This window comes from Pezoporus wallicus, unplaced genomic scaffold, assembly GCF_028554395.1.
Source record: "Pezoporus wallicus isolate ANWC-B61680 ecotype Strahan unplaced genomic scaffold, APGP_CSIRO_Pwel_v1 contig_4012, whole genome shotgun sequence".
Taxonomy (NCBI): domain Eukaryota; kingdom Metazoa; phylum Chordata; class Aves; order Psittaciformes; family Psittacidae; genus Pezoporus; species Pezoporus wallicus.
The window spans coordinates 2,473,879-2,594,379 of NW_026637828.1; the positions used below are offsets into that span (position 1 = coordinate 2,473,879).

At 50.2% G+C, this 120,501-nt stretch overlaps 4 protein-coding genes across 8 annotated transcripts; all 4 read left to right on the forward strand.

The window, feature by feature from the left end:
- Positions 1–13,760: 13,760 nt before the first annotated feature.
- Positions 13,761–31,313, forward strand: PRR35 (proline rich 35). Its single transcript, XM_057408005.1, has 3 exons — positions 13,761–14,322; positions 25,833–27,538; positions 28,540–31,313. The coding sequence occupies exons 2-3, from the start codon at positions 25,923–25,925 to the stop codon at positions 29,468–29,470; spliced, it is 2,547 nt and encodes an 848-aa protein (XP_057263988.1). The 5' UTR covers positions 13,761–14,322; positions 25,833–25,922; the 3' UTR covers positions 29,471–31,313.
- A 9,747-nt stretch (positions 31,314–41,060) lies between these two features.
- NHLRC4 (NHL repeat containing 4) lies at positions 41,061–42,293 on the forward strand. Its single transcript, XM_057408013.1, has one exon. It carries the CDS (start codon positions 41,307–41,309, stop codon positions 42,006–42,008), a length of 702 nt encoding a protein of 233 aa, XP_057263996.1. The 5' UTR covers positions 41,061–41,306; the 3' UTR covers positions 42,009–42,293.
- A 1,588-nt stretch (positions 42,294–43,881) lies between these two features.
- Positions 43,882–76,785, forward strand: PIGQ (phosphatidylinositol glycan anchor biosynthesis class Q). 5 transcript variants are annotated; one of them, XM_057408010.1, is made up of 12 exons: positions 44,036–44,075; positions 47,536–47,565; positions 47,695–48,236; positions 53,931–54,062; positions 55,231–55,351; positions 60,788–60,914; positions 62,109–62,262; positions 64,211–64,322; positions 67,062–67,142; positions 68,468–68,582; positions 71,944–72,005; positions 76,007–76,785. In XM_057408010.1, exons 2-12 carry the CDS (start codon positions 47,563–47,565, stop codon positions 76,157–76,159), a joined length of 1,602 nt encoding a protein of 533 aa, XP_057263993.1. In that variant the 5' UTR covers positions 44,036–44,075; positions 47,536–47,562; the 3' UTR covers positions 76,160–76,785. The 5 variants fall into 5 exon arrangements, 4 of the variants coding, with proteins under 4 accessions (XP_057263991.1, XP_057263989.1, XP_057263993.1 ...); XM_057408008.1 differs by lacking the exon at positions 44,036–44,075 and adding an exon at positions 43,882–43,906 and having other exon boundaries at positions 47,536–48,236; XM_057408006.1 differs by having other exon boundaries at positions 43,983–44,075; positions 47,536–48,236.
- Positions 76,786–81,412: 4,627 nt separating this feature from the next.
- Positions 81,413–117,001, forward strand: RAB40C (RAB40C, member RAS oncogene family). The gene is made up of 6 exons (XM_057408012.1): positions 81,413–81,831; positions 101,652–101,712; positions 104,122–104,182; positions 113,423–113,500; positions 113,909–114,131; positions 116,121–117,001. The coding sequence occupies exons 1-6, from the start codon at positions 81,678–81,680 to the stop codon at positions 116,399–116,401; spliced, it is 858 nt and encodes a 285-aa protein (XP_057263995.1). The 5' UTR covers positions 81,413–81,677; the 3' UTR covers positions 116,402–117,001.
- Positions 117,002–120,501: the final 3,500 nt, after the last annotated feature.

Here is a 120,501-nt window from a genome sequence, read left to right on the forward strand (position 1 = left end):
GGCAGCACAGAGTAACCTGTGCATTGAGTGGACACCCCCGCCCTGGGGGAGGACCCGTCTGCGTGCAGGGTCGGCCCTGCTGCTGTCACTGCAAGGCATCGCAAGGGTCTGTCCTGACGAGCAAGCAGCAGGAAAGCTGGGAAGGATGGGGTATGTGGTGGGTGCATGGGGCTTGGAGCTTTGTTCCTGCCTTGCTGTTGGCCAAGGACCCATCTGCTGTGCTCTAGGATGGGTTGTTGAGTTTTGGCTGGAGATCCTGCATCTGGCATGTGCATCCCCAGAAAATTGCGCGTGGGGCAGCAGACAGGAGTGAGGGCACACACCTGAGCCTGCAGCTCACAGATATTGCAGAGCTTCCTGACTAGGGTGGAGGAAAGCAGCTTTGGGAGGGGATGCAGAAGTGCAAGCTGTCATTTTGCTCCTCTCTTGGCTTTGGGACTGTCAGGGTGACCCATGGAAGAAGGGGCTGTAAATGAGCACGTGGAATACGTCCCTGCCACACCTCTCTAAAACACAGCCAGAGATATCACCCAGCAAGGACACTTCTTTGCAAGAAAGTGGGGTGAGAGCCCAGCTTGGTCCCTTGTTAGAAAACCAAGCTGTGTGAGATCCATGCACTCAGAGAGGGAAGGCAGGGAGAAAGAGACCATGCTTGGCCAAGCACTCAGTCTTGGAAGGAGTCTGGCTATTTTCTGGGCTAGTGCAAAGCACCTCCCCAAAAACCAAGTGTGGTGGGATCCAGAAGGCAGAAGTGTGCCAGGGAATGCTTCACTGCAAGTGGTGGGAGCATCCCAACAGGCAGGGTCAGGTCCGTCTGCAGCCAGAGTCCTGCAGAGCTGTGTCTTCATCTCTCCCAGCTGCCAAGCAATGGCCAGGCCATGCAGCACAAACCAAAGTTCAGTCCCGGCAGAGTTTTGAGGAGGAAGGAAGAGCAAGCAGTTAAAAACCTGCCAGGAGGAGCATGATTGATATGCAAGTCACATGCCCCCTTGAAACCCTGCCAGCCAAAGACCTGTGGAGAGCAGGACATCTGCGAAAGCATTTAACAGCAATGAAACAGGAGATAAGATGAGTAAAAATCCTTCAAGACCTCTCTGTCTAGCCTCATCTTTTGAAAGAGGTGGTACAAGTGGTGAGCTAAACTGGGAAGGTGCAGACTGGGTCTTGTGCAAAGCTTCTCACAGCTCCTGTACCCCTGGAGGTGTTTGAAGAGAGCAACCCCTGAACAGAAAATCACAACCAACAGTTCCTGAGCTCTGAGCTGCGGAGCATGTCTGCACCCACTGTTCACGTGCTTCCTGGGAAGTACATATTCCCTGCTGGTGTTGGTTGCCCAGATTTTATTCTAAAATCACTGGCTACATGTTTGCTATAGGCACAAGACAGAGCAACATCACATAGACAGAATGAAGGCTTCCACTGCCAATTTTATATTACTCAGATCATTTGCTATGCCACCTTTGCTCAATTTGGTGTCCCAAACATCTTTGGTCAGAGCAGCTCTTACATTGTTGAATCAATCGCATGCTTTCCTCTTAAATGCTGCTACGCTGCCCTTGTTCTTCCACTCTGTTCTTCAGGTTTCCATACCCAAATTAACGCGCTGTTTTGGGAGCCCTCAAATGTCTGCCTATCTGTTATTTGAATCATCTCTGGGAGCCGACTGAAGAGTGAGCAGCATCCCATGGATCCTAGCCAGCCTGACTCTCCTGTGTTTTGTCCCTAACAGGATCATTTGCACGTGTACAAAACGAATACAGGATGGGGATGAAGCACTCTGGCATCTGATTGTCAGCAGGGCAATCAGGGAAGCTGCAATTTTAATGATATGGAAGAAGTCACTTGTGTAGACTCTGATTTATGACGCTCTATTACCTGTGACAGCTTAAGCTGGGACTATATTTGCTTCTGCTCTCACCTTCCCATGTTTCCTTGGATAATTTTTATTCCACAGCTCTCTTTAACTCATCTGCCCTGATTTCCAACTGTTCCCTTCTACAAATTATTTTGCTTTTTCACTGCATTTGTCCTCTCCATTCTTAAGGAGAAACTCATCTCTGCCAGACAAACATGCCTTTTAGTAGCTCAGTCACTGAACTTAATGATTTATCTCCCTCCAACCACCTGGGTGTTGGAAGACAGCTGGGAATTACCTGAGGTGTCTTTGCTGTGTTTTCCCTATAACACCTTTCACTGGGTTCATTGGTTGACAGGTTCTTGTCTCCTAGACAAGTGGTTGTAGCTATATTTACTGATCGGTTTGGTGTCAAGCAATGTCAGAAACAAGCACTGCTAGAGTGATTATTGTTCAAATCCATACCTTGCTTATTCTGGTATTTAAGTTGAACCATAAGAGCTGCAATTAGCTCCAACTGCATTGAGTTTTTAGCATCTCATCTGACTTTGCACAATCCTTTGGGATCATCGATTGTCATCTCCCTTTCCCCAGCAGGTGGGATCCTCTCCCCAGGCATCCCAGCACCCTCCTCACTGCTCCTCTGCTACTGTGAGCATCCCCAGCCCTCTGCATGGGGCTGCCAACATGGCAATGTCACTGCCTGCACTTTGGGGGCTTCCTTGCCAGTGCTGTAGTGGTGAGGAAAATGTCCAGCTTGTCCTAACTGTTACCAGGGATTTTATGCCTCCTTTGTTAGAAAGCTTTCCCTGAAACTCCAGTGAATTCAGAGAAAAAAGGAGCTTTGACTTGCTGTAATTCTCAGCTCCTGGCATTGAGCATTTGAAAGGACTGCATTTGGACTAGATGGTCGTTGTCACTCCCAATCAGTCTAGTCTAGTCTATGCTGTACTATGCTCTGCTGTTCTGTTCCATTTTGTCCTGTCCCATCCTGTCCCATCCCATCCCATCCTATCCTATCCTACCCCATCCTGTTCAATCCTGTCCTATCCTATACTATCCTACCCTATCCTATTCCATCCTATCCTATCCCGTCCCATCCCATCCCATCCCATCCCATCCCATCCCACTCTGCCCTATCTTGGAGAATGAACAAAGTACTTTATAGCCATTGTAACAGCACTCAGAGCCAGGAATTCCCCCCAGGTTTGAGGAGATGCCTGGCCCAGGTTTGTCCCCTAGGGTAGGACACTGTTATTTTGATCATTACAGAACGATGGCCTGGTGTTGGCAGGTTCTGCAGCGTGCATGTCATGCTGGAAAACAAGGCTGGAAATGTGCCCCCATCCATGACCAGGAACAACCCAGTTACCATTGTCAACTGAAATCTGGTGTCCATAGCTGAGACCATAGCATAGAGTTATCGACAAAGACCCATTGCTTGAGCTATGCCCCCTTCTTCTAATTCTGTCCTCCAACTTCCACCAGAAAGAAGTTAAGTCTTCTGCCCCCTTCTAAACAGCCCTGAAGGTGCCTACGCATAGTTTTTGTCCAGAAATGAAGACTGGGCTTTCAACAGCAGAAAGGCTCAGATTGTTGCTGATTCTCAAGGCTGAGCTGGTGATGAGATGTGTGTGTCTGCTAGGGTAGCTGTGGGTGGTGACTGGGGGCTTCCAGTTCCTTGGTTTCTGGGATTACATGGGAAATACTCCAAGGAGGTTTACATTAGGAAGACTCCAGACCATGCATAATTTAGTAGTTAGCTCCCCAAAGTTGGTACAACAATCCCAAGGTTGTTTTACGCCCATGGTAAATTTGTGGTCTCAATCTCAGCAATTTCAAAGTATTACTGGAAAAAAAAGCATCAAAACCACATGCCAGGTGAGGCAAACTGACATGCTTAAGGTCATCTAAAGAGTAAATGAGGGGTCTGTAAGTACCAAGTTTCTTCCAGCCTAAGAAATCACCTCTTCAAACACAACTGAATGGGATGAGTGGAGAAAGTCAAGGGAAGCCATGACTTATCTCTGTTAACCACATGGTGGTACCTGCTTCAGAAGAACAGTAAAAGCACAGCAGTTTGATACCTGTGATTTCCCAACAGTACCAAATTCACCCAGGGTGAAGAATTCAGTGTGACGGTAAGGACAAGAGAGGAGAGGAGAAAAGAGGAAGATGATATCCATAGGAGGAGAAGAGGGAACACCTATGCTGTTTTGCTGTGTCCTCAGTGCTGGACCCATCTCTTGGCCCTTAACAGCAGCATCAAGTAGCTGGGGTGGTGCTGGGACCACTGTATCCTCCTCCCAGGTCTGATGGAGGCCTTGGAGAAGTCCATTTGTCCTCCTCCCTCCACTGTGGGACCGTTACTGACAATATCCCCTTTTAGGACAGCTTTAATGTTTATGGACACCTTTGACGTTTATGGACACCTTTGACGTTCTAGGATTGGGTGGGCAAAAGGGCTTTTATTTAGTGTGTATCTCCATGGAGCAGTAGAGGTGCCCACAGCACACCAGCCCTTTGCCTCTCTCTTCCAAGACATTTAACTTAACGTGTTACTGCTCTTCACCCCTGTTGTTTCTGGTTTTTCCCCCCTCTCTCCCCCCCTTTGCTCTCTGTTCCCTCTCCTCTCCCAGCTCCGTAGCAGTTTCCTCGGGAGTGTTCAGCTAGCTGACACATTTGCCACAGATGGATGGTGCACACGGAGACAGCTGTCACTCCCGATTTGTGGTCCACTGCGTGACAGCAGGACTGATGCCTTCTGAAGGGCCATCTCACGGAGCACATGCACTCTGACATTCTTCGAGATGAGCCCTACAGACACCTCTCGGTGGACCTCGGGAGAAGCTGGCAAGCTAAACCTTCCCGCTCCCCCCTCCCCGCAGCAGCCCGCAGGCTGGAGAAAGCAAACACACACACACACATACACAGACATGGTCAACCTCCTTGGGTAGTTCTGTGCCACTACTGGCCTGCCAGGTCCCAGCCCGGCTGTTTGCTCCTGATGCTGGTGTCTGAAGTGAAGCGGGTTGAGATTTGCGAGATGGAAAGGTCACCAGCGAAGTTGCTCTTTTCTCCTCTTCCGCCTTTTTAATTGCAGGAGGAAGGGATACAGGCTTCAGTTTCATTCTGTCAGAGTAGCTGCCTCCAGCCTCTGGAGTTCCTCTAGCACAGCAAAAGCTGATAGACTGCAGCAACAGCCCCTTCAGGCCTCTCTGTCTTCTCCATCACGGATGGCAGCCTCCATCTCCAGCGATGGTTTCCATCACCTATGACGGTCCCCGTCTCTATCACCAATGACCCACATAGCAGTATGGATGCTCTAGCCCTCTGGCAAGTGGTTCCCCCCACCTCTCCACCCCAGCAGTGCACACTGCAGTGGGGCAGGCTGCCCTAACAGCACTCTGATGCTTCCTATAGAGATTCTTCTTGCCAGCTTGAGGCCAGCTGCAAAGGGAAGGCTGACTTAGTCAAGGCTGGCTCCTATGAGAACAAAGTCCTCTGCCCTCAGCCAGGCTGGGGCTCATCGTTTCAGCTCCCAGCCACCTATACTTGTCCTATGCTTTGACATGTAGGTACATGAGTATTCAACTCTGAGGCCTTCAACAAAACCCTTCTGGTGAGACTTTCTGTTGGACAAACAAAGCAAAACAGAAGAAACACTCCAGCTCTGTCCAGAAGAATGAAGTCTTCCAGATGCTAGACTCCATAGGAATGGGATTTGGTCCTGCCTTTGGTGCTTAGAGAAAGAACATCCTTCCAAAACCAGATATGCACAGATGTAATTGTCCATCTGACTTGCGGAAGGTTGTGGTCAAGGGAATAGATCTTCCCAACAGGGAAACAGAAAGTTTGAATTATTGAAAGTTTGAAATATTCCCTAGATCTAGGGAATATCAGCTGAGCCCTTCTGGAGCTGACCTGAGACTTTCCTATCTTGCCCAGTGTCTGAGCCACGTTACACAAGAACCTGATGGCTCATCAAGGTCATACCAAAAGCCCTTCTCGTAAGGTCTCTGGGTGGTGTTCAACAGCAGAAACCCAGGGGACAGGACAAAAGCAGAAACAATTTACATAAGACTTCTCTTGTATACTCTCCATGCTTTTGGCCAGTCATAGCTGAGGGACTTTTTGAACCAGGCATGATTCTTCTTGGTTGAGTTCCCATCCCCGCAGTCCCTGGCTATGTCTGCTCGCCCATCCTCTTCCAAAGTCTTTATGAGCCATTCGTAAATACAGGAAGATTAAAAGCACTGCAAGGACATCAGTTACCCTGATTGCTTTGATCCCTTGTCTCCTGCCCCCAGCCCATCAGAGCAGGCTGAGTCTGTTGAGTAGGAGCATGCACAAGACATAGAAAAAGTATGAATATGCACCAGGACTCAGCTTTATAGAATCACAGAATCCCAGACTGGTTTGGGCTGGAAGGGACCTTAAAGCTCATCCAGTTCCAACCCCCTGCCACGGCCAGGGACACCTTCCACCAGACCAGGTTGCTTCAAGCCCCATCCAACCTGGCCCTGAACGCTGCAGGGATGGGGCAGCCACAGCTTCTCTGGGCACCCTGTGCCAGCGCCTCAGCACCCTCACAGAGAAGGTGTGACTGTATCCAGTCTGAATCTCCCCTGTTTTAGTTTAAACCCATCACCCCTTGTCCTGTCACTATAGTTGCTGATGAAGAGTCCCTCTCTGATATCCTTGCTGGCTCCTTTAGGCACTGGAGCCTTTACCTCCAGAACTTTACCTCGAGAACTTTACTTTATCCTCAGACAGATGAGAGCTGCTGAGGCTGGGCTGCTTAAGGAAGAGCTCTCAGAGCTTTAGCACGTGCTCTGAAGTAGGAGCTCTCAACCCAGTCCAGCTCTGATGAACCAAAGACACAACCCCTGCCAGGTGCCTTCTGCCCATACAGACCCTTCCAAGGACCCTTGGCCCTTCAGCTCCTCAGATGATTATAAGGAAATCTTTGCTCACAGACTCACAGGTCCCTCTCCCCTGTTCAGCTGTGAGCGTACCCAAGGTTCCAGAATTGTTTCCATTAAGTAGTGTGGCACAACGCTATTTTTTCCCCAAATAGTTTTGGAGGAGGTGGAAATGGTCAGAAAAAGATACAGGTTTGTGGGCGCGGTCTTGGACCTTGTGAACCCAAGGTCAGCCCGGCCAATCCAGGCTGGAATGTTTTCAGAAGGGAGCAAAATGTGTTTTTCATAGAATCGTAGAATCGTAGACTGGTTTTGGTTGAAAGGGACCTTAAACCAGGACTCATGCAGTTCCAATCTTCCAACCCCCTGCCACGGGCAGGGACACCTTCCACTAGACCAGGTTGCTCCAAGCCCCATCCATCCTGGCCTTGAACACTGCCAGGGATGGGGCATTTACCACTTCTTTGGGCAATCTGTGCCAGTGAAAAATTCCTAGGTTTTGAAACTTAATGAAATACAAACAAAAAGAAGAAGAAAAAAAACCCACCACAAAACACTTGAAAAAGGAAACACCACATTCCCAAAAAAACCAGCATCCATAATTATGGACCAAGGGCCAAAAAGCCACCATTTGTTGGGGAAGGTGGTGAAAGAGAGATTTCAGTCCTTGCTCAGCAGAACTGGGTGTGCAGCTGGCTGCTAGTGAGGCTGGAAATGGAGAAAAGGGAGAAAACTTCTCTGCTCCAGGTGGAAAATGTCCTCAAAGCATCGGGGACATCTTGCAGGACAGCAGCCTCCTGCCTGTCCTTACTGTCCCCACTGTGGTGGTTGGGACACCCTGACTATGTGCCTGGACAGGCAAAGGGGGCTGTCCTGGACCATGCACCATGCAAGAGCTCCTCTTGGCCAGCACCCCACCCCAGGAAATGCCATCGCAGCAGCTTTGCACCAGTGTGGTGGCCCAGATGCCCCCGAACCTGGTGTCCAGGCATGTTCAGGGTTGGAAAGCCCTGGGAATGCCCCATCCCTGCACATCCTGGCAGCATCAGGGGCATTACTGGGGAGGGGTAAATGTTTTGCACTGGGAGCTGGAGGTGGTTGCTGGGTTCAGGAGCAAAGCCGGAGCCCTTCACCTGCTTGCAGAGAGGCAGGAGCAGGATCAAGGTGAAGGAACCTTCACATCTCACTGGCCTTGAACAGCAGATGAAAGGGGGGCACTGGGAGCCAGGGATAACAAAAGGAGAGTGGGGAAAGTTTGGGCCAGGCAGGGGTTTCTGGCTGGTGGGTTTTCCACTGAGAAATCCTCTCTGCATCTTTCATCACGATGAAGATCCTTTTTATTTCTTTATTTTTCTTTCTTCCCCCTTTCTCCTCTCCTTGTTCTTTTCCTCTTTCACGAGGCTGATAGCTGGGAGCCGTGGAGCATGTGATGCATCTTCCATATAGGGGCAGGAGCAAAGCAAGACCAACTGATGGACGCCCTAGGGCCAGACTTGCAGACAATATATAACCTACTGCATGATCTCAAACGCTTCCCACTTCCACAGAGTGAACATCAGGCAGCACAGAGCTGCAGCGAGGGCAGCCGAGTCCCGTGTGCAGGTAAGTCCTTGGCACCTCCTGCCCCAAGAGGCTGTTCTGGGGATGGGAAAGGTGCAAGGGACCCGCTCTGTGCCTGGCTGTGGGGCAGGAGGGTGGGATGGGATGTTCCTGCTGTTATTAGTGGGGATTTTTGAACCCTTTTCAGTGCCTGTGTGGGATTCAGGACAGTGATGGGGTGTGTGGGAGATGGGGTCTGGCAGAGCCCAGCCTCAGCCTCTTCCCTTACAAACACTGACCCTGTGATGCTGCAGAGCATCTCGAGCCTGCCGCACATTCCTTTGCTCCTGTTCTTGCTGTCGAGGTGTGCACGGGCTGCAGGGAGCATGCAGCTCCCGAGTCAGTTTCCACCCGCCCCGGCCTCCAAAAGGAGCAAAAAGAATGCTCCAAAAACTTTAAAAAACACTTTTTTTGCTCAGCCCACTGCCTCCAGCTCTGCCGGACTGCCTTCACCCTCCTGTGCTGGAATTCACTTTGCAGAAGGAACTGTTCCCAGCAGGGGCTGGACGGGGGAAGTGGGATGGAAGCAAAATGTAAAGCAAAGAGAGACGAGTCCCTTTCTCTGTGACTGTGTCTGTGTGTCTGTGTCTGTGCGTAAGAGGGGGTCTATACAGCCCACCTGCTGCAGCTTTCCCTGTACCATACACCCATCCTGATGGAGGGGGAACAGGCTTTTGCCTGGGATGTTTTTTGTCCTGCTGAATGGAAAATAATCCTAGCAACATCCATGAGCTCTCCACGGCCATGCAGAGTTTTGTACTATTTTGGGGTTTGAGTTGGGTTGGTTTTTTCCTGGTGTTCTTTGGGGTATCAACTGCGTCTGATGGTGCTGGGGGACTGAGGACCCCCATAGGAGCTGGGAACCTCTGTGAACTCCCAGACACTTGACCAAGCCCCCACAGTACCAGGCTGTGATTGTAAACGGGTTAAAGAGGGACAAACTCATTGAAATGAATGTTTTGGGGCATTTCTGCTTATACACCCCCAGTGAGAGCACTGGTGATAAAACTGCTGTGAGCACACAAGGGGAGGCTGGGCTGGGGGGGGTGTGTGTCCTTTGTTCTGTGCCTCAGTTTCCCTGTCTGTGCACTTCACTCTCCCCGCCTCCTGCTCTTCGCTGCAGTCCCTCTGTGCACAGACAAAGGCATCAGCCCAGAGGATCAGCTTTTCATTAGGGCACCAGAATCCAGCCACAGATTGTCATTAAGCTCTAATTAGATGAGGGGACTCAGGTTAAGACAGAGGCACCTCTCTCACCGCTGCTGTGAGCTTATGCCAGGAGAGAGGGGGAAAGTGACTGCTCTCCATAGCTCAGTGTCCCTGGGACAGCAGGAGACATCAGCCAACAGTTGATGGCAAATTTGCCACCTTCATGGTGGCAAATGCTCTCAGATTTGCCTCCCTGAAATGAGGGAAGAGCAAACATCCCCTCCTCTCCTCCAGCTTTTTTAAGCTACCTCCAAGCCGGCTGCACTCAGCTTCCCTACTGCAAAATCAGCACGGGGTGGCAAAGCTGATGCCACCCAGTGCCTGGGTGCCTGCTGGTAAAGCAGTAGGTGCCCAGCACACAGCCAGAGGGAGAAGCAAAGGTGTCAGGGATCTTTTCCCCTCCTTGTGGGATCAGCTTGTCCCCATCTCCCACTGCTTTTCTCTTCTGCTAACCCTCCCAGATTTCAAATTTGGGAGAATTTTCAGGGCACTTTCAGACAATCTGAAGCTTAAAGTCAGCCCTGACCCTTCTCCCCACCCCAGGCTGGTTTCACTGAGCAGTGTTGGCTTTGGTGATGGTGACATCAAGAGTACAAAGCATCCACTTCAGCCCCATCCTGCCCTGGATGAGCACCATCTGGAGAAGGTTTCACCCCTGCAGTGCCTTGCCCTACTGCAGGATCATGCCCTGGGTTTCTCGGTGGCACCTGCATTCTCACAAAGCAGCAAGCGCACTGCCTGCATGAGACCAGCCCTGCAGGGGCCAGGGACCAAGTGCCGCCCCAGGGCAGAGAGCAGGACCTGCGTCCTTGTCTCCAGCCAGCACCAGTGCTTGCTGGACCCGGAGATGCCCCATCTTGCTCTCCTCATGCTTGGAGGTGGGCTTGGTGGCTAACCTTGGCACTTGGGCTGATCCCTGTCTTTGCATCAGGCTTGCGCTCACTATTTGCACCCCAGTCTGCTGGAGCAGAGCAGTACTGAGGTGCGCGGCTGAGGGCAGAGCCATTGCTATTCCATAGAGACTCATCATGGTCATGCAGAGACTGGGAGAAGCATCCTTCAGATCTGATGAAAAAAGGCACCGACCCATTCCCGACGTGCCGCATTGCAACGAGGGAGCTGAAAGTGGGGCTGGAGGGAGCCGCAAACAGGGCAGGGATTGCAGAGGCACTGGAGAGCTCCCCAGGATGTGGGCTCCTCTCCAGGATTGCAGGGCAGTTTCCCGGGCACACCAAACCTGGGGCAGGCACCGATCCCACTGCTGGGAGCTCCGGGAAGGGCTGGCAGAGGCAGCGGGGCTGGCACAGCTGTGTGGCTTTCAGAGATACTTGATCGATAGCTTCGTCTTCACCACCCCCATTCCCCCAATCCCCACATGCATTTTTCATGCTAACCCCTCCTGGGCAAAGGCTGTCTATGCAGGAAGAGAAAAAGAGAAAAAATATACAAAACACAACAAACCACAGCCCAAATCTACTTCTGTTTTGCTGGTCCCTGGAGGTTGCTTTAGTTTAAGGGCCAATCTATAGATCCAAGATAGGGAATATCTTTGCTCTTTGAACAAATAGGCATGAAAAAGCTCCCTGGGGCTTTTCTTCAGCTCTTCAGGTTGGCCCAGAGCTGGGAAAGGCCAGGTGTGATTGTACAACATAGTGTGGGCAAGCTGGGGAGGCTGAGATCGGAGCTGGGTGCTAGGGAGCAGTGGGGAGCAGTGGGGAGCAGTGGGGAGCAGTGGGGAGCAGCAGGGGCAGTGGGGAGCAGGAGGGGGTCCACAGCTGCCCTCTCCCGGGTGCAAAAGGGTTTTGGGGTGCCTCGTCCAGCTCTGAGTCCATCCATATGTGCAGAGCTGGGTCTGGGGTGATCCCAGGAAGCCAGTAGATCCATGGGCTTGTCCTGCCTGGCCCCCCAGGACTGAAGAGCTCAGGTGAAGGTTTGGTATTTCCTCGAACTAGGAGCAAAACCGCAGGGTTTGAGCAAAGGGCAATTTTCAGGGTGAATCCCCTTTTCCTGTCTTTGTTGTCTGGGAGGGGTATTCCCTTTTTGCTCCCCATTTTTGGGGGACACCAGTAAGACCCAGGAGCATCCCACAGCCCATGCTTTGCCAGCGCTCCCATAACTCTCCCTCCCATCACCAGAGCCAGCCCAGGCTGTGCAGGGATGCTGAGAGCCCCGGGCAGCTGCCTGCCTGTGTGTGTGTGCTGAAGGACTGATCCCATGGGCAGGGCTTGGCTCTTCCCAGGGTCCCCCATTCCCATGCTCCCCACTGCACCCCTGTCACCCCACACCAGGCACGGGCTGCTTCATCCCCATCAGCTTGGGAGCATGTCTGTGCCCATGACACCCAGGGCCAGACTCCTCTCACAGAGGAGACTCCAGCAGCATCGTGCACACTGCCTGCATCCCAAAATTCCCATTATTTCCCAGCGTTGGGGCTGAAGGTGACAGCACCAAGCTCTCATTGCCCCACAGTAGGTGTCCTGGTCTATAAGGATCCCAGCCAGCATGGGCAGCTGGACAGCATCTCCCTGCAGCATTCCCACGCACAGCCAGGACCGAGGGTCAGGCGTGCGGCTGCAGCGAGATGCCATGTCCGGGTCCAGCTTCCTGGCTCTGATGGTGAAAGGGCACAGGCCAGGAATAGAAGTGGAGAGGAGGACACGGTGACCTTTCCAGTGACAAACAGAACTTTCTGGCTACCTGCAGGAAGGTGCAGGGCAGGCTTCCCGACCGAGCAGGGCAGCGAGTGCTGCAGTGCCTGTGGGGAACCCTGGAATGAACCTGCCAGTGCCTGGCTCCGGTGGTTGTACAGCTCCAGCTTCAGATGCATGGTGGGCTCTGGCCATGGCTGGGAGCTCTCAGGACGCTTCTGGAGGTGAGCAGGGAGGGAAGAGGGGATGGTGCTGCCACCAGCATGACGGGTCAGAGCCACCTCCAGCCCCATCTCCTAACAGGCTCCTGGGGCTGCTGCCTTTGCGACACCCCTCCAATACAAAGATGCTCCCCAGCTACAGGCCACCTCTGCTCAAGGGGACATCAGAGCAGCAGGGAGTGTGACAGTGCAGCCCCCCAGGGGGAATGCGGTGCATCCTGGCTCCCCACCAAAGGGGACCCCACCAAAGGGGACCCCAGGATTAATCAGTGTGGGAGCTGCATCCATCCCCTCCTTTTCCTCCTGCTAGCTGCCAGCACCCTCAATGGAGAGAGGCAGCCATGCTTCTTCCCATCATCCCCCCCCCCGTCCCCTGCTTGGTGGGTGGGTGGGGGACAGCAGCCACCTTCCCCTGGCAGATGGCATGGGCAGCCAGCACACGTGGCCCTGTGCCACAGCAGATTGGGGCCGGCTGCCTGCAAAGTGCCCGCAAAGGGAGGGATGTGTCCCCAACACAGCTCAGGGACAAGAGCAAAGCCAGGGCACCCCCCTGTGGTGCAGAGCCACTCGGGGGGGGGGGGGGGGGGGGGGGGCAGTGGGGACAGATCCCTCCACTGATGTGCCCAGAACACTGTGAAATACCAAACGCAGGATTCACCCAGACGACATGGAGATGTCAACAGTGAGGGGGGACACAGGGTCCCCTTGCTTGGCCCCAAAGAGATGAGCCAGGCCAGGCCAGGCCATCAGGCAGTTGGGGAGGGTCTGATTTTAGGTCTGACCATGCCATGCAGGTCAGCCCAACACGGATGTCTGGAATGGATCCAGCATCTTGCAAGGGGTTTCTCAGGCTACAGCTGCCCCTGGTCTCTCCAGATAGGGCCAACAGTTAGGTGGGTACCAGACACCAAAACTGTGTGTCCTGGAGATCACTGTTGCAGGAGAAAGGGACCTGCAACGGCGGAAGGGGGCACCCAAGGTCTGAATCACCCCCGGGGTGAGGGGCTTCTATCTCTCTCCATGGTGCTCAGTCCCACACAGGGATCAGGGCATGAGCTCCACGATGGGCACAGGGTGGGGATGACGGTGGAGATGTCCCAGCTTGAGGGGACACATTGCATCGTGCAAAGGGGGTGCATCTTGTGCTGGAGATGTGGTGCAGGAGCTGTCAGGGCAAGGGCTGGAGCAGGTAAATTATTAATACTGGAGAAAACCAGGCTGGCGCCCTGCCCGCCACCCGTCCAGAGGAAAAGCTGATGGTGGGAGCGGAGTTTTCACGTCCAACCTTCTCCTCTCTGCTGGGGGGCTGAGGGCTGGAGCAAGGAGCCAGCCCTGAGCCACACACGCACCCAGCCCCAAACCAGCCTCTTGCCGAGCACGTTCTCCTCCAGCCCAGCTGGTTTCGCTCCCAGCCTGCTCCGTCTGTGCACATTAAAGCGTTTTCTAGGTCTGAACTGCTTTTGGCAAGCCGGGCTTCTCTTGGCCTGTCCCTCTCCCCACCACCCTCCCCATGGTTGGCTCCCCCCATCCGCTCCCGTCTGGCTCCCGCTCCCCCTCCCCGGTCGAAGCCCTGCCAGGGCCATGGCAAATCAGCGAGAAGCCTGCGGGGCAAATCGGTACAAATGAGACCAAGCAAGAGGGTGGGGAAGGACGGTGAGGGAGGGGGGATGGCTCCTGGGCTGGCTCTTCTGTTCCCGAGTTTGATGTTTCCTGCAAACAACCCTGTAAATGCTGAGGAGCGGCTTCAGACGTGACCGGCCCCCAGCCTCGGTGGGGCTTGGGTTCCAGCCCGGGGGAAACCCCTCACCCCGCAGCCTCCTGGCCCCAAGCAGGGATCCAGCCGGGACGGGAAAGGGGGACAAGCTGTAAGTCCTGACATTTCAATCTAGTTTGGTGCTGGAATGGGGCGGGCAGCGGGTGGAAGCTGCTGACGGCAGCTGGGGTCTCACCGCAGGTCTGGGCTGGGGAATAGAAACCCACTAAGGACCTGGAGGTGGGGATATTCCACCTGCTCAAAACTGCCTTCTCCCATTGATTTTGCACTCTCACCATTCATCCCATGGTGCTTGGGTATGCCGTGCTGCAGCCAGGGGGGCAGGAGCTGATGCCAGGACATGGGATGTGCAGACTGTGGGAATGGGCTGAGACATCACCGTGTGCAGGGACACGATCATTTGCAAGGGATGCTCCTTGCTCCAACTCAGCAGGCTCTTTGCAAAGCTTATTAAAGGCGCTCAGCACCAGGGAGGTCATATGGGGCCTTTCTGCTTGGGTTGCTCTCCTAATGACATGTCCCATTGCCTGCACTGTGAATTTGCTCACGTGAGTCTCTGACAATAGGAAGTTTGGGGCAGATTTTGGATGCTTTTCCCACAACCGTGTGGTGGGTTAGAGAGGTCTGACTTTTCTTCCTGCTGGAAAATGAAGTGATGTGTCAGGAGCCTGGGCAGGTGCAGAGCATGGGTTAGTTTTAATGTATCATCTCTGTGTTGGTACAGGAATCACAGAATGATTAGTGTCGGAAAGAATCTTAAGATCATAGTCAAGAAAAGCAACGGAGACATGATAAGTATTTGCCATTGTGAAAAAGAAATAAATGGAGGGGAAGGGGGAAATTTAGCAGTAAGACAATATTATCCACAATTTTTTTCCCCTCTAAACCCCTCTTAGTGGAAGTGAAAAATAAACTGAGTGGCTGAATTAATTGTTGCAGATTAGTTATTGAAACGCTTAACGGTGCCAACCAGGAATAAAACTCCTCACACCAGAGAATGCGTGTTTACAGATATTTGGGTAATTAAAGCAAGAGGTCATGTAACGAGGAGCAGCTCACAGCAGTCAGGGCCTTCTTAAAAACAAAAAGGCAAGGAAATGGGGTCAGAAAGTCACAGATATGCAACGTGGTGTTAGCAAATCCTGGGACAGACATGGGGAGAGGTTTGCAGTGTCTGTTTGTGTGCTGCCTGCATCCAGCTCTCATCCTGTCCTGCTTTTCCACCTCCACCGGGAGGATTTGCTTCCCCTCTGTCAAATCTGGGATGGGAGGTGGTGGGTGCGTCAACCCCCATCCCCTTGGGTCTTCTCACCCTTTCCTGGAGCCCCCCTGGTGTTCCAGAGCCTTGCTGGACCTGCAGGCAGTGGGGGAACCCCAGCTTGAAAGGGGAGCAGACAGAAAGTCACAGCCTTCCTGCACATGCATCCCGGGCACTTCCACAGTGGCTGCTCCCGATATCCCTGGCCTGGCACATTCCAGTGCTGCCAACTGCAGTGCCATGCAGCCCGGGACTCGCAGGACCTGTGGCACAGCACAGGTTAATGAGCTGCATTCCCACTTTATCCACCAGCTAACAGCATCCCTGTCTGAAGTCCCAGTGGCTTTGCCTCAGGTGATTCTTACTCCTGCTGGTCATTCCTTGGCTAGTACAGACCTCACTGGGTGATTTTGTGTCCAAGTGCTCCCTGCTCTGCTCAGCCTCTGTGGCATCCCTTGGCTCCCATCACCATCCTGCAGAACAAATGGTGCCCACGGTGAGGGACCAGGGGCTGAGATGCTCTCCCATTTTTGGGGCAGTGAAGGAGCTGGCAAGACAGGGATCAAGAGCAGTGGGCAGCATCACTCTGGGAGCCACCTTGATCTGCATTAAGAAAAAACAACCAAACACCCTCATCAAGCACCAGGCAGAAGGCAGAGAAGTCTCTGCTGCCTGCAGGGGAGCCTGCAGCATCACAAATGTTCCTGCCTGAGACTAAATACATCTTCTGGGGAGAAATCTGCCTGCAAAGGGGATGCAAAGAGAAGCACTGGTCCCTGTGGGCCAGACTCCTCCCAGGGCTATGTGTCTCCTGCTTCCCTCCTCTGCTGGGAGCATGTTATCGTAGAATCCCAGACTGGTTTGGGTTGAAAAGGACCTTAATGCCCATCCAGTTCCAGCCCACTGCCACGGGCAGGGACACCTTCCACTAGACCAGGTTGCTCCAAGCCCCGTCCAACCTGGCCTTAAACACTGACAAGGATGGGGCATCCCTTATCCTCCAGGAATAATCAGAGTCTCTCTCCCTGACTGCTGGCCCAGAGCCAGGGTGGTCCCATTCCTGTGAGAGGGGTTCTGGCTGGTTCAGCTCCTGCACCTTCACTGGAGTCAATACCAACCACCTCTTCTGCTCTGCAATTCCCCTGTTGTTTCCTAGCTCTCCCAATCAGCAGCAAACCACCTCCCCTTGAAGATTTTATTTAGCAAGTGGAGTTGCTTGTGCTCACGTAAGGATGGAAAGGAAGAGGTTCCTAATTGGGGTTATTTTGGAATGCATTTTACAATGGGCTGGATTTCCTGGATGTGGTCACCAAACGGCACCAGTGCTGGATTACTGCATCGAACTCACCCGCAGTTTATTGTCTTGCACCTTAAATATACCCCATCCTTTGCAGTTCCTTGGTGGCCGGTGTTTGTGATGATTTAAACATCTCCCTCACTGCTGCATCCTAAAATCTCTGGCTGCAGCCAGTGCCTGGAGCTGGCAGGCGGGAGCAGGGATGAGCCTGCATCCCCCCGGGTGTGGCCACAGCACTGCAACAGCCTCCTTTTGCAGGGGTGGTTAAAATCCTGCCCTATCTCAGCCATGTTTTGGCTAAAGAGAGACTTGTTCTTTAACAGGGGAGGGGGAACTTTTGGTGATTGCCCTGGGAGAGCCAGGATCCCAGCCAAGAAGAAGGAGGGGTGTGCTCTGTGTGTCTCCTACAACCTGCAGTCCCCTTCTCTGCCCACCCCTGCCCACCCCTGTCCTCCTGGGCGGGCAGGAGGGAGGAAGTGGTGATGAGTGCAACTGCTTGTGGGTCTGTGTCCTGAGGATGCACTAAGGCTCTTGGGCTGCAAGGAGTGATCCCAAGGGAGGGCTGGGTGGCTGCCACTCTGCTTGGGAAGCCCCCGGGGACACTGATCCATCTCAGAAAGTCCCAGTGCAGCCAAGCCATACCCCGGGCACTGCTTGCTTCACCCCACGCTCTACTGGGATGCACAGAGGTCCCTGCAGGAATGGGACGGCCCCTGTCTTGAGGTGTCCTGTGGCACAAGCAGCTCAGACTCATCAGGGAGCATGCAGGGTGGGCCAGGCTCATTGCAGTCTCTGGAAGGCTGTGAAGCAAGTCCTTGCAATCCTTTCCAGCCTTGTGGATGATGAGAAGGTGCCAGGGTGAATTTACCAGGGGCAAATCGTGCCAGAGCAGCGTGACTGCCTTCTGTGAGGAGATGGCTGACTTTCTGCCTGGATAAGGGAGGAGGAAAGGGATGTTGTTTACATGACCTTAGCAGGGCTCTTGAGAAGATTTTCTGCAGTATCCTCATGGCCAAATGGGGTAAATAAGGACAAGGTGGGTCAAAAAGTGGCTGGACTTCCAGGCTTGGTGGGTTGTGCAACACCTGGTGGGAGAAATGGGCTGATGGTGACCTGCAGGAGCTCAGCAATGGGAAGTGCAAAGTCCTGCATCTGGGATGGAGTCACCCCATGCAGCAGGACATGTCTGGGGCTGACAGGATAAAAATCAGCCTTGCAGGAAAGGAGCCACATACATCACATGAGCAGAGCCAGAATGTTGTCAGCCAGGAGCTGGAGCAAGAGGGGAGAGGATGGGAAAGACCCTGAAGAAACCAGGAAGGGTTGAATGGGGACATGAAGACATGGACAGGGAGGGCATTTAAGGAGTGTGAAGTGTCCAAGGATAAATGGAAAGTGAAAAGGAGAATGCTTTTATGTATTGGTACTGAGGAACTTGACTGCAGTGGTTTGGGAAGGTCTTGGAGCCTTCTGGTGGGATGAGAGGTCACTAAATGTGTGGGAGGTGACAGGGCTGGGTGACCAGGAGGAAAGGAGATGTGCCACCATCCCCAGAGGTCTGCCAGATGGAAGGCTGAGAGGGGGTCATAGAATCCCAGACTGGTTTGGGTTGAAAGGGACCTTAAAGCTCATCCAGTTCCAACCCCCTGCCACCGGCAGGGACACCTTCCACCAGACCAGGTTGCTCCAAGCCCTGTCCAACCTGGCCTTGAACACTGCCAGGGATGGGGCAGCCACAGCTTCTCTGGGATCCCAAAGTCCCAAGATCTCCCATCCCTGGATCTCCCAGGGCAAGCTGGCCACAAACAGTGGGATGCCAACCTGGGCTGTCAGATCAGCAAGAGAAGGAGAAACCTCTGAAGGGAAGAAACTTCAGAGGTCAAGGAAATTGGAAGAGGTTATGGAAATTTTTCATGTGCAGCGTATCATGTCCAGCATGAAGATGACTACACCAAGCACCTTCCAGCCCCTGGAACAGGAAAGACGACAGTTTGGACCTCCAGGAACCCTGCACATCACAGGCATGACACAGACTTTATCATGTAGGAGAGCTGGGCCATGCCTTCCCATTCCACCTGCATGCACTTCTTAAGCCCCACCCCCAGCTGTGTCCAGAAGTTCCTTTGTTCCTCCTGCTCCCCATGCCAGCCTTGGACACCATCTTCTCTGTGTCCCTTTGGGTGCCATGCAGCCATGCTGCTGACCCTCCCGGCTTGCACACAGCCACTTTCCCCTCTATCCAGAAGAACATTTCATTTGGAGACTGATGTTGTCCTCATAGATTTAGAGGTCTGATTGCCTTTGAGCCACTGACTCTAAGGCTGCGAGCCTCTGGTCTCCTGGGGCTCCATTAGCAGGTAGAAAAGGAGGTGGAAGAAGACATAGGAAACTCCTGTAGTGGAGCCTAGGCACAAGCTTGTGTGGGTGGTTGATATAATGTGGAGAGACAGTCTTACATCTCACCAGGACCTGCCTCTGCCCTGAAGGGCTTGCAGCAGGAAAGGCTGTGGGAGGAAAGTCTTCTGCAGTGGAAGACCCTGGTGTCTCTGGAGAGTAGCCTGGAGGCTGTGACGGCCCGATCTCATCTCTCAAGGAGCCTGTGAGTTGTGCTGTGTGTGTCACAGGCAGAAGACAATGACTCCAACCCATTGTCACTTGGTTGAACGCTTGCTTCCATGCGTGCTTCTCATAGGGTTGCCCCAGGGAGTCTTCAGGCTAACTGCGATTCAGGGATAGAGAGCTGCTTTCCGGGGGTGGAGGCTGGAGGCAGAGGAACTCAGGAGAGGCCAGAGACATAGAAACAACTCTTGAACAAGTGTACAAAAGGAAGGTTTTGACCCAAAATTAGGGAAGACTTGTATGTGTGAACTGGGTCCGGCACACAGCAGGAGTGAGTTCAGCTGGTCTGAAGGGCACTCCAAAGCTGGGCAGGGATCCCAGGAAGCCTGCACCTCAAAAGGCAGCAGTATTCATGAAGGTGGAGCCACCTCACATCTGGGCTGGTGTTTAGAAAGAGCTACAGAGTGGCTTTGGGTCTGCAGGTGGCCCTCAACCAAAAGCTCTCCATGAAGGAAATGTAAACTTTCCCAACCTGAAACTCCAGATCATTCCAAATGCTGAAAAACTTAAGGATGGGAATCCAAATGCTGTCAGATTTGTAGACATGACTCTAACTTTGCCTTGGGCAGGGATGTGAAGCACGTGGTTTGGTGACCCCACACACGGAGACATTCAACTGGTGATGAAGAACCTGCCAAGCAGCTGAGCCATTCTGAGCTATGAGTGCTGGGTGGGCAGAGGTGGAAGGATTGGCAGTATGGGGTAGATGGGAAGCCCCAGGCCTTTCTGGAGACATTATGTGGCTCCGAAGAGAAGAGGTTTTGGTGCAACTGTTGACTAAACCAGAGGAAGGCATATCTCGAGGTGGAAACAGCTTCAAAGCCACTGAGGCAGAGGGATCTGGGTGGCCTCACACAGTCCCTTTACAAGAGCAGTTCAGTACAGAGCTGTTGTGTGGGGTGAGGCTCAGGATAGCTCCCACACCTGGGAGCCAGGCCTCCCTCCCCTTGTTCAGTGCCTGCTGCTTTGCTGTGGCCAATTGCCCTCATCCCAGATGCCAATAAAACGCTTAAAAGCTCAAATCACAGCACCCCAGGCTAAGAAATCAAAAAGGGACCCGATAGCTGCTAATAGCCAAGCGGCCCCTGCGGCAAAGCATGTAAAGTGGAAAAGTGGTTTGCATTGATCAGCAACTCCCTGCAATGCCTCTCTGACTATTCCAGGAGGGATAAATACCAGGGGAAGCACCAGAATGGAAAAGTCCGGGTAATGGCAGGAAAGGGATGACTTTGTGTGAGATCCCATGGAAAAGGTATCCTCCTCCTGCTCCCCACTGGACCATCCTGGCTAGTTGGGTGATGGGGGCAGCATGCTCCCTGCCATGGCAATGCCAGGACCACGTTGCCTGGTGTGATACTGAGCTCCAAAGCAACCTTGACAGCTCAGAAGGAAGTAGCTGGATGGACATAGGTACAGAAGAGTTGCCCCTGCAGTTGGTTCTGGGTGTGCTGGGGACTGCAAATGAATTCCCACCCACGTGGGGTAGGACCAGCTCACAGGAGCCCTCTGTGGCAAGACAAGGTATGAGGCAGGAGGTTCATCCCAGCATCACTGAGTGAAGAACTTCAGCGCCTTTCTTGAGCCCCTTCCTCCATGCCATGTCCTACAGCCATCTGGGAAAGGTTGAGGGCAGCCAATTTCCATGGGAGTGTTGCAGCTTCCTGGCAGCCTAAAGGCAGTACTGGAGGACTCAGAGGACAGCAGCAAAGGAAAGAAATTGGTTTGAGAGATGAGGTCTTTGCTGCAGCCAGAAAAGCTCTTGGGGGTCTGCAAAAGCAGACCAGGGCAAGTTCACAGTAGCAGAGCTGCTCTGATGGACACACATGCTGCAGGAGACCTGTCTTTGAACCAGACTGCTGCACTTCAAGAGTGGTTTTGTCTCCTCCCCTGAAAGGTGGGCACTGGCATGCCTATCTATGGGGGCAGAGGGCTGCAGGGTGGGTTGGGTGTTGACAAAGGAACCCACCAGACCAAGCCCCTTCCTCCAAATGGCTGCTGCAGACCAGGAAGAGACTCAGGGAAGGGGAAGAGGTCTGGAAGGGTTTGGCCCTATGTCCAGCTCCAGCCTGGAAAGGAGAGGGTGAAGCAGGGGTGTGATGGTGAACTGTGTGCCTGAAGGGTGGACATGGACTGTGGCTGCTGCTTCCTCCAGCCAAAGACTGGGGACCAACAAGCCCAGGAAGCTGGAGGATGAAGCTCTGTGGTATGCTGAGAGGATGCTTTGGGGGCTGAACATCTCCACAGCTTCAACTGAAACATGCTGCATATAGCAACACCCATCCTGCTGTAGGGATGTGCTGTGATGGATATGAGGTTAGGAAAACTGGAGCAGCACCATAGATGCTTGCTGTGCATCGTGGGGATCTGCTTTTGACTATTAGAGACATGAGCTAGATTTTTCAGCCTGGAGAAGGCTCTGAGAACACCTTAGAGCAGTTGCCAGTGCCTAAAGGGGCTACAAGAAAGCTGGAGAGGGGCTTTGAGCAAGGGCCTACAGGGACAGGACAAGAGGGAATGGCTTTAACCTGACGGAGGGGAGACTGAGATGCGCTCTTAGGCAGAAGTTCTTCCCTGTGAGGGTGCTGAGGCGCTGGCACAGGGTGCCCAGAGAAGCTGTGGCTGCCCCATCCCTGGCAGTGTTCAAGGCCAGGTTGGATGGGGCTTGGCACAACCTGCTCTAGTGGAAGGTCTCCCTGCCCGTGGCAGGGGCTGGAACTGGGTGAGCTTTAAGGTCCCTTCCAGCCCAAACCAGTCTGGGATTTTATGATTCTAAAACTGAAGCAGCACCATAGATGCTTGCTGCACATCCTGGGAATCTGTTTTTGACTGTTATTAGAGACATGAATGGACATTTGATGCATTGAAGCTCAGTTGCCTCAATGGTTGTGTGCATTTCCCTACATCCCTGTAACTGCAGCTCAGGCTGGGGCTGGGATTTAAGTAGTGGAGCACTGGGGAGTAAGTTCTCTTTCCTGGGCACCTCTCCCTTCTTCCTTCCCTTTGTCTCTCCCTCTCTTTCTTCTCCCCTTGTCTGCTCCCTCCATATGACCATGCCTGCTCCCCGCGGCATTCCCGGGTTGGAGAGCAGGGATGCTGCAATTCCCAGGCACAGGTGCTGTGTCCCCAGTGTACACTGCCCGCAGGCACGGCCCCGCCGCCGCGGCTGACAGCCCACTGGAAATAATGTGTTATGGCAGAGAGAGACTCAGCAGACCACAAAGATCTGCTGGTGCGGGAACTGCTCAGCAACCAGGAGCTGCTGCGCCTGGCTCCCAGCTCCGGGGATGCCTCCGCTCCGGCACATCTTGCCTGGCTCACGCTTCCCACTTGTTCCCTTTCCTTTTCTTTGCTTTTTCCTATTCTCTTCCCTTTCTGTTCCTTTCCACAGAGTTAGGGAGGTGGGGTCACTCTCTTCTCCCAAAGAACAAGTGACGGGACAAGAGGAAACAGCCTCAAGCTGCGCCACGGGAGGTTTTCACTGGATATTAGGAACAGTGTCTTCCCCAAAGGGTGCTCAGGCATTGGAACAGGCTGTCCAGGGCAGTGGTGGAGTCTCTGTCCCTGGAAGCATTCACAAACCCTGTAGATGAGGCCCTCAGTGATACGGTTTAGTGGTGGCCTTGGCAGCTCTGGGGAACTGTTGGACATGATGATCTTAAAGGTCTTTTCCACCCTGGTTGATTCTATGATTCCATGAAGCAAACTGCCTGTCCCCATGTCGGACGTCTCAATGGCACCACCGGGCACAGGAGGGGAACAAACACCTTTCACAGAAGCACTGGAGGAGGAGGATCAGGTGTGCAGGAATGGAACAACCAGTTCCAGTCTCCCAGCAAAGATTTAATCTGCCTCTGGCGTATAAACAGCAAATGATGTTTGTTCAACTGACCTGCAAACAGGCGCCATGCATCACAGCAGAGCCGAGGCACCCAACTCCTGGCTCAGCCCTTGTTTCTTGTCCTTTAGGGTGGGGGGGGGGGGGAAGGGGCAAGGGATGAGGGTACGGGGCAGCATGCTCGGGGCACCACAGGCTCGGTGGCTGGAGCCAGGGAATGATGCTTGCTTCCACCCCACTGCATCCTTTCTGCTGTCCTGAGAGCCGCAGAGTGTGTGCAGAGCACTCCCAGCTCAGAGGCCTGACGCACACAGAAGTCAAGGACAAGCGTGTCCCTCCAGGCAGGCTGTCACTCACTGGGAGAACCTGCAGGCAGGAGGCCCTGAGCCAAGGGAGAGATTAGCCCTGGCTGGTGCAGGTCAGATCTGCACCCCTGGAGCTCCTGCAGCATCCCGGGGGACACGGGTTCATTACAAGGGGACATTTTTGCCTATTTTCTGCAAGAGCAGATCTTAGCAGCAGGGTCAGATTCCAGTTCAAGTGACATGTGGGCACGCAGTGGGCTGTCTCCAAACACTGCCTGCAGCTCAGCCTCCCCTGCAGCCTCCTGCACTGCACCGGGGAAGCCACAGCACAGCTTGTTCCTTTTCCCTGTCACAGGCAGGAGAAAGTCTCTGCTGTTTGATGACAAACAAGACCTCAGAAAGAAAGTGGAAAAGGTCCTATGTAGGTAATTCCCTCACCACCCTCCCAGAGGAAGGTGATGCTCTTGGTGCTGGTGGTGAGGAGGGTGGGTAGCAGAACATGGACCATCCTTCAGCCCAGCACAGCCATCTCCTGGGCATGGGGCTGGTGGGACTGTCTCCAGGGCTACTGCTCCTTTGGGGTACATGGCATTCCAGGCTGTGGCCAGAGCAAACATGTGTACCGAGAGTGGGATACTCAGGGGAGGAAATCTGGGGCTCTGGGGTGATCAGCCAGCCCCAAGGACATGGGATCATGGCAAGCAGCTGCCTGCAGCAGGTGTGCACCCAGCCTTGGGAGGTGGAGAGCATCACGGGGCTGCATGGCAATAGTCCCTTCCCTGCCCATCCCTCTCTGATCCCAGCTTTTCAGCCCTGCTGTGCCTGTCCCTGCTGGGAGCTGCATGTGCCTCCCAGATTACATGCAGCAGGATGCAGGCTATGGCTGGGCTGAGCACACTCCATTCTGGGGGGGAGCAATGACCATTGTCAGGTCCTTGAGCCACTGCCTGGACTGATCTCTGGGCAGCTCCTGGTCCTGGTGCCCAAAGCTGCAGCATGCCCCATTGTGTGCCTTTCCCACCCCTCACAGTGTGTCTCCTCCCCAGAAGCTGGGAAGCTGAATGGCTCCAGCTGGAGATGGAGATGCTGCTACTCCTTCCCCTTTCCTGGGCTGTGCGTCCCCGCACCAGCCTGGCTATCTGGTCTCCTGTGGCAGAGCTCTGCCCTGGGAACTGCCACATGGGGGAATTATTTTGTCTGTGAGAAATGAGCCCCACCACACAGAATGAGCCCTCAAATCCACTGCCTTCCCCAGGAGGAATGCAGGTTTTGTTCTAATAGGGAAGAAGCTGGCACGTTCCTCCAGGGCAGAGCAGTGTCTGGAGGGGTGACGCAGGCATATGCATCCATGTTGGTGCTCTGTGACTCCAGGAGATGCTGCTTGGCCATCTGTGAAGAAGCCCAGTTCCATAAGTGTGGATCCTATGGAGATCTGGGTCCTCTGGGAAGCAAGGAGCAGGGGTGCTGTGTTTCCCTGCCTGCTCCAGCAGGGACAGGCTGCAAGACCAGCACAACCCACAAGGACCAACATTGTCAGATGTCTGGATGTGCTCCAGACATTTCATCCCTGGGGAAGACTGAAATTGGAATTGGGAACCCGGAACTGGGAGGGGTGTTTTATCCCAGGATGTATTCCCAGGCTGGATTATGCCTGTCCTGCCACAGGACAGGGCCAGCCCTGTGCTGCCAGGGAGGCAGGACTGCCCTTCTAGCATCAATGCCAGGTTAAAGTCAGTCAGTCAGTTAGCAGCTTCTCCCCATCCAGTGTGTCCATCTGACTGTCCTTTTTGCACTATGACTGCACATTGAGGGTTTCAGGTATCCTCACTGAGCCCAGCTCTGTGCTACTTTTGGAACATTCTGAGCTTTGGAACATCTCTGTTGGCTCCGGCACTAAGGCACCCCAGGGGATGCCAAAGCTGCATAGGTCAGTGTCCAGCTCAGTGTCCAGGGCTGCTGATGGGTTTCTTCTGTTGTTCCCTGTCCTCAGCAGGGAAATGGTCTCTGGGCTGGAGCAAGTCCCTGAGTGCTTCTGTGTCACCTCGAGGAGGTTTAGCTCCAATGACTTTAATAGTGTTTGTTTTCCTTTCCCTTGGGGTGATTTGACAGAAGAGGGTTAATAATGGGCCCAGCAATGGGGTTTGGGCAAAAGTTCCACCACTAGCCTGGGTTTAAATCCCAACCACAGGAGCTCCAGAATGAGGTGCCAGCAGCTCCACTTCTGGGGCCAGGAGGTGCCCATGGAGCTCCAGGCGCAGCTCACAGCTCCATGCTGTCCTTCTTCCAGAGTACACAGTGGTTCCCAGAGAGGTGTGGGAAGATCAACGCACTGTGCCCCTCTGTTCCCACCAGGAGCCATCTCCAGGCACCCACCGCCATGTCTAAGGACGATGTGGGCTGCAAGTTGACCTCGGTCTACAAGCACAAGGAGAGGAAGCCGAAAAAGCCTCACTATATCCCGAGGCCATGGGGCAAGCCATACAACTACAAATGTTTCCAGTGCCCCTTCACCTGCATGGAGAAGTCCCACCTCTACAACCACATGAAGTACAGCCTGTGCAAGAACTCCCTCTCCCTCCTCATCGAGTCCGACTGGCCCTACAAGAAGGGCAACCTGCTGCACCCGGAGCTGCGGTTGCTGCACGCAGCGGAGACCTCCCGCCTGCGTGGGGACGAGCAGGAGACCTGCGACTCCTCGGCCACGTCGGGAGGGCCAGTGAGGACCAAGCAGAACATCAGGGACAGCCACGAGGACCAGCCAATTTCAGGGGTGGACATCCTGCCTGCTGGTGAGGGGGCTGGTGAAGAAGGTGGCCAGTTCCAGGAGGAGGAGGATGATGTTGCTGGCCTCTTGAGGGAGATGGATGCAGGGGAGAAGAAGGAGAAAACGGTGGAGTCAGGTTGCCAAGGTGACCCAACTGAACCAGAAGTGAGTACTTTGGTCTTGGGTTTCAAGAACAAGAGGGACAAGCCTTGCAAGGAGGTGGAGCCCGACTTCATCATCACAGATGTCTTCTCCCTCAAGAACCACGTCATGAAAAGCAGGGAAATGGCCTCCCCAGACCTAGATACAAAGCCAAAGCATTGCAAAGTGCCAAAGAAATGCCTGACCAGCAGTGGCATCCTCATGGAGCAATGGAAACTGGTGGCAAATGGGCAAAGGAGGAACACACCTGAGGTCTCCTCACCTTGTACTGACAGCAACATCATCCCATGCTACCCCCCTCCGGCCTACAGCGACTATCACGAACCTCAGGGCCTCAACCTCTCACTGCTGGGTATTAACTACCCATTAAACCCCAGCCTCTTCTCCTACCTGAGCCCCACCATGGCCAACAGTACTACAACACACCAACACTTGGCTCAGCTGCCCTTTCTGGCCTCCACAGCCCAGCTGATGCACCCACATGCTTCCCAGTTCCAGCCTCTGCAGAGCCCTGAGCGCTCAGCCTTCCTGCCCCGCTTCTACTACCCCTTGCTCTTCGAGCACACCTTTGGCTCCACTGAAAGTAAGATGCCCTCCAGCAAGCCAGAAGCCCAGCAGCTGATGGGCTCTGTCATGCCCACACCAACCCAAGCCAAACCTCCCAGTGAGCCAACCAAACCAGGGCTGCTGAAGGTCCCAGTTCTGAAGACGGGTTTTCCTTGGTCCAAAGGTGTCAGAGATGAGCCAGCCTCCGAGCTCAGCCACCCTGCCATGCTGGGGCAGGAGGAAGAGGAGAAATGGTTGTGCCAGGAGAAGGAGAGCAACCCTGCACTGGGCCTCAGCAGCCTACGCAAAAAGCCATCTGCTGACATCTACCAAAACATGGTGGGAATAAAGGATGGTCCTTTTGCCCCCAGCAGCGTCCGGAAGACAGAGCTACCAGTGGTGACCTGTCTGGAGAACACCAGCCCTCCGGGCAACTCCCTGAAGAGGAAGTTCTCTGCCAGTGGGCTGGATTTGATAGGACCTGAAAGGCTGATGCCTGGAAAACTCAGCTACCAGAGCAGGTAAATTGCCTGTGATCTCTCTGACTCCTCCTCACATCTTCATACCCTATCATATTACTGATTCCCCCACTTGGCTCCATGAGAGGAGTCTCCAAGGGCAGGGCACACTCCAAGCTCGTGGGTCCATACCACACCTGAGCAGGGCTTTCTGCCCTTCTGGATCAAAGGATCTGGGTGATGCCACCACTTGCTGTCCTTCACTGTCCCCTGTTTCATATGGAGCCAGCAATGGTGTGGTGTCAGTGTGGTGTGGACCTGTGCTCTCCAGGCACCAGGGAACCTCCTCTTGGGTTTCCAGCTATCCCAGGGTTGCTGGAACAGTCATTGCCTATTTTTAAACACAGGCTTTTGCATTCCTTTGATTTGCCCTCTGGTTCCAAAGCCCAGAGGGAGGGTCACGTTTCCAAACATCTTCTTTTACCTGGGGCTAGAAATGTGCACTGCTCTTTTGAACAGTTTCAGTTCCTCTCTTGGCTGTGCACGTCCAGCTGTGCTCCAAGAAGATGTCACTGTAAAACCTTTTGGGTTGGCCCCTGGCACCTGGAAGAGCTTTCTTAGGAGAAGCTCTCAATGTTTTTTTATCTCCACCTGCCTCTTCCCTGATCTCAGGCTGGCTGGAGACATTCTCTCCAACTGGGCTTTCAGGATTCTAGGGTGGTCATTTCCATCACTGTTCTCCAGTGGCCCAAGAAGATGGGAGAACCCAGGACTGGCCAGCTGAGCTGGGGTCACATCAACACCATCTCCCCAGGCTGGCCTCTCCCTTTGTTGGTGGGTGTCATGAAATAGCCTGTGTCAGGGTCTATGGGAAGTTCCTGGGAGAACAATGCCAGGAGCAGGTCCAGTCAGGGCTCTGCATGTTCAGACCAAAGCCCTTCCTGGAAGGGCCTCAGCAGGTAGTGTTGCAGCCCTGGCTGAACCCGGTGATGCTGGCCCTGCACATAGGCCCAAGGATTTTCCTATCTCTTTCCCTACTGACTGTATCCATTTCCTCTCTGCAGTGTTTCAAGGGACAACCCTGGCCACATCCCCAAAGCCCTGAGCCACTGGCACATGGAGGTCTTTGCAGGACAACCTGAGGAACTAGAGAGGGCCAACAACACTGAAGTTCTTCCCCCTGTGAGTGATGGCCTGGACCATGGCTCCTGCAAGCAGAGCAGACCACAAGAGACTTCTGCCACCATGACAGACTCTGAGGCCACAAATGTGCTTATAGGGGAGCTGTCCAAAACCTTAGAGGAGTATCAAGAGGTGGAGAAGAAACTCTCTGATCTGGCGAAAGAGGACACCCCTGGGCAAAAGGAGCTGAGGGACCAGCTGGTCAAAATCCGAAGGGAGCTCTACCACATCCACCAGGCAATGGAGAAAGCCACCAAACCCCATGAGGGACCTCTGGACCTCTCGGTGAAGAGATCTTCAGAAGGCCTGGAGAAGGTCCAGCAGGCCAAGAAGGAGCCCTGCAACATGAGCTTGGGAAGTGAGAAGCTCCACATTAAAGACCAAGGGGCCCTCAAATGTACAGCCCCCGGGGAGGCTGAAGACGGGGGAGAGCTGCCAAAGTGCCTCCTCGAGGCTGAGAACAAAACCATCGACCTGCTGATAAAGATGAGCCGCTCCGAGAGCCTGCGGGCATCCTCCTCGGAAGCACACCTGGGTGCTGTCATCAAAGCTGAGGTCCTGCCCCTCACCATGCCCCTCGAGCTCCGGAGCGTGATGGAGCCCTACTACAGCCGTACCACCAAGTGCGAGGCTGACTCCAGCGTCCTGCTGTGCTCCGATGGCAGGTCCAGCACCAGCCAGGGCCCTCAGCTCCCGGTCCCCACTGAGGACATGCCGCTGGGCTGCCGGGCCATGCAGCGCTCCCTGTCCTGCAGCCTTCCCAGTGAGACAGACACAGGCTGTGTTCACAGCCCTCTGCATGCTGACCCCTAAGTCCACCTCGCTCGAAAGCCCCTGGATCTCACTGACCACCTCATGCTTCACCTTCCCAGTCTCCCACCTCTCCACTCTCCCTCTCCCCCATGGATAAAAGCTTAACCACTACCTGGCTGGGGACACATTGCTTGGGGTCCCAGCCAGCTCCCCGAGATGACCCCACAAAGTGTAAAAAGCCAGTCCCTGTCCTACCCCACTGTCAAAGACGGTGCTGCTGGCTCTGCATGCTCCACAGCCTCAGCTCCCTGGTCCTGGAGCTCCCTTGGAAAGGGAAGTCACTGGCAGGCAAAATAAGAAAGGCTCTGAAAGCACCGAGCTTCCAGAAGAAGGGTCATCCAGCCCTCTCATCAGAGACACTCAGGGAGTTCTGCAGCCCACCTGCCATGGGTAGATACCAGACAGGGTATATGGAAGGCCAAGCCTCAATCCAGCCATGGTTGCGCTGAAGCAGACTGTCCCTGTCACCTTGTACAGAGCAAAGACACAATGGCTTCAACCCATGGTGGCTTGAGGGTCACAGCAGGGAATCGGATGTGCAGCTGGACTGACCCAGAGTCCACGTACTTCTCACACTGTGAAGACAAGAACATCCTCCCAGCCACAATGACAAGATATCACAGAAACCACTTTGCCACAGCTCCACACCTGGGTCTGAGCTCTCCTGTCACGTGTCGGGGGCCACTGGGTTGTAGGAACTTTTCCTTTCCATCAGTCCCCCGGTGTCTGGCTTCTTCTTTTGCCTTTCCACAGAAGGGACCTTCCCTGCCTCTGCACCAATGGCCTTTCCCATGCAGACGTAATGCATGTTCCTTACAAAGGCCCCAGTCCTGCAGAGCTCCCATGAGCTCTTGCCCACTAGTCCTAATCTCCAAATGATGACACATGGGACAGCAAAATGGGTGAGATGATGCTGCCATGAACCTCACAGCTCAAGGGACAAAAACCCTAAAGTCAGCTGTGAAGGGACAAAGCTAGACCAATGCTGAGTGGCCACCCCTCAGCCAGAGCACTGGAGAGCAACCACCCGGGGCAGATGCCTGCTCCTTGTAGGACCCATTGCTGTCCCAAAAGGCCACCTTCTCCCTATGCTCACTGCGGGCTCTTGCCTCCGATAGGCAAACTGGTACCCACCGCAGGGCAGTGACACCTCCTGTCCCCTGCCACCCTGCTGAGCAGCATCTGCTCTGACTCAGGATGTCCCCATGCTTGGGCCAGCATATCTTGGGCTCCCTCCCACTGTGTCAGGTATAATCGGCTTGCCTCAGCTTGGAAAAGCTGGGCATCCTCTCTTCTCCCATCCACTCTCCTGTTCAGGAGGTGGTGGGGTCTCCTGTTAGCACCAAAGGCCTTCACTGACTTGACCTGGTGGCAATGAGAAGAGCCAGGATGGAGACAGGAGGGCAGGACAAAGAGGACAGCAAGCAAAGGCACAAATAAGGGACCTACACAGTACAGCAAGGGAGCTTTAGACATTGGCTTTTCTCTGGATATAAAGTGGAGAATCCTACTTTGGATGCCTAAGAAGGCAAACCCACATGTCAGACCTAGGATCCACAAGTACTTTGATGGACCCAGGCACAGAAGAGCCGGCTCTTCTCATGTGATTGCTCTCTGGACAAAGCTTCCACCTCATCGGAAGGGTTTATTTCTCACTCAAGGACTTTGCTTAGGGCACACAGGGAGATGGTGCTGGGCCTTTCTTTCTGGGTATGAACAGTGCTGTCATCTTTGGATGGTGTAAGACCATCAGCAGAGCAGTCCTCTCCACATCAAGCACCTTGCTCACATCACCCACTCCCAACAGCCTGCCAGTCTTTGGAACCTCTTCTGCCACTCTCTGCCCCCCGCGTCACCCTGTGCCCCCCTGTCACCTTGTGGCCCCCTGTCACCCACCCCTCTGCAGCTCACTTGCTCACACAGCTGCTGTCCCCCATGCCAGCACATCCCTGTTCCTGCATCTCAGGGCTCCCTACTGTCCCCACACCACCTTCTTTGTGCATCTTTCATGCCAGGACCATCATCCAGTACACAGAAAAGCACCCACAGGCACAGCAAAGAAGCTGGATCCCCATTTTCCCATGAAATCCTTCCTTGCCCACCCAGCCTTTACCTCCTCTGAGGAACAACCAGATGTGTAGGTCCCTCACACACCCAGGAACCCCATCTTATCCCAGCCCCAAGCATCACACATTTTTCTTGGCAGATCCCCATCTGAACGTGGGAACCTCAAAGGTCTAAGGCACCAGAGGGGTAGCTGAAATCTGACCAGCAGCCCTGGGCTTCAGCAGTGCCCAAACCACTAGGCAGTGCTGCCTTTCACCCCTCTTAAGCTGAGATGTTGTCTGCACATGAGCCACCTCTCCCTCCCCAGCCCTTGACTCCATCCTGCCACCCTGAGCTGGGATGTTTGGAAGCTGCCCTGCTCCATGGTGCCCATGGCTGAGAGCTCGGCACCTCTCCCATGAATGGAGCCAGCACCAGCATCCCACATCACTCTCCACGTCACTCCTGGAAGCCGGGGGGTGAGTTGAAGGTGGGGGCTGATCACACAGTATTTATTGTTCACAGTTTTACGAATGTACAAAACAAAAACCAAACCATTAAAGAGAAAAACCTCCGAGTGGGAGTTGCTGCTGTCTGCTCTTTTCTGCTATTCAGGGAGCTCTGCCTGCTCTGGTGGGTACTGCAGCAGTCCCATAAAGCCAAGAGTGTCCTAATTCCTCCTGCAGAATCCCTGCATACACACACAGCCTTTTCCTTTGGCAAGAAGCATCCAACTCCATGGGGCTGCAGCACCTGCGTCCTGGTGGAGGGAAGAGCAGAAAAGGGGGTGTGAGGCCAAGTTCCACATTCCCCGTGCCACCCTGCCACCTGCCTGTGCATCCTGTCCCTGGGGTGCTGGTGGCACCTCCTCTCTGCCCTGCCATGGACTGCCAAGGGCAGTCCCCAGCCCAGGTGACTCCTGCCTGTGGGCCACCAGGGTGGAACCTTCAGGAGGTGGCTGAGCTGGTGGCACAATTGCAGTTGAAAAGATGGAAGCATTTACCTTTGCATTTAAATAATGGATGGGAGTTGAACTACCGGGGTGGCTTATCCAGCCTGCAATCTGCACCCCCAGGGCCCTCAGGCCACTCCAGTGCAGGGCCCATTACACGGCTATTTGGTCACCCTAGGGCATCTGATAGCGAGCCATTACCTGCCCTTTATGGCAGACCCACCTGATAGACATCTTTCTTGGCCATGGTTGACCAAAGTCACCCTATTTGCATGTCCCCTCGACTTCCCTGCCAAGCCAAGCCCCTTCCCATTGGCAGCTGGAGGATCCAGCCAAGTCCCTGCCCTGATGGAGCCAGCAGCCCCCCTTCTCCCAGGCTTGGAGGACGTGGGGTCACAGCAGGTCCCCAGCACAGCTCCTGGTCAATGGAGCTGCAAAACTTTTATGGGTTTCTAACCCCAGGTGGGTACAGCTGCTCCTGCTCAAGTATTCCTTGTCCTCCGGGTTCAGGAGCAAAGGAACGCTCAGGGATTGGGAGGAGGGCAAGTTTCCTACTAAACAAACCCTCAGGGAAGGCTTATCTTGGGTAAGGCAGTGGAAGGAACAATTTCAAGGTTCCTTGTTGCTCTCCCTGTCCCCTTGGCACAAGGACGTGGCCCCAGGGAAGCTGACAGCAGAGGACACTGAGGGTGGGTTTGTTGTTTTCCAGCCACACTGGTGTGGCTGTGAGCTTAGCTCCCTGTGCTGCTGGGGTCAACATCAAGGGGAGACAGCACAGGGACAGCCCAGGCACCTGGGGACACAGGGATGGGGCCACAGGTTGTGGTGAAGGATGTCACGTCAGGCTGCTTCTCATGAGCAGGGCAGCCCCAAGCATGAAGTAAGAGCATCCCAGAAACCCCATAAAAATGCTGTGTCCCCCAGAATCCCTGGCTTGGTGGCTAAAGGCCAGCAGCAAGTTTCAGGGATGGATCCGGTGCTGGAACAGGACAGTTGCTGCAGAGCCACAGCCCCTGTGCTGCAGAGAGATGTTGCCTCCTCCGCTGCACCCCAGCCAGGCAGGGGAAACCATGGTCCCAAGGGATGGAACTGCAAACACTCTTGATTTGCCCACAAGTAATAGACGGGGTAGACCCAATCCCATGTTCAGGGGAAGAGGGTGCTGCCATACACTGGCAGGGTGCTCACTATGGCACCAAGAAACGGGGACACATTTGATGCCAGGGTGAGTTAACCCCTTGCACACAGCAGTTTGGCTGAGGACTTGGGACCACACAAATTTGGAGACCATAGCTGACATCATAGAATCTACCAGGTTGGAAAATACCTATAAACTCATCAAGTCCAACTGTTCCCCAGGACTTCCAAGGCCACCACTAAACCATGTCACTGAGGGCCTCATCTACACGGTTTGTGAACACTTACAGGGTTGGTGACTCCACCACTGCCCTCGGCAGCCTGTCCAAAACCTGACAAGCCTTTTGATGAAGGAATTGTCCCTGATATCCACTGTAAACCTCCCCGGTACAGCCTGAAGCAGTTTCCTCTTGTCCTAAATGACATGGGGAATGCAAGTGCTGATGTGCCCTGACTGTGTGTCTTGCCTATCCATGTGTTGGTGCATCCTCAAGCCACCTGCGGCAGGGCCAGGGAGCCAGGCAGTCACTCGTAACAAGGAGCTACCATGAGGAACCAGCTGGGGACCAGAAGTGGTTCCTGCCCAGCACAACCAGTTTTCTCTTACCCCAGCATGGGTAGGCCAGAGCTGGCAGCAGTGGAAACTTACCAAAGTTGGACTAAAGAAGGGCCAAGGTCGGCCAGGAGATTCCTGAGCAGACGTGTGAAGCTGCAAAGAGAACCTGGAGCAGAGTTGCCTTGTCTCAGGCAGGAGGGAGGAAATGAACTGGCTTTGCAGCACGCTCTTTAACTGCAAGCCAAGGGTAGGCGGAGGTACCAGGCTGGAGCTGGGAAGACAAACTGGGAATTGCCCCCAGAGGGTCCCCATCATCCCAGGGAGTGCACAGGATGGCAGCTCCAGAGCTACTCAGGCAGCGTTGTGTCCTCCATGTATTCTTCATCCCCTCATGGTGTGCAGCCAGAGTGAGCGAGCATGGAGGAGCAGCAATCCCATCTTCTCAGCTTTGAGTGAGGAAAACAAGAGTACAAAAACCCTACACAATTTCCCTGCTGCGTTTTCCTCCTCTCTATCTGTTATTGCAATGGGAGGTTTCCTTTCCCTGCTCTTGGATGAACCAAATGGATTGTTTCCCTGAGTATTTGCCCTGGGCAGAACCATTCTGGCTTTGGAATTGGATCAAAAACCCACAGAGGGAAGCACTGAGGGTTTAAGTACTTAAAAGAGCTGGGGCTGGTGAGAACAGAGCTCTGGCTCTCATGCAGGTTGATGCTCCCCGAAGGCAGACAAGCAGAGCAGGGAGGAGGTTTCCCTCAGGCACCACAGGCTGAGGATGCTGTTTGCTGAGTCCTGCCTGGAGGGTGGGTGCAAGTGGGCTGCACTTGCTGGTGCCAGGGCAATGTGGGAGGCATCAGGGCTGGGAGCTCCCCACTGCTGCACCCTTCGGTGCAGGGGTAAAGGGTTGGGAGGGAAGGAGGAGATGTTCCTGCAAGGCAGAAGCTGCCTGAAGAGCCAGGAACACTGCACACCCAGGCATGGTGGCTGGGCAGCCCTGGCTCCCCCATCCTGGGCAGCGGCCGCTGCAAAGCCAAAACACCCTCATCATTGTCCCAGATCTAGAGCTGCAGAGGCTTAAACCCCCCGAGCCACTGTTATTTCCTCCCTTATTTCAGGTGAGGAGTAACCAAGGATGTCAACAGTTTGTGGTTTGGGTGGGAAGGGGGAGCAGAAAAGGCAGCTGCTTCCTTAATAGTGCCCACCAGCACAGCAGCCTGCAAAATTCCTCACCAAGAGCTGAAGCAACCCTTCCTGGAGGATCAAATGGCCCAGTACAGTTTATAAGAGAATGTTTACACACAAATATCTGCTCCAGTAATACCCATTACTGGTTAATACCCCCCTGCTGGGGTTCAGCCGTGCCCTTGGACCTCCAGAGCCTTCCCCACCACCATGAGGCTTCTGTTCATCTCCCATGTGCTATATGGCCTCGTGATGTTCTCCTGTGCCAGTACATGTGGACACTTCACTTTCCTCCCTGGAACCAGTGTGGAGAGGCTGCAGGAGCCAGGCCAGGGTGGGATGGAGGGAGCCAGCTGGTGGGATGACTGCCATGGGCCTGGGGACAGGCTGGTGCCTGGGGCGGGTGGGGAGAGGGGTGGCAATGGGGACACTGCCACCAGGGCTGGCTGAGGCTCACCCATGGGAATGCTCCAAGCAGGAAAGTGGCTCCATGCCAGTGCCCTGCTGTGCTTCACAGCTTTTAGACCTTCCAGTCCTGCTCAACAGGGAGCTTGATGTCTCAAAGAGGATTAACTTCCCAATCCTCTTGTGAGCCTTGTGGGAGTGGGAAGCTGTGGAGGAAGAACCAAGCAAGGAAGAAGTCGAGGTGTCAGCTCAGCCCTTATCAAACCCTAGAAAACCTCTATAGAATCATAAAATCTCAGGCTGGTTTTGGTTGGAAGGAACCTTACAGCTCATCCAGCTCCAACTCCCTGACACAGGCAGGGACACCTTCCACTCCAAGTTGCTCCAAGCCTTGCCCAGCCTGGCCTTGGGGTTAGCTCCATGGGCTAGCTAACTGGCAGCAGGGGTTCTGGGGTGCCCATGACCCCCTAACAGACAGTGCCAGGGCAGTTCTGGGGACAAGAGTATTTAAAACTTTCCTTCCTGAGGGGATTTCTGTGATGGCTGAAAAAGAGCTGAATTCCTGCTCTCACTGTCATGTAACTGGGCTTAGGAAGCCCCAGTCCCAGCCTGCACGTGGGGAGCAGGCTCCAAAAGCACTGTTACCCAGTGTGCCCCCAAGCCCCTGTGTGTCCCCAGGGGGGCAGTGCTGGCACTCTGGGGACAGTGGGGGAGTGCAGCAGGGATGAGGGATCAGCTTGGGCTGGAAACCATGTTTCTGTGGATGGCTGAGCAGTGGATCCTCTGGCTTCCCACCAACAGCTCGCACAGTCCTGGGACACTGCTTCCTGTTCCACAGACGCACAGACATACACATACATACACAGATACACACACACAGACACACACAAACACAGAGTTCGTTCGTTGCAATTTGGGAATTAGTGACAATCATCCCCCCGTTGTTCGGACAGACGGAGCCACCTGGTGTCTGCTCAAAGACATGACAAGCCCGTGGCCAGCCAGACGGACACGCGACAGTCGGACACCAGACAGACAGACACCCCGCAGCTGGACACCCAACAGTAGGACACCCAGTGGTTGGACACCCACCTGCCACCCTGCTTCATCCCCATGGCCACCCACCTCTGCTCCCAGCAAACAATCGGAGCCCTCAGAAAAATCTCCCCATGCTGACAGCATCCCAGAGCGCTGGAGTACCCCAGAGTCCAGCCTGGATCTGAGCTGCAGGAGGGTTTCACACTATGACCGCTAACACTCCACTGACCACTGTGGCCATCTGTGTCCCCCTGACCCTCTCTACAGCCATGGAGGTGTGCTCTAGATGGGGAAATATTCCCCATGAATGGGTCTGGGTTGTTTCCCACAAGTCTGTGACTTGGTAGCAATGGCATCACCTTGTCCCATGGGATGTCCCACGGGATGTCCCACTGGCTGCCTGCACACATGCACAGTGCCAGGCAGGTGCTGTGTCTGTCTCAGTAGAGACACAGGGCCTTGTAGACCCTTAAGCAAGAGCTGCTGTCCCTGGGCCAGGGGAGAAAAAGCCATGAGGGGAGAAGTTCACCACTACTGCCTACAAGTGAAATGCTCCAGGAAAGCCTGAACTGGACCCAAACGCTTTTCCCCTTACTTCACCTCCATTCCCTGATCCTTTAACCCTGCAGCACCAGGCGCTGGCGTGGGCATGGGCTGTGCCTGGGCCATGCCATGACACAGGCATTTCCTGAGGACTGGGGATGGCTTTCAAACAGGTTGTGACAGAGCCACGGTCCTGGAAAGGTGAACGGGAGCCCCAGGGCCAGGCTGTGTTTATTTATCCTGGTGATGGAGCACACAACAGCGAAACAAAAGGTCAGAGCCTGTTGCCCTGGGAGATGGTTTTTGAAGCTGCCTCCGTCCTGCTGGGGCTGGGGTGGAGCGGCCCCGTGCTTGTCACGTCAAGGTAATTTTGTCAGTTTGGCTGGTAATGGGTCTGGAGCAGCCTCCCAGACACTATGAGCTTTGGGGATACACTGATCTGGGACCAGGAGCACCCTAAACACACCGAGAGAGAAGCACCCAGCCCTGGGGCTTCCGAGGCAGATCCCACCCCTGCAGACAGCCGGACCCCAACTCGCTTCCTTCATCCAAAGGGCCAAGCACACACAGCCCCTCCAAGCACCCCAATAGGTGGGCAGTGTCTGATCCAAACTTCATTTACCTTTGGCCCATCTGAGTAATGAACAGACACAAACTTCTTCATGCCTTGGCCAGGTTTAAGGTGTTGCTTTGTGCTTGCTGTGAGCAAGGATGGATTGAGCACTGTCAGCAGGCACTGCCAGGAAGGGAGGGCAGGATCCAACCAGCCCCAGGCAGGCTGGTCCTGGATGACTTTGCTTTTACTCCTCACCCTCTTCCTTTGAGCTGAACTGATAAACACCACCATCAACTCCAAACATGGCCTTTCCCAGCTTGGGAGCCAGGGTTTAGCAGTGTGGAGATGAAGAGAAGGCTGTGCCCAGGAGCCCCAGCTGATCTGTCTCTTCTAGAGCTTCTCCATTGCTGGCCCTCAAAGCTTCACATGGCAAAATGCACCAGTCTCCTTTTTGCAAGTGGGGAGACTGAGGCATGCAACCAGGCTGGCAGCACACAGGGAGGCAGCCAAGAAGTAGTGAGACAAGGCAGGAGCCCTGAATCGAGGTATGAGTATCCCTGTCCCACACCAGGAGTGTTTCACACTAAGGGTGAGGTGCAGCAAATCAGCCCCTTTGCCTCTACGTAAAACCCCCAACTTTCCCTGCAGATGGGCACCTGGGGGCTTCTCCTCCCTCTGGCAGGAGCAGGAAGGTGGGAGACAGACTGATACTGGGGGAAAGGCACTTTCTTTCTAGGCATGAGATCAGCAGGGAATAAAAGCGGCACAGATCAGCCCTTGTCTCGCTGCATCTGGTTGTCAGCACAAGGAGCTTTTGTGTTTACCCAGACTCAAGGGCAATCGTCCGTCACTAACAACACAATATCCCTCAGCCCTGAGCCCAGTGGGGAGCAGGACGGAGCTGGTGGGAGGACGGACAGCACCCAGGACATCAGGACAGAGAGGTACAGACCTATTGAGCTGGGCTCATGGTCACGCATGTGGTCATTGGCCTGAGCTGTGCTGGGGAGAGCATCAAGGCCCTCTTTCTGGGCTTAGACCCATGAATTTGGGGTCAGGTTTAGCTCAGGACACACCATCACAGGGCTGAGGGCAGTTTTGTGTGCCCTGCACCCAGGAAGCAGGAGGTGGACACTCTTTCTGGCTGGCATGTTAGCTCCCTTGTGGTGACTCAGTTTCCTCATCTGTAAAATCCAGTGTATTGCATTTTGAACTCTGTCCAGCTGTCATGGAGGTGGTGGAGGGCTCCACTGCTGGTGACACAGAGCACAACCACTTTGGGGAAGAAGGGGGAACAGCTGTTCCCTGGCCCTGAATGCAGCAGAAATTGGATTTCCTCTTCAGTCACTCTCATCCCCATCATCACATATTTGTGTTTGATAGCTCTGCAAGTATTCAGAGGATTGTTTTTAGCAATGGTGACAATTTGCACCCAGTATGCCTCAGCCTAGCTTCCTTCGGCTGAGGCTTGGGAACCATTACTTTTGCAGGCAGTGCAGAGCACATGATACTAGGCAATCGTGGGACACAGGATGATAAAGGTGGAACAGTGGCAAACTAAGAACAGCCAAGTGTGTCCATTGTGATATTAATTATAATCACATTTAAAGCAAAGGTAATTTCTGCCTCTCCAGGAACTTTAAAGAGGCCACATTTCTGTTAACATTTCTCTTACCACCTCCAGCCAGCCCTGGAAAGCACACAGCAGAGCCAGGCTATCATCTCTGTATTCTGAAGGACATTCCTTATGGCTTTAAAACAGAGGGAGAGTGGGCAAAAGAGAAACTGTGATTCTCATGGTGGCTCTCGCGTCTGAAAACACTGCGTAGGTTGACTGTGTCCTTCAGAGCAGCACCTCCCTTCTTCTTCCTGACAGGTTGTTGGCTTTCTCAGGAATAAGCTTATTTGGATGGGGAGGGACTGCCCTTACAAAGGCACGTGCTGGGCAAGTGGCGTGGTTTAAAACCACTCAGGCAGCTCGTTCACTCACTCCCCCCCTTCTTTCCCTTCCCCTACTCCTGGAGGGACAGAGAGGAGAATCGAAAAGAATGCAACTCCCACGGGTTGAGATAAGAACAGTCCAGTAACTAAGGTATAACACAGATCACTACTGCTACCACCAATAATAACAATGATAAAGGAAATAACAAGGGAAGAGAACACAACACCTCACACCAGCCGACTGATAACTCATGCCCCCAGCCCGATCAAGCTCCGACCGATACCTCCTCCAACCCTGCAGTCCCAGCCCTTCCAGCTAACTCTCCGTTACATCCTGGGCCTGATGTGCTGTGGTATGGAATACCTCTTTGGTCAGTTTGGGTCAGGTGTCCTGTCTGCTTCTTCCCAGCTTCCCCTCCTCCCTGGCAGAGCATGAGGCTCAGAAAGTCCTTGGTCAGACTAAAACACCATTGTTATTAGCTCTGTTCCCAGGCTGAAAGTCAAAACACAGTGCTGCACTAGCTACCAAGAAGGAGAAAAATGACTGCTGCTGCTGAACCCAGGACAGCGTCACATCTGACCCACGCAGGGTGGAGACATCCTCATTGTCTAAAGTGTTAGCATGGACAGAACATGGTTTGGAGAGATAAGTCTTACAGGGTTAAGAAGTTAAAAGACCTGAGAGAAGCCACTAATCTCAGGAACTGGAGAGGCAGGGATCCCATTCAGTGTGCTCACACAGGGCTTTCCTTTACACATAAATTCTCTAGCCAGATCTAGCACCAGCCAAGCTGTCCTTGAAGCCAGTGGACCTTTTTGGCTGGTTCTTCCAGCTGCAGATCCAGCTTGCTGGCTCTTTGTCAGTTTTGTGCCATGGTCCCTATTTGTCTTTATATCCTGAGCACGTCATTAGCTATTATGGCTAGGATCTGGTCTCTGTCGCATCAGAGTGAATCCAGCCTAGCACCAACATCTTGACCTTGGGAAGACAGCAGGCACCTGAGATCAGAGCATGTCCCCAGAGATGGCAGCAGGCAGGACAATAATGGTCCTACTGCTTCCCCCAAACAGGGACAAGGGATTTGTCATGGACAACACTCTGGAAACCAGCCAGCAAAAGGAAAAGCTTCTGAAAACCATCTATACCCTGCAGCTAAAGTCAAACACGACACTGCAGGCAGCCAGCCCACTGCTGAGCAACCAGATTGGCATGGGCATGGTGACACAGCACCACATCCACCAGCTGGTGGATAAGGCCAAAAGCCTATGTGGAGATCTGGACAACATTAAGAACCTCCTCCACTATTGCCAGGATAACCTGGTTCGGAAAATCCCCAACCCAACTGGCAGTCGTTATGGGGGAGTATGTGGAATCCACTGCTCCTTGGATGGCTCCATCTACGTGACAGCTGAGAGTGCTCCCTGGGTCCATGTCCTCAGCAGCACAGGCCAAACACTTCAGTCCCTGCCTTGCCAACAAATGGGGAAGGAAAGTGGCACTTTCTTGCCAGAAGATGTGACTGTGACTCGCACAGGAAGGGTGGCTGTGGCTGACATGATGAATGGAGCCATCTGGGTCTTCAACCCTCACACCAGCCGCTCCAAGGGGGAATGGATAAAGATCAGAAAGGTTGGCTCCCCCAGGGGTATTGCAGTAGACTCCATGGGCAGGATCTTGGTAGCAGACTATGCACAAGGCCAAGTCCACAGCTTTGCTCTGGACCATGCCTTCAAGACACTCAACGTCCACTTGGTGTCCAATCTGCAAGGACCTCGCTACATCAGTCCAGCACCCAGTGGAGGATTTGTGGTCAGTGAGGAGTGTGGAGATGTCAAGGTCTTCACCAGCAGCTGCAAGCTCCTCTTCTCCCTCAGCAGCAAATACGGACACCGGTTTGGTAACCCAGCCGGGGTTTGCATTGATGTGGCTGGCAGCATCCTAGTGGCAGATGAGCAGCTCCGGACAGTCCACTTGTTCCCAGAACACGGAGCTCCTGTCTGCCTGGTGTCCACAAGGCTGCGGAGGCCAGCTGGTGTTGCTTGCTCTTCCTCTGGTCACCTCCTCGTGGCAGACGCAGGGGAGAACTGTGTCAAAGTCTTTAAGTACTGCGTGAGGCCCCTGTACAGGCCCACCAACCCTGGGGCAGCATGTGGTGACCCCATCCTAACACTCAGGTGCTGAGCTTTAGATCTGCTGTTGGGCAGTGAGTGAGTGGGTCCACTGCTCCCACAGCTGGGCATTATCCCTGTTCTTACAGAATCATAGAATGGTTGGGGTTGGAAGGGACCTTCAAAGCTCATCTAATCCAACCCCCTGCAATAAGTAAGGACATCTCAACTAGACCAGGTTGCCCAGAGTCACATCCAGCCTGGCCTTCAATGTCTCCAGGAATAGTGCATCTACTTGACTGCCTTATCGCCCTCCAGCTTCTCCAGATGGCAGAAGCAAGGACTAGACCGGCTGAGTTTCTTGGACCCACCAGCATACCTCGAGGAGGACTTGAGCAGGACTCATAATTGGCCAAGAGTTGGTGCCTTGGCAAACTTGTTAGCACCATGCCCTTGTGTGGTTTTGCAAAGCTAATATAACTGTTTCTCTTCCCTGCACACTGGTTTTATATGGCCATGATTCCACCTTCCTGATGCCAGAGTATGAGTTGAGGGGTAAGGTCAGGCTGGAGTTGGCACCTCATGGCCTATCAGGCACACCAGGTTTTCAGCAGACTTCGGGAGAAGGGTAAGATGAAGGTAACTCATTCTGTGTTCCACCTCTACAGGGAAGCAACCACTTCTACATGGAGTAAATGGGATTTGAGCATGAAGGGTTGCTCACACCAGTCCAGGTCCTCCGGCTGAGCCTGCCCTGCGGTCCTGTTCTGACCCTGGAGGAGGGCTCAGGGAGCCTTTATCAGCAGGGGCCAGGGCCACTCTGGCAGGGTGTGGTGATGGAGGGAAGGGCATTTTCCTCATCCCTTCTCCAGCCCTTGACACGCACATGGTGCTGCACAACACCACGGCCTTTACCTGTGTCTGAGACCAGGGTCCAGTCACCATCATGAATCCCATGAAGGATGCCTTCTCCTGCCTGTCCCTGGAGCAAAAGAACACATTGTCTGGTGCTAAGGACAAAGGACCCTGTAGTGCGCTCCCATACCTTCCCTCTGCAGAGCGAGCCCAGCAGCAGGGAGGGTGTCTCTTGTTTGCAGAAGAGGGATAAGCCTGCACCACCAGGTGCTGAGGCTCTGGCACAGGGTGCCCAGAGAAGCTGTGGCTGCCCCATCCCTGGCAGTGCTCAAGGCCAGGTTGGACGGGGCGTGGAGCAACCTGGTCTAGTGGAAGGTGTCCCTGCCCATGGCAGGGGCTTGGAACTGAATGAGCTTTAAGGTTCCTTTCAACCCAAACCAGGCTGGAGATCTAGATCCCCTCCCTTCACATGAGCTCCCAGAAAACCCATCCTCCCCTGCCTTATTTCCAGTTCTGTGGCACCCAACAAGAAAAAACCCCAAACCTTTTCTCTAGCCTGCCCCGTAGGGTCTGCACCCCCCATCTCCACACCACCTGCCCCCTTCAATGCAGGACCCCCTGAAATTGCCCAGCATCCCCCTGATCTCCTGCCACCCTCCCGACACCCTCTCACTGAGGGTGACGGGAGGGAACCTTCTGGGCACCAGCACCCATGGGTGAGTTCCCAGCCTTCGGTGACTGGGGGACAATGGGGTCCTGTGAAGAAAGGCGAGCCCCTGGCCTTTGGAAATGTAGGACAACGAGGTTCCACAAGAGAAGGCGAGTCCCCAGCCTCTGGGGATCAGAGACAACGCGGTCCCATAAGGAAGGCGAGTCCCCAGCCTTTCGGGATGGGGGACGATGAGGTCCCATGAGGGATGTCAAGTCCCCAGGCTTGGGGAACGGGGTACAACAGGTTCCGTGAGGGAAGGCGAGCCCATGCCGCACGCAGGCCCGGGTGACGGCGCGTCTGCCCAAGGGCCGGGCACTCCTTATCGGCCGGCTCAGCCGCGGCCTCGCGCCTCTTTCGGCGCCGCGGGAAGCCGTGGGGAGAGCTGCGGTGATCGGCGCTGCCGGGTGAGCCGGGGCAGAGCCGCGCCGCGGTGCCTGCAAACGCGGGGGAAACGGCAGGGAGGGCCGGGACCGAGGCACGGGGCGGAACGCGACAACCCGGACCCCGGCGCCGGGCGGCCCCGCCGCAGTGCACAGCCCGGCCCCGGAAGCGGCGGGCGCGGCGGAGCGGGTGGTAGGCGCGCGGCCGGTGCGGGGAGTGGGGCTCTGCCGGCCTGGGGCTCCCCTCCAGCCGAGGCCTGCGGTGCCCGCCCTTACCGGCTGCTGCGGCCCGGGGCTGGGCCGGGCGGCAGGTCGCGGTCCCGCAGGCCTCGGGGGCAGCCCAGGGCCGGGGGGGGTGGTGGCTCAGCGTGCCCTAGGCTGGGAGGAGGGTGTCGGGGGGAGGCACGGCGGTGCTGTTGTCTGTCAGCTCAGCCTGCCCTAAGAGCGCGTGTGAAACCCACAGAAAGATGGATGAGCCCGAAACTGGTGAGGTTTGTGGGCATATAGTCCTGCTCCTGCACCCCTGGGGCAGCCAAGACCAGCTTGCTGCTGCCTTCAGTATCTCCTGGCCTGATGGCCTGAACCCTGTGGGAGACCTCACGATGCTTGATGATCTTCAGGGTCTTTTCCAATCTAGTTGATTCTATGATTCTGTGCTCAGGCATGGGTCAGTCAAAGGGCCAGCAGCCCTTGGCATGGTGACAGTGACACAGCAGCCCGTGTGAGGAGAACAGGGCACATCCAGCTGTTTGTCTTTGCATCTCTGCCTAAAAAACTGGAGTGAATCAGTCCTGGGTCCTTTCTTCAGTTTGTTCATAAACCAGCAAATTAAATGCCCCATCTTTGGCAGTGTTCAAGGCCAGGTTGGACGGGACTTGGAGCAACCTGCTCTAGTGAAAGGCGTCCCTGCCTATGGCAGGGGGGTGGAACTGGAGGAGCTTTATGGTCCCTTCCAGCCCAAACCAGTCTGGGATTCTTTGATAAATGCATTCTAGGTGGTATCCGTTGTTGGTTTTGCTGTGCCCGTGATTGTTGCATTGATGCTCTGTGGCATCTTGGGAAGAGGTGGGGGTTTCCAGCAGAAATGGGATGATCTGGAAGATTTTAGGCACCTTATGAGGAGGGACTAAGCATATTGGTGTAGGATATTGTGTCCCAGCCCATAGCAGGGGTTGGAACTGGGTGATCTTAAAGATCCAACCCAAACCAGTCTGTGATTCTATGATATTTCTTTTAAAAGCAGCAGTGTAACAATTGACTGTGCTGACATTTAAAATGTCAACTTTGAATTTCAAACAGTCTGTTGAAATAGATAAGGTAGGCTGGACGACCAGCTGTGGATTTGGGAATACCAGCCTTGCCACCTGAACTCCCCTGTTACTGCCTTATGCCACGTTAACATATGAATAGTTGATCAGCTGGTTTGCAACTATCAAGGTGTTTAGTGCAGCCTGAAAATTGTATCAAGATTCTTCTCTTCTGCCCATAATGTCCACAGCAGCCAAAGATGATGTGCTTGAGTATTATTTGACCTGAGCCATAGCCAAAGTAGCATAAAACTAAGTTAATTAAAAGGTTGGGGAAGGTGGAAGAAAAAAAACTCACAAACTAGACAAGATACAGAGGAGAAGTGTTTGTCCTTAGTGAGAAGTTTTCCCAGATATCCATGGCTATCTATAAAACAAAAACCTCAGTGAAAAATAAATGTTTGAATTCAGTCAGTTGATAATTCTTCTCTGGTATGTCTTATGGATGGACAGGCCTTTAAGAAGGTCAGCTGTGCAGAGACACTGGAAGTTTCTTGTATAACAATCTCAAGCTGTGACATCTCTTGAGGAAAAAGAAGCATAAAAAAATCAACTGTCCAATATTACTGGTCATAGGTTTGGTAATTAAAATAGAAATACTGAAAAACTCATTCAAGAACTTATTTTCCTAATTTTTCCCTAGGTTCTTTAAAATACTGAGCTCAATTTCAGTTTCTGGAATATTTAGTTATTGGTAAACTTGTAAGGTTTTGGTACTGCAATATAGCTAGAATGTTATCACTCTAGCTGAACATAGTATTTTAAATAATTTCTGAGCATATGTGTGCATGAACATGTCACATTTCACCTTTCAGAGCCCCTGTATTCATATAATTTATTTCTTTTTTCCTGAGAGTGTGTCTGTGGGTCTTAGGGGAAAAGAATGAAAAAACTTCACTATGGGGATGGTGAAAGACCTGGTCTAGTGGAAGGTGTCCGTGCCTGTGGCAGGGGGTTGGAACTGAATGAGCTGTAAGGTCCCCTCCAATGCAAACCAGTCTGGGATTCTATGAAAAGGGAAAATTCAATCCCAGGAAAAAAATCCAAACTACTGCTACTGGCAGATACTGCAACTGTGGTGCTTTTTCCCTGGGAGGAGTGAGCTGTGCACCAAGGAAGCTTCACCTTGCTGCCTGGAGGGGCTGACAACCCATCCGTGAGCAGACATTTTCTACTGCTGTGCTTCACAGGACTGTGGAGCTAGGAGCAGGTTCATCACTCTCCTTTGCTACTTCCCCATTGCCTCCTCCACATGGAGCAAATTGCCAGGTGCTGAGACTTACTGGATCAATTGTCCTGTATTAAAAAGAGAAACCCAAACCCACCAGGGACCTTCACATTATGCATCCTCTGTGTGCGGTGTAAATACCCTCTGTGCTGCTCTTTCCAATTGACTGATCCCTCGTAGAGGAGCCAGCCCGGGGGCCTGCAGAGTTTTCACAGCTCTAACAAAGCTCTGAAGGACAGGAAAGGACAATGGGCATTGGATTCCGACTGTTCTGCGCCAGCGCCCTCCTTACAGCGATTATATTCCTGTTAGAAACCTCCACCTTATTTAAAGAGACATTGTCAACTGCCTCAAAGCTCCTTTTTCTAAATCTTATAAAGCCATTGAGATGTGTTTTAATGACACAAAGGAAAATATTGTAGATAAAGAGCACTGATAAAGCACAGATTCTTCTCCTTTTTTAGGGTCTTGTATCTAATGAATTAAAAGAGCTACATAAACTTCAATCAGTTAATCACTATAGTCCCTTGTGACAAAATTATTTCTGTTTCCAAATGGGGGAAGTGAGATGAGATGAGATGAGATGAGATGAGATGAGTGATCTGCCCAAGGTTGTTCAGTGAGTTTGTGGCAAGAGTACACAGGAGGCTCTGAAATTATCTGACTTTATAGCATAACCCAGTATTTGATTGTCAGTCGTAGGAGGAAATATTCCTGAGGCATCATGGTGCACTACAATGTAGTCCCTGCTCTAGGAAGTGCTCAAGCACATGCAGTCTCAGATCCAAGATCTGAGCCTGGATGGGATTCTGATCTTGGCTGCTCCGATGGGCTGTGCTTATCAGTGTACAGTGGTGAAGGACTGCTCCAGGACTCAGGGAAGGGCTTTGCTGAGAAACTCCAGGCTCACCACCCCTCACTTCAAAGAATGCAGATTATCAAGAACTTCCTAAATGCTTCTCTGACATGTCTATCTGTTGGCTGTCACCAGTGTCATTGTGCAGGTGGTTGGACTTAGTGTTTTAGAACTTGGTTGCTCCCCTGAGTCCTCTAGTCAGCTCCCATTTTCCTTGTATTTAATCACCATTCTCAAGCTTTATGTCTGTGTTTCTTGCCAGGTGTTCCGTTCTTCCAGCATCACTGCCATGGTACTTAAGGTCTTCTTCCCGTCATGCTGCTCCTCAGCAGAAAGTGGCATCTTGGTCGGCCGCTGGCTCTCAGAGCAGAGCTCTGCTGTCATCCTTGCCGTGGTGCATTTCCCTTTCATTCCTTTCCAGGTGAAGCAGTATCTCAGTGAAGTCCAGCAAGTGACTAAAGTCAGTGTTTCTGTGCTCGGCTCCTGGAGCAACAGCAAGCAGGAGAAAGAAGAGAATCTCAGTAAGTTCTTGGAAGACCTTGGGACAATATTCTCCCATGAGCCATGGATTCAGATAAGCAAAGAGGGAGACAGCAAATTCTGGAGCTGTTCTACTTTTCAGAAACACTCTAACAACCCTAAGGAGGAAGAAGTCATCTTAATATACTATGACCAGCGCAAAGTCATGCTTTCCCATCTGCATCCATCTTTGGACACAGCTACCTCCACTGACCACGAGACAGATGATGCTTCAAAGCTCTCTGCCATCTTCCACACAGTTGCAAAGAGTAAGATACTCTTCATGACAGACAGGTATGACGATGGGCCCATCAAGCTGACCCACTGGCAGTCAGATGGCGCTGAAGCCAGTATCATTGTGGAGCTGATGAAGCAGGCCTCTGTGCCTGCCTGCATGCTGCTGACATTCCTGCTTTCACTTGTCTCTGGAATCTGCAGGAGCAGGTAAGTGGTACAGCATCTGCCAGCTTACGTTTTGAATGGAAATGTGGTTCATGTTTAGGCTTTTGCAGGGCTCCTACTCAACTCTAGTGAGAAACACAGTTGGTACTAAATTGTTCTGTTGGACACAGGCTGCCACAGAGCTGCTACTAAATGTTAAATAATAGACTGGTTTGGGTTGGAGGGGACCTTAAAGCTCATCAAGTTCCAACCCCCTGCCAAGGGCAGGGACACCTTCCACTAGACCAGGTTGCTCCAAGCCCCATCCAACCTGGCCTTGAGCACTGCCAGGGATGGGGCAGCCGCAGCTTCTCTGGGCACCCTGTGCCAGTGCCTCAGCAGCCTCACAGGGAAGAACTTGTGGCTAAGAGCTCATCTCAGTCTCCTCTCTGGTAGTGAGAAGCCCTTCTCCTCAGAGCTGCTCAATCCAGTCTCCCCGAGACTGTATTTGTGTTTGGAATTGCTCCAAACCAGGGGCAGAACCTTGCACTTGGCCTTGTCTGGAGAAGCTTCTTCAAATGTGGTAGAGCTCTTCAAGGAGCTGCGAGGCTTTCTGGGGAGGCACTGATCTTTTCCCCATTTGCAGCAGGGGTAGCTCAGCCCCATTTCAGTTTCATTGCAGCTGAAACCTTGGTTTTCCAGCTATTCCATGGCTGGCAGAATGACATGGGGATCTCCTCAATGGCTTGATAGCAAACAGGGAGTAGGGAGTCACAGCTGTGAACCCTCCACTGCTGTGAAACATCAGCAGATAGTGTGTCTAAATCCATCATCTGTCTGACAGATAGTGGTGTTGCAACCTCAGCACCTTAGAACAGGTTACAGGGAGCACTGGTCTCCAAGAATCCTTGGTGAAATCCCAGTCACAGCCATGAAACTGAATAAGAAGCTTCAGATGTAACATGTGCCAAGTGCTTGCACTAAAGAGGAGTTCCGAGCAGATTTTATGGGTAGAAGCCCCTCATTATAAAGGTCAGCCTGCCTAGAGAGGTTGTGCCAGAGAGCGGCGTTGAGGTTCCAAGCTGCAAGGGGTCACTTTGGATATGACGTTTGGATAACAGCTACTACTGTGTTCATGGATAAATCTTCTCAAGTACAACCTAAGGGTATGGAAATGGAATCTTTTAACAGGTTTCCAGTTGTATGGTACTGTCATGAAAAAATTACAGTGAAACACTTCATAAGCAAAGATTTTCTGACACATTGGGGTACGCATTTAGGGACACAAAGAGAAACCTGCCCATTTTTGGTTTACTGCATTGGAAGAGATTTGGGGTCAAACCCAAACCTGATCAGGGACCACTGGATCCTGGGACTGTTCAGTAGACACTGTGCTTTAATGGTCGTTAACAGTAGATATGTCAGAACTTTGTGGAGAGCTCTGAAGGTTCTTTTTCTGGCTGTCTGTGGGCTGTGTGTGACTACCAACAAACGGGATGATCCTTTAGTGCATAGGCACTTAGTCTCGAGATCAGGCTTTCCCACCTCAATCAGTGTCAGGACTCAGACCAGGCTTAGAGTGAGGTTAAGCCCAAACCTCACAGGTCTCCAGAAGGCCACAGTCTGAGCATATCTTGGAAGCTCAAGCTCAGTCTGGCAGGTTGGGCACAGACAGCTGCTACCTAGGTTATTGGGAGCTATTCTGACTTCAGAATATGCCAACATTTACTTAACCTTACAGGTGTTTTAAAACATAAGTCTTGGAGAACAGAGATTAGCACCTGGCTTTGTGCCTCCTGCTTGACCTTCTCAAGTAATTTAATGTAATTTGGTTCAATTCAGCATGTGATGTGGGGTACAACCTCCTTTGTGCCAACAAATACAAGGCAGAGAGGGTTCGAGATGTTACATTCAAGAGTCTTTCAAATCCCCTTCTCCCTGTGCCGGAACAGGACATCCTGTAAAGTAAGTTCTACCAGTTTTTTGCTTCTGGTCACAGAACTTCTGGTCACAGATCATCTTTCTCTCCCAGGTTTTTGTGATATTAAGGGATATTAATCTTTGAAAAGCTATGAAAAGCTAAAGAAAGAGATGAGTGATGTCCTCTCATGCTGCAGAGGCTTGGGACTTTTTGGATATGCCACTGTTGAGTATTTGCGCTGGGGAAGCAGGGCAGCAGCATTAGGAATCTCCAAAAGCAAGTACTCACATCCGTCCAAGCTGACCCAGTGCTCTCAAGTCCTGTACATCTCGAAGTAAGGCATTTCTCCGGCACCACCTTGTGCTAAGGGGTGGCCACTGCAAGGCTCTCTTCAAAGGGACTCCTGTGCAGGGTTTCCATTACCAGTGCAGGTCTCTAGTGTGCTGTTGGGGACATCATGATGATTTAGTATTGAGGCAATAAACTCTGTGTGCTCATTGTAAAAAAGAAAACCATTTACCAACACCCTAATCTCCAGTTCCTCATCTGGAAAGCAGGCACTGCTCCTGCAAGGAGCAGAAAGACAGCCAGGAGTTGTGATCAATGGAGGTTTTATATGTGCATGTGATTCAGATTTGGAAAGATTGCTTTTCATCTGATAGCTGAAAAATCCACTCACTCTTGGAACACAAAGCGAATTGGAAAATCAAGATTTACTCCTTCAGGCTGTGTTAATTTATTGCTAAAATTCCGTATATCTGGAAATACTCCAAAGATCTTCTGTTGCCTATATAATGCAGCAATACAGTGTCACTGTTTTGGAGTTGGTTGTTTGTTTGTTTGGGTTTTATGTGGTTGGTTTTCCATTGTACTTCTGAAAGTACATAGTCATACAAGCCATTCTGTATCCTGCATGGTAAACAAGTGGGAGAATTTCTGGCAGCACACTGTCAGTGTGCACAGGGGGAAGTGACCATGCAAGAAATATTTTTGGTTTTCTTCCTCAGTACCCCTAGATATGAGAGCTACTGTAGCACATCTTGCAACTGTTATGCTGAGCTTTTTGCGGTATGTTTGTATATTTGGGTTATTTTATATATATATATATATTTATATATTTACATATATGTATTGGGGTTGTTCAGCCTGGAGAAGAGAAGGCTCTGGGAACACCTTAGAGCAGTTGCCAGTGCCTAAAGGGGCTACAAGAAAGCTGGAGAGGGGCTTTGGGCAAGGGTCTGTAGGGACAGGCCAAGGGGGAATGCCTTTAACCTGACAGAGGAGAGACTGAGATGAGCTCTTAGGCAGAAGTTCTTCCCTGTGAGGGTGCTGAGGCACTGGCACAGGGTGCCCAGAGAAGCTGTGGCTGCCCCATCCCTGGCAGTGTTCAAGGCCAGGTTGGACTTGGGGCAACCTGACTTAGTGGAAGGTGTCCCATGGTAGGGGGTTGTGACTGGATGAGCTTTAAGGTCCCTTCCAACCCAAACCAGCCTGGGATTCTGTGATTCTGTATTTATTTAAATAAGTACATGTGTGTGTTTACTTTCCAAAGAGTGCATAAGTGGAATAGAGGTTGTCCTGATGTTAAGTGAGAAGAGTCAATCACAGTACAGACGAGCACAGACCTCTGCTGTGTCTGTGGGCCTGTCCTGTTCCATCTAGGAGCTGTGTTCACCCTTGGCAGGCTGCAGTGTGTGTACATGTCACTGAGTGCTGCTGGGGATGAGGCTGCTTTGGAAATCATTCTTGCTTGCACAAGACATTCTTCGGGCAGAAGAGAGCAGCAGCCTGCCATTTCATTCGGGCAGGGAGTCTACTCGGTGGGTTACCCACATCTGGCTGCCTCTGTCTTGGAGAGCTGTGGAGCAGCAATGGGTGGTGAGACACACGTTGATGGGAGAGGATGGGGAGGCTCTCAGCCCAGTGAGCGTTTAGCACAGGGCCCCAGAGCCGTTGCTTTCTACTTGAACTGAGGTGGTCTGACAGCTGCTGGTTTGAGCAGTCATGTTTCACCTTCAGCCATCTGGAAATAACCTCCCAGGTAGAGCATTTCTCCTTTCCCCTTCTTTGCATTTCAAGTGCAATTCTTTGCTCTAGCAAAGATTTGCCACACCAGAATCTGTAACCACTGGGCTAGGACATAATAAGAAGAGAAGACTTACCTGCACTCATGTCTTGGTGGATCTGCGACCCCAGGTCTGTGAGATCAGTGGCCAGTGCATTCTCCCTGTGCCTCCCTCCCCCACTCCGCGCTCCTTCCTCCGCCACTTTAGATATCGTCTCCTGACAGGCAGCTGAAGAGCAGTGCATTCATTTTTCTCTAAGGTGGGAGGCTGTAATGAAGAGCTGGGTAACTTGGAGGTCTCAAATTAAGCAGAATGATTGAGAGCACACTGCGTGTATTTCAGAACCAATGTGTCTGGAACCTGAATGGGGAGGGCAAAGGGGGCACTTCTGGTTGGTTTTATGCTGACAAAAACTTTGCATGAAGAACAGTTGAAAGGGCTCAGGAGAATGTGGGGAGGACGGGGGTAGCAACTCCAGTTTAGAATGAGCCAAACCCTTTTGATTTGTGTATAAATGTGTAAAGAGCAGCTGGAGACCCAGTCTGCCCATCTTAAGTCTTGCCCTGGCCAGTCCTGAAGGCACTGTGCTGCTGGCCATCAGGTTGGTCCTCCAGGTGAAATCTGGGGAAGGCATGCACCTTTTGCTAGGTCATCACTCATGACCCGAACACCTGTACAATTCCAAAGGAAAGCAGGATATGAGGAATAATTTTAGCATTTGGAATGAATGTAAGCTGCATTTGGAATATACCAAAGTAGTAAGAGAGATGAAGAAAGTGACTAAAAGTGAGCAGAGATTCCTGGACCCTTAACAAGAAACCGTAGAACACTGTGAAAATAGTGAAACAACCACTGGGTACAGGAAAGAAGTGATCCAAATTACATCCCCATCCATATTTATTCCCCACAAACAACATGGTGCTTTGTGTTGCTCTACCACTGCTGTGCCCTCTTAACCGGCCTGATCCAGAGGTGTCATTACACAAATCACCATCATTCCTTTCTTTATAGGTTGTGTGGTAGTAGAAGTAACTCCCCAACATAATTGAGCGTTATTTAGTACTTTTCTTCTGAGTCATAATAAGAGCCATGTGAATGTTTCCTCCCCTACAAGCCTAATGTGGATGTTAACTTTGAAACCTAATTAAGTGCTAAATGTTATGTTAGATACATAATGCTGGTCACCCCTGGCAAGGCAGTGGAGAGAGGGTAGAAGTGAAGACCCTGAGAAAGGAATTTGGAAGTAATAAAGAAAAAAAGCATCAAGTGGAAAAAAGAGAAAAGAGGAGGGGAAACGAACAGAAACTGCAGGAGGAGGGCAGCTTTTGTTACACCAAGCTCACGCCAGATTGGGGTTTGTGCAGCAGTTACGCTGTGTTGTTGGGTGGTTGTGCTGTACAGGCAGCTGCCTTGACTCCAGTCTCCTGGAGACTCAGAGCAGTGTGCGATCCCAGGAATGTATCCAAAGTACAGGGTGGAATCAGGATTGCCTTGTGGCTTCCTTGGAAGAGCAAGGTGTGTGGGTTTACAGAATGGAAATGAGAGATTGGGTTGTCTGCGTTAGATGCCTTGGTCTGGAAAGAATTAACTGCCTTAATTCTGTTAACTTTTAAGAAAGCAGTTAACATCTAATACTCTGTAATGGTAATATGTTGACACTGTCTCTGGTTGCACAACCTTAACTTCACACTGCATGTATTGCATGGAGTTTGCATGCTGGCCAGTCTGCTGTGTGGCAACAGCAAGCACATTCCCATGCTCTTTCTGCAGGGTGCTCAAGTTTTGGCCTTTGTCTTTCTTATGGAGCAAACTCTCAACTTGTGAGCAGCTGGGACATCGCCTCCAGCACCTCCAGGTCATCAGCAGTAACAAGAAGGCTCAAACCCAGACTCAACTCATGAGGTATGGAGTATACAGAAAGACATGCGCATCTTTGCTCTAGCCCTGTCCCCTCTGGGGAGCCCAAACCATGGATCCTGTGCCCACAGATCACTACAGAGTCCTCACTGCACCAGGTCATGCTACCTTCCTTGCTCTAGTCCCTGCTAGTTTCAGATCTTTACACTCTGTTTACATTAATTATACCAGATATGTGCCTTTTTCTCTAGCCTGGGAAAGGCAACTAGGATATTGCCCACAGAAAGCTTATTCTGTACCACGTTTGTAGTGCTTTGCTATGGGTACTCCCACAGGCTCAGTGTTTTCACATGTGCTGCTGTTAACCAAAAACTGCAATCAGTGGCACTTCCCATAAGATTAGGAAGGTTTAAATGCTGCCCACTTCCACCCACTCTTTTGGGGAATTTTTCTTGCAGTAACTGCATAGCAGAGACTCCAACCACAGTAGCAAAGTCAGTGTAACAGAAACAGCAAACACAACACAGAAAGTGAAACAGGGAGAGGCAGAGATCTGAGGCAGATACTGAATGCCCTACAGCCATTACACAGTGAGGCTTGTTCTGTGGGGTTCTCTGATCCTGCAGTAATAAACTCCCAGGGAACACTTAAAATAGATCAGCAGATTTGAAGGCCAAAAGTAACTGTGATTGTTTAGGCTGATTTCCTGAATAATTCACATCGTGGAATTCATTCAGAACCTCTTAGCAGCAAAGGGGCAGTTCAGAAACCCTCCTGGGTCCATGCATGTACCTAGAAACACTATTTATTACATGAACTAGTCATTCCACTAAAGTATACCTCTTGGAAAGCCACCGCATCTCCATGTGGATACTCCCAAGTGCTGTTGGCCCTAGTATTGGTAAATCCCCCCCATGTGTATGTATATACACACTTTGCGTGACATTCTTTTTTGTAGCTTCAATCCCACTCTTTGATGCCCTTACTAAGAAAGGGTTTGTGGCAGACCCTGAGTGGCTCCATGCTTGGCCACTGAAGTAGCAGCACACCACTGAAAGTCAAAAGATCTCTATACTGTGTCCATTCAGTGAATTTTCCTGGTGTCCCTGGGAAGTTAAAGATCCTGTGTAAGTGAACCCAACGATTATCACTGAAGCATGAAACACTCTCCTTCCTTTTTCTCTAACACCCTTTCTCTTCACCCTGCATGCAGGAAAGCCAACATCTTTGTCTCTCTGCTGATTGATGTGGCTCTGGGGATACTACTGATTTCCTGGCTGTATAGAAAGAACCGAATTGGTCACCTTGCTGACACTCTCATCCCTGTGGCTGATGTAAGTCTGGCGAAAACCATTTCTCTTTGACCTGCTGGGGGTACTGACCAGCTCTTGCTTTCTGGGGTAGTGGTCAGGAGGCAATGCCTTAACCCCAAGGGTTTCAGAGAGAGTCCTGTCTGAAGTCATGCAGATTACATCTCCTCAAGAGCAGCGAAATCTTCAAATCAAGCCTGCTGGGGCTGCTGAAAAGAAACACAGCCCTGCTTTGCATGTGCAGTGAATAGTAATTAGATGTTTAACCAGGGCCGCTTCAGCTCCTAAAGTAACAGTTAGGGCTTGGCCAGAGATCTGCAGCTGCAGGTTGGGTGCTTATCGAGCCAGAACACTTTTATTCTGGAGTCGACAGGAAGTGTCCTCAAGTTGTTCCTATAGGGGATTTTGGAGGGTGGAAGAAAACTGTAACCTGGGTTGAGATAAACTGCTTAAAAACCAAACTTGATAAGCTCTGCAGAAGTGCTCATGGAAAGGAATTTTATGGGGAAATCCAAAGGCATGAGCTAGTTGGGGTACAAACACATGAAACCCTGTCTCAGAGCTCTGGTGTGCAGATGATGAAGTAGGAAAAGTTGCCGTGTTCTGTGATTTTCTCAGCCATAGCTCCTCTTGCCCAGTAAGATCCCTCCACATCAGCATAAATTCATGAAGAGCAAGTCTGACTCACACTAGGCTGCTTTTCTAGTGGTTCTTTTAAGGTGCAGTACTCCAATATATCTGTTTAGTGTCAGTACAGAACATATAGTGTACTTGAGAGGCTGGGCACCAGACCACTGATCTGAAGTCAGCTCCGTTTTAAGAGCTTCTGTGTCTTGGGAATACAGTGCAGCCAGTGTTGAGTGCTGCCATGTGGCTGTACAACCTAATCCTTTCTCTGCCCACTTTCTTTTCATTTCTGGGAGCAAAAGTGGATCTTTCCATCAGTTTCTTCCTAGCAGCTGTGAACGTTCTCTCTTTGTTCTTTCTCCAGCTTCTTGGCTGGGAGGGATTTTATTCTGATTAGAGAATTCCAGCAACAATTTATTTTTCCTACTTATGCTATTGTTTTGTTGTTTTTTTTGGGGGGGGAAGAGCTCACATTTCCCTTGATGATGAGCTGCTTGTCTTAACCTTTTAGTTGTACAAGCCATAGATAGGTCTGATAATTCTCATTCATGTTGTGCTTTCACAAGTGTGTATGTGTCCAGCTCAGCTGTGGGTCACGATTATTGCTCCTTTTGTTATTTTTCATGGTGAAACTTCTAAGGATTGCATGTTTCAGGGATTGCTGCTCTTCAGCAGCAGTGGGGGGGGGTAGAAAGGACCACAATTCTTGCAATACACTTACTCTTGTATTTGAACTATACACTAAAATTATTTTTCTGAGTCTTATTCCAAAGTCTTTTCCCTTACAGATATTTCAGCAGGAGAAGTTTAAGTTCTCTAGAGCTCTCCCTATGGGATTACTGTGAGTGTCCAGCTCTCAGAAATCTGATTTCTTAACAAGTATGTGAGGAAGTGGCTTTTGGCCACGTTCCTGTTTGCACAGGTGGCTCCAGGAGGGGTTCCATCTGTCCACTGTCTCTGGCAGATGGGTGCTCTTCATGCTCAAGGTGTGTCCAATCCCAGCACCTCTCCTGGACAGGCTTCCTTGTGGGAGCTGCTTTTTCAGGTATTTAGCTCATCTGTCACTCAACTCACGCATCATGATGTCAGTTATTTTCACCATGTCTCCTGCACAGACTTCATTCCCTTGCTATCTCTAGGACCTGTTTACTTATTTTCCTGGAAGTGCTAACTCCTCCCTGGTTGTCAGTCAGTGCCTTTCTGCTTCTCCAAGCTTATCAGTTCAGGCCACTTAGAACTTCTCTAACTTTCCAACCTTACTTTTTTCTTTCAAGATTGTGGACATAAAATCATTTGGAGTCCTTTTACTGCCTTTAGTGGGCATTGATTTATATGCATTATGTGCAAACCTTAAAAAAATGCAGATCTGAGTAATCCCAAAATATCCCAGTGACTTCAGCATGTGATGTGCAAGCCAGCACCGCTTCTTTTCCAGGATGACAGCAAAATCTCCCCCTAGCCATGGAGCAGTAGGTTTCCTCTTTGCTGCTGAGTGTCCATCTGGTACGCATTATTCCCATCACTTGGGCTCTCTCAAGTGCTTATGTGTTGCCAAATTCAGTAAGACAGACATTCCTATGTGTGGAATGAGTTACTTTTCCATCCCTAATGCTCCTTCATATTCTGCTTTTGATACGTGCCTGAGATCTGATGGTGGCATTGACCTTACAGCTCTGTATCTGTTAGTAAATAGAACATTATGTATATTGTAAGATCATTATACATTTTAAGGTTATGATATATAACCTTATTTTAACCTTATTGGCTTGATTGATTTTAGTATTGACAAACTAAGCTTTTATAATGTATAACCTCACTGGTTTGATTGATTTTAACATGAGCAGAATAGAATGATAGCTGTGTGGGGACTGGATGCAGTTCTTGTTTTTTTTCCTAGTAGACATCTCTCTGGAAGGAAGCAAATGCAGGTAGGTTATTTTGGCTCTCAACAACTGCCAGGGTCACAAGCTGAGCCTGCTGACGTGAGGATCAGGTCATGTTCCCTACCCAGCATTTGTCATCCCCTGGTACAATGGTTCTCAAATCAGCACTTAGCAATTGTTGCTGATGCGCAAGACACCGCTGAACACAGCTCCCACTTTCACAGCTTGATGAGCTGTGCTGGGCTGACTGTAATAACAAGTTGCTTTTGTCAGTAAATGAGGCAGATGTGATTCAGAACCACCTAGGGAGTCACTGGCAAAGGGCTGTGTGCAGTAGGAAGGACTGAATTTGGGAGCAGGCTTTCAAATCCAAGAATGGAAAATGTGCACCCTCACAACTCCTGTTCTCCTCCTTCCTCTCAATCCCACCAGGCTTCCCAATGATTGTCCTTGGGTTTGCCTTCCGCAGGACAGTCTTCCTTCGAACATACCTGATTCATAGTGCTATATTTGTCTGTTTTCAAAAGAGCTGCTTATTAAAAAAATACCCTTCTGGTGAGGGGCTTTGGACAAGGGCCTGTAGGGACAGGACAAGGGGGAATGGCTTTAACCTGACAGAGGGGAGATTGAGATGAGCTCTTAGGCAGAAGCTCTTCCCTGTGAGGGTGCTGAGGCACTGGCACAGGGTGCCCAGAGAAGCTTGAACCTTGGCAGTGTTCAAGGCCAGGTTGGACAGGGCTTGGAGCAACCTCATCTAGTGGAAGGTGTCCCTGCTTATGGCAGGGGGTTGGAACTGGATGAATTTTGAGGTTCCTTCCTTAGAATCGCAAGCCAGTCTGGGATTCTAGGATTCTGTGATAAACCATCTTCTTTTCTTCTTCCTTCACCTCTTTTATCCTTGCTGATGTCTCTTAAGCTGAATCTCTTTGAAACAGTTAAATATTTATCATAGATCCTGCCTCCAGGAGTATTACTGGGGCTTAGAGGTAATTGGATGTAGTATTTTCCTATTCCCACCTGTATCCCACTTGCAGTGCACTTTGTCCTTTTCCGTCCATGTCCCATCAGTATTAGACCCTCTGCATACGGAGACTAGACAGAAGAGCATGACAGTAAAGAAATTATTTCCACAGTGTTCTCATCTGTTAGCTTCAGTCTCCAATTTGGTAATGTCCTTACATGGCTTTATGAAATGCTTCCTGTTCACTGCATCTTATTTTTTGATACTGGCTTCATGTTCATGATTGCAACAGGAGAACTGGGCTCCCAGTCACCTTTCCTGATTCTGATTGCTATTTATCAGTCCTAAGATATCTGGCAGGAAAACAGCCTGGTTTTCCTGCAAGGTTATGCCTTTGGACTCTGTTTTGAAGTGCCTTGCCCTGCTAAACAAGATCAAGCCAGGGCACCTTCCTGTGCCCTGTCAGGATTCAGTAGCACCTCTGGGACTGGCAGCTCCAGAAGTACTCAGTGCTGAAGCCCAGCCTTGCTGCTTTCAAGCATTTAAATATTTCATTAAAATCCCCAAATGCTTTTTCTAAGTTACCAGTCCAACATGTTAAATATTAAAACCAGTCTATTTATAAAGCAGCATAAGTGGGATTTTCAGAGGTTGAAGCTTTTACTCCCAATCCCTGTTCATGTGGGTCAGTGGGAGAGGGCACTTCTCCCAGGTATGTTCCCCAGCTGTTTGCTGGAGGTTCCCACTCTCAGCTACCCCAGTCACAGCCTGGTCAATGGACTTCACCGCTGGTTTCAGCTTCGGTGAGTAGGTTAGGTGCAAACTACCAAGGAACAGAGCTACCACATCTTCTGCCCTGTCCACTGCAAGGGGGACCTCCAGCAGAGGAGTGGGATGGAAAGAGAAAATCAGTAAATACATCAGCCTGGATGAAATCACCAGAAATTGTGAGTCTAAGCCCACAGTGATTTGGGGAAGAGCTATTTTCATCCTCAAATGAGGGATGGAGGTTTATAAGGGAAATAAGGCCTTTTTCTCAGTTATTCAGAGGGTTTCTTCCTTACTGAGATGCTGTGGGTATCTCTCTATCAAGAGACAAGGCAGTAGTAGGCAAGAGCAGTGCTATATAGCATGGTTAGTCTTGCCCAGGACACAACAGGGTTTTGAGAAAGTTTGTTTACATATTAAATACATTTGTATAATTGTGTTTTCTACCCTGCTGTAAACACATAGAGGTTATGATATGACAAGGGGGAATGGCTTTAACCTGACAGAGGGGAGACTGAGATGAGCTCTTAGGCAGAAGTTCTTCCCTGTGAGGGTGCTGAGGCGCTAGCACCGGGTGCCCAGAGAAGCTGTGGCTGCCCCATCCCTGGCAGTGTTCAAGGCCAGGTTGGATGGGGCTTGGAGCAACCTGGTCTGGTGGAAGGTGTCCCTGCCCATGGCAGGGGGGTTGGAACTGGATGATCTTTAAGGTCCCTTCCAGCCCAAAGCAGTCTGGGATTCTATTTGTTTGTAAAAAAAAAGTTTTTTTTTTGCCCAGGAGTGCACTGCTGTCTTCCACTCTTAAAATCCTGACAGCCTGACCCATAGGTTACCTGCTCAGTTCTGACTTTTCAGCTGACTCTCTAAACAACTTGATTTGGGCACCAGCATTTGCCATCTACTTCAAGAACTCTCATTACGCCAAGAAATCCTACTGGCCACCTACCAGAGATGGCAATAAACTAACACTAGGTTCATATTCCCAGCACTGAGACCATTTAAGCAGTTCAGCTTCCTCTCTGCTGTTACATTTGGATTCAGTAAACAAGCAATAATGGTGCATTTCTGATTTACCTAGTTGTCTGTAAAGTAGTTGTTTGGCCTTTTATTCCCATTGGCTTGAAGGGTGTAGTAAGAACACTCTGGGAGGCAGCATGTGCAGTGCACTGGACATGTTCAGTGCAGCAGCAGTCTTTCATCTCAGTGCATTCCATGTGTTTGTAGCATGTAGCTGAAGAGCTCCAGGACCTACTTCAGTGGCTAATGGGAGCTCCAGCTGGACTGAAAATGAACCGAGCTTTGGACCAGGTTTTGGGACGCTTCTTCCTTTACCACATCCATCTTTGGATAAGTAAGTGCAGTTTAACTTTTCAGCCTCCCTTTTCATCTCTTCTCTCCCGAGTGTTTAATGTTTGCCTAGAGGTGGATAATGAATCAAAATGCACTACTGCAAGTACAGACTTGTCTATGAGTCTTCCTGCTGTGGAAACTCAAGCCAAGGTTGGATTCCCACACAGGGAAGTCATGCATATTAAGTAAAGTGCTTATACTGATGTTTTGCAAGAAGTGCACCTTACAATGGAGCTTGCTTCTCTGTGCCATTAGTGATGAGTGTCCAAGGGAAGGCTTTCAGTCTTATTTAGGCTTTTGTGGTCTCTGCCATATAAGAGGCAGCTGATAGGACTGGGATGAGAAGTGTGCTCCCAGGATGCACATACCAACCTTTGTGCTGCCTTCAGCTTAGTGCAGTTTTCTAATTTCAAGTCCCTCCTTGAAATAATACACCCCTGTTCTCCTTGATAAGCCTCTTGATGGAGTACATTATGATGGACATGTACTTCTTAGTTATTTTACTGATTTACAGTGCTCACCAATCAAGTATCGTCTTGTTTCTATGACTATGCTCCACTTCAGTGATGAAAGAGGCTGTGCCTCCGATCTGGTTTACTTGACAAAAGCCATATGGGGTGGCTTGTGTGGGAACAGCAAAAGGAGAGGGATGGTTGCAGGGAAGGTTGATGTGTGCAGTTAAAAATGTAATTAGGAACCTGAACACAAATCTAGTAGAGTAAATCACATGTGGAACAAGGTGACTCTCTTTGTTTAGCTCCTTTCAAGCTAAACATGTTCTCCCCTTCCTCACAGAGCTGCTCCCCAGAGACAAACCTGGGGTGAAAGAGAGGTTTTGTTGGCCTTCCTAAACAGAAAATGGACCTACAAGAAATATGGAGATGGGCTTTGTAGAAGGGCATGTAGTGACAGGACAAGGAGGAATGGCTTTAACCTGACAGAGGGGAGATTGAGATGAGATCTTAGGCAGAAGTTCTTCCCTGGGAGGGTGGTGAGGCTCTGGCACAGGGTGCCCAGAGAAGCTGTGGCTATGATCTAAAGGAGTTTGCCAGTTTTACTTCCACATTTTCGTAGCTATGATTTCTGGAGCAATGTTCTAGAGCGGGGGGGAGGGGGGTGGAGGGTAAAGAGTCTTTTGAGAATGTTAACAGGAAGTTATCTCAGTCAAATACTGATACTCTGCAATGTTCACTAGGCTACATACACCTGATGTCCCCATTCATTGAGATGATCCTCTGGTATGTGGGTCTGTCAGCTTGTCTGGGCCTGACCATGGCTCTCTGCATTCTTTCCGACATCATTGCACTTCTGACCTTCCACATCTACTGCTTCTATGTCTATGGAGCCAGGTGAGGTGATCTCTCTGATGTGTCTTGGGCTTGTTTGAAGAGAAGTGCCACTGAAGAACCTGCTTGAGTGAGTCAGAGGAGGCCATAGAAATGCTTCCAACCCAAACCAATCTGTGGTTCTGCAAACACTCAGGCCATGTCTTTAATTTGTGGATCATTCACTCCTGGTGCAGTTCTCTTGAATTCAGAGTTTAGCCAGCAATTAATTTATTGCATTCTTTTATGCATGTAGAAATGTGGCCACAGCTGTACAAGCAGCCTTTCAGTTCTTCTGTGTTTAAATATTTATTTGCTGTGGTAGTGACCTGGAAAAATGAAACTATGTGCCAGGCAGAGGACATGAAAGCAGTTCACCCATCCCTTTGAGTCAACCTTATAGCAGTTTCATCCTGCTCAGTAGTTTCCAGGGGAGCTGGAGGAGAGGAGGAGCAAAGGGGAAGCCTTGTACTTCTGGAGAAGCCCTGAAGTCCCTGCCCCTGCCTTGCTTCAGAGGCTCTTGTCTGCATCACGGAGCAGAGATGGCAGGTTTAGTGTCATTGTCTGCTCCTAATTGTATAGAGGGAAAGCATTTTCTCAGCTGGTTGCTTTTCCGTTACCTTGCACCAACTTGTCCATGCTGTGCCTGATGCCCGCTATGGGGAGCCAGGAGTGGACAGCAGTCACCCACACCAATGCAGCCACCACAACACGTTGTGTTCCTGCAGCTGCCAGAAGAATTTGCTGGTTCAGGTGTTGATGAAGCCTGAAATCCCCTTCTGAAACAAAGCACATAGTGAAAGGAGAGCGGGCATGTGTGTGCAGGCAGCCAGGGGGAGGTGGGGCAGGAGCTAAGGCAGGAACACTGCTTGTTGTCATGTCAGGGTGAGTGGGGAGAGTGTGGCCTTAGTCAGAGCCATGGGGCAGGTGTGTACCAGCAACCTGGAGATGTCCTGTGCACCCTCCCACCTGGGGATTAGTGCAGAGTGGTACCTGCCAGGCTGAGGGCACCCTGCCAGTTCCTTGAAGCAGTTGGTATTCCTCAGACCAGATTCTTCTCTTGGATAAGACTCCTTGCCTCTGCTTTCACAACGCTGGCTTGAAATCTGAGCAGCCTCTGTGCCTTAACTAGCCAGGTTAACCATTGTGGCTTTAATAGCTCAGGCTTTCTCAGTTTCTGTTCTGACCCACAGATTCATAGAATCAAACAGATTGGAAAAGACCTTTAAGATCATCAATCTCCCCTCTGTCACGTTAAAGCCATTCCCCCTTGTCCTGTCCCTACAGGCCCTTGTCCAAAGCCCCTCTCCAGGTTTCTTGCTGAGCCTTCTCTTCTGCAGGCTGACCAAGCCGAGTTCTCAACCGGTCTCCAGAGCAGAGGCACTCCAGCCCTCAGAGCATCATTTAGCTGATCTTTTCCCACCCTTAAGGATGTTTGAAGCTGTGGTTTACTAAAGAAGTTGCAGGGGCTCCAGTCCTCAGTGCTGAGGACGCAAAATTGAATTGCATTGACTCAAGTGTGGGGCAAGACCTTCACCACTCCTGCCATGGCAGGGGTGTGAAGCAAAGGGAACAGGGCAGACCTAAACTGCAGAGACAGAGGTGACCTCAGGGGAATAAGCAGCTGCTTCCTTTGCTGTGGGGAGGTGATGGCATGGGGCTGGTCATTGTTGCTGCTTGTAGGGGCCACGCTGGGGAGAGCCTTCCTGCATGGCATGGGGCATGGCATGGCCATTGCCCTCCAGTGGTCCAGGACTGTCTGCAGTAGCCTGCTTTACCCGTGCCAGGGGCAGCAAAACACAGTTGACTGAGCCGTTAGTATTTGATGTGCGTTATTCTTGGCATGATTTCTTTTACTGCCCCAAGTTCTGCAGTGCTGGTAAGCAGGTGGGCACTGGGTGCAGTGATGAGAAGTTTGTGTGGAAGCTCAGTAGCTCTCAGCATTGGTGCTCAGTATCTTCTCTTTGTGCAGGCTCTACTGCCTGAAGATTTACGGCCTGTCATCGCTCTGGCGCTTGTTCCGTGGGAAGAAGTGGAATGTCCTTCGGCAGCGGGTGGATTCCTGCTCCTATGACTTGGACCAGGTACTGCTGCAGCACCGCTGCAGGATGCTGCCCATGGGCAGTACAGTCCTATCCTACCTCAGGTAATGGTGAGACAGGAGCCACAGGAGGCTTTGTGATGCCCAGAATAAGCATATCCCCCAGCACTCTGCATCTGTGGATCTTCATAGAATCTCAGACTGGTTTGGGTTGGAAGGGACCTTAAAGCTCATCCAGTTCCAATCTCCTGCCACGGGGAGGGACACCTTCCACTAGACCAGATTGCTCCAAGCCCAGTCCAACCTGGCCTTGAACACTGCCAAGGATGGGGGCAGCCACAGCTTCTCTGGGCAACCTGTGCCAGTGCCTCAGCACCCTCACAGGGAAGAACTTCTGCCTAAGATCTCATCTCAGTCTCCTCTCTGGCAGGTTAAAGCCATTCCCTACAGGCCCTTGTCCAAAGCCCCTCTCCAGCTTTCTTGTAGCCCATTTAGGCACTGGAAGCTGCTCTAAGGTCTCCCCCTTAAGGAGCCTTCTCTTCTCCAGGCTGAACAAGCGCAGCTCTCTCAGCCTGTCTCCACAGCAGAGCTGCTCCAGCCCTTGCAGCATCTCCGTGGCCTCCTCTGGGCTCACTCCAACAGCTCCGTGTTCCTCTTCTGTGGTTGTCCCAGAGCTGAACACAGAGCTTCAGCCAAATGCTCGTGCTCTGCAGCTCTGCAGCAAGCCCTGCACTGCTCTGCCTTTTCAGGGGGCCTAATTCTAGCAGGTGCTGAGCACCTTCAGGCACCCTGGTGAGCTGTGGTGCTGCAGATGCTCACAGCTTGAGCATAGGGGGTGGTTTCTTTGAAGGGAGCAGCATATAAGTGGAGCCCAGCAGTATTGCCACAGTAACAGACGTGCCACCGTGTCTGTTCAAAGGCCCCATTCCATTCACGTTGTGCTGGAGCCGGGCCCCCACGTTCTCCCTTGAGCAGCAGATTTTGCCAAATGCTATGAGCTCTGTTTAATTTCTGAAATTCCAAGTAAGAGTTCAGCAAAGCCTCGATTGCTCCATGCCAGCAGTTGCAAACATCACTAAAATAATACTGTAATATTTGGTGAGTTCCAGGGCCAAAGCCTCTTGCTCCATTCAACCTTCTCACACCACAGTGGAGGAGCTGGTTTTTTGTTTCTTTGGTGACGAAAAGCCAAACTGTGCCAGGAACACTGTTTGCGTCAGTGCTTGGTCCCTGTATTCTTTGAGGAGAATTGGTTTGGCACTTCAGGCTTCATCCTGCTGCTCTGGAGGCCAATGGGAATGATGTTGTTGTCCTGGCTGGGAAGGGACATTCAAGGCAGACCTTTAACAGACTTTTGGAAATGTTAATAAACTGTAGTGGAGTGACAGAGGAAGGAGGAACAACTGTTGGGAAGGGAATGGATTGGGTTGTGATCTATTTTTGGTTACGTGTGTGAAGCCGGGATGTTGATCCACCTCTGTGACATGGCTCTCTGGGTTATTTTCTTTCCTAATATACCATGAGCATGATCTGTTTGTTTGCAGTGCCCTGTGTTCCTGTGGTCTCTGTTCTGGAAGAGGTGACTGAAAACTAAAGAGTCAGATCCCTATTTGTCATAAATATGCATTTCTCCTAGTTGGAATTAGCTAGACTTATGCCAACTGGGCTGTCCCAGAGTAAATAACTCTTTCTGTGGGCAGTGGATCTCATGACACCTACTTTCCTAGGGATTTTTCTCCATCTTCAAAATGATGCTTCCCCCACCCCAGTATCTCCAGCTTTTTTCTCTCTCCCAGTATCCATCATTGAAAGAGGCAGAAGTCCTGCTGCTGACAGTATTTAGCAACCAAATTTTGTCAGCTTTTCACCAGGTATTAAAACAAGGAGGAACAAAAGTACATCTCAGTTCCCCACAAAATACCCTACCAAATTTCTGCTTCTTTGTACCCTTACACACTTGTCTGGTAAAAACTGAGCAATGGCTCTAAAACTCATGGGATAGGGAGTGGGCAAATTTAAGTCTTGTTTCCTAAGGAAGCTGGCCTGAAATAGGAAACTTTGAGTATTGTGTGTAAAGGTAAAAATCAGGATCCAGCTTATTTATCTTTCTAAATATACTCCTATAATAGGGAGCCTTCTAAAAAGGCCCAATGAGAGAAGGAGTACTGAAAATATTCTCCTCCCAGAGGAGGACCACGAGGATGATCAGGGGACTGGAGCACCTTCCATATGAAGACAGGCTGAGAAAGTTGGGGCTGTTCAGCCTGGAGAAGAGAGGGCTGTGTGGAGACCTCATAGCAGCCTTCCAGTATCTGAAGGGGGGGCTATAGGGATGCTGGAGAGGGACTCTTCATTAGGGACTGTAGAGATAGGAGAAGGGGTAACAGGTTAAAACTTAAACAGAGGAAGTTTAAACTGGATATAAGGAGGAAGTTCTTCACTGTAAGGGTGGTGAGGCACTGGAATGGGTTGGCCAAGGAAGCTGTGAATGCTCCATCCCTGATGGTGTTCAAGGCCAGGTTGGACAGAGCCTTGGGTGACATGGTTTAGTGTGAGGTGTCCCTACCCATGGCAGCGGGGTTGGAACTGAATGATCTTAAGGTCCTTTCCAACCCTAACTATTCTATGATTCTAAGGTAACAGCATTATTCACACAGGGAGGAAAAAAACGATGTGAAGGAGCCTTGCAAACTTTTCTTACCTCAGTTTCCTATTCTTCTATTTCTCTTTTATATTATTTTGCCATTGCTCCCTAATAATTGTGTTTCTTTTTTTTCCCTAGTTATTTATTGGCACTTTGCTATTCACAATCCTGCTGTTCCTCCTGCCTACAACTGCACTCTATTATTTGGTGTTTACCCTGGTAAGATTTAACCCTTGAAGTTAATCATATGCTGTCTTCTGAGATCTTAAAATAAGGGTTTCCTTGTCATTTATTGTCATCCACAAAGAGGATATAAATTTGTCTGGGTGTCCCAGGAAGGCTTCTCACACAGCCCACGTAGGCCAAGCAAGTGGAATTCAGGATACGCATTTCTGTTTCTACGAAGGGAATTCCCAGCAAATCCTGGTCAGTGGACAAGCTGTTCTTTCACTTGGAAATCATTAATCCTTCCCATGCCTGGGGTGATGGCCTATCTAGTTTGATCCAGAACTTTCTTTTTTCAGGGAATTAACTGGCTCTATTAAATGCTTTCAGCCAGGCTTTGCTCAGAGGGTTGGGCTTCTTTAGTTTTCTCATCTTCCCCCAGTATGACTGCCCCTCTCTGAGGCCTGCCAGAGCAAAATTTTCCACAGACAGTGGCCATCACATGGTTTCAAAGCCCTTTTTTGGGCCCTCTCTTTTCAGATGAGCTTGGCAGCAAAAGTAAATGCAGTCTGACAAAAGGAGGTGCTTTACTTAGGGGACAGAGCACACTGAGCAGGAAGCTAATTTCTGGCTGCTGTGCTCTTGCTTAGATGCTCTACATGGGATTTCTTCAGGCAGAAATAAGCTGCTTCAGTTCAGTGTTGGAGAGAGAATTTACATTCACTGGCACACAGTGATGGAGGTGACTAGTAATAGAAGCCTGAATTCTCCCTTTCAGACTATGACCATTGGAAGCTGATTAGCTCTCCGGTCCTTGCAAGTCACAGCCTCTACAGCCATACGAGCTTTGTTCCAGTTAAACCCTTCAGCTAAGATTGTCAAGGAACCTTGTGCAGGATCTGGCTGCCCAGCACTTCCAGACATCTGACCCACTTTGGGAGGCTTTTGCTTACCACAGGACATTTATCTTAGCATTCAACAATGTCAGATTGCACATGAGCTTGTGAATTTCATAGAATCATAGAATGGTTTGGGTGGGAAGGGAACTTAAATCTCATCCAGTTCCAACCCCCTGCCGTGAGCAGGGACACATTCTACTAGACCAGGTTACTCCAAACCCCATCCAACTTGGCCTTGAATGCTGACAGGGATGGAGCAGCTACAGCTTCTCTGGGCAGCCTGTACCAGCGCCTCAGCACCTTCACAGGGAAGAATTTCTTCCTTATGTCTAATCTAAACTTCCCCTGTTTAAGTTTAAACCCATTACCCCTTGTCCTATCGCTATAGTCCCTAATGAAGAGTCCCTCTCCAGCATCCAATTTGCAGCTGCTTCATCTTCTGTTTGTCCCAGAGTTTCTTACTAAACTGTTTCTCTGCAGCTCCGTTTGCTGGTGGTGATTGTGCAAGGCTTCATCTACTTGCTGGTGAACCTGATTGACTCTCTGCCTCTTTATTCAATCCTCCTTCGGCTCTGCAGACCCTACAGGCTCGCAGGTAAGTCCTTCAGCACTGCACATGCAGAACTTCAACATCCAAACAAGCACGGTATAAATGAGTTCATCTTTTAACTCCAGTTCTAGAGTAGTGGGTCAGGTTAAAGTTCTGAGGTTAAACATGCTGTTTATCTTGGGGTTTGGGCTCTGAAACAAGCCAAATTACAAAACCACTTGGAAAATCTGCTGTTTCAGAGGGCTGAATCTACGGTGGCTGTGAATCAGTGGAACAGCTTCAGCACTGTGCTGGCTTGACTAACAGAAGTCCTGAGCTGAGGGGTTTGGATTAACTTCAGAGCTCTTTACAGATTTCAGATAATTGTTCTCTCTTTGGTTCTAATCTGTCACTGTTTTGAAACCAGTAATTTTTTTTCCACTTTTGGTAAACATCAACCATGGTTGCCACCAGAGTAAAGGGTCCTTTTTGAATGGGTTTAACTGGTTAATTTCGTGAAATTCAAGCACTGTATTATTATCTCACGTCCATTTAAAGAGCATGAAGCAAGAATTTAAAATCAGAGAGTTTGACCATCACTAAATACAGACTAGTCAGAGAAGTTCCAGGCTTGATGTTCATGGAATAGCTGAGCCATGTTACTAGTTCTGTTGCTTTTCCATGTGTGCCTTCAGCAGGTTCCTATGAATTTCCTGGCAGAAACTTCTTAACCCTTCAGGGCTGTCTTGGAGAAAAGGAAATGCTGCTGATGACAACTGTCTCATTAAGCAGCAGGTTGTAGGGTAGAAGGAAGTCTTGTTGCCACTGAGAGATGTAAGGCCGTATATTCCCATCGGTCTTAGATCAGCCAGCTACCTACTGCAGGGTAGTAAGCCTCCAGCCAGACAAAGGATTGTCTTCTCAGTTGAGTTTGTTGCCTGACTTACTTTCTTTGTTGGTTCCTCGAGCATCTGAAGGGAGAACACTGCAGGAGGAGGAGGCATCTCTTGAGAATGTCTGCAGCCTGTGTTCCTGCCCCAGAAACATGCCATTGCAGTGGTAACAGATGGAACAGTTGAATCACATTCAAAGGACTTTAGAGAGTGCACATCACTTGATGTCCTCACTGCGTAGGTTTTGCCTCCCTGTTCGGACTCAGAACTTGAATCAGTCATGCTCTGGCATATGTTATGGCAGCTGATTTTACAGGCACTCTTAAGATGGTTCTGCTGACATGAATGGATAGTTTTTCCCAGCAGCAAGGGGTTACTGCAGTGTTTAAGTTCAACTCAAGTCAGCCATGGCATGTGGCCTCCAAGTTCTTTGAGTCCGTTTCTGAATTGACAAAATTACATTGCTGAAGCCTGGGCCAGGACAGGTGAATGATCAATCCACACGCCAGAAACAAAATCCACGCTTTCTTTCCACACATGTGACGTGAAATACTTTGGACTTTAAAAAGCCTTTTGTACATATATCAAAGCCGATGTCCTCTCTGCAAGAGTTCTGAGCTGCACAGCTCAAGGGATGGCACCCTGTTTAGGATGGGTACACGGTGGTGTTGATTCATAGTGTGAAGTAAGGTGTAGCAGTAAGGTTCAGGGGTTTCAAGCTCTGCCCACACACAAGTTACCAACATGCTGTTTGATCACAAAGAGGTCAGTTCATTTTCTCTGTACTTCTCTTTCCCAATAGTCACATCACAGATTTGGGGGCCAGTTTTGTCATGGTTCTGTAGGACCTGTCCTGGTGGTGTCTCCATGATTACTGAGTCCAAACAACCAGTGAGCTTGCTTTAGTGCACTGACAGGTGAAACAAAGCAAATTGGTTCATGTCCTGACCTCTCCTGTGTACAGAAGAAGCATAACCCTGAGCTCTGGAGTTGGATGGCGATCATGGAATAGTTCAGGACTCCTCTCTTAGAGGGATCTGCAGTAGACTGAGCTTTCCTGTTTTCTCTGTGCAGACTCCTGAGCTTTGTAGTAATCCACAGGTCATTCTAAACTAAATTTGTAGCCTTTTTGTGCATGTATTTTCTTAGACGTTTAAGACTCTTGAACAATTAAATAATCTAAGAGATTGTTGGCTTGCAGATCTAGAAGGGAAGTGTGTGGCCTTGACAGAAGCAAGGTTTTCTGCTCTGATGGACCTGAAACTTCAGTGCCCACTTGTTTCTGTCTCTCATTGACACACTACCTGCCTGAAGAGTAGCTGCTGGAATGAGTTAGACACTTCTTCTTAGCCAAAACTCAATGAATCACCTTCAACACTTTTTATCATCCAGCACATTTACTTACTGAGACCCAGGGCACTCAAACATCTTTCTGAAGCCACTGTGAAAGCCCATGTTTCAATATGGTGCAGCAGAATGCAGATAAATTCTTCCTCTCTTATACAGAAAACACTTTTATGATGTGGGGAGAGGGTTTAAACCAGTTCTCTCTGCTAGACAAGAGCATTCTCTCCTAGGAGTAAACTGTATGGTTTTAATTAATTCAAAGCTTGAAGAAAATGATAAGAAGTTTCGGCTTTGAATATGGAAGAGTAACATAGATACTATAACAATGGGGCTCACACAGAGTTTTGTTTCTATGTGTACTCCTGAGCCACTGTTTGATCTGGTGCAGATCACTTTATTACTCTTGCCTCATCATCTTACCTGTAGAAAGGAATAATAGGGACACATTGGCTGGTTCGGGTTTGAAGAAGATGGATTGGTTTTACTTCTATGAAGGAATTTGAGACCTTGCAAAGCAAAATGCCTCTCAAGTCTTAGTTGTTACCTTTGTTTGAAACACTGTGTTAAATGTTCATGTGCTCTATATCACTGCTGGAATCCAAAGCTTTCCTATTTATCTTTACAGTGTTGGGAATATAGGAAATCCAAGAGGAAATATAAATGTGATGTTGATGGGGTTGTTAGCATGTTAAAAACATCTGAATGCTGGGATTAATAGTGATTGCTTTGAGCTGTTTTTAATGCCTCTAGGCCATTCCTTTCCTCCCTCAGTCTGAAAGAGGGAGAGATTTGCACATGTGCTGTAGCTACATGAGCACAAGTTCGAGGCGAGTTCTCTGCCTTCTGTTTATGTGGAGTCCCCATTCGTATAGAAGTTCAGGAAAAGAGAAAGGTTTTTCCAGTCCCTTTGTCATCATTAGGCCTGGCTGGCTGATTTCTAGGCTTTGTTCTAGCTTTAGGACTGTGTTTTCAAGCTGCTTTTAATGGAGAAACACATAATTTGTCTTGCTTAAAACCACTATAAAGAGGATCTCTGCTTCCTGCTGAAAATTGTGTAAGGGTTCACAAATCAAGAGAGGCTGAAGGCTCCATTTCTAGGAAATCAGTGCTCAGCCAGCAGAGCTGAGCAGCAAATGGCATGATCTTTCCCCCCATGGATTTGGTTTCCTTGTTTTGTTTCATTTCAGCTGGTGTGAAGTTCAGAGTCCTGGAGCAGCAGGATGGAAAACCTCTTCGCCTCCTTATGCAGGTAAGCCACGTGTACCCATGTGCCATTCCCTGCTGCAGGCTTCACTCAGACCATCCCCAAGGTTCTTCTCCCTTCTGTAGCAGTTCTGAAACTGGCCCCACTGAAAGGCCGCACTTAAATATTTCAGCTGTAAAATGTTGAAACAAGGGAAATACATTTCATACTGCAATGCTGCTTTCTAACACCCTGCTTGAGACCTTAGTTTAGAGAGTCCTGCATGATGTGAAAGGAGATCTAAATGGGAGACATGGTACTCTGTTACTGCTGGAATTAAGATTTCTTGTAGTTATCACCTTCCTTCCTGGCTCTGTGCAGTTTCATCTTAATAATTGCTGAACACTGAGAGAAGCAAAAGGCAGCAGCTAAGCCATGCAGAATAAAGGACCAGTAAAAGGTCTTCCCCTCCAGATGTGCATAAAGGCCTTAGCTGCTCTGTGATGCTGGCAGGATGAGTGCCTGGGTGAGACAAGAGAGGAAAGGGCCTCCTGTTGTTTTCCTTAGCTGCTCTGGCAAGAAGCATGGGAAAAGCTTACCTGTGCTTTTGTAACCTCCCATTTCCACACTCTATCACCAGAGATGCTAAAGGAAAGAAATGATGTGATGGCAGCAGTGAAATTCTCATTGTGAGGTTCCATTTCCTGACTTTGCACAATACAACAGGGTCACTGTTCTTGCTCTTTGCATCCCAGGAAGAGAGGCTGCAAGGGGTGTATAGAATTTATAGCTGGGGTGTGTGTGGGAAGGAATTAACTGTTCCCAGTTCTTTATCTTTCTCCATCCCCCGTCCAGCCCTGTTTCAGCAGAGGTCAGGTTAGCGTGGAAGGAGCACACCAGCTAGCAGCAATTCAAAAGGGAATTCCTTCAACAGATGTCTTCTAGGGCAAAATGAGCGTTTCCCAAGCACGTTGTCTTCCCAGTTCCTGTCTTTGGGCGGGGTAGTGGTATGAGAACCAAAATCTGCCATCCTCCATGGCCAAAAGACTCCAGAAAAAGGAAAGCAGACACCAAAGACGAGGCACAGGAGCTGCTGAGCAGAAAATTTGGCTTCTGTGTTTGTGAAATGAGGTGGGTAGCTTTTCCAGAGGAAAAAGATCACAGCTTAGAGAGCAGAGCCAGTGAGTCATAGGAACATGATGAATTTCCTTTGGACCACTGCAGAAAGATCCATTTGCTATCTAGAATATAGCATAAGTCATCATCTTAAGAGGTGAAGTGCTTTAGTGGATGCCTCTCTAGGCCTTCTGTTCAAATAATAATGAGCAGAGAGTCAGTAAAGGCACTTTATTCTCTCTTTGTGCTGGTAAAAATGAAAAATGGGTTTGTGTCAGAAACGCTGCTGAACTTTCTCATGGGTCTTGTGAGAGGACAAACTAAAGAGCCTATTTTTAAATGATAGGCTAAAATTCTTATTTCTGGTACATGATGATGTTCCTCTCTAGAAGTTTTGCAGTGGCTTTGTCCCCTGCCCATATGGTGGCTCTCTGGAGCCATGCTTGATGGCAGGAAGGCTGTTTGCATGGAACTGTTTACTCACACTTGCAAAGCCCTGCAGCAACAGGTGAGGGATGAAATGGCAGATCATAAGGTGCACTGGAAGCTGCGGACCCAACCCTACATGCAAGCGGTTCAGGACATTGGTTGCTCGACATTGACCCAGGAGATGACAGTCTTGTTCGGAAACATCCTGAATGTCCAAGCAGCCTTTTTTCCAACCAGATTTGCCTATCCCACATTGCCCTTTTAGTCATCATCGCGCTTGTAGTAAGTATGGGTAAAGCCCTTCCCAAATCTTCGTTCATGAAGTTAAGCCATCAGTGTCCCAAATGATTCAAGCTATAGGTGACTGATACATTCACAACTGTCTTCTGTGTGCTGGTAATGGATTAGAAATCATTAATGCTTGTTTTGAGGCAGAAGATGATATTTCCTTTCCAAGTGCTCCTTCATTTTCTCCAGGAAGTCTTCCATAGCTCAGTATTCTCAGTAGTGTTTAAAATCATTTATTTTGGTGTGCAAGAAGAAGAATGCCTGGCAATGTGTCTCAAGTGAACTGATAGCCCAGTGAGAAGACATGACGAGTTTGAGTCATCTATAATACCTTTTGCTAGATTCTTCAGCAGTTGCTTTGAAAGTGAAGGAGGAAGGGCAAAGGGAACAGCTCCATTATAGAACCAAGGATGTCTATTATATCAGGGTTATATTATGGCTTTGGACTATAGAAATGGCATAAAATAAATTGATATTGCCACTTGGCTCATAAATGGTTGCTTTTTGTGGTGCCTATTTGTTTGCATTTATAATGGGGGATGCAGACATGTACATTGTGCTGGGTATAAAACCATCTCTTGTTACTTCTCTGTTGGCAACAGTATCACCACTCTGCCTTGAGATGGTTTTCAAGGCGAAATGTTGTGTCCAAACCTTCCAGGCCATGTAGCTGATAGTTAAAGAAACACATACTGTGTATCTCCCTTGTAGAGCAGCAGTTCCTATCCTTCCCCAGCATGTTTGCACTTAAAACATCCTGGTTTGCCTACAGCTGAGGAAACAGGCAGAAATAGTTACTCAGATTTTACTGTTGTTTGGTTTAGGGACAAGTTTCTTTGGTCTTTTTCTGTTTTTTCTATTCTTATTTTTTGGTGCTACCTCTCTATGACCACAATGCATGAAGTCAATTGCAGTCACGCAGAATGTCCCATAATGACATCCATAATGTTCTAATGACATCTTTACTTCATCACCCTTCCCCAGAGCTCTGCCTTTGTGGGCTCTCTGAGTTCATCCCCTTGCTCCATGAGCACCAGATGGCTGGAGCAAGCTGGCGGCACAAGCAAACTCCCAGAAAACTGGTTTCTCTTCAGTGGACAGAAGAAATATTCAGCTATTGCCAAAGTAGTGACTGTCTGCCTGGATTTTGCTGTCTCTCTTTCCTTTTTGTGGCTGGATTTTCTACTGTGAATTATAGACTTCTTTCACACAGCTGCTTGGTTGGGTCCAGCATAGCTGGGCCCTTTCACTAGAGGAGGATGTCCTTCGATTTCTCCTCCCTGTCCAGGCTTCCTCTAGCACTGTAAGTCTCACTTTGGCATCTCTCATGGTCTGTTTTCTGCAACCCACCATTTCTGTGTAATCTGTTTACTTTTTTGGAGACAGTCTATTGGTGTGCATCCTTTTCATGCATCAGATGTTGGCCAGACTGGCTCAATCCTCTGGACTACCCTGAAGTGCTCCACTGGAGTATTTTCCCACATCTGATGTGCTTCTGTCTCCCCTTGTCTAGGTAACACGTCTGCCTGCCTCCCCAGCTTCTGAAGGTCAATATGGCAACTTTGTGATGATAATCAGAGGCCATGGGGGTTTGTAGGCAGACACTCCAGACATAGTCATTCTTGGGTTGGCGGTTGACATCAAATTTAAGATTAAGTCAGTCAAGGAGCCTTAAAGTGGCATTGCATGGTATGGATCCTGTCTGCTTGGACTCCATTCCATGGGGAGGATATATGGTGATACCAGGGGTAACTTAAAGCATAGCTGTGGGCTGAGAGCACATTGAAACCGTAGGTTCGTAAGAGCTATGGCTTAACTGGCATGTTCTAGAGGAGTTCCTAAGAGTTATGGTGCACCCCAGTGGAGCATTGCTGCTGGTGGGGGGAAGTCTCCATCCCTCCACCTTCTGCAACCTCCTAACTCAAAAAGTGACAGTTCTGCTCCCTCCTGTAATGAGCATCACTCCCAAATCCTGCTACTGCTCATGCCTGCTTCTCTGCTGGAAAATTATTCCAATAATACTCCTTTGCCAAACTTTATTTGTTCATGTTTCAGGATGCTGTACAAGGCTATACAGCTTTAGTTAGAGAGGGATTCTTACACTTTGATAGTAGCAGTATTGATGTTTTAAGAGGCCAGTGCTACACAAAAGTTACACTTGCCCTCATCAGCTGCCTGTGTATCGTACTACAACACATTCTCACTGCTGATACCCCTCTTCCTTCTCCTTGCAGATCAACCCTCTGTCATATGGCAGCGTGGTACAGACATACAGGCTGCCAACCTACAGCTGTTACCCCAAGGATTCCTGGACATCTCTCTGCAAGAAGCTGTTCCTTGGAGAGCTCATCTACCCTTGGAAACACAAAGGAGAGAAGCAGGACTAAAGACAGCAAAAGAGCTTGAGACACATGGTCAGACAAAGAAATTGAATCCTAATGCTTTTGGACCAAAGGCATCTCAGAGCCAGCAACTGCTACATCCCCTTAATTAGACTTTGGTAACCTGGAGGGGCTAAGGTTTTAAAGTCAGGTATTTTTAGATGTTATTTTTCAATTTTGCTTTTCTGCTACAGTGTGTTCATGTCATATGGTAATGCTTATTTTTGAAGCAAAAGGTTAACCCATCACAGAACCAGCATTCGTTGTCTTCGAGGAGGTACCTCCCGAGCAGGGTGATGATGTGTGTATTCTTCCATGTAAGCTCATGGGGCCATATTAAAACAGCTGGTTGGGTGGTTCAAAGCCACAACTCCGAAGTGCATTCTGCCAGAAGGCATTTTGGGTCATTTTATACTCCAGCCTTCAAGCCCGCTAATCAAACCTGAGATGGTGGATCAGCTTGTAGAGTCACACACTGAAAACTGCACAGCAGCATTACCTGGGTTCATGGATATTTATTCTTTTCCTTTTGGGTGGGCTTGGATTCATCCCCTTTGCAGCACCAGAGGAGGTGTCAAGCATAGAAACAGCAGGGCTGGAGGCTCAGAAACAGATTCCTGTGTGTTTGTGCATGTATGGTCTCATCTACTTTTATTCAAAAGCAAATAGTGGTTTGGGGTGAGACGAATCCTGAGCTGTCACCAGAACTGAAGAGCAGAGCACACAGCCTCAGCTCCCAGGCTGCCCAGGCTTTATATGGTAGTGAGCTGTGGTATCTGGGAGCTTTGGGCTCTGGCAGGTTGCAATGTAAGGCAAACACAACTTTGCTGGGCCCAGCTCTGGCTGGTGGGTCTGCTGGAGCAGCAGCACAACCAGCTCAGGGAAGTGTGTGCTGCACATCCTTACAGGGTCAGAACATCCCCTGCTTCTCAGATGAAAGCCTTGCCCTGTGGTGCCTCATCTTCTTCACTTTGAAGTCCAGGAGCTTTTAAAGTTATCTCAGATATGAGGCATTTGAAGGTACTTCCTTCCCTGAAACTACAGACACATTTCTCTTAGGAGAGTTTTCCTGCTTTGGATACTATCTATCACCACAATGCAGCTGGGCTCAGCTTTCCCTTGTCCCGGTCTTGTGTGCTCATTTTGAGGGGAATCTTCTATTCCCTGTCCTGGGAGAGTGTGAGGTCCCACTGCATACATTGTTGTGTAGACAGTTCCATATAGTCATTACCCAAAAGTAGACTTTCACAGGTCTGCAGCTCCTCTTGTCCCAACTGAAACAACAATGTGGTATCACTGTACCTGCTGCTGCTTTGCACACCAACATTGGCTGCATTAACCGGCAGGTGAGATGGGTGCTGGATCCTGCCCCCTTTCCTCTGTCTGCCCAAGGAGCCAAGGATAGAGAAAGAAGAGAAGGATGTGCTGTGGCTGCAGTGCTCAGCCCCACAGGGTGACCTGTGCAGTCCTGCGTGAGTGGGTGGAGGAGGGCAAGGAGCCACAGCAAGGTGCCCTGGGCTTTAGGAGTCAGCACTTCTACTGGCAGGATAAGAGTTTCCTACCCCATCCCCATGCCTCATCTCTGTACTTGAAGCTGTCACAGAGGGGAAAGCGTTATAGCCCAGCCAATTTTAGACATCCCTGGTTCATGTGTAGCTGCTTAAAGCCTGTCATGGTATGGCTACTGCCTCTTCAGTCTGGCTTGATCAGGAGAGAATGAAGCTCTGTAGACAGGTGCTTGGTGTTAGCAGGCAAACACACGAGCTGCAAAGATCTTGGAGTTTTCTTAAGGACATCATGAAGGAAGCAGTATTACCTGGGCACTGCTAGCCAAAGAGGATCCTAGAATCCCAGACTGGTTTAGGTTGGAAGAGATGTTAAAGCTCATCCAGTCCCAACCCCCTGCCACAAGCAGGGACACTTTCCACTAAACCAGGTTGCTCCAAGTCGTGTCCAGCCTGGCCTTGAACACTGCCAGGGATGGGGCAGCCACAGCTTCTCTGGACAACCTGTGCCAGCACCTCAGCACCTTCTGCCTCAGATCTCAGTCTCCCCTCCCATTACCCTGGTTCAGGAAAGAAGGGCACACCACTGAAAACAGCCAGGGTGGCAGAAGCTCCTTCCCCCCTCCCCATCTGCCACTGCAGGCTCTGATGGGACATCCCTGCCTGCAGAAACTGGAGAGATCTTTGTCCTTAGTGATCAAGCGCTTAAAACTCCTGTACAAATACAGTATCTTCTCTTGGAATATCAATATCCAAGTTTTTCTCTCTACTCCAGGTGTGAATAACTCCAGGTTGTGATCCATTTAGTGGAGGAATAGGCTGAATAAATGATTCTCACTGGAGCTTAAGTCAGAGCCATGGAGACCCATTCTTACCTGGCCCTCAGCAGAGCAGATTTACACTTTACCTCCCTCTCATGTTTCCTCTGGAGATACTACATGACATTCCCACTGCTTCCTCCCACACCTGCATAGTTGGATTTGTGAACTGCTGTGAGAAACACAGTCTTGTGAAAATAATGTTTCTAGTATTCAGGCTTCGAAACTTTCTGAGACCAGACCCCTCACAATGGTCCTAATCATGGCTGTCCTTTGGGATCAAGTGACCTGAAAGCCCTGGGGACAGCACAGAGCCATGAGAACCAGTAAATGTGACCTTCCTATTGGGAACCTGCCAAGCGTATTTAGACATTCGAGCGTTTGGTCTATTTACTAAGGGCTTACTCTGGGGATGGTGAAATATCAAGCTGAGGAAAAACTCCTGCTCAAAGCTGAGAGCCTGAACCTTCTGCCACACCTTGAGTAGCCCAGGTGAGACGTGACAGCCCCTGTGTCATGCAGAACTAGTGCCTGAGCTGTCTCACTGCTGCTTATACTCTGCTTTCTCCTTGTCTGTGATAGTATATGAGCCTATGAGTTTCTTCTGCTGGACATTTGCCATGTCTCTCCTCTTCCTTTCCAGTCTCTGCTATGGAATAGTCTTCCTCCACCCTTTTCCGATTGTGCACAGAGACATTACAACGACTTAGCAGACATCCTGCTCAGGAACATTTGAACTTATGTCATCCCTCTAATTAGAAGTTGGGATCAGCGTCATCTTCCACAGACTGGCCTTTCGTCATGGAAGAGGCTGCTAATAAGGTGATGGCTCTAATTTATCCTCAGATCCATATTATCCATATCAGTCCTTGAATGAGAAGTAGCTAAAGCTTTCAGCTCTTCTCTGATTCCTACCACACACCCTGTGTGGCAGACAAGCAGCCTTTGCCAAACATCATTCAGAGACTGATCTTGCAGACCCTTTTTAATACTGCATTTCCTTATTATTATTCCTTCCACTTGCTGGTTCCTAGTGCTGGCGCAGCCTGAAATGCCTCTTCACACAGGCACAGGGCTTGGGAAGGAAAACGTGATTCATTGCATACAAAACTCCATCCTAGAGAGGAATTCTGCCTTGAGAAGCACTTTCCTAAGCAGAACAGCATGTGACAATGCTGGAGGGAAATCCCAGTAATTACACTGCACTGGAGACTCTGGTTGTAGTCTGGGGAGTTTTCCCTGATCCTGTAGCTGGGCTGTGCCTTGTTTTGCTGGTACATGTGTCTGCACCATCAGGCCCACTCGTACCACCCACCACTTTGGATCCAATGGTGGACAGCAGTGAGAGGAATCGACTTTCTCTCCTGAGCAATCTGGGTATGCACAGGTCCCCCCTTTCCACTTCCCTTCCTCTGTGAGAGTTTCTCCACAGGCTTTATCCTCCAAGCCCCTGCCCCCAGAGAATGAGCCTGGGGATGGCAGCAGCTCAGATAGAGTCAGCAGGACATCTGCTATTTCATTCTGCCTTTATCTGCTATTTCAGTTTGCTTTTTTCTGCTATTTCCTCTTACCTGAGTCACCCAGGCTCTTTAAGATGTGGGATAGGATGACAGAGAGGGCTGTGTTCAGTCCCTGCCATGCAGACAAACCAAACTGGGCAGTGCTGAGCATGGACCCCCTTACCCGTGGGGATACAAACACCTCATGAAAAACAGCCCCCCCAGAGGAATTCACACCTTGAGGCTCCGAGGCAGCAGATGAGCCCTTGGGCTACAGGAGAGGAGATGGAGCCAGGCTGGCAGCACCAAAGTGGCTCAGATCATCACCTCCAGCCTTGCTAGATGCAGCCTGCTGTAGCACAGGAGGGTCCCTTGTCCACAGAGCCAGAGGTGGCAAGGTCCTGACACCCCATGGGGTGCTCAAAGCTTGTGTCTCAGCTGGCTGAGGACTGATGCATTCATCACTGCCTGGTCCCCAGCACTGCACATTGCCAATCCATCACCTTGAGGGTGGTGGGACCCTTGGCTGCCTGGGCAATGTGGTGCAGCCATTTGAGCTTTGCTGGCCGCCATTGCCTGGGCTTGGTCCGTGCCACTTCAGCCCGTTTTAGATTCCCCTTTGCCAGCCCCACTTTTGGGGAATTTTGGCAGAGTCGGTGATGGAAGTTACCCATGAGTCCAAGGCCTGTTGACAGAGCGATCCCCAAGGGAGGACAGTGGATGAGCCATGCGGGAAAAGACAAGTTGGGCAGCAATTAATGTTTTAGAAAAGCAAGAACTCTTGCTGCTTCTGAACTTGAAGAAGAGCAGGGGTGAGGGAGCAGAGCAGGAGGAGACAGGCGGGATGTGGAGACATCAGGCAAGGCAATTGGATTCCCCCCAGTCCTGGATGCCGCCCAATCCTGGATGCGTTCCCCACAACTGGATTTCCTCACACCCCCAAATGCCCACCCATCTGGATGACCTCCATTCCTGGACCCCCCTCCAGTCCTGGATGTCCCCCACGCCTGAGCCCCCCTCCCCGGTACCTCCCATACGCCACCGTACCCCGCCACCTCCGAGCCCCCCAGACTCGCTGCGCCCTCCCGTCCCCCTCCGCCGCGGCCGCCCCGCGCGAGGCACGCCGGGACTTGTAGTCTGCAGCGCCACCACCAGTCCCGGGCGGGACCGGCTTTGACGGACGAGAGGCTGAGCCTATAGAAGTGGCGGTCGCCCGGTGGAGGGTGGGTTTTGTGTCGTGTCTGCTTCGGCTCGAGGGGGTGCTGCGCGGTGGAGGTTGTGGTGAGGTGGTGGCGGTGCGGCCCGGTTCGGCCGTGAGGTGGGTCTGTCTGTCGGTCTGTCTGTCTGTCTGTCTGTCGGTCGGTCGGTCGGTCGGTCGGTCGGTCAGGCCGGGCGGCGGCGGCGGCGGCGGGGCGGGCTCGGGTCGTGGGGCCTGGCAGGGCGGCGGCTCATTGTGCGGGCGGGAGCGGGGGCTTTGTCAGCGGCGCGGGCGCTGAGGAGCTGCGGGGCTGGGCTGCTCTCTCCTCCTCTTCCTCTTCTTCCTCCTGCTCCTCCCGCCGCAGGTCCCCAGCGCGTCCCTCGGAGGAAGATGCGCGGCGAGCGGCGCCAGCTGTGAGTGGCAGGGGGGGAAGAGGCCCCGGCGGCGTCCGCCGTACCCTCAGCCCAGCGGGAGGCGGAGGATGCGGATCGGGCCTCCTTGCCGATGAGAAGGAGGATGGGCACCCAGGGCAGCCCGGTGAAGAGCTACGATTACCTCCTCAAGTTCCTGCTGGTGGGGGACAGCGACGTGGGCAAGGGGGAGATCCTGGAGAGCTTGCAGGACGGCGCCTCCGAGTCCCCCTATGCCTACAGCAACGGTAATGGGGAGCGGGGGATGGGGGTGCTGCCCGGGAGGGGCAGCGTTGTGGCCCTAGCGGTTGTTTTGCTTTTCCCTTTGTCGGTTTGTTATTATCTGGAAGCAGAGCCTGGTTTCTCAGGGCTCAGGCACCGGGGAGGCCACGGCTGTTCCTTAAAATCCTAAAGATCCACAGGAGAATTTGTCCAGAGAGGGAACAGTGTCTAATGGAGCCCCTGGATGTGTGGATCCCGCAGCACAGCTGGACCCTTCCTGAGGTCTGAGCACTCTCATATGGAGCAGAGCTGAGTCCCTGGGGGTGAACACAAGGACTCAGCTATACTGGAGGAAGCAGGGTCTGTAACAATGTGAGCCGTGTTTCCAGGCCAGAGCTGCTCTCGCTTGGAAGCTGGCTCTGTTGGTCCGCCTCCTGCAAACATCAAGGTTCCTAATGGAGCCTATGACAGACCATTAACTACACTGTCACAAGACCATAATTAAGAGCCAAGGAGCGGCGCTGTGCTATTTCCTGCATCTCCTCACCGCAGTTAAAGCATGACACAGCCTGGCAGGGTGCAGGTTCTGAAGTAGTTTTCAATCTGTCATCCTTTCCCCCTCTGCTTCCATGCAAAACAGCATCCCAAAGGGCTTGACAGCACTGATCCAGTTCAGACCCTGTGTTATCACTGCATCAGCCCCAGGGCTGGAGCAGGTGGTGCTTAGTTTTGTCTATAAGCAGGAGTCTGAGGGCACTGGGTGCTTCTCGGTGTGCTGCGTTGAACTGGCTGAATTTAGAGTGCAAAGGAGTGTGTGGCTTGGCTCTTGGCTGTGTGCTCGCTCCTCAGAGCTACTACCAGCTTTATAGAAGCTGATGCAAGTGAGCACCTGCTCCAGAGAGGTTTACAGGGAGGTGGTGACTCAGAATTCAAGCTGCTTGTGAAATCAGAACAGCAGATTCTGGAGCTGGCAGGTTGTGGTATCGTTCATCTCCTTGGGTGTCTGGCTGAGCTGGTGTGGTTTGCCTTCGAGGAGATGCTTGTTGCTTTAAAAGATTCCCTGAAGAGAGTTTGTGTCTCTGAAGAACCTGCCTCATCTGGGAGCTGTAGAACTGCTCCCTGCGGTGAGCATTTACCATGCAGAAGGGGATGGAGAATGTAAAGGCGTTGTCGTTTGGAGTGCTAAAGTTGGAATTGTCAGTGGTAATACCCTACTGTTTTGAAGCAGGGTAATAAGTAGGATTGCAAAACGAGTGTGTGGTGGTTTTTTGCTAGATACATAAACCCAGGCAGCAGTGACTTTCGCCAATACTATAACAGCTTTGTTTCTGCATGTGATACTTTATAATAGCAAAACACCACCATCTTCTTTCTGGAAGAAGAAATCTCAGTGAACAGATATTTTCAAAGCCTTCCCTCATGTTCTGTGGGCAATTGAACTCGTCCCTAATCAGAGAACTGGGTCACATACTGTTTTTTCACAGTGATACATGCCCTGATATTCTCTGCTTCTGTTGCTTCTGTGAAACTGCATGCCTTTTGGATGATCAGGTGGAGTAGCTTTGGAATCTGAGTGAATCTGCTGGTGCTGCTATTCTTGACAGCCTTGGCAATCAAACTCCCTGTCTGTGGTGCAGTTGTGATGTGTGTACTGACATGCAACATGCTTCCACTCTGCCCTGACAGGGACCATCCCCTGACGTGAGGACACTTGGATTTTTGTGAACAGCTAGTGCCTGGCCTCCTTTCTTACATGTGCTGTCCCAAAGCTACAATGGTGGGATGTTACATAGAGGCTCTTTCTGTTAAATTCTTTAGTTGTGTGTCATCCTCTTCCTCATCCCCTCCCAGACCCTACATCCCAATTTGAAACAGGGGTTATATCTTCTACTGCATGTTTGATCTGTCCAGAAGACAGAACTGGCCATTATCAGGGTGAAATGGAGTATGCTTTGGGTTGATCTTGGCCTTGGGACATCTCCTGTCAAGCTCAGGTCTCTAATGGGCAGGGCTAAAGCTGTTGTACTTTCTCTGTCTTGTTAGACAGCTGCTTTTACTGTGTTGGCGACTGTTTTGACACAGGTTATTGCAGTGCCGTGTGAAATGGATTGTCCCTTCAGCTCTGGGCAGGAATCCCTTTAAAAGTGAAGCTCTGTAAATGAAGCTGTGTTTTTCCTGCTGCTCTTCTGCTGCCCACCTGGCCTCTAGAAGAGTGTTAGAGGAATTCCTCTCTTCTCCCTGGGCTTCTGAGTGTTGGAACAGGGGCAACCAAGAGGCGAGAAAGCCTCTTTTCATGCTTTCCATCAGCGTCGCTTCTGTGAGCTATAAGCAGCCGCAGCCTCTGCTTGCTTGTGTCCAGTATCTGAAAGCCTTGTATACAGTATGAACTGTGTCTGTCTTCAAGCATTGTAGTTGCTTCTGTCCATCCTCACTCGGGATCCCTGAGTATAAGCATCACTTCTCAGCACAGCCTTCCAGCTTGGCACCTTGTTCTAAATCCGGCACATCTTAAATTAGACACCACAGTTCCTATTGTGTATAAAACCATCGCAATGTCCTTTATTTAACTGCTGTTAGAAATAAATCTGGTCCGTGTAAGTGTAGGTGGTTGTTACTCCCTGGATGCCAACTGGCCTCTGCAGGAAGAGGTGTGAGTGATGCTTGTAACTATTGCTGTCCCCGAGCTGCAAGGGCCTTGGATGCAGAACTTCTGCATTTTTGAGGAGGAATTTGAGGTCCAGTGTTTCCTACTAGTTCATGCTGAAGTTACCAAATATATCAGTCTCCAGGTGCATCAGACCAAGTCTGCTCCCTGTGAAGGGCAAGTAGTGTTGTTTGTTCCCCATGCCTGGATAGTGTTACCTCCCAACCCAGGAGTTGCACTTAGATGTTGCTTTTTTGTGGCCATCCACAAAAGGTCCTGAATTAAGCCTCAGTACTTGCATACTGGTGAAAACATGGGCTTTTGGGAGAACATGAATGGTCTTCTGGTCTCCTAGTGTTGTCCTTCCCAGCTTTCCCCCCACTCCCCAAATCTACAGTTGTGGAGACAGGGTGCCATTCTTGGAGTACTGCTGCTGCCCTTGATAGTTGAAGGACCTCACCCTGGAACCAAAATTCCTGCCGTTCCCCTGAGTGCAGGGGGAATCCTCTTCACTGGGCGCTTGCTCGCTCTCCCAAGGTACTGGCTCTGGCCCCCGTGCTGTGAGGCACAGTATTACGGCTGTCTAAAGCAAACCTGTGTGCCTTGAGCCACACATATGAGTCAACTACACAGATCACTTCTCACTTTGGTGCTTAAATTGCCTGCTTGGGGTTTGTCCTTATCCTTCCCCAAGCACTGAAGCAGGACAGGAATGTCTCAGGGTGGTTTTGGACACTGAGATGTGGTGGAGCTGTGTGTGAAAGTAGGGGTGGTGTATATCCTGAAAAAGGCAGACAAGGCTTTCCCTCACCTGAAGGGCCTGTAGTTTTGTCACTCCTGTGTCATACATCCACTCTGGAATATCTAGTTATTCCTGTGCTGAAATGTTCTTGCCTGGCTGGTTTGTTGGCTTGCTGGGGCCACATCAGCACAGGGTGAGTCAGGGGAGGCTCCTGGTGGTGCCATGGCTGCTGTGTGAGATGGTGCCCCACATGCACCAGGAATAAGGCCAGGGCTGCTCTCCCCATGCAGATGTGAGTGTGATGTGTTCCATTCTCATGTGATGGAGGGCTCTTTCTGCAGCAGCCTTCCCCCTCACCTGCTGCTGTTCCCATAGGAAAGGGGAAATGTGTCTTAGGGAAAGAGTAGAGCATGTTTCTGAGCAGATGGCTTTGATTAGAAGGGGGATGGATTCTTATTTTTGTGGTTTTCCTTGTCCTCAGCTTGTACTGAGAAAGTGATGCGGATGAAGCATTCTGTCTGCACTCTGATAGCCTTTCAAAGAGGGTGTGAAAGCTAAAGCAAAAGCATTGCCCTGCAGCAGGTTTGGTGCTGTGACCAGCCCTAATGCAGTGCCCCTGGTGCCTTATCTCAACCCAATCTCTCAGCCTTTATTTGAGCACCATCCTTAGGTGCCCTCTTATCTCACTGCTATCCCAATGGAAATGTTAGGAAAAAGGCAACTGAATGCTCATTTACTACAGCTACCAATAGGTTTTATGGTCCAGATATGAACTGGATCTTCCCCAGAAGCTCTTCTCCTGTAGCTAAAAGTGGGAGGAATTTTCAGTGGGAGGAATTTCAGGCAGGAGGGTGCGCCGGCCATGGCTCAGTGTCTGAGTAGGGAGGAGATTCTGGGGCAGCGTGGCTCTGTGCTCCTTTCCCTGGGTAGGAGGACAGGGAGAGACAGTGTTAATGAAGATAGGCTGAAGACACTGCACAGCCCATGGAGGTGCTCAGGACCCTACCAGCCAGTGATCTTTGCCTGGGGACCTCATGACTGCTGTTTAGTTACCAAGTTTTTGAGTGACCCACATCTTTGGCTGTCTCTTCCCTCTGGTTGTTTTTGTGCAGTTGTGTAAATCTGTAGGTCCCCAAGCTGTCCCTTCCATATCTTTCTTTACAGCAGCTACTCTCTGGGTATGTCCTGTAATGCCCTCAGTCCCCAGTGTATTTCCAGAAACATCACCTGTAAAACTCCTCTGCTTTGTCACAGTCTTCAAGTCAGTTCCTGGCCACCCTGGAGATCATGTGTACCACAGTGAAGGTAGACAGGGATGGAGTGTGTATGAGGGGTTGCTTCTCCAAGCTTCAAGTTTCCTGGACTGACCAGGGGAGCTGGTCTCTTGCTTCTCATCCTCAGCCCCTGTACTTGCTGACTGTTTTATCTGGAAGTGCTGCTGTACTGTTGCTAACTGCACTTCGCAAGCCTTAACAGAGCATGTGGCTGAGCAGGTCAGCTTTAAAGTTCTGTAGCTTTTGTAAGGACAGGACCTCTCTCAGTCCCTGGCAGCATCTACCCTCCCCTTCTTGAGCATGCAAGAAACAGTTGCAGGGTGCACCTGTATACACTAAAACCTCGGGCAGGGCCAGCACTGATGTGGTGGTGCCTTCTGGGATTGGATACAGGAGCTACAGATTTTGAGCACAGATTTGGGATTGTAGCTGAGTGCTCATCCTGGCGTTGTAGTGTCAGGGCTCTCTTTGGCGTTAGTGGGGAGAGAACCATTGATCCTATGCTGCTTTGCTTTGCTGCAGCCTCTTGTACTCGCCTGGCCATGTGTCAGCCCAGGCAGCATTGCTCCTGATGGGGACAGACACCATCCGGCTGGGCTGGGATTTGGGATGCTGCATGCAGTGGAAACTGCTGTTTGTTTTCTGGCATGACTCTATTAACTGGAATAATGTTTTGTTTTGAGGTTTTAGTGTCCTGATGCAGGGGGATGGAGGCAATGTGTTACAAGTGCAACCTTGCCATCACATCCATGTGGTGGCTGTCGGATTCATCTGTGGGGAATGCTTTAGCTGCACTGTTCTGCTGGTGGGCTGCTAGAAATCTCTTTTGATGGCTTGCAGGGTGGAGAGTGGTTGTTGCAGCCATTCCCCATCTGCCAGCACTGGCATCAGTGTCCTTCAGGGATATTCGTTTCCCTGTCATCAGGGATGCAAACCTGATCTCCTCAGAGCAGCCTTTGGCTCAGAACCAACACCAGCATCTCTGATTTCTCCATTGCTTACTACATATCCCTTGTGTGAAAAATACAAACATAGGATGTTGAACCTCCATCTCTGCTTGATGTGGGACTAATGAGCCATGTCTTAGACTTAAAACAACCCCCAAGTCAAAGGAAAACAACCAACCAAATCCCCATCAAAACAAGCACCAGCCCCAAGCTCAGTGCCCAGCAGGTTTCAGTGTCTTCAGCACTCTCTCAAGTCAGGATTAAGGCTGCAGAGCACCACGGGTTGTGCACACAGGATTGTTGTGGGGTTTGTGTGTGTTTCTAAAGCTGGGGGACTCATCCTGCAAGGTTCTCGATGACATGAGGCAGCTCTCACCACCTCTAACCCCCTGTATAAAAGCTTTGCTGTTACATGGCTGTTGATGAGCTTCTGTGTGAATAGAGGTGATGTGAACTGAGCAGTACCAATCTGACACGGGTAGAGTGTTCTTAGTAACTGGGATTAGAAGTTTCTCTGTGTATTTACTTTTAAAAAGCAAGTGGGTTTTGCTGTGCCCAGATCCCGTGGTGGCACTGTGCACTCCTCTTGCTGCAGGGGGATTTGTGTTTGGTTGTGTCAGTCTATAAGCTACACAGGAAAGCCCATGGAAGATGCCTCCTCCTCCTCCACCCCATCTCCTTCAGCTTTTATTTCCAGCTGTTCCCTGTTTTCCAGCCTCCCTCTCTTGCAGGAGCAGAGCATCTTCCTCATGCAATCAAAAATAGCTATGGTTTTGGAGCTGAGGTTTTACACCCTTCCTTTCTCAAGTCTCCTTTTTTTTTTTTTTTTTTTTCCCTTTTCCCCTCACCTTCCTCTGGCAGCCCAAGCTCAGCTTGGAAGGAGCAGCGATACAGAAGCATTATGTCATACTGGTTTCTATTTGGTTGCAGAGAGAGAGGAGGAGAAGGAAGGAAGATCCCATGTGAAAATCTTCAGCTCCGTTTTAGCAAAGCACTACTGTGAATTGGGACTCACCTGAAAGAAAACCCCTCTCGGGTGTAGAGGGCTGTGGTTCAGGGCTAGGGCTCCATTAAAGAGATCTGTTTGCTTCTGCGGTAGCTGTAGTAATAGTAAGGTTGCAACGTCAGCTCCAGGATTGTTTCTTCCTATAGGGCCTCTGTTTGCTCATAGTGTTTTTACATAGTCAGAGCTTTTTAGATTGTCTTCCTCTTTTCTACCTTCTCTTTGTCTCATTTCCATCACCTCATTGGGAAGCCAGCCAATATTATACCATTTTAAACCTTTGACAACTGTTCTCCTCTAAATACAGCCCCGAAGTGACTGATGCCCTGTGTGTGCTGTGCAGTGCTGCAGCCATTACAATATCAGCATCAAATCTGGACAAAAATCCTCAAGTGATTCGAACAAAATAGTTGCTGTTTAAGCCATTAGTTGTTAGGGAAGAGGCAGGCAGAAGGGAACACTGGAAGGCTGCACATAACTGGCAGCTTGCTAGAATTGGAGAATCAGGGCATGGTTTGAGTTGGAAGGGACCTTAAAGCTCATCCAGTTCCAAGCCCCTGCTGTGGACAGGGACACCTTTCACTAGAGCAGGTTGCTGCAAGCCCTGTCCAGCCTAGCCTTGAACACTGCCAGGCATGGGGCAGCCACAGCTTCTCTGGGCACCCTGTGCCAGTGCCTTACCACCCTCACAGGGAAGAACTTCTGCCTAAGATCTAATAGAGGTGCTGTGCATCTCTGGAATATTCTCATTTGGCTTTTACTTTCTTTTTAGTGATGCCATTTTAACTTATTTCCCAGCCCAGTTTCTGAGTTCCAGGGCCTTTTTTGGGGTTTTATCAGATTGCTTTCCTTTCTTTGCAGGTGATTGCTCTCTGCACACACGCACAGAGGCATGTACACAAAAACTACCCTCTGTTCTGTTTCCTTCTGTACCAGTTATAACAGCATGGGCTATAGTCCCTTTGGCCCATGGTTCTGGAGGCTGAGTGGACAAGAGACCTACTAGATGAAAAAACCTCAACCAAATGAAACACTATTTTGCCTGTCCTGTTACTTAAATCTTCCATTGTCCCAAGAGCTGTTATTTTTCTTCTCAAACTGCTAAAGTAACTGATGATAAAATCCATAAGGACACAGTATGCAGTTCTGCACTACAGCACAAGGAGGTGAAATGCAGCAGGGTTGATCTTACCTGACGCCAGAGCTGTATCTGTGCTGCTGCTATGCTGGCAAATGTGTGTTTGCTGTGAAATGTCCCCTTCCTTTGAGGCAACCTGGTGTTCTTGTAGGTGTCATCTGTATTACAAGGTTAAAATTCAGTGCTTTTGTCCTATTTTAAAGATTATTAATGCTGCCTTCCTGCTGGTAGCAGCAACAGTTGTGCTTCAGGGTAGCTGGGGTGAGATCTTTGACCTGCAACAGCTCTAGGGCAGGAGGAGGAGAGGATTTACACTACCTTTATAACTACCTAAAAGGAGGATGGAGCCAGGAGGTGGCTGGTCTCTTCTCCCAAGGAACAAGTGAGAGGACAAGAGGCAATAGCCTCAAGCTGCATCATGGGAGGTTTAGACTGAATATTAGGAACAATTGCTTCCTCAAAGGGTGGTCAGGCATTGGAACAGGCTGCCCAGGGCAGTGGTGGAGTCGCCATCCCTGAAAGTGTTCAACAAACCCTGTAGATGAGGCCCTCAGTGACATGGTTTAGTGATGGCCTTGGCAGTGCTGGGGAATGGTTGGACTTGAGGATCTTAAAGGTCTTTTCCAACCTTGTTGATTCTATGATTGTATGACCTGGGAAGCTCAAATTTGGTCTGTGAGTGAGTGGAGAGTTTCCAAACACGATTTTGGGCTGTTGAGAGCTGATGTGAGCCAGCACGCTTCATACAGCTGTGCTTGCTCTGCTGTATGGTCCTTTAAGGGCGAGGAGGGACTGTTGAGTGGAGGCAGCACTATCTTGTCAGTCAGGCCATGGAGATGCGGTGTTTTTCGCTGAAAGCAGAACACCAAAATGGAAACCAGTGTTTAGAGACATCTTGGTACTTCCAGTTTGGAGAGGTTTGTTTCAGACATGGGGCTTGTGGTCGGTGCAGTGAGACCAAATTCAAGAGCCAGTGAGATTCATGCTGAGTGGTGTCCCCATAGGTGCTGCAGGAGCTTTCGAAGTACCCATGCTTGGTGGTGCTTAACCCATCTACACCCAGCTGAAGTGCTGCAGCCTTCATTCAGGGTGTTTGGATGTCTAGAGTCAGTCTGGAGACAACTCCATCATTGCTGGCCACCATGTTCCAATGTCACCCTTGAAATGGCAAAACCTGGAGATGCCAAGTGGCCTTGAGCAGTGGGTGTGGATGACAGGAGGGGCAGAGGATGGGTGTCCCACTGATGGGAGACTGCTGCCGTGTGTATCGTGAGCCTCTACAGGATCCCAAGCAGGTGTGCACTGGAGAAGGCTTCAGTGATGATGCCATGAAGATCTGATGCTCACAAAGCAATGTTTCACATGTATTAACCTGCACAGTGTTCAAAAGTGTAAATGTGGAGGGTTGACGGCTGCAAGGCCAGGATATTGATGGACATGCAGGGACAGGCAAAGGGGGAATGGCTGTAAGCTGCCAGAGGGGAGATTGAGATGAGATCTCAGGCAGAAGTTCTTCCCTGTGAGGGTGCTGAGGCGCTGGCACAGGTTGCCCAGAGAAGCTGTGGCTGCCCCATCCCTGGCAGTGTTCAAGGTCAGGTTGGATGGGGCTTGGAGCCATCCAGGTGTCCCTGCCTGTGGCAGGGGGGTGGTACTTGAGGGACTTTAATGTCCCTTCCAACCCAAACCACTCTTTGTCCAAAATATCATAGAATCACATACTTGGATTCTTTTTTTCTTTTTTTTCTCTAAGTGTTGCTATATTTTTTTTCTCTCCAAGTGTATCTCACTGTTTTTATGGTGATCCAGCAACAATGAAGATTGTTATGGTGCCCTCTGATTTTCCTCACAGGCTGTCTTTGTTTCTGCGTGCAGCTGTATAGTTTTTATGGAGATTGAACTGCGAAGTATGAAGAAACTCTTTTGTTTGCTCTCACTTGTGTGCATAAAATCATTCTTTATTTTCTTCTAAAGCACAAATCCACTTAACATCCCCCCATTCTGTACTTACATTTGACTGTTTCTGTGGCTTCCTGGGTGTCTGCTGAAATTGTTTGAGCTTTAGGAACAGATTTGATTCTGGTTTCAAATGCTGTTGTCATCCTTAAATGAGTGCATAACAGAGTTCCTCTGTGTGAGCACCACGTAGCTGCCGAAACACTGCTAGGCTGTGGGGAGGCAGTAGACAAGAGAATTCTGCAAATCTGGGATTCCTAAAGGTCCCTGAGTAAGTGTTTTGCTTTTGGCTTATTACAAAACCAAGCAGCAATTTATTTGTCCGAGATCCTCACCTATGAGCCCTCAGTTCTGGATTAAGATGTCTTGGGAACAAGCTGATGCAAGAAGGCTTTTTGTGACAGACTTCCAGTCTAAATCAAAAGCACTTTCAATAAGGTGATTGTGAATAGCATCATACATTCTACTTAGAGAATCCCAGCCTGGTTTGAGTTGGAAGGGACATTAAAGCTCATCCAGTTCCAAGCCCCTGCCACGGGCAGGGACTCACCACCCTCACAGGGAAGAACTTCTGCTTAAGAGCTCATCTCAGTCTCCCCTCTGTCAGGTTAAAGCCATTCTCCCTTGTCCTGTCCCTACAGGCCCTTGTCCAAAGCCACTCTCCAGGTGTCTTGTAGTCCCTTTAGGTAGTGGAAGCTGCTCTAAGGTCTCCCCTTAAGGAAGGAGCCTTCTCTTCTCCAGGCTGAACCAGCCCAGCTCTCTCAGCCTGGCTCCAGAGCAGAGCTGCTCCAGCCCTCGCAGCATCTCCATGGCCTCCTCTGGACTCGCTCCAACAGCTCCACGTCCCTCTTGTGTTGTTGCCCCAGAGCTGGATCAGGACTGCAGGGGGCGTCTCCCCAGAGAGCAGCAGAGAGGAGGAATCTCCTCCCTTGACCCGCTGCTCACATAGGGTACAAGTAGGTAGAGGAGAAGATGGAGGACGTTTTTTTGGAGAAAATCTACACATTTGGTAAGTTCACATCATGGAAAGGCATTTGTTCTCTCTCTGTGTCTACATCTGTCTCTGGATGAGGAGCTTGGCAGCATGTTGGATGTATTGTGCAGAGCTGCCAAGTGCCGCAGCAGCTCCCTGGAGTTGGCAGGAGCTCTCGTGATGTGCTTCATGAGGGGATGTGGGCTCCTGACTGTGTGCATGGGGCTGGACTACTTGCTTCAGACCAGCTCCAACTCATCTGCTGCACAGTTAAATAGCTGGAAGCTCATCATTACTTCTCTTTGAGCTGAGCAGCATGAGCAGGTTTTGTGTTTGCTGCTGTGGGCCGGAGGTGATGCAGGCTTCAGCAGATAGCTTCTGTCTCCCCCCTCCTCCAGCCAGCACCCTGCAAGAGCAGCTCTGGTGTCTTACGTGCCTGGTAAGAACCAAGACCTCCTGATCCTGTTCCCAAGGCTCAGCTACAGCACAGGACAGGAGTGCAGTAGGAAAAACATGGGATTTCTGACCCTGAGCCCCAGCTCTGCAGGCAGGAGCTGGTGCTGTTTTGCAGCAGTGCTGTTTGGGGGAGCTTTCATCACCCTAAAGAAAAAAGTAAAACTGCCAAGATAAATGTGAACAGCAAAAGACACAGTGCCAGGCTGGACCCACCTTTGTTTTAAAGCATATGTTTTGTTGACCCTGTTGTAGATGGAGATAATTTGTTGTTTGTCTATCAAAAGAGCAGGTGATTGAATGAGTGACTCAAAGTGATAAGCTCATGTTTTGTTTGGAAGGGATTTTTTTCTTGGCTTGCAGCTCTGAGCTAAATTGCTGCTGTTCATGTGCTGCGGTCCACACTTTTTAAGGTCAGATGACTTCATCAGTTGTTATGTGAATAGCGTGTGTTCACTTTTGTCATCAGCTGGTGTTTGTGTGCACATACCACATGTTTTCTGAGCTATTTAGTATCATTTACAGATGATGGAGAAAATAACTTCTCCTCTAAGTTATATAGTAGGAGCTGCAGTGGGAGGTAGTGCTCTGGTGGTGTATTCTACGTACAGATACCAGTGCCTGTGTCTTAAATTAATCAGGTTTTCTTTACAAGGGCAATTTGACAATGGGCAGTAGGGACAGGACAAGGGGGAATGGCTTTAACCTGACAGAGGGGAGACCGGGATGAGCTCTTAGGCAGAAGTTTTTCCCTGTGAGGGTGCTGAGGCGCTGGCACCGGGTGCCCAGAGAAGCTGTGGCTGCCCCATCCCTGGCAGTGTTCAAGGCCAGGCTGGACGGGGCTTGAAGCAACCTGGTCTAGTGGAAGGTGTCCCTGCCCCTGGCAGGGGCTTGGAACTGAATGAGCTTTAAGGTTCTTTCCAACCCAAACCAGTCTGGGATTCTTTGAGTCTGTGTGACTTGGCTGGTTGTTGCTTCTTCCACACTCAGCAAGGATGGCGTCATCCCCACTCACTTCTTTTTGGGGAAACTGTGGCAGTGCAGCCCATTGGGCTCTCAGCTGTCACATGTGGGATGGTTCTGCTGCCCCATAGGAAACTACTGTCACTTTTCTTCATTAACTTGCCCCTGTGACAGCACTGGCCAGGTTCAATTTGCCTCTGGTGCCATTGCTGGCCACCCTCCCTGTGTGCATCACATGCTGCAGTCACTCTGGCTTTCCAAAGCAGCTGGGCACACAGGGGCAAGACTTTCCATTTCAAACCCAGCCATGTGAGTCATAACTGAGGAAAGTCAAGTTAACATCTGTGACACCCAGGACTTGGGGGAATCAGCACTCATCTTCGCACACTGCTTGGCTATTGCTGGCATTTGGGATAAATGAATTCCTGCACTTACAGCTTTAGGCTGAATTTACCAGAGTGCAGAAGGGCTCCAGCTGGGGAGCTGGTTGTACAGGCAGAAGCAGAGTCACTGTGCTGGGTTGTGCACAGGTTAATGAGTTGGGTTTTCCTCTTTTAGTCCAGCTGGAAGGTTTGCACAAGTCCTTTGGAGGGAGAGGGATGGACTTTCAGCAGCTCACATCTTACACACAAGCCACCTTACTTGATAACACACTTGCTTGCACATCCCCAGTAATGCATTGAGGGACTGTAGCTGGCTGGGGAGCCTGAGTGATGTCCAGGCAGGCTCTGCCACCCTGCAAAAGAGGTGCTCTGAGGAGGGGACACCCTGCCCAGACCCCTCCTGAGGCTGGCTGGTAAGGGACCACCAGGCAGGTGATAGGGCTCTCATCCATAGTTTACATTCTCCAAAACCGTTGCAGTTGGTTGCAGTGTTCCCGTTGGCATCCACAGCGCTGTCTGAACTGCTGAGAAAGGTTTTCTATTAAATTTACTCATCTCTGCTCAGTCACAGCTGAGAATAACAGAATCCCAGAATGGTTTGGGTTAGGAGGGACCTTGAAGCTCACACAGTTCCAACCCCCTGCCATGGGCAGGGACACCTTCCACTAGAGCAGGTTGCTCCAGGCTGCGTCCTGCCTGGCCTTGAATACTGCCAGGGATGGGGCAGCCACAGCTTCTCTGAGCAACCCATTCTAAGCTTCACTGGAGATTCATTCTTAATGTGTTCCTTTTGCAAAAGGGCAGAAACAAAATTACTTATAATCCATTGACCCACTCTAAAGTGTTTCATGGTGTTTTTCTCCTTCTGTGGCAGTGAAAACGACCATTTGAGATCAGCTGCACACTGGATGGTTCTGGCTTCTGATTCTTCCTTCTGTGTTAACTAAGGATTGCCACAACACTTGCGTTACAACTTCATCACAGTTTGTCTGTGAAGTCCACCACGCTAACTGGAAGATGTTGCCAGTTAATAAAACCAGTTGGTTTGATATTTGCCTGGTTTATAATCAGTCTGCCTTTAAACTGTGCAGTTAGTTATTTGCCAGCTGCTCACAGAGCACTGCATCACTTTCTCCTGAGGATCTCTTGAATGCCAGGCAGCACCTTCAGCTTCTCATAGCTGCTTACTTGAGTTCACTGTGAAATCTTGGCAAGTTTAAGATTTTATGTGTATTCTCTATTGTTATATTTTATTCCAGCCCTGTGCTCTCCCTCTTCCCGCAGCTACTGGTCAATGTGGCAAACCTTTAAGAAGACCTTTTAGGAACACCTTTTAAGAAGTTCTGGTCCTTTTTCTGGACCCAGCAGAGCTGATTATCTTTAGGAAATCAGAAGACTGGGGGAAAATCCAGCATTTTCAGTTAGACAGTTGTGGTGTGGTGGCTTTGGTTGTACTAATGACAGTCACAAATGAAGGTCTGTCACTGCTCATCAGCCCTCCTGTGAGGGCTCAGATGCTGTTGATGTTACAAGAGTTGCAGCCACTCTGGCTTAATTGTGTCTACAGATGAAAGAACAAACTGCCAAAAAGCACTGTTATTCAGATAGCTAACAAAAATTGACTCGAGTTATCTTATTTTCTCATTTATATAATGAATTAGTGAAGGATTGTCCTTGGCTCATCATCATTGTGCACTTCAGGTTGTGCCTGTTGACCTTATACATTGCTTTGCAAATGGGTTGTTTGACTTCTTTGAATTATAAATTACTGAAGGCCAGTTTAATGTATGGCTTTTATGAAAGCTGAGGTGGCTTATCCAGACCATGTCTGTGAGCTGGGGGAGCTGGTGATGTTTTGAATGAAGTTCAAATAACATGCATTGGGTTTTGTTGTGGGTGGACTAACAGAAAGTGAGGTGGTGGATTCCGAGCTCACACAAGCACAAAACTCAGGTAAGAAATGAGGTGACAAAAGCATCTTTGGCCAGGCTGATTCACACAAACTGTAAATGATTCTAAGTGGTAAGTGGAGTGTGTCTGGGCAGGACAGTGAGCTTGTCTTAAAACTGTAGCAATGTTTCAGTCAGGAGTTGAAAGAGGTTTTTCCTTTTGGAAGAGATTTTTGAGTGTCACCTGGAATCTCTTCTGCCCCAGATTGGGAGTAAACTATGTTCTTCTAAAAGGCTCTGCAGCTGCAAACTGGAGGTGTTGCTGCTGCAGCCCAGCCTTCAAGGAAGGTTGCAGGAAAAACCTGCTTTTAATGTGGGGTCCCTTCATTCCTCTGTCATGATATGAGCCATAGTTGTACTATTGGTATCTGTGTAGGTTCAGTGAAGTGTTAGATCATTAGAGCATCTCCAGAGGAGGACACTTGATCTTGTCCAATAACCGAAAATGTGGTATTGGCTGTAGCATCACACGGAGAGCTGGAACCTCTCCAACCCAGATCCTAGGAGGCTGAAGGAGGAAAAAGGCTCGTAGTGCCCTTACTGCTGTAAGGTTTTGCTCAAATCAGCCTTTTTGAGGGGAGGTGACCCTTCTGTCCCTGCCCAAGCATTAGGGCAGAGTATTCTGAGGGTTGGCAACTGCAAAATTGTCTCCTTTTCTCTAAAACAAAGACCTACACAAAGCCAAGAAGCTCCTGTGCTTACAGTAGTAAATACTGGTAGAGCCTTGTTTGCTTCAGCTATTTAAAGCCATTTTCTTGATATATTAATCTGTTTAAAGGGAGAGCCCAAGAGTAGCATAAAGTATGTATCTCCCTTGGCTTTCTCCCTTTCTTAATGCCACTTCCAGGTCCCTGCCTTGGCATCCTCTGTTGAGCTTTCGTGCTGCTGCTCATGCAGATGCAGTCTGGGGGCTAGACAGAGCCGCAGATTCCTAATAGGAAGGGAGACAGCCTGATGCAAAGTAGTGTCAAGTGCTGGAAGGAAATGGTCCTTTTTTTGGAGCAGTTTTACTTTTCCTGGTCACATCAGGTGTAGTGTTTGGGTGAAATTTCTAACCAAGCTAAGGTTGGGTGTGGGGTTTTACACCTCACAATGATGCAAAGTGTGATGTGCTCCCCATGAGTAATTTGGAAGAGGTCAGAGTTTCCTATAACACCTTCTCTGGATTCCCATGGGAAAATGGCTTGCTTGCTTGGTTAGGTTGGCACTGGCAAAAGAAATAAAGGTTTGGAATTCTATGGAGTGTCGCCCAGGAGTGTGAGACCCGGCTCTGCAGAGGGGAATCGGGTGTCTAACATCAGGCTTGGTGACAGCAGATCCATTTGCAGAGCACCCTGTGCCAGGTCGAGACATGGGCTTGAGATGGCATCAGCTTGAGTGGGAGTCTAAAGCAGGGCTGGAAAACAAGCAGAGTTTTGTCGGAATGTTCAGCCTGAGAGAACAGCCCAGACTTGTTTTCCAAGCCTCATTCATTTTGTTGCATCATGCTAGGTATTGGTCCAGAAAGAGATGGGTTGGTATAAAGTAAGCTTTCAGCTCGCAGCCCAGAAAGCCAACCATATCCTGAGCTGCATCAAAAGAAGCGTGACCAGCAGGTCAAAGGAGATGATCCTGCCCCTCTATTTTGCTCTTGTGAGACCTCACCTGGAGTACTGTGTGCAGTTCTGGTGTCCTCAACATAAAAAGAACATGGAACTGTTGGAACAAGTCCGGAGTTGGGCCATGAGGATGATCAGGGGACTGGAGTACCTCCTGTATGAAGACAGGCTGAGAAATCTGGGGCTGTTCAGCCTGGAGAAGAGAAGGCTGCGTGGAGACCTCATAGCAGCCTTCCAGTATCTCAAGGGGGCCTATAAGGATGCTGGGGAGGGACTCTTCACTAGGGACTGTAGTGATAGAACAAGGGGTAATGGGTTAAAACTTAAACAGGGAAAAGTCTAGATTGGATATAAAGAAGTTCTTTACAGTGAGGGTGGTGAGGCATTGGAATGGGTTGCCCAGGGAAGCTGTGGCTGCCCCATCCCTGGCAGTGTTCAAGGCCAGGTTGGACAGGGTTTGGAGCAACCTCATCTAGTGGAAGGTGTCCCTGCCTATGGCAGGGGGTTGGAAGTGGATGAGTGGAAGTGGCAGCATTCAAGGCCAGGTTGGACAGAGCCTTGGGTGACATGGTTTAGTGTAAGGTGTCCCTGCCCCTGGCAGGGGGGTTGGAACTAGATGATCTTAAGGTCCTTTCCAACCGTAACTATTCTATGATTAAGCCTGTTTGCTTTCCCTGCAGTACTAGATGCCCCAGGGGCCAGGCAGGGCTGTGGAAGTGGCTACTGCTGGCCACTGCTTTGCTGGTGCTGCCTGTGCCCCAGGAGCATCACATGGGGTTTGTAGCAGCACATCTCTTCTGAGGGATAAAAGCACTTCCTGGCAGAGGATGAATGTCAGTCTCACAGTGTCAGTCTCACAATTGGCTGTGCTGCCAGCAAGCAGAGGTGATGCTCAGGTGAGAGAAACCACAGGGAAAACTACAGAAATGAAACAAACTTCCCTTTACTGGTATCTGGGCTGCTTGAAGTGAGGAGGCAGAGGCACAGCCCTGATGCAGCACAGCCAGGGCTTGTTCTACCAGCACTGTCACACTGTGCAGTGGTGGCTTGTAGTGGCTGCTGTGGCCCTCTGTCCCCAGCCATGCACCTCATGCTTCCTCCAGGTCACTTACCTACTCTTCTGAACATAAACATCATTGTGAAGAACATGAAGGCCTTCTGCTATGCCTCTTTATTTTCTCTGGGTGTCTCTGGAGTGAGGAGCAGTTGAGTAGGAGGTCAGGAAGTTTTTCTGCTGGTTGCTTGTATAGGTCATGGTGTATTGTCATGCCCAAACAACAGAGTTGCTCTGTATGTGATGTAGTTTCAGATGGGCATGGAAAAAATGGGCATTTAAAGCATTGCTGTGGTGACTGAACTGTGTATTTGTGATGGGGATGCCCTGTTCCCAATGGGGATATAGGCTTCATGCTCACTGCCCAGCCTATTGAACACATTTAAGACGTAGAAGCTCCCAGCATGTGCTTGATCCCAGAACCCGCCATGTGCTGGGCTGCATCCCCAGAGCGTGAGCAGCGGGTCAAGGGAGGGGATTCTCCCCCTCCTCTGCGCTCTGGGAGAACCCCCCCTGCAGTCCTGATCCAGCTCTGGGGCAGCAACACAAGAGGGACCTGGAGCTGTTGGAGTGAGTCCAGAGGAGGCCACAGAGATGCTGCAAGGGCTGGAGCAGCTCTGCTCTGGAGCCAGGCTGAGAGAGCTGGGCTTGTTCAGCCTGGAGAAGGGAAGGCTCCTTAAGGGGAGACCTTAGAGCAGCTCCAGTGCCTAAAGGGGCTCCAAGAAACCTGGAGAGGGGCTTTGGACAAGGGCCTGTAGGGACAGGACAAGGGGGAATGGCTTTAACCTGACAGAGGGGAGACTGAGATGAGCTCTTAGGCAGAAGTTCTTCCCTGTGAGGGACAGTTTTGCCTGGAGGATAATCTTGCATCTGAAACAGGGCAGTGGGCTCAGTTAGCTGCTTCCCTAATAGCCTGTGCTGAGAAATGATCCTGGCTCCGGAACTGGAGGGGGAGATGTGTGAATGCTCCCTCCTGCTTGCAGTGCAGGCTTGCTCCCACTGCTGTTCCCCATCCCTGGGGATGAGGTAGTTTATATCCTCCTGCAAATAAATACAAATCATTCACTTGTCTCTGGAGGAAGATAAAACATAAACTGTCTATTTTCTGTGCTAGCGCCCTAGAAATAGTTGGAATTTAAGGTAATTATCTTTATTGCTTTTTATAGCACCCTGTGAAGGCTGAAATCGAATTTGTGTTTCACTAACAGGGTGATGACTCAGAAAAATCCATTTGCTTTACTGACAAACATGTATGTTTTGTTGTCAGGGCAGTATTCTCCTTCCAGGAACAGGGTGCAGGTTGTAACAGGGCTGTGGGTTTTCATTAAGGATTCAAACTTGGGTATCAGTTGGCAAGAGGAAAAATTAGAGTTGATCTAATCAGAGTGGAGCAGCTCTGCTTTATTAAAGATGATACTGAGTTTATCCTTTAGTGGATGTGCAGTGGTGGTGCATATTGCTTTGTTTTAAGCAACTGCAGTTCTCTTGAAGCTTCTTAACTGGAGCTTTCAGAGAAGATGCTTTTCCTGGACTCCTGGTGCCCTGTGGCCATTTCTGAGCCCAGGTTTTAAGGAAGGAGGTGGGAGGTTGCTCACAGTTGTAACAAACTCTGCGTAGCCAAAGATGTTGGGAACCCCTTGTGCAAATGAGCTGCTTGTCAGCACAGCCTGTGCTGTGGTTTGGAGGGTCTGATGCTACTCTCATACTGTAGCTCTATGAGAAGCCATTGTTCCACTGCCTTCTTAGCCATGATGAAGGGGAGTGCTTTCTCTGCTGATTGACTGATACCCAACCAAGAGCTACTTGCAAGAAGAACCTCTGCTCTGAAGCTAGGCTGAGAGAGCTGGGCTTGTCCTCTTTAGGCACTGGGAGGTGCTCGAAGATCTCCCCAGAGCCTTCTCTGGGTTCTGGGGAGACCTTAGAGCAGCTCCTCATGCCTAAAGGGTCTACAAGAAAGCTGGAGAGGGGCTTTGGACAAGGGCCTGTAGGGACAAGATAAGGGGGAATGGCTTTAAGCTGACAGAGGGGAGACTGAGATGAGGTCTTAGGCAGAAGTTCTTCCCTGTGAGGGTGTTGAGGTGCTGGCACGGGGTGCCCAGAGAAGCTGTGGCTGCCCCATCCCTGGCAGTGTTCAAGGCCAGGTTGGACAGGGTTTGGAGCAACCTCATCTAGTGGAAGGTGTCCCTGCCTATGGCAGGGGGTTGGAACTGGATGAGCTTTAAGGTCCCTTCCAGCCCAAACCAGTCTGGGATGCTATGAAGAAACAGCATGAGCTTTCAGTTCTCCCACCTCCCAGAATGTCCTTAGACTCTTTCAGGCAGTGATGCTTGTTGAGATGGTGGCTCTGCAGACTGATTTTGAAGTTGTGCTTCTAAATTGTTGGTTGGCTCACATAGCCTCCCTTCCCCCCCCCCAAAAAAAAAAATCTGCAATTTAACACTGTCCCTTTGGATACTGCTGAGGATCTCCTACAGCTCCAGTCCTGAGAGATTTTATCCAACAATGGAGAAGTAAGAAGTAATCTAGGGTTTAACTGTATTTTTAGGGAGAAGGGATAGAGCTCCAGAAGCAGAGCTCTGTTTCTTTCTTGAAGCAGAGCTCTATTTCTGTCAAGTGTCTGTAGCCCTTCCCAAACACACAATAGAGAAAGGGGGAGAAAACATCACTTTCTGTAAATATGGAATGGTAGATCTGGATGGTCAGAGCAGATCTATTGTCCATCTCTGAAGACCTACTCAGTGTTTGCTCAGCTTTTTATTGGTTTCCTTTCAGGAATTGACTACAAGACCACTACTATCTTGTTGGACGGCAGAAGGGTCAAGCTGGAACTCTGGTGAGTGTTTCTGAACTGCTTTGGCTTCGAAGGCAGAGGCTACGGTGCTGCTATGGGATGTTGAACTGACCTGCAGAAAGCTCAGAACATCCCCAGGTGTGCAGTGAGGCTTGCTAGCTGCTCCCACCAGCAAGTTACATGAGCAAACAAGACCTCCTTCCATTGATAGAGGAGCACAAACTTCATGCTGTTCTTCGGAATAGTCCATTTTCGGTCTTTCTCCAACATGTTCCCATACAGCTCTCAATCATTAAGGGATCAGTACTGTTTCAGAAGCAGTACTGGACTCTCTTGAAATCCTAGGATAGAGAAATATAGACAAGAGAAGGTCAAAAAAACAACAGGTGAAACCCTTAGTTCCTCCAGACCTGGATGTTTCTCAGCAACTTCAGTATTAAACTAAAGAGCAGTGACTAGACCTCACAGTTCATGTCAGAGTATGGCAAAGCCCTGGAGAGCAGGATTTACCAGAGTGATCTGACACTGGGATGGAGGTGGGAGGATGCTGCATAGGAGGGGTAACACCCCTGCCTTATCTGTGGGCACTGGAGGGAGAGCTGGAGTCCTTCTGGCAGAGCACTGTCTCAGGTTTAACCTGCTGAGAAGCTGACACAGCAGTCCTGGAGCTGGAAGAGGACGAATGGGCAGCCTGCCCCTGTTGTCTGCTAGGGAATGACACCTGGTCTGCTAGGGAATGACACAGGCCCTAAACTGTAAAGTTAAATAGTCCTTTTACCAATGCTTGTATCAAGTAACAGGAACACTAGGAATCTGTGTGAATTGTTCAATAGGAATGAACACCATGGTCTCAGCCTCAGCTGAGAGAGGTGAGGCTGGGTATAGTATTATGGTTTAATTATATACCTGCTCTCTGAAGCTGAATGGCCTCGTTTTTCTTACAAAAGAACAGAAGCAGGTAATTTATCTCTTCTAGCTTATATGTTTATGTGTGTCACATTCTTTTTCTCTCTTTTGTAAGATCACAGAAGATGTCTTTTTTTAACATTTCAGCCCCAAGTATGTGGTTACTGCTTCCCTCTTGAAACCTTCTTTTTATACTGTTAATATAATCTTTCGTCATTACTTTCCTTGTGCAACCCAACGTTTGATTATCAGGGAGAAAGAGATGTAAGCACAGACTGTGAGATTGATACTTAGAACCAATAATATGATCCCTGAAAGCTTTAGATCTGAAAGAATGACTGCCCTGAACTTGGGATCAGGACCTTTTTCATATAGCTGGTGCAAATTTGGAGCTGAGGGATTCGTTAGGCTTCTCGGTGGCCATTAGTGTGTTGTTTTTTTTTTTTATATCTATTCCTGTCCAGTGAATAGATATGACAGACATCATAATGTGTCTTGGATTACCCTGATGCATTTCAGTATATAGAGGTTAAGTCAGTGTGCTGGGCCCTGGCTTACTGTCAGATGGTTCTGCAGGCATTGGGAGGTGCTGGTGTTGTAGTCAGACTTATTTACCATGTCAAGACCTGCAGTCAGGATAATAAGTGAATAGCCCTTTACTGTCAGAGTGGGCTAGAAGTGCTGTTCCCTAGTCCTGTTTCTGAGCTCTCTGCAGGGTGTGAGTGACCACATCTGTTGGAGATCCTGGTACAGAGATACTACTTTTCACTTTTTGTTAATATGTGCTTCGAAAAATAAGTGGAATTAGACAGTGCAAGACAGTTTAAACTAGAAAACCCCCACTTTAACCTGACAGAGGGGAGATTGAGATGAGCTCTTAGGCAGAAGCTCTTCCCTGTGAGGGGGCTGAGGTGCTGGCACAGGGTGCTCAGAGAAGCTGTGGCTGCCCCATCCCTGGCAGTGTTCAAGGCCAGGTTGAACGGGGCTTGGAGCATCCTGGTCTAGTGGAAGGTGTCCCTGTCTATGGCAGGGGGTTGGAACTGGATGAGCTTTAAGGTCCCGCCAACGCAAACCAGTCTGGGATTCTATGAATCTCTCATGTCTAGAGCAGTTATGTTCATTTTATTCTACGTTAGCTGTTCTTCACAGCTAGGAGAGGCCTACAGTCTCATTCTGACTTTTAACTCCCATGGAGTGTAGGGAAATAGAGAAAACCCTTTGCCCAGGGGATCAGAATGACTTGTATCCTCATATATTATAAGGTAGTGCTGGAGCTGAGTTGTTTTGGTTTATACCTTCTCCATGGGAAACATGGTGACATCGAGGACCTCTGGAGTGTGTCTGACTATAACCAAAGGTGGTGATGAGCCCACTGGTTCTTCCTCTAAAGCACCATGCGGAGCTGTTTGGGTACCATGTGTGTTCTACAGATTTGTCAAGATCAACACTGAGGTTGTTGTTTCTTTTTGTTCAGGTCCAACAGGAGATGTGCAGTTTGGGATTTGACTCTCCAGATTTCATAACTGTAACTTTTCTTTGTTGCAGGGACACATCAGGGCAAGGAAGATTTTGCACCATTTTCAGATCCTACTCTAGAGGAGCCCAGGTAAGTGCTGCTCTGTGCACTTGCTTTTTCTTTAGGCTGTAAAAATTTTACATGCCATAGTGAAGAGCTCTGAAGACAAACATGTCAAGCATTGAAAGAATGGGATTTCTAAATGCCAAGGGGCGCTGCATGTCATCTTGCTGCCTGGAATTCTCTCTTTATGAAATAGTGGGAGAGAGGAGAGGAAATGACTTCCCTACACTCCTACAGGAAAGGGTTGTTACAGACTATATTCAGTGTTAGTTTCTAGAGAGGGACTGAGGAGCTGGGATTATAGAGGACAAGGCAACTGGAGCTCTAGATATGCCTTAGCTTTAATGTGGGAGCTCATGCTTTCTGAGGTTTGCCAAATTAGTTTAAACATGACACTGGCTTTCCCAGTGGAGTTCTTCCAGCCTGTGTTGCCTTCAAGTCAGTTCTGAAAATAGAGTGGCTCCTACTGGCATGTTTGGTGCAGACTTTAAACTAGAGCAGCTCAATTGTGAAGTATGCGCCTTAAAACATGAGAGAGAGCATTACATGTTGAGTTTCTCCTTTGGGCCCTGCTCCAGAATAGCATCTAGATTCTGAACAGCAGAATCTCGTGGTCCTTTGAAAATCTGCTCTTAGGTAATAGTGCTTTCTTACAGTTTAATGTCATCCTCTTAGTAAGGATCCCTCCAGGATAAAGTCTCCATAAGTTAAATGAACTACTGTATTTTCCCTTTTGTTTCCAAATGTGAAAACTTTGGAGCAAATTCCTGCTCTCTTAGCCACTAAGAGTCAGAAGCTATATAACAGCCTGCTGACTGCCAGTGTCCTAGTGGATTCCCAGCCTTTTGGAAACTTTGCCACACCTATTCAAGCTCTTGTCGATATTGCTCTTGGTTTTTTGCTCTTTGTAGCTGTGGACCTTTGCTTTGCCAGCTGACAAAATGCATCCTGCTCTCTTAAGGCTTCCTGCAAATTCCCTTGTGCCATAAACATGAGAGCACCTGGGATGGGCTGTTGATATCTCCTCCAGTGTATCCATTGTTCTTGTTTGTGCACATCTCTGGTGGTGTGGGTGCCTTGAGGCTGCTCCTTTGAAGTAGAGGCCAATTTCCTGGTGCTTGCAGAGGTGCAGGACCAGGAGTGTTGGAGTGTTCCTTCTGCAGTGGGAGCGTATGGGACCTCCCATTCGCATGCTTGGTCCCTTGTGCGAGTTTAAGCTTCCTGCTTTTACTACATTTCAGAAAAATCTAGAGCTCCAATCCTAATATAAGATGTGGGCTTGAGACTGTGTCCCTTCCCTTCTCAGTGAGAAATGAACAGAATTGGTCAGTGGGGTTTTCTGATGACCACAAAGCTTTTGTCAGTCTTCTTCTGAGACCTGTATCAGATGCCCAGATCAAACTGGCTTTCCAGCTGCTGTGTCCAGAAATATCATTTGAGAGCTCTTATCATTTGAGAGCAGTGTTCAAGGCCAGGTTGAATGGGGCTTGAAGCAACCTGGTCTAGTGGAATGTATCCCTGCCCGTGGCAGCGGGTTGGCACTGAATGAGCTTTAAAGTCCCTTCCAACCCAAACCAGTGTTTGACTCTATGAACATTTGCAGACCTTGCCTGGTCTATCTTGCCTGCTTGCCTTTCCCAAAGGTCTGAGAGATGTTCTCAATAACCCTCCTCAGCCAGGCAGAGGGACCTGTAACCCAAATACAGCTGAATGCTGGAGGATGGAGCTTGCTTGCACAGTTAGGTGTAGCTTATGCATTTCCCTCAAAGCCTGCATTCTGCTTGTTAAACAGATGTCTTTTCCAAAGCACTGCTGTGATGCCTTAATCATGATTTTTTCCAAAATTGTCAACCTTTGCCTTTAAAACTAACAAAATAGCCCTAAAAAGCAAGCAGGAGGAGAGGGAGTTCCTAAGTTAAATGTCTCCACTGCCCTCTGAAAGTATTCATGAATATGAGCACAGTGAAAAGTGAGTGCTTCTTAGAATCATAGAATAGTTACGGTTGGAAAGGACCTTAAGATCATCTAGTTCCAACCCCCTGCCACAGGCAGGGACACTTTCCACTAGAGCAGGATGCTCCAAGCCCCATCCAGCCTGGCCTTGAACACTGCCAGGGATGGAGCAGCCACAGCTTCTCTGGGCACCCTGTGCCAGCACCTCAGCACCCTCACAGGGAAGAGCTGCTGCTTTATATTTAACCTGAAATTTCCCTGTTTAAGTTTGAACCCGTCACCCCTTGTCCTGTTGCTACAGTCCCTGATGAAGACTCCTTCTCTGGTATCCAAAGCCTCTTGCAGGCTAACGACCAGGGTCCTTGTACTGTCTTCTTCAGGTGGGTTGCTAAAATGTTTCAGCACCAAGTGCCTGGCTTCCATGTGGTGATACAGCAATATTCCTCTGTTAGCAGGAACACAGATGCTCTCTTCAATAACTCACCACATCTTTCAGTGGATGAGGACAGTGTCGTAATTTAAACTCTCCATGGTTAAGCAAAGCAAAAGGACTGTTTATTTTGCCTATCAAATGCCTTCGTGACTGCAGGAGTGGACTCCAACACCTCCAGTTATTTCCAGTATGCAGTAGCTAACTTCTGGCACAACATTACCATAAAGACAACTTAACCCAGTGTGGTGTCAGGGGAAAGGAGATAAAATGCTCCCGAGTTCTCTTATTTCTTCAAGATGTATTTAATGCTGCTTGCTCACTTCTTTGCTTCAGCTGCCTGCCTTCCTGTCTGCTGTCTTGGTGTCATCAGGCGTCAAGACTTCTGCTGTGGGAAACTTGATGCAAATCCAGTTGGAGGCAAGAGAAGTGGCTTTTTTTTTTTTTTTTTTTTAACCTAACAACCCAAAACCTCAGGAAGAATAAATATTGCAGAGAAGAGAGGTGCCAGGGTGGGAAAAACTCTGTTTAACATGCAGATACTTGTACAAGAATGGCGGTATCAGCTGGCCATGAGCACCTTCACACTGAAATTAGCAGAAGGTTCTCGCTGAGTAGAGGACTGAGACTGAACATAAGGAGCACAAGGGGAGCTTGAAGAAAGTGTTTCCAAAAGGAGTTTGGCAGCTTAGCTGTGAGAGGAGGAGGCCTCAGCATCCTGCAGCCCTTACAGGGGTGGCTGAGAGCAGGGTTCTTCTCTCAGAGTAGCCAATGCTTAAGAGAATACCTGGTAGGAAAAGTGCCTTCAAGTAAGGGAAGCACACTCGACTTGCACACATACTGTTTCTCAAGTGTAATGATAAAAATTGAACCTTCTTAAGTAAACCCTGGTGAGGTTGAGACATGGAAGGAGAGTCACCAGGCAGGGAACAGACCTTCTTGGGAGTTCTCCTTTACCCCCGGCACAGCCTCATGCATTGCTCAATCTGGACTTCAGGCTCATCCCTCCTCGATGAACAGACTCTTCTTGAGAACCTCGATGCCTTTCCCAGTGTAGACTCCACACCACTTGCCTGGCTACATGTTGCTTTCATGTTCAGCAGAAATATCTTCCTCTTGAAAACAGCCAAAGTTAAACAGCTTTATTGCCCTGGATGAGCTGGCTTCAAATGAGGATTGGGCCCTTCTTTCAGCCATGTTTGCCTCAGGTTTTGCTATGAGGATCACAGATGTGTCCTGCCTTCCCTCCCTGCCCTGCCTGGCTGATCTGATCACATCAGGGATACGATGAGCTCTTTCGCTCAAAGGTGGAGGCTTGTGGTGTATTGGAGTGCCTGGGACCGTCCTCCTTTTCTCTTCTTGCTTCCCTGGGGTTTGAGTTGCTGCTTTCTTATAACAACTTGATGATCCCTTTCCTCTTAGGGTCTGCTGGGCCAGCAGGTCCTCACCCCATTGCTTCAGGGTCTCACTCTGGGGTGAAAAAGGAGCAATTGTGGATGGGATAACAGAGCACTGGGCCTCTAGGCACTGGTGGGGCTGGTAGAGTGGAGTGCAAGACGTGGTGACTGCAGAGTCAGGGAGGGTGAAGATGGAAACCCAGTGGTGTTGCCACCTGCAGAGTAAACTGAAGGAGTCTGGAGCTTGCTGTGTTGCAGAAGGATTTTTATATTCATTGTCACAGTGCAGGGTATGGTGAAGGGTATTTAGTGATGCTTGAAGGTGCTTCAGGAATCTTTTTGTTTGTTCTTGGACTTCTGCTCTTTGGCTTCTTCTGGTTGGCTTTGAGGTCTCTATCACACCAACAGCAGAGATGGCTGCTGATCTCAACTGTTGGTGCAGCTGTGGCTCTTCTGGTTGCTGTGAGCAAATACAAGCTATTCCAAGTCATCACAGAGGGGAGAAAGAGATGTGGTGATACTTGCTGATCCAGCAAGGAAGAAGCAGTGCTAGAATCATTCCTGATGTCCTCATGTGCCAGTGATTTAAACAGTTTCTGCATATGGGTCTTGCCAGCTCTTCCCAGATAGTGTGAAGGTCCTTTGTGAATAGATTCAAATGATCTACAGGAATCATTGAAATACACTCCTATCTTAGAGCTAAGCTTCAGGAGTAGTGAGTATTGTTGAGTTCTGCTTAAGCAGGTGATGTGAGTAGCTGCTGTTTGTCCTGCTTAGGGCATTTAGTATCCAGGAAGGTGATGGCTTTTCTGGCAGCTGATGGTTATCAAAAGCTCAGTCATAAATAACGCCCCCCTCCAATGTGTTAGCCCATTGGGATATGGTTTGGCAGCAGGATGTAATTGCCCATGAGCCAAGGCCTGAGGTGCCAGGTGGAAAGCCCTGACCAAGCATCGCTCTGAAAGAGCAGGCAGGAGAGAAGAAGTGCTCTGGTTCCTGTCAGTGCTGGATCTTGTTTATGGTTTATCTCATCCTGTGGGTCAGAGAAATCCAGTCTGAGGGGGTCTGACAGGCTTCTTCAGCAACAGCTTTTTTCCATCAGTGGAGAATACCAGTGAGTGACACTTTCCTGGCCACCTTGGCATCTGCCATCAGTGGGCTCAGGTCTCTGGCAGTCGCCTGCGTCCTTGCTTGCTCCCAGCAGTGTTCTTGTTGTGTGCTTGTGCAAGCTGCTGGAGATCCATCTCCTAGAGCATCTGAGAAGCCTTTTTGGAGAAGCCTGCTTTGCACTGATGGGTGAGCATGCTGCTTGTCCCTCACCTTAAAAAAATTTGTGCTTGTAAGCCTGGTCTAAACCTGCACCAAGCAGATAGAGCTGATGCTTCCCACACACACACCTTGATAGTGTGGGCAGATCTTTGTAAGCTCCTGCTGAAAGCAAGCTTGGTTTTTGGCAGAATAAGCATCCACGTGTGCTGCTGGATACAATGACACTGTCTGCCAGTACCAAAAGGAATCTTCTCGGACTCAGTCTTGCCATAATGATTGGATGTTAGGCAGAAGTTCTTCCCTGTGAGGGTGCTGAGGCACTGGCACAGGGTGCCCAGAGAAGCTGTGGCTGCCCCATCCCTGGCAGTGTTCAAGGCCAGGTTGGACGGGGCTTAGAGCAACCTGGTCTTGTGGAAGGCGCCCCTGCCCATGGCATGGGGTTGGAACTGGAGGAGCTTTAAGGTCCCTTCCAACTCTACCCATTCTATGATTCTGTGATCTCTTCATGTTTCTTGTTCACTACACTTCATACACATGTGGGAATTCCTGTTGCTGGTGTGCTTGGGGCCATGCTGATCCCAGCAGTGTGGAAATGAAGCTTGAAAATCCAATTGTGAAAAGACCTGAAACAGGCCTGGGGACAAGTCCAGTCAGTTTACCTCCCACAGAGGCCTATGGGCAGGTGGAGGAAGTAAAGAAGGCTGTTGGAGGGTTGGTGAGGAGTCTGCAATACGCTTGATCTGAGAACCTGAGTGTGCAGCTTCTCTTTTCCTGCTGGTGAAACAGAGGTGCTTTGTGAAACTCGGAATTGAGAGGTATGGAGATGCTAAGGTGTTGACAGCCATCTAGGCACTGAAAGAATAATTTTGGCTGCAAATGGGAACCTGTTAATTTGTCTAGCTGAAGAAATGAAAGTTCTGTGCACATTATTCCAAAGGAGACTTTTCAAAATCTGAAAAAAAACCAACAGATCTTACTTGGAGGTGTCTGCAGTGATGGAGCCAGCTCCCTCTCTATGTGCACATCTGTGCTGTTCTCTCTAGGGGAGAAAATGGTCATGACAGTATATCTGGGATGTGTGCTCTGGAAACATGATGTCTGGAGCATGCCAGCACTACATGGAAGACGTATGAGGTTATCTGGCATCACCAGGAGCTGTTTTTAAGGCAACTCCCCAGAGGACAGAGGAAGCTACAGTAAAGCCGGTCTAACACCCGTGCTGGGGAAGATGAGGACAGCAGCAAGGCATTAGACAACTTGGCCATGGAATCTTCTTGACCTTTGGGAAGCTTTCCTTGACAGTCTTGACCCTAAATGCACATGCATGGGGCTGTGTTATGACTTGGAGGGTAAGCTGGCAAACAGTGAGTTCCTCAAGTTGTGGTCTTGACCTTGCACCCTGCTTCTGAGAACCTTGGGCTGGGTTTTTGCTGGTGTTTTATCCTTCTTCCTATTTAAAGAAGATCCAGGCAGCAGCTGCCAGCAAGCTTAAAAGCTGTCTCCTCCTAGAGCACATTTCTGTCAGAAGCAGTCTTCACAACCTAGGCTGTGGGTCTGTTTCTCTTGGCTAAAGGAACTTGTCAATCCAGAGCTGAGATAAGTAGACTTTATTTCACTTACTGGCTGTTTGTCTTGGAAGGGGGTCACCACACCTTTCGCTTTGTTATTTCCTGACTCTCATTCATTCATATGTGCAGCCTTGGAATCTGGAAGTCAAAATAAATACTACAACAATTGAAAGAGAGCTCAGAGTCTCTCTTTTTTTCCTTTTTCCCCTCCTAAAATGGGCTGTATCCTGGTAGTCGGTATTTCATGATTGGGTTCTTGGTTTGTGGAGTTTTTTAATTCTGAAAAATCACTACTTTTTTTTTCCTATCTAAGCTTAGGAGAAACTGATTCTCTTCTCCAAAACAAACCCAACCTCCCATGCTTTTTGAGAAGGCAGTATTTTGACTGTACTAGAGATGACGGAACAAAAAATTCTGGACTCCAGGCACGAGCTCCAGGCTTTTCGTGGAGGAAACTGAAGATGCATCTGCTCTGCCCACACCACAGATACTACTGCAGTTATGAGAACTCACTGTCAGGGTGCTCAGAACAACCTCAAACCCAACCTTTGAAGGGCTGGCTCTTCAAAGATGAAAACCAGACCACCACATGTGGCTTGCCTTTTGTACCCTCTCCCTTTCCCCATTTTTTTTGTATATTATTGAGCCTTTGTGCACATGGTACAAGTGCAGATGCAGAGGTGTTGGGAGAGCCAGCAAGGACAGAAGCAAGCTCTGCCTGGAGAGCAGCTGCCCTGGATAGATAAAACCCCAGAATCAGAATTGTTCTGACCCAGACTTTTCAGAACAGTAACACTGGGCAGGCTTTGTGAGAGCTGCTTGCTCTAAAAGAGCTGTGAGAAAGGCAAACAATGTCCAAGCACACCCAGTGTGTTCAGGGAAAGGCTTCTTTTCCAGTCCTGGGGAGCAATTTCAAGTGCTAGCTCGAGACATGACTTTATTATGAGGGTTCAAGTGCCTTTGTGGCTCATATGTCCTGGTAATTATTATTCTTGTGTGCTCCAGATCTCATGCTGATGATTATTTTTTCATTAACCTGAGGAATATCACGTGCCTGGTTCTATACAGGCTTCCCCCAGGTCATCACTAGCTTTGGCAGCAGCGTTGGCAGGAGGATTGGGTAGTTTGAGATTCCCATCTGTGTAGTGGATTGTCCATTTCAATGAATAAAGGAGCAGTTCCACTGTTTGGAGGGTGCTTGACAGTCTCTGCCATGTAGCAGGACAGAAGCTGGGTGTATCTAGGCATCTCCTAGGTAGAGCTAGGCTGCTGGCTGAGACTTTCCTTTGCCAGATTAGTGTCTCTTTTGCTTGCTCTGGGGACTTGCCATAGGAATGTCTGTTCCCAGAGGATACCCCTGATTCAGAGAAGGCTGATTCTGTTGAACTTGCTGCTTAAATGATCTGTTATCCTGGAGTCCAGCTTGGGCTGGTTTGGTTTGCCCTTAGCTTAGTCTCACTGCTGCTGGGTTTCATCCTGTGCTTGTTCCCAGCTGCACTGCCACCTCTTGCAGTGCAAGATCATCTGTTCCTCTGTAGTTCCCATTTCAGGGCATCTTCCGCAGAGTAACCTTGAAGCACCTGTTGTCACTTGAAATGTCCTTGATTGCAAAGAAGGGACTGACAACAAGTCAGAAAAATAACGGGAGAGCTGCAAGAAGGCTGCTGCTTGAGACAACTCTCTAAATGCTGTATGTGCCCAACTGGTCCTGAGAGGCACCTCCTGATGTGCTGGATTGTGTGCCTGCAGGGCTGTGCACAGCCTACTTTCCTTGAGTCTGTCCTCAGAAGTACTTTGGTTCAAGGAAAGCTTATTTGGTAGGAATTGCTGTGGACCTGTGTGGTGGCCAGCAGTGTGGTTGTGGTCCCGAGTCCTACTAGCCAGGCTCGGGGTGGAGGTGGAGATTCTCCAAAGTGCTGCTCCATATCATCACAAGCACAAACTTCCCTGTCCTGCTTCCCCATCCTTCCAGCTCATTGTGCTGCACCTCGAGAGTGTAAGGGAAGTAAGTTGTGGATGTGGATGGTGTTCAGGAAAAATTAATGTGGGCTTGAGGGTGCTGCAGAAGAAAGGGCACAGGGGAAGGTCCTACAGTGAGACCTTTGCTCTGACCCTCTGGGATGTCCCAACATTGCTGTCCTACTTTCATTCTCTGCCAGCGTGGCAGTGATAGCAAAGAGGTGACAGAATGAGACAGGTTCTGGAGAGGGAAAACCTGCTGAAGATGGGTGTGCTTCATTAGCTTCATCATGTTGCACTGCCATCCCACCACTGAATGCATAAGAGGGAAAGAAAAAGGCTTGTTTCTGCCTCTGTGAGTTTGTATTGGATTTGTCACAGGAGGAGAGTGTTGTTTTGCTCCTCCAGATACATAGTCACCAAGGTAGTTCCTCCTCCTTCACAGACACTGCTGCTTTCAGAATGATTTGAGGGATGTTCAAGCCAAAACAGGAGAATAACCTTCCCTAATATCTTGGGACAGTGTTAGTACAGACCTCTTGTCTCAATTTTTGCCCTAGCAACCACACAAATAGTGCAGCTGGAGCAATGTTCTGTCACTCAGCTTTCTGGTTTCTGCATATGGAGGTGACGTCCCTTTCATTTTGTCTACTATGAAGCTTCCTGATTGCTCCTGGTTTTCTTCCACCAGGGCATTCTCTTGGTTTATGACATCACTAATCGCTGGTCCTTTGATGGGATAGACCGATGGATAAAGGAAATAGATGAGGTAAGTTGCATTGAAGAACATGTGCAGTGGTCTACAGCAAACATTTAGGGAGGTATCACCTGAGGTGCCACCTCTGATGTGGGGACAAGCATGGCTGCTATGGAGAGGAAACAATGGCTGCTCAATAATAAGCAAACCAAGAGGGTAACCTTCCTGTGTAATAGAGTAGTGTAATAGAGTGTAGGAAAGGGCTTGGGAATAGTCAAGTGAGATGGGAAGGTTCCCTCTAAAATGGCCGGGGGGCTGGGGGGGGGGGGGGGATAAATTAATCTTCCTCATCATGGGAGTTCCTCTCTGTTGCAGAACAGTTCCTATTTCTTTGCCCTTCACTGCTATTACAGCTCTACTGGGTGTAGGCTTCCCTTACCAAGGACAAGCCATGGTTTCTCCACTTCTTTCCTTTTAAAGCATGCCCCAGGTGTCCCTCGGATCCTGGTGGGAAACAGGCTGCACCTTGCCTTCAAGAGACAAGTGCCCACGGAGCAGGCCCGGGCCTATGCAGAGAAGAACTGCATGACATTTTTTGAGGTCAGCCCCCTGTGCAATTTCAACGTTATAGAGTCCTTCACAGAGCTGTCCCGAATCGTCCTCATGCGCCACGGCATGGAGAAGATCTGGAGACCCAACAGAGGTCAGTAGTGAGGAAGATGCTCCATGTGGGGAAGCCAGGAGAGCTGAAATGGGAGGGGATAGGGCTGTTTGCTTAGGTGGGAGGTGTGTTATTAGAAACTGTGGGATCTGTGAAAGCACCTGACATAGAAAAATGCCTCTGGTCGAACAAGTTGAGGCTGAGCCACAAGAAGCTGCCTGTACTGGTGCAGGAACCCAGCAGGCAGTGGTGAGGGATGGGCAGCTCCAGAGAGTAGTTGAGCATGTCTGGGATCTGAATTGCTCCAGGGCACACTGCACCTCTCCACTTATTCTGGATGAGGCCTAGTGCAATTAAGCTCCCAACTTGAAAGTACTCTGCTCTGCTCCCCAGGCTGAGAGAGCTGGGCTTGTTCAGCCTGGAGAAGAGAAGGCTCCGTGGAGATGTTAGAGCAGCTCCAGTGCCTAAAGGGACTACAAGAAGCCTTCTGGAGAGGGGCTTTGGACAAGGGCCTGCAGGGACAGGACAAGGAGGGATGGCTTTAACCTGACAGAGGGGAGACTGAGATGAGCTCTTAAGCAGAAGTTCTTCCCTGTGAGGGTGCTGAGGCGCTGGCACAGGGTGCCCAGAGAAGCTGTGGCTGCCCCATCCCTGGCAGCGTTCAAGGCCAGGCAGGACGCAGCCTGGAGCAACCTGGTCTAGTGGAAGGTGTCCCTGCCCATGGCAGGGGGTTGGAACTGTGTGAGCTTTAAGGTCCCTTCCAACACAAACCAGTCTGGGATTGAATGAGTGGGGGCTGCCTGCCCGGGAGTGGCCGTGTGGGTTTCACTGCAGGCTGGAGGTGGAAGCGTGCCCTCGTGTGGCCGCTTGCTAAGGTATCCACTCCAAGCAGACTATCCAAAGCAGGCTCACGTGATGTACGCCGAGCTACGAGGACGCTAAAATGCCTGAAAGGGCAGAATCCTCTTCTGGCCCGGTGGGATCTCTGTTGCTGCAGGCGCTCTGCAGAGAGCCGGCTCCAGGCGCTGTGGCTGGTGCTCCTCGAGCAGGTCCAAAATGAGACTGTCCTACACTGGGACTTGCTGAACCTGTTGCCCCCTTTCCTGGGCATGTCCTTTTGGTTGCCAAATGACAGCTTGAGAAGCCACGTGCCTGGTGGGATGCCATCCAGAGGGACCTGAACAGGCTTGAGAGGTGGGCCAGTGTGAACCTCATGAAGTTCTACAAAGCCAGGTGCAAGGTCCTGCCCCCGGGTTGGGGCAGTCCCCAGCACAAACACAGGCTCTGGAAGACTGGATGGAGCAACCCTGAGGAGGACTTGGGGGTGTTGGTCAATGAGCAGGGCCCCATGACCTGGCTTCAGTGAGCGCTTGAGCCCAGAACTCCCCATGTGCTGGGCTGCATCCCCAGAGCGCAAGCAGCACGAGAGGGAGGGGACTGTCCCCCTCTGCCTCACTCTGGGGAGACCGCCCCTGGAGTCCTGATCCAGTTCTGGGGAAACAGCACAAGAGGGACATGGAGCTGTTGGAGCGAGTCCAGAGGAGGCCATGGAGATGCTGCGAGGGCTGGAGCAGCTCTGCTCTGGGGACAAGCTGAACTGACTTGTTCAAGGCCAGGTTGGATGGGGCTTGAAGCAACCTGGTCTATTGGAAGGTGTCCCTGCCTGTGGCAGGGGGTTGGAGCTGGATGATCTTCAAGGTCCCTTCCAACCCAAACCATTCCAGGATTCTGTAAGTGTAAGCAGGGCTCTAGTTACCCAGACACTGTGTTAGTTAAGAGGGGTGGCAGTGTCTAAGCCCTGTGTTGACACCAAAGCTGCTGTCTTGCAAAATGTCTCAAACAGCAGAGCTTAGCTTGGGTTTCTGTTTTTGATCAAGTAATCTGTTACAGGCTTCTATTTAGCGAGTTCAACCCTTATTATTTTCTACCTCCAAAGGAGCAAGAACTGTGCAGCATAAGGAATAGTTGTGGGGAGGAGGCAGTCCTCGAAATCTCTTGTCCCTTGACTTGTTTGGTCTTTCCTCCCACCAGTGTTCAGCTTACAGGACCTGTGCTGCCGAGCCATCGTCTCCTGCACCCCAGTCCACCTCATCGACAAGCTTCCCTTGCCCGTCACCATCAAGAGTCACTTGAAGTCCTTCTCTATGGCCAATGGGATGAATGCAGTGATGATGCATGGCCGGTCCTACTCCTTGGCCAGCAGCGGTGGTGGGAGCAGCAGCAAAGGGAACAGCTTGAAGAGATCCAAATCCATCCGCCCGCCCCAGAGCCCCCCACAGAACTGCTCACGCAACAACTGCAAGATCTCCTAGCAGGATGGACACCCCTTGAGCTTCTGCCATGTCCGCACCCACCCTCTGATGTACAGCTCTTTGCACACTGACCCCTTTGCCACTGGATCCCTCCGGATGGGCCACGCTCACTTTCCCGATGGCACACACCAGAGTTAGGAATATGCGTACGGTTTTTGCTTCGCATAGGAAGCGTGGTGCCAGCTGGATCTCACAGAACTGGCGGGGAGAGGATCTGCCAAGTGACCCTCCAAGAATGCTTTTGGGCTTTGCCTCTCAGCCTGGTGTGGAAAATTCAGCAGCTGCCGGCTTGGGGAGGGGGGAAGGGGAAAAAGAAGCTGATCCAGGCTCAACGGAGAAATGGATTTAATGGAAGATTGAGAGGCTTAAGGGAGTAGGCAAGGAGAGTCTGTGCTGCAACTTTAACTCTTGGACACCTGAAGAGATTGCTGGTGCAATAGTGATCATTCAGTGTAGGGGAAAGAGAAGAACAGGGACAGAGGACTAATGATAATTTTCACCGGGATGTTAACCTGCTGTTGCCAAAAACCGGAAGGAAGATAAGGCAAGAGTTGGCCAATGAGAAGGGGAGGGAGCAGTCCACTTGCCTTCATTTATTTATGTAAATATTTTATATATATATATATATATATATATATATCACTTGTTTTTTAAGCTTTTTTTTTAAGAAGCAGTCAGGGAGAATTTTATGCAGCCATGTACATACGAGCACTGGATTAACTTTCCCAGTGTCAGAAAAAGGGGAAAAGTGGAGGATTTCCAAACAAAAATATCCAAATGCTTTAAGAGACTTTAAATCACCACCTGGGCTTGTGCTGGGGGGGGGGGGGGGGGGCGGAGGGGGCTTAAATACTATGTATGCAGAAGGAAAGAACAATTTGTGTATAATCTGCCCCAAGCTGCTTTATTCGCATCAGTCCCTAAAGTTTCCGAAGGCAGGGTGGGATGTGAATGGCTCAAGGGACAGAGCGAAAGGGCCATGGTCTCGGCTTGTTTTCAGCATCTCTGAGGTCAGACTGATGCTGTGCTCGCTTTGTACCTTCTGACACATGGATGATGGGGACTGAGGAGCGGAGGCTGGAAGTGTCGTGCCCAAAGCAGAGGAAAACCACTGAATTTTGTCCCTTATTGCAGCAAAACCTTGACCACCACTTCCAAAGCCCTCTATCTGCAACACCCCTGTGCACCAGCCCCTCAATCCTGGCTGCTTCTTCCTTTGCTTTTCCAAAGACATGCTCTGCCTTTGGTAGCATTGCTGTGGCTCCTCCTAGATGAAAGTGGGGAAAGGACAGAAGCAGCTTTTCCCACTGGAGCATGAAGGAGCAGGGACTGAGAAGGTGAAAGGTTTGTGTGGGGGAGACCAGTGAACCCCCAGGTCCCATCATGGCAGAGTTACTTGGTAGCCCCAGGGAACTGGGAAAGCAAACTGCTTTGTTCTGGATTGTGCTCTGTGGCTTGTGGTGTGCACGTGCTGTGGGAGATCTTCTGTCAAGCAAGTGCAGTGTGCATCCCTGGCTTCATCCCATGGTTGACCTGGGCTGGAAACTCACCTGGAGCCTTGCAAACAACACCTAGCCTTTACTGCAAAAGCTTGGCAATGGGACTAAGCGATCCTCAACAGATCCTTGTAGGCAGCCAAGACGTGTAGATTGTGAGTAGCGTGGTAGCAAGTGAACTGCTTTTCCTTTTGCTCCTCAGCAAGGAGCCTGGCTAGTGCAGTTTTGTCATCTGCCTCCTGGTGTTAGCAGCTCCTCAAGGCCTGGCCTGGCTCTTCTCCACCCCCAGAGCAGCTTGTTGCATTGCACGGGCAGAATGAAGCCGTGGCAGCTCCTGCACGGCCGACGGACCCGCTCTCTTCAGGCAGCAGCCAGGGGCACATCCCTCCATGGAGAACAGCCTCCTTCCCTGAGCAACCTGGAGGTGAAGGAGCCTTCCCCCTCCCTGCTCTGTAGAACAAGATACAATAGAGGGGTCATGCCTCTTGGCTCGTCTCTAGTGTGTTTTATTGCCCAGCTGAAATGAGTGAGGAGAGAATTAAACCCCAGGCAGATGGAGGGGGGAGAAGAATCCTTTGTAGTGGTGGTTTGGCTCCAGAGCAAAGCCGCAGCCGGGCCCAGCGCGGTGGCACAAAGGCTGGGGGATTTGGAGAACCTGTCTGGAGTGGCCGGCACCTGCTTCCCACCACTTGACACACAGCAGAAGACAATCGCTGGCTCAGCAGCCTGGGGATATACGGCCAACAGGTGATGGGCACCACAGGAGCAGGGTGACTTCTGGAAAACGGCACCCTGGGCTTCCCCCTGGCAAGGGGTGTGAAGTGGGATGAAGGCTTCCTCCTGCACCTGCAGAGCTGCTGCATGGCTGGAAACGAGATGCACTGCTGCTCGGTTTGGCTTTGCCACGTGTAGCACCTCCCCACACCCCTTTCCTTGTGGTTGATTTCTTGTTTTCTCACCCCATACAGTCTCAAAGGACCCTGGCTGTAGTGAAGAGGGAAGATTCACCTGGAGCAATTGCTCAGCAGAGAAACTTTTTTTGTTGCTGTTGTTAATTTAAGAGGAAAAATTGTTGCATCTTATGTCAACACTAGTCTGTAGCTGCTCTCCAACACTTGTACCATTCCTGAGTTGGGTTTTTTTTGGGGGGGGGGGTTTTGGACTATCCTTTTATTTTTTTTATTCCTTTGTACAGTCAATGTTGTTCAACTGATTCTACATGCATTTGTTTTGTATAAATTAAAGTCTTTTTTTGTTGTTGTTGTTTTGAACTACCAGTGGTGAAGTTGGATCAGTTTTGGGGCGGGCTGGGATGAGGTTGAAAGGAAAAGGTGGGAGTTGTGCCCAAAGGTGGGGATTTGGGGCTGCTGCAATGCAACTGCGTGTTGCCACTTCCAGGTCTTCCATGAAACAAGTTGGGCTGCAGTTTCTGGGGCCTCCTAAAAGTTGTGATTCCTGGGCCTGGTGGGGTTTTACCCTTCTCTGATCAAGCAGAAGCTGAATCTGTTCTTACTCTATCTGCCTTTTTCAGAGCATGGCTGAGGCTTGGATTGTGGAGCTCTAAGGCAGCGCAGACAAGTTGGCAACACGTTTAGTCATGTAGATGGCTGCAGCTTGTGTGGGGCTGTGCTCAGGCCCGGGTACACAGGGACAGGTTTTGCAAGTACAACTGAAGCCTTAGCTAGCCTCTTTGAGCCAGGGTGGTGCTGGGGAGTGGTGGGTTTCACCCACACAGCCCAAACTGGAACAAGCTGGAAGCCAGTGTGGGATCAGCGGGGCTTTGAAATGGAGAAGGTGCCATGAGGAGCTCAGAGCACCCGTGTCTGGGAGCCCCAGCACAGGGGCTTTGCTCCTGGGTGCAGGGAAACTTCTCCTCCCCTGATCCTTGTCTCTGTGCTCGCAGCCCACCTCCGCTTGACCTCCCTTTTCCCTGCCTGCTCACTTCCCTGGGATCAGATTTTCCACTTCGTACCAGACCGGCCACGCCTGTTTTAACAGCTTAAGCGGTAATTGCCGGGGCTGGGAGGGGGTAGGGGGCAGATGAGATAGTGTCTGCAGGCTGGAAAACCCTGGAGCTAAGGTGAAAGCCTGGTCAGGGAAGAGCCTTTTTTTTCCCCTTTTCAAGGGTGTTCTGGAAATGTCTGTTCCCTCTTGCCAGCAGACTCAAAGGTTGTGTGTGGTTTCAGGTGGATAAGGACAGCTGGGGCCAGTTATGCCAGGGGTGCCTGCCTCTGCTTAGGAAGAGCAGGGAGAGACCACCGTCCACAGCCTGAACCTGGGTGCAGAGGCTGGGAGAGCTTATGGGAGTCCCTGATCTTAGGGAAGGAGCAGGTTGCTCTGGGCTGCTTCAGGTCTTTCCTTGTCGAGTGTGCTCCTCCCAACCCACCTTCCCCATTTGAAGGTATCAGGTTGGTCCCACTGTCCCCTGCAAGGGTTGTGCCATGCAGGGTCAACCATGGGTCCCATCACAAGGAACGGTGACCTGCATCTGATGGCACCTGAGATGCTTGACAATGTAGTTGCACTTGCCCATGGGCGCACTGGTGGGGCAGGAGCCCTTTAAGGCCCAGGGAGGGCTGTGGCAGGGTGCCCTTTCCTTCAAGA

What these genes read in the sequence shown, in the direction of transcription:
- RAB40C (XM_057408012.1), top strand. Translation starts at nt 81,678, where the DNA reads ATGAGAAGGAGGATGGGCACCCAGGGCAGCCCGGTGAAGAGCTACGAT. An exon ending in CCTACTCTAGAGGAGCCCAG is followed by an intron (nt 104,183 to 113,422) that starts GTAAGTGCTGCT and finishes TTCTTCCACCAG; the next exon opens with GGCATTCTCTTGGTTTATGA. An exon ending in GGATAAAGGAAATAGATGAG is followed by an intron (nt 113,501 to 113,908) that starts GTAAGTTGCATT and finishes TTCCTTTTAAAG; the next exon opens with CATGCCCCAGGTGTCCCTCG.
- PRR35 (XM_057408005.1), top strand. Translation starts at nt 25,923, where the DNA reads ATGTCTAAGGACGATGTGGGCTGCAAGTTGACCTCGGTCTACAAGCAC. An exon ending in AAACTCAGCTACCAGAGCAG is followed by an intron (nt 27,539 to 28,539) that starts GTAAATTGCCTG and finishes TCCTCTCTGCAG; the next exon opens with TGTTTCAAGGGACAACCCTG.
- PIGQ (XM_057408008.1), top strand. Translation starts at nt 47,563, where the DNA reads ATGGTACTTAAGGTCTTCTTCCCGTCATGCTGCTCCTCAGCAGAAAGT. An exon ending in ACCCAGACTCAACTCATGAG is followed by an intron (nt 54,063 to 55,230) that starts GTATGGAGTATA and finishes CCCTGCATGCAG; the next exon opens with GAAAGCCAACATCTTTGTCT. An exon ending in GCTCCTATGACTTGGACCAG is followed by an intron (nt 64,323 to 67,061) that starts GTACTGCTGCAG and finishes TTTTTTCCCTAG; the next exon opens with TTATTTATTGGCACTTTGCT.
- NHLRC4 (XM_057408013.1), top strand. Translation starts at nt 41,307, where the DNA reads ATGGGGAAGGAAAGTGGCACTTTCTTGCCAGAAGATGTGACTGTGACT.